This window comes from Nelumbo lutea, chromosome 1 (genome assembly GCF_056320005.1).
Source record: "Nelumbo lutea isolate HS-2025 chromosome 1, American lotus-T2T, whole genome shotgun sequence".
Taxonomy (NCBI): domain Eukaryota; kingdom Viridiplantae; phylum Streptophyta; class Magnoliopsida; order Proteales; family Nelumbonaceae; genus Nelumbo; species Nelumbo lutea.
This window is the reverse complement of record NC_142684.1, coordinates 153191378-153297738: the sequence shown is the minus strand read 5'-3', so window position 1 is coordinate 153297738 and position 106361 is coordinate 153191378. Positions and strand designations below refer to the sequence as shown.

Genomic DNA, 106361 nt, shown 5'->3' with positions numbered 1-106361 from the left:
TTTGAGATCTAGATGAAGGGTGTTTGTCTTTTGAAGGATGTAGATTTTGATGGAGGGTGATTTGACCCGACCTCCTAACCAGGTGACACGTGGGCATGACTCAACGTAAGTGACAGCTTGACCAAAACTCAGCGTAATGAGATCACTAAAACCCCAACAGAATAACTCTAAGATAGTTGGAAACAGCTCGCTACACTTCAAGGCAGCTCGCTATAAAGGAGCTCGCTACAAGGGAGCTCGCTACAGAGGAGCTCGCTATTGAATAACTCGAAGTCTTTGGGAAGCTTCCTACCCGACAAGATCGTGTTTGTCAGACTGCTCCCACGTCTCTTGTCTAATGGCACAACACTCGCCAGTCTAGAGGACTGCACCCACGTCTCATGTCAGGCGACATGGTACACGCCGGGTCTGCATAACGTTTCTTAATCGCCAAGACCGTACACTGCGACAGATACCTGCCCCAATCGGATCAGCCTAGAGAATAATGACTGTAGTAGAGGATCAAAGGCGGTTACACCCGATTTGATAGAACATCAGTATATAAAGGTCTTGATCCCCAAGGGACAGAAAAAAAACGGGAACAAGGTGATCTCGCGCTATCTGCACTCTTAGCTCTCTTACTATTCCTTGCAGTTTTCTCTCAGAGTTCTAACTTAAGCATCGGAGTGTTCCCACTGGATGAACTCCCTAGGAATCCTTCACTATCTTCTCCATCTCAGGTACTACCCGCTGCCAGCTAGGAGCCAGGCCACCGCCAGCTAGGAGTGACTAGATCGCACCATATCATTTGGCGCCGTCTATGGGAACGCTTAAAAAAGCCTTCCACCAAAACTTTGCAAACTATAGTTCTCATGGATTCCTCCAGCAATGCAGCACACAGTGCAAAAATGAACACCGTCGGGGAGCAACTTCAGGTCCCAGTGGTGTGTATTGGACAATTCACCATCCCCCTCTCTACGGATGGAGTTCCCATCCTGAACATGCCTTAGACAATGGCACCCATGAATGCTCCACTCCCTTCCACGGTTGGAACGACCTTCACAGAACCCTCTCTTGTTCCTCCCGTGACCTCTCAAAATCAGCTTGAAGACCTAGTGCAATGCATGCGAGCCATGCAAGCTCAGATGCAATAGGTCCAGCAGTTCCAACTATATCAACAACAAGTGTTGCACTAAGTTTCTCAGCATCACTATCAGCAGCAGTTTACTCCACTGCCTCAGACCCATCAGCTGCTTTCTCCTCGACATCCGACCGCTCAACAAGTTAGGCCTCGCCGCCAGAACGAGCGTCCTTCTCGCTAGGAAGAGACCTCTCAGACCCAGAATCCTCTCAAGAGTCAAGTCTCATCCCACAGGAGGAAGGAAAGACCTGTTACCCCTGCCTTGCCGCGCGCGGTCAAGTCGGGAGGGTCCCGACCTACTAGGCCCGCATCACCGTAGGTTTTTGAGTTCGTGGCCCCACTTGTGGAGAACCAGTTCAAGGTCTTGGCTGCAGACTCCAGGCAAGACCCCTCTATCCACAGCCATCACCAGCAGTTCATCCCCCTCCAAGCGAAAACTATGCCCGACAATGCCGAGGCCAGCAGCACCAATGCAGAGCCCGCAAAAAAGCAGCGGAGATGTCGCTGAGCTCGCCGAACTACAACACACAACCTGTTCGAGCTCAAGGGTAAGGAAGAGGTAAGCTCGGGTGAAATAAAAGCCACTCCACTCCTCTCTATACCATCCCCTCTGTCTCTAGAACTCTTGGTCGTCCCAATGCTCAAGGGCTTCAAACTGCCTCCCTTGGACAAATACGATGGGTCGTTCGACCCGAATGACCATGTTGACACCTTCCAATTATAGATGCACCTGGCAAGGGCTAGTGGGTCCTACATGTGCGTGGCTTTCTCCACCACTTTCAAAGGAGTGGCCCGTACATGGTACAGGAACCTCGCGTCTGGATCGGTAAGAAGCTAGGCGCAATTCGTGCAAGTCTTCACTTCTCACTTCGTCACTAGCAAGTGGTGCCCGACGACCCAAGAGAGCCTCCTTGGCATAGTCCAGAGGGAAGGAGAATCTATCCGAAGTTACATCAAGCGGTTCAATGACGCTTGTTTACAGATACCAGACCTGGACCTCGCAGTTCGACTTACCGCGGCCAAGAGAGGCATCACACACAAAGACTTCAAGTGGCACGTGATTGTCAATTGGCCCAAGACGGTAATCGTGTTCCTTAAGCTCACGGACCAATTTATAGGGACGGAGGAGGAAATCAACTCGAAAGGTGAGCAGGTCCCTGAAAAAAGAAGAAGGGAGGCCGAGCCCTCGGCCTAGGGGGACAACAAGAAGAAGAAAGACCTAGCTCGGGGGGCAAGGCCAGGTCAACCTTTCCGAGCTTTACCAATAGAGAAGACAAACTACACACCCCCGAATGCAAAGCGGGTCGAGATCCTTATGGCAATCAAGGACGCCCCATATGTAAGGTGGCCACTGCGACTGAAAGGGGACCCTAATGTAAGGAACAAAAATTTGTATTGTAGCTTCCATAAAGATCATGGTCATAGTACCGAGAGTTGTCAAAACCTCCGCGATGAGATAGAGGAGCTCATCTGTCGCGGATATTTATGAAATTTTCTACGAAATAATAATAATAATAATAATAATAATAATAATAATAATAATAATAATAATAATTAATAATAATAATAAAGCAGGTCGGTAGGGGGAGCAAATTAGAGATGCTCCCGAATCCAGCAGGCAAGCAGAGCAGCCATAGAGGCAGCCCCCAAAAGAAAGACTAGTTCGGGGGACTATCCATGTGATCGTCGGAGGATCGGTCGTAGCGGGTTGCACCTCGGTTGCAACTCGAACATCAGCCAGCGAGGTCGAAAGGGAAGACCAGAACCCCCCAAAGCAGCCAAAGACTGAAGACCCGATCTTCTTCATGGAGGACGACGCTCGCGAGGTCCACTACCCCCACGATAATGCCCTTGTCGTGAAGATAAGGATCAATGACTTCGAAGTCAAGCGTGCCCTCATCAACCCTGGTAGTTCAGCGGACATTCTTTTCAAAGCGTCATTTGACAAGCTCCAGCTCCAAGAAAGCGACCTCAGGCTCACAAATACTCCCTTGATGGGCTTTAGCGGAGAGGAAGTCTGGCCCTTGGGAAGAATTACTATACCTGTGGAGGTCAGCACTTGACCTAGCATAGTGAGGCTTAACCATGACTTTTTGGTGGTCACAACTCCCTCCCCGTACAACGCCATAATAGGTCGGCCCATCACTCACACCCTACGTACGGTAGTCTCCACCTACTATCTAGCAATGAAGTTCCCTACGGACTTCGGAGTTGGGGTGGCGCAAGGCGATCAACTTGAGTCTCGCAAGTGCGACGTTGCCGCCCTCAAAGGGAAAGCCAAGGTGCCAGATGACCTCGAGTTGGGGTGACCTACGGAGCAGTACGAGGAGCGAGCTGCACCCACAAAAGAGACTGTCCCTGTCCCAACTTCAATAGAGGACCCATCTCAGACACTCCAGATCGGCGCTTCAATCGAGGAGCCTCTTTGATCCCAACTAGTAAATTTTTTACTTGAAAATTTAGATGTTTTTGCATGGTCCACAGCAGAGAGGCCCGGCATACACCTAGCATCATTACTCACAAGCTGAATACTAATCCTGTAGTTAGGCCCGTTAGATAGAAGAAACACAACTTAGCCCTAGAGCGTATGGCATGGGCGAACTCCAGGAGAGTGGATCATAAGTCACTCCCCCAACCTAAAGGCCAAAACGTCGAGCTAACGAAGACCTCAACACTATAAGTCCCAATCGCCTCTATGGCATGGGCGAACTCTAGGAGAGCGGACCATAGGTCACTGCCCCAACCTAAGGGCTAAAACGCCGTGCTAACGACGACCTCGACACTATATAAGATCACTGTGTTGTTCACCTATGTGTATATTATAAAATCACCCCTACTAAGTACGGGGAGATAGCTCGGGTAACGATAGTTGAGAAGCCCCACTTCGGGTGCTTAGTTCTAGCAGTTCGGGTGAAATAATCATTTCGGCAAAAGAGTAACTGGCACAACACTTAGCGGGAAAAAGAGGAACATTTTCATTACTAAAAAAGAAACCGGGCCTAACAGCCCGGGAAGAGTACATCATCAAAGCAAAAAGAAAAGAAAGAGAATCAGGCATAGCCGCCGGGGAGCAACCACTTCAAGAGAATCATTTTTCAGAAGAAAAAAAAAAAGAGAGCAACCATCCTCAAGGCCTCACCTCCTCTACATCCTCATCACTCTCCTGCAAGGTGTCGGGCTCCTCCTCCTCCGTAGCGTCCACCGTCTCAGGGGCCAGGTTCCTCATTGTTATGCCCTCAAGGTTAAGGCCGGAGAACTTCTTCCTGACTAGCCACTAGCAAAGCTTGAACCCCGAGCGATAGGACTTAGAGTCATATTCAACCTAGAGGTCGTGGAACTGCTGGGATTCTTTCAAGTCCTCCACCGCCTTAGCCCGCTCTGCCTCCACCATGGCGTCGAAGTCACAAGTCCGCTCATGAAGCGTGGACTTCAAGCCCTGGACCTGCTGGTGAAGAAGCTCCCTCTCTGCCGCCACCCTCGAAGACTCCTCCCTGTAATGGGCGCTCTCCTCAGATAGACGGGAGGTCCGTGCTTCCTGGTCCCTGACGAGCAACTCCCGGGCCTGGCCGAGCTCGCGTTGGAGGTTCTGCACGTTCGACCTCTGATTGATGGCGTCCTGGAAGTGAATAGTAGTCTGACAGGCCATGGCGTGGATAAGAGAGTTCAGCTGCCAATAAAAAGCCGAGGTAAGTGGGAGAGAAAGAGAGAAAAAGGAGGAGGAGAAAAAGGGGAGAAACATACACTTACCACCATGCAGTGAGCTGATGCCACCTTGGCTAGCTCCCTGTGATGTATCCTGGCCCAACTCGCGACCTCCTCATTTCTGGCCACCTGTCGGCTCCTCTATGCGGCCACGAGGAAGTTGGTGATGCTGTCATGCTTCCCCTCGGTAGGGAACTACGGGAAGACGGTGGGACCAGACCACATAGCTGGAGGGTACTGCCCTTGAGGTGGGACCTCTTCTTCTTTGCCACCTCTTGTGGCTACTCCCTCGAATGACATAGGAGGGACCTCGGGCGGCAAAATAAAGACTGGGTAAGCAGCCTCGAACTCAGCAGTCCCAGAGGTGGATGCTTGGTCAGGGCACGACCTCTTTGCCCTATGCTTCTGGTTGCTTGATAGCAGATGACGTGCATCTACATCGGGCATGTTGATTGCAAGAATTACAAGGCACTAGTCCAGCTCGCAAAAAAAAAACGGTGACCTTAAGGTAACCTACTGGGGCTCAGGCCGGCTTGCACGAGCTTGTCCTCTGCCAAGTATTCTGAATAGCGAAAACCGACCCCTGCCCAAGACTACAATGTTTCCCGAATCTTCGAGTCCAACTCAACACCCAGATCCTAGATGGCAGCCCTCCAGTGGGTCGAAAAAGGCCACCCCTCGGGGTTGCGAAATACAAAATAACCCTGCTTCTAGGCTGGGATCCTATTGGGTAGCTTGTGAAGGAGCTTGAAGCCGGGGTGGGGGGAGAAGTAATAAGAACGCCTTTCTGGAGGAGCTCCAGGGGAGGCATTCTTGATTGAGAGAATGGTAGCAAGAATATCAAGAGAAAGAGGAAGACAATATTCAAAAAATAGGGAAATAGTTCCCACTAGGTTTTGAATAGAGTTTGGGTGCAGTTGGTCAATGGTAATATTGAAATGGCAAAGAACCTCCACTACCAGAGGGTGTAGCGGGAGCCAGAGACCAACTACGAGCTGCTCCTCGAAGATCACGATCTCGTCGTGACCACGTTCCCAGGGGTAGTTACCAGACGAGAGGCTGTAGATGAGATCCCTAGGGAGATCACACTGAAAAACTAAGGCCCGAAGTCTCTCCATTGATATGGAAGAGGGGCCGGAGCTATCCCGGGAAGTAGAAGTAGAGTTATCAGAGGTTTCCCGAGCCTCTGAAGACCGCCCTTCGGGGTACCCAGACATTGTTTGGACAGAAGTAGAGGACTCACTGGAAAAGTGGACTGAGAAAGCAACAAAGAACGGGAGAGCTCGATCAAGCAAGGCGAAGGCGCGACCTCAAAACTGAATGCAAGGCAAGTTGGTGTAAGGAAAATGAGGCCTGGGGCCCTCTTATTTATAGCCACTATGCCAGAAAAACCAACGATCTCGATCAAAGCAGATCCAACGGCTTACAATAAAGCTGGTTGCACGTCCTCCGAAACTGAAGAAGAGACGACTGCACGTCTTCCCAAATTGTTCCCGCTAGGCAAACTCCCCAGGAATCATTCACTGTCTTCTCCATCTCAGTTACTACCCACTGCCAGCTAGGAGTGACCAGATCATGCTACATCATATTTGTTTTCAATATGGATGGTTCCTAATGTAGGCGCACCTGGCCCGAACCAATGGAACGATAGTGTGTGTGCGGTAGCAGCATTTAGAGTGGGCCTAATCAGGGCATGCGCATAGGAGAGCTCGACATGCATTCCGAAACCAATAGTGCGGGGTCACTTGGTGACGTCGGGTGACAGTGCTCCTTGCGTACGGATTGCATTCGGATTGTCTGAGCACGCTTACTTCCAGGAAACTCAAGTATAAATAGGGGGCAACCTCTTCAAGGTAAATATCTTGAATACTAGAACACAGATCTACAAACTCTTAGACTACTTGTGACCTCGTCTGAGTGCTCCAGCCTGAGGCTTCGTCCACCTCATACTACCTAGGACTAACTTGACCGTCAGAGTCTCTGCCTCTGGTACTCACTTGAGGCCTCTCATGCTTTCTCTTTGTCACTCCTCATAGGACAGTCCTACCATCCCTCGGCCCATCCAGGCCTCGGACGACTCACCATCGCCTCGGCTCAGAAATAAATTGACAGTGTTGCCCTTAGCCAATTTTGGGTAGCAACATTTGGCATCGTCTGTGGGAACTGCTGCTAAGACTTCCCTTAACTAAACTCAACTTAAAGAATAAATCCCAAGCTTCAACTGACATGGTGAGAATTGCCAGTAACGCCTAGAACCTGGTCACAATAGATCAACTCCAAGCGGTCTTCGATCAGTTGGACCACCTTGCCCAGCGGATTGATGAGGTGCATCCCCAGGCAGGAAACTGCCCCACTGGTAGCTCAGGCCACTAGGGCAAACACACGTCCGTAGACTCATTATCCCTTAGCCCAATCGACTCCCATCGGGCCTACCCCTCAGAATCTGATAGCAACTGACATGCCAGCCAACCGCCGAGAAACTCCAAACCCCCCAAGCTGAAGGGGGTAAGAATCAACATAGTCTCATGATCACCGCCGAGGCCAAGAACACTGCCGCTGAATAGAAGACTCTCGGGACAAAGTTGGATGATCGGGCCACCATAACCCCCTGTGAGGGTCGAGGACTGATGTTGCGCCTCTCCCTCTCATGTCTTGGACCTCCAAGACCTCCTACACGACAAACGGACTAGAAGGATCAGACATGGGCCCATGTCAGAGTATTCAAGGATTTGGGGTGACCCCCACCAGGCCTAAGAGGACCGCGGCGGGGCCCAGGCCCCCTTTGACCAAAAGATTGTTGACCTGCAAGCTTAGCTCGGAGCTGTCAAGAACGAGCTCTATCAAGTAAGAGAAAGCCGAGCTGAAGCCTCAACTAGCCAGAACCATCCATCTAGGAGGATGGATGCCTTCACCCCGGACATCATCTCTGAACCTCTCCCACCGCATTTTAAAGTGCCCACGCTTGAGATGTATGATGGGGCCACAGACCCAAATGACCATCTAGAAAGTTTCAAGGTGCTCATGCTCCTTTACGGATACTCCGACGCCCTGATGCGCCGAACTTTCTAGGCGACCTTCAAGGGGGCAACTCACCGATGGTTCTTCAGGCTCCCCTCTCGGTCTATCAGCTCGTGGGAATTGTTCACCAACCTCTTCCTCACCCACTTCATTAGTACCAGACAATACCAAAGAGTGTCATCTCTCATGGCCGCCCGACAAAAGCGAGGTGAGAGCTTGCGGTCCTACATTGACCGCTTCAAGAAAGAAGAACCCGAGGTCTGAGACCTCAACCCTGTGGTCTCCATGCATGCAACTATCAACAACCTGCTGGTAGGCTCGGTCTTCGGGTGTTCAGTGGCCAAGACATTGCCAAAGTCTAAGGTGGAATTCTTGAAGAAGAACCAGAAGTACATCACCACCGAGGAGGCCTTGGCCGATGATCGCTAAGAAGGAGAGGCTGGCCGTCACCACGGAGTCCCTAAGAAGAAAAAAAATGGAGACAACCACCACCACAACAACAACAGTAGTGACTGCAAGAAGCCATTGGCCCCAGCGCTGGCTTACAACAATAATACACTGCTCACCTTCACTCGGATGCAGATCCTCATGCAAATAGGGAAGGAGGAATACATGAAGTGGCCCAAGAAGATGAAGAGGAACTCCAAAAGGGAGAATCCAAAGAAATACTGCAAGTACCTTCGTGACACCGGCCATGACACCAAGGACTGCTATGAGTTGAAAAATGAAAAAGTGTCCCTCATCCGCCGCGGCCACCTCAAGCAGTATGTTGGAGGTGAGGCCGAGACCTCGTTCTTGCAGCAATAGCAACACCAGTAGTTGGCCGGTGTCATAGATGTCATCGCCAGGGGCATGACCTCGGGTGGAGCCTTGGCCTCGGTTTGCAAGGCCTACGCCAAACAATTGAACATGCAAGGACCAGCTCCCAAGAAGCCAAAGCAAGAAGCCCTTGCGTTCGCAGACGAGGACTTGAAGGGGATCTCAGTCCCCCATGACAACGCGCTCGTGATCTTGGCCGTCGTAGCAAATTTTATGGTGAAGAGGATTCAAGTAGATAGTGGTTCTTCGGCCGACATCCTCTTCTACGATGCGTTTAAAAAGATGAAGTTTGCACCCGAGCACCTTTAGCCCATCGATGTGCCACTTGTTGGCTTCTCCAGCAACGTGGTCAAGCTAGAGGGAAGAATCACCTTACCAGTCATGGTAAGAACATAACCTCAATAGATGACAAGGATGAACGAGTTCCTGGTCATAAGGATCGGCTCCCCCTACAATGCCACCATCGAGAGGCCGACCCTCCACGCACTTAAGGCAACCATCTTCTTCAACCACCTCACCCTCAAATTCCCCATCGAGCACGGCATTAGAACCGTTTGGGGGGATCAGCAAGTTGCCCACCAGTGTTATGTGGCAACATTGAAAGGTAAGAACAAGGAAGCCCTGTCACAAGAGGGCCTCGACCTTAGGGAGGAACCAACGAGCCAAGGCCATCCAGCCAAGGACCTCATCTTGGTTCCCCTAGACGAGGCCGAGCCCAAGAAGATTATCTGCATCGGGTCCAACCTTCCCCCAGAAAGCCTATTTGAGTTGGTAAGTTTCCTCATAACTAATTCCAATGTCTTTGCTTGGTCTGTTGCTGACACGCCTGGAATTGACCCTTCAGTCATTACTCACAGGCTGAGCGTTGACCCGAGCTCTAAGCCAGTTCGGAAAAAAAAAGAGGAATTTTGCATTAGAGCGATGGAAGGCTATAGGAGAGGAAACTGACAAGCTACATGACACTGACTTCATCTAAGAGGTACACTACCCTAACTAGTTGTAAAATGTGATTATAGTGAAGAAATATCATGGGAAATGGCAAATCTATATTGATTTCACAAACCTTAACTGAGCCTGCCCCAAAGATAGTTTTCCTTTGTCGAGGATAGACCACCTCATCGACGCCACGGCAGGGTACGAGCTACTCATTTTCATGGATGCCTTTTCCGAATACAACCAGATCAAGATGCACCCCGAGGATGAGGAGAAGACCTCGTTTATCACTGAGCACATCACATATTGTTACAAGGTCATGCCCTTCGGCCTCAAGAACACCGAGGCTACCTACCAGTGCCTCATCAACAAGGTCTTCAAGCACCAGATGGGAAGAAACGTCGAAGCCTATGTGGATGATATGGTGGTAAAGAGCCTGAAAGCTAACTAGCATACCTCGGACCTAGCCGAGACCTTCAACACCTTGCGGAGATTTAACATGAAGCTCAATCCCACAAAGTGTGCCTTCAGTGTCACCTCAAGCAAGTTCTTAGGCTTCGTCGTCACGTAACAAGGTATAGAGGCCAACCCAGAGAAGATCTGAGCTATCTTGAATATGGCACCACCTTGGTCGATCAAGGAAACCCAAAGACTTACCGGCCGAGTGGTCGCCCTTAGCCACTTCATGTCAAAGTCGGTTCACCGATGCCTGCCCTTCTTCCAAGCCATCAAGAAATTGAAGAACTTCCATTAGATGAAAGAGTGTCAACATGCCTTCGAAGAGTTGAAGTCCTACCTCGCCTCACCTCCCCTCCTCACCCGGCCACTCCTAGGAGACATTGTATTTGTATCTCTCGGCTAAGGACAAGGCTATCAACTCGGTATTGATCAGAGAAGATGGATGGTAGAGACCAATCTACTATGTCATCAAGGGCCTTTGCAACACTAAGACCCGATATCCCGAGGTGGACAAGTTGACCTTCGCCTTGGTGGTCTCGGCTAGGAAGCTTATGCCGTATTTTCTAGCCCACACTATCATGGTCCTGACTAATCAGCCCCTCAAAGCTGTCCTCACCAAACCCGAGGCCTCAGGATGACTAATCAAGTGGGCCATCGAGCTGTCTGAGTTTGACATCTAGTACCAACCGATGCCTGTAATCAAAGCACAAGCCTTGGTAGATTTTGTGATAGAATGCACCATTAGCTGAACCCTCCACCAAGCCCCTAAAGAAGAGTAAGAAGAAAGATCTCAGCCCACTTGGAAGCTATTCGTTGACAGATCATCCAATTCCAAGGGAAGTGAGGTCGGCCTCATACTCCTCACCTCGGACAACACCAAAGTAGAATACGCGCTGAGGTTTGACTTCTCGGCATCCAACAACGAAATTGAGTACGAAGCCCTCCTCGCCAAATTACAGTTCCCAAAAGACCTCGACTCCTAGCACATTGAGGATTTCAACAATTCCCAACTGGTGGTGAACCAAGTCAACGGTGAGTATGAGGCCAACGAATAAAGCATGACCAAGTACCTTGCTAGGGTGCAAAAACTAGCCCACCACTTCCAGCACTTCTCGCTACAGCAAGTTCCGCGGTCTGAGAGCATGAGAGTCAACGCCCTATCCAAGTTAGCAAGCACCTCAGGCGTAGCCCTCGGCCGCACCGTTCGAGTGAAAAAGTTAGCTCGGCCCTCCATTGAAGAAGTTCAAGTGCTTCGAGTATAGGCCAAGCCTTTGTGGGTGGACCCTATCGTCACCTTCCTCAAGACCGAGCAACTGCCCGATGATAGAAACAAGGCTAAACGAATCCGACACCAAGCAAGTACGTGCTCATAGAGATTCACGAAGGCATCTCCACAACCACCTCGGAGGCTAAGCCTTGGCCCAAAAAGCACTAAGGCAAGGGTATTTTTTTTTTTTGCAAGTTTAGTCAAGGTCCCTACCTATTCGTTTGATCACATTGCATTTTACCAAACACCAGCAAATTTGTATACGTATTTGTATCAATTGAAACAAACAATAACAGTACAAAATTGGTGAACCCATATTGCATTCCGGAATGAGTGCATTTATGCACTCTACATATTTGCATTTGCATCGCAACCAAACAAGTCCTAAGGCTCAATTTGGAAGGAATACAAATACAAATATGTAGAGTACAAAATCTTATATTTTGTATATATTTGCTCTATTCATATTTGAATTTGTACTCCTCCCAAACTAAACCTAATGGTTCAAAGTATTTATTGAATTGGACCTAGTTCATCCATAATGGATTTATTTTGGATTGCATAGGATTGAATTGGCATCTAATCTTTTGATAGAAGACATGTGTCTAGGGAGTAGGTTTGGATTGGAACCAATCTAAATTAAAATCAATTTGAATAGATTAGATGGTCTAGACATTGAATTCTATTAGTCCAAAGTATTCATGGGATTGGATTGAACCCGATCCATCTATAATGGGTTCATATTGGACTGGATCGGATTAGACCAAATCTAGTCTAATTGACATCTCTACCGATACATTATGGGGGAATTGTGGTGAGGTGGTTGAGCTATCAATAAAGCTCTACATGATAAAACCGGTTCGAACAAATTAGTTATGTAGTTTTTGTATTGATTAATAATTGGACCAAGACTAGTTCTTGCTGTTCTAAATCGGTTAAGACCTAAATTGATTATATAGTAAATAATATATAAAAGTCTCCTGTTTTTGGAATGTACTCCAAAAACTATGAATCTCGAGCTCGAGCTTGATTTGAGTCTGAATTCAACTTGACTCAAAAGTTCATGAGTTTAAGCTTGGCTTGGCTCAAACTTAGAGAGACTATAATAAATTAGTAAAACCTTGAGATAAATGATTCAGATAAAATGTTTTAGGGAATTGTCTAAAACTCACCATGAATTTTTAACATTTTCCTTAAATTTATTATAATTTTTCAAAACGTCCAAATAACCTGATATTACTAACTTGACGTTAAACAAATTAAGGGATGGCATTATATTACATTTTTACCCTTTATTAATATTTATAACTTTATAATATTCTAAACTTACCCCTATCATATTCGACCGAAAGCCCTTGACTGAGAAAAAGAAAACCACCGCCGGTGAAGAAATGGACGCAAGTATATGATTGGTTCCGGACTAAACAATCACCGCCGCTGCCTTCTAACATCGTCATTTACAGAATCCAGATCTAGTTCTACTCCAGAATCTAGTTCACATTTCTACCTATGAATTTGTAAAATTTTATTTCTATTGAGAAAAACGAAAATGAAAACAAAGACCCGACAGTCCCCATATTGGTATCTTAACCCAAGACGGGACCTGGCTAATAGACGCATGGGACAAACCGACTACGTCTGTGTGGTGAAAAACTGGGTTTCAATCAAAATCAATATTTTCTTTAGCCACCACAGTAAGGTAATCTCCTTCGTCTGTTTGCTTTTGAAACTTTTCAAAAATCAAGAATATTAAAGGAGAAATGAGAATCAATGAGATATTAGCGATTACCGGCTTTGGGAATTATTATTATTATTATTTAATAATAATAATAATAATAATAATAATAATAATAGTAGTAGCACCTAACATTAAGGGCATATCTTACAAAGGGTAGCCAGATCAGATAGCACCTAACCTTTGGAATTTTAGCACCAAAATTGTTGCTTTCAAAATGGTTTTTCACATATATTAAAAAAAAAAAATCCAACACGAATTTTTCTGAGTACCCGATTGGGATTCCCTCGGCATCTCATTCTTATCTCCCCTAAGGCTGAGTTTGGAAAGAGTGCAAATGCTAAATACATATAAAATAATACAAAATTTAAGGTTTTGCACTCTATATATTTGCATTTGTACTCCTTCCAAACTCAGTCTAATATTCTCGATGTAATGTTGTCGATATCTCCTTGTTCGATGTTGTTGTTGTCACTCTTTTCCTCAAAGACACTCTGAGCTGCATCCATGTTTGGGTCTATTGAGCACCTTTGGATTTCACACACGAACCGTGATTTGTCCATTGAAACTTGAAGAAAAGTCGAGTAAGGATCAATGTTTATCTCTATCTGTTTCAATTTGTTCATTTGAACTAGTCTCGGGCTAAATTAAGAGAGAGATTGTTAGGTTGGTGTGACGAAGGAGATGTTCTATAGTATGGATGAAAAATTAGTGGGTGTGGATTGGTCCACACAATACCCTGTGGCAGGGATCAATCCACATTATACCACAATCCATAACTATTCTGAACTATGGACAAACTGTATGGATTAGATCAGTCTACACGCATAGTGGTGTTCTGTTGGTGTGGTGTGAATTACTCCATACCATACTTTATATCTAATTTTTGCATTTTATATGATAAATATATTGAAAAATGCATCAATGAATTAATATTAACCAATAAATATTATTTTTTTTATAAAAACAATAGTAAAATAATTAAAATAATTAAAAAATATAATTAAAATAATTAAAAAATATTATTTTATTGATAAAAACATTAAAAACTAAAAAAAAGTAAAATAATTAATATTTTATTGACAAAAATATTAAAATGTGAAACAAACAATAGGGTTGCAGCCTTTTAAGGAGAGTGTGAAGCAAGGGATAAAAAATAGATTGTGGACGGGCCCTAACCACGAGTTTTTGTTGTGGATGTGAAATTGAGGTGTGAACGGGACCGGTCCATACTCCATAGCCAGCCGAACAAGTGTTCATCCTATGGACGGGACCAAAAGACCGCTGAAGAGATAAGGAAAGTGGAACCATGGGCAATTTCATTATGAAAATTGTATTTATTGTTGATATGGACAATTTATGCTAATAAACATTAACGGTGTTCTAATGGTTGGTGAGTTTTGAAAAATAAAAACTTATTAATATGAATGAAGTTTTTTGAATATTTTGAAAAGTTATAATAAATTTAAGAGAAATACTGAAAATTTCACGGTGAGTTTTAATACAATTTCCGAATGTTTTAAGAATTTTGACCCCACATGGCCGGTCTCTTTCTCAAAAGGTCACATCATTCAGTTGTATTTCTCTTAGGTCAAGGACATTCTCGTAAGAGGACAAATCGAATTCACGGTTATGGTGTAATTTTTTTTTTCCTAGTCACCTGGCCACCGCGTGGGGCTAGGAGACTTTGCAGACTGAACCATTCAACGGTTATATATAGTACTGAACTATATGTAACTTAAAACATTCATATACCCAACACTATGAATTAATTAAGGAAGTCTAAAAGTACGTTTTAATTGATTAAAAGGAAAAACAAGAAATATTGGATTCATCATCCTGATTTTTTAACAGATTAAAAGGAAAAAATATATACTTTAACACGACAGGAACAATCTGTTGAAAGGGTTTCTTTAATGGATGATATGAGTTCTGTGATCCTTGCAGAATTCGTCGTTCCATTATTGGCTAAAAAATTTTGAGGAACAAACGGTTTTTTATTCCACTTTACCACGCTCTAACACGATTAGTGCCTTCTTTATAGTAACATGAGATTTACTTATCAATTAAGTCGTCTTATTTTGCACAGAAACCAAGTATTTTGATCTCAATTTGTTTTTTTTTTTTCATGAATAAAGAACAGTGGGTTAATGAGAAACTGGGAAACTCCTTTCCTTTTGAGCTCCAAATTAGTTTGCCAAATGTAGGATTTCTGGGTTGTTTACAAATTACATGAAGCTAGAGAAGCTCAGTGACTGAACAGTGAAACACTAGACAACTCACCAGCAACATATACTACAAAATAATCGTCAACAGTAGCCTTTTTTTCTCCTTTCCGGTCAATATTTAATTAATCATGGACACGTCACAGTGCCCAGCCACGTTAATACTGTAACAAAAATATCATTATCAGTGGCGTTTGGCTCTATGTCGGGTTCACTTTAAATCTTTAATTGAGGAAGTTTCTTTTTAAAAGGTTCTCATAAAACAAGGAAAATCCAAGCAAACTAGAAAAGAAAAGCGCTCTCTCTCTCTCTCACACACACACACATAAGCAAGAACAAAAGACCAGGAAGAAGATGCACTTGGAATATCGAGACGAAATAAACCATTCTCAAGCTAACACTACAAACATTTCAGGCTAAATATTCAAAACGATTAGACCCATGGATTCCATTACCCATCACTTCAAGCTAAGAGAGCAGTTAGGGTTTGATGCCCCTCTTGATGCGAATAAAAATATCCTCTAGCTGTGGTTACATGGTCTCTTATCCAAGTTCCTTTCTGTTTACCTTTTACCCATTTGTTTGTTTCTCTGTTTTCTACTTTTCTTTGTCCAATTTTAATATAGTGGGTAAGTAGACTAAGAGATATATACATATATACATATATTGAGTGTCCTCTTAGTCTTGGAAGACATGTTTTGTTTAAATCTCCTTGACTCTTCTCATTGATCTCTATTCAATAATTATGATTGTTAATATATAATAAAATTGCATGGAATCAGGGGAGGTCTATGTACAGTCTGTGGGGAAATCAGATTTCATAGCTGATTTATTTACTTACTGTTGATCAACTCGTGTTGGTGGGTAAACCCGAACTAGATTTCTATTAATTTCTTCGATCGGTTGCAGACATATAAACACAGAGATTGTAAGCGCCCATGATGTTTGACCATCTAGAGTTACGCAGGCAGGTGGTTGGAATTATTAGTTCATGAAAAATAATATTTTATTGTCACAAAAATTCCATTAATAATTTGATGATGAGAGTTTTGACTTTACTGTCTAGTAACATCACAGACAAATACGGATGTCTTAAATAGTTTGTCGCCTATATCTATGACATTGTATGATGTATACCCACAACTGATGAGAATCTGAGAGTGGGACGGTAAATAAGATAAGTTCAATTAGAGTTTGATTTAAAACTTAAAAGTAAAGGCCAACACTACTGATTCATTAGAAATTAATAACTAAATACATAGATCATAGAATAGGTAAAGTTGATAGTCCATATATAAAATCCTTTGTTCCACTTGTATATTAAAAAGAGCTCATGAGAACCATAAAAACAAAACAATCAACAATCAGTGGGGTTCTGTTGATTCAAGCAGAATAATGAAGATCTAAGAGCCTCCCAATTCCCCCCTTAAAAGAGAGGTTACCAAAGTTGCTTTTTGAGCAGAAGATGAAGGAAGACGTCCACATAATGGATGGTTGATGGATCTGTGGACGCCATTTGAGATGTATGATTTGGGTGGGTTATGAACTAATTGGATTAAAAGTAAAAAAGATGATGAGAACATCAGACCAGACTACCAGAAACACAAGCAATAGAAGCTACAAAGTACAAATAATGGTCGTGGTGATAGGTGGGTGAGAGTGTGAAATTTTGCGTACTTTGCGGTTGCTCTTGTAATCTTGCTATTATCAAATTCCTACGCATCGGAATCGAGAGCAGTGCATCTCTAATATGTCCAACAAACAAGTCCAACACAAAACAAAACAATCACTCATTACGTCCTTACAATTGCGCTCTCTCTCTCTCTCTTAGTTATAATGTATGGTAGGTAAGATATAACCCAGGAACCTTTTATAGATATAATGTCAATTTCCAACCCTATTATATTATGTTATTTTTATCATATGCTTTCTGTCCAAGCCTCCAATGAGGACTAGGGTTTTCTTTCCAAGCCAAATTCCAATTCCACAAGACAAGTAAATGGGTCCTACGCGATCATCATCTCAGAAGTCTCTGATCATTGCATGCTTTGGCTGGAATACAGAATGTAATTGGGTTTGTTTGCAGAAAAGAAGAGAGAGAGAGAGAGAGAGAGTCTTTTAATATTTATAGTGGTATATCCCCATATGAAATGGATTGTCTCGTATTGTAGAAAAGCCTTCACCTATCTACAATTACATTTGATTATTGACAATTGAGTCATCCTCTTCTAACTTTTCCTCTGTCTAGTGTAAACACAAGTTTACTAGAAATGCTTAAGGATCAGATCGGTATTCTAGCTCATGCATGTCCTAATTAATTATTCCCTTCATCATTAATTATTTGTGTCTCAATTGATATTGGAACTTGGAAGGTTTTGAAATGCCCAAAGAGTCAAAGACGGGAACCAGCAGCTAGCAAGAGTGGGGAGTGAAGAGTGAAGACCCACCAAAAGGAATATTAATAATGGACGGGAAGCAGTGTGGCACGCAAGGAATCATCAATAGATAGTAGTGGTGGCCTGGTGGGTCACGACTCACGACCCCTCAATTGCTTCACTTGATGCACTTTCCAAATATCCATTTAAACCCATCTCAAAATGGTCCCCAAATTCCTAGCAATCTGTCATCTGTCTGCTGCTGCCTTGTATCACAAGATACCGAGCAAGAAGAAAACAGATCGCATACTAGTAGCTAGCCTCCTATAGTAATTCAAGACAAGAGTGAGAGTGTGAGACTGAGAGACCTCATCAACACTAACCACAGTAGCTATCTCTGAGCTAGTGATTCTCACTTCCCTTCCAGACTTCCAGTTCCACACGACTGTGGGCTGTGGGGGATCATTATTAGGATCCAACGGTGGTATCGCTACTCCTTTCAACTCCCAAGTTTTAACCATTATCCACGTACGTCCCAATAAACAGCGCCGTTGATAATCGTCTTTACTTTTACCATGTTATGTTTACGATTTTGTTAGATTAGGTGGGTATCCACCTAAAATGTAGGTCCCTAGTCCCTACTACTGCCAAGTGCCAACGTCTCTTACTGGGGTCGCTGCGTCTTGTATAGGCTAGCTCATCCTTATTCCTTCCATTAAGTCTATCCCGGGCTGCTAATGCTAAGCATGTTTTCTTGCTCGTAATTACAAACAATTAGTAATGAATAAAAACAACAACAAAAACAACAAACAATAAATCTGTTTAAATCGAGGAGAGAAAAAATATATATAAAATCTCAATAAAGAAAAGCGAGTATTGGTTCCAGTTCGTGCCTTGGAGCTTTTTTCTTGGCCCCTTCCCTTCTTCTCGCGATACCCACAGAACCCTTTTTATCAGTCCCTCTCTCTCTCTCTCTCTCTCTCTCTCTCTCTCTCTCTCTCTCTCTCAAGTCAAATCTCTTCAGCGCCACAGGAACCTCTTCAAATACTCAACCTTTCACATTTGCTCTCTCTCATATTCATTCTATTTCTACTCACTCTCTAAAAGACTAAATCCCGTCGCTATCCAAAATATGGTAGAGTTCGAGTTCCACCAACCAAATCCCAGCTAAATTATGGAGCAAGAGAAAGAGAAGAAAGCCAGGTTCTGCATCAACGACCACCAAGACATTCTCATCGAGATACTAACACGGCTCGACGACCGCTCTCTCGGAGTCGCTGCCTGTGTCTGCCGTCTCTGGTGCTCTATATGCCGCAACGACTCGCTCTGGGAGAACCTCTGCTTCCGCAACGCGTCTCCTCCTACACCGGACGTAAGGTCAGTGGTGGAGGCTCTTGGTGGTTATAGGCGCCTCTACATGGTATGCCTACGCCCGGTCCTGAATCGGCTCTCCGGACTGAGTCTGGGATTGGCTGGTCGGGGTGGTGTCTCGGGACGGAATGGGAGGATCTGGACTCAAGACGAGGTGCAACTCTCGCTGTCGCTCTTCTCCATAGATTATTACGAGAGATTGGGTGGGAGGCAGGGTGGTGACGCGTCTGCCTCGTCGCTCATGTTCCTTTGCAAGCCAGTGAACGTGTGATAATGTTTGTTGACAGTGGACACTGTTGCGCGCGCAGGAGGACTATGGAATGAATAATGCCGATCGATGAGGCATATGTTAAGAGAAAGCATTGACCCTTAATTATGAGCCGAATGTAGCCCTCGATAATAACTTCGGTTTTCATATTGTTTATTTCCATTTTCGTTAATTTCCTTTTTACCAACCAACCAACCCATAAGGCAGGTTAGCATCGTTAGATTATTCTTTTTCTTCTTCTTCTATTTTTATATAAAGACGCTAATGCAGAGAACTAGGAAGGTGAAGGTCCCTCTGCATGGCTGCATGTGTAATATGATATATGTAATCTATTATTTATTAAGGTGATAAGAGCATTAATTGAGATTAATACCCAAGATCCCTTTAAGCACTGTTTGTAGAAGTTCCATTGTTTTATTAGATGCTAACATGACATGGGTGACAACAGGATATTTTTATCTGGGTAATAACTACAAGGATTTGAAGATTTGCCACAGAATTTTGAATAAATTTAAAGTGGGAGGAGAGAGGGGGAGGGGACCTCTGAACAAGTTTATCCGAGTACGAAATCGGACTGATACATGGAGCTAGCTGTCTTTGATAGTGAAGGTTCCTATTAGCTTCTGAATGTCTAAGCTTCAGACAAAGGGAAAGAAATTAAGAAAATTCTGACACTAATAGGGACAGGGAAATCCTTGTCTCTGATTCCCCAACCCCAAGTTGAAGTTGATCTGTTGATGAGCTCAGTAATATGTTATTTTGCTTTGGTAAAAAGTAGTATGTTATTCAAATGGACTTCTTTTTCCCTAACGTGATAACGTCTAGTTTAATTTTAAATCTAAATTATTATTTAGCATGGAAAAAGGTGTTTTCTGGAAGGATTTTTATTGTATGTAAAGCTCAAAAGATAGAATCAAAGAACTATATGTTATCCGCGGATAAAAATGGGTCATAATTTCCTTTTTCTATCCATCATCCCCCCAGTTTTCATTTGCTTTGAATCCAGCAATATCATGTTATACACTAGGGTGAATGACTGAACGAGAGAGCCGTGACTTGTTGTTAAGCGCATAAACAGGCAAGGAATTGCGGTTTAGTTGTCACAAACTGAGATTGCCTCTGGTTCTGGCAAATGGGGAAAGCATCGCATCCTCATCCATCTGTGACTTGAGTTGTTCACCATGCACCTAGATAGTCCTGTTTTCTACTTCCCTAGGTAATTTGGTCAGCAATCATTCTCACCACTCAGTCAATCACAACAAAACCAGGAGAGGTACAAACTATTTCTTAGAACGCAGAATTAACTACATGTGATACGCATATGGCTCAACATAATATGTTAGCAATGCAGCCAGCAGCTTCATCTTCAATTCTTCCTTCTGGCTCCAAGAAGAGATAGAGCTTTTTTTCTTTTTCTTTTTTTTTTTCCCAAATGCCAAATTCACATTACAGAGGATAGGTTCCAGGGGCCAACGTCTCTTAAACATGGTCCCACTTCCTTGAGATGTCATTCTGTTCCTGGGACCACCACCACGCCCACGCCACGATGAAACAATAAGCATGGTCCCACTTACTTGAGATGCATGCCATTTCGATATTTCAAATTCAGCCCAGGAGCCAAGCCTGGGGATGGGATGGTTCCCCCTGGTCCAGTGGACCAGCTTAGCATTGATCGTGAAAGCGTTGTGAAACGTGCAAACAACTGATGTATCATCACATCGGATTCTCTCTCCTCTTCGGACTATTTACCAGAAGGAATGGACACCGCAGTCACAGATGCATATCATATGCCCATACACACAAACATTGTCTGGCTCTATTCACATAGATGATACCTATCCTCCTGCGGCTGCACACTGTTAGAAAGCATCATCAATTCGTCATCCTCGATACAAAAAACGCAATATAGACGCTATTGCGCTTCACATGCATTTAGCTTCAAACACCTAAAAGAATATGGCATGAACAAGAATTTAAAACAAAACTGGTAGAAGATACGGATTTAGATCAAATGGAGGTTTAATCTTATCTTATTTTTTTTTAGTCATAAATAAAACCGCTGTTTACACACTTCTGTTTCTAACATAACAATTTTCTGGGTTGGCCATGAACCATCTATACAGAAGAACGCCCGTCAACATAAAAATCAGTGTTTTAGAATCGTGGTTGACTCAGATGGTCGGATCATATTTGGGAACCATTCAGACAGTCCTTGGCTAAAAACTGTTGAATTGGTCAACAATCCACTGACCCAGGTAGTTGAACCGTTAATTCGTTCAATGGTTTTTGGTTGTTTTTTATTTTAATTTTAATTTTATTTTTTAATTAAAATAAACTGTCCATTCAAACTGAACGATTAAACCATCGACCCAGAAACCAGTGGCTAGAAATGGTTCCGATTCCTGCTCGATTTTTAAAACCTTTGTAAAAATTTTACCCCCATCATTGTCTCAAGCCATCCCACCGCTGGTGGCTATGTTAATTATCTGAAACAGAGCAGTAAATTATTAAACCAAAGAAAATAATTCAATATTTTTGGAACAGAACAAAAGTATTACTTATTCATCCCTATTTGGATACCAATGACTGAATAGATTCAAGGAAAAGCTACATCTTTAAGGAGTGTGGGTGAGAGAGAGAGAATGTTCTGTCAACAAAATTAGGAACGATAAAGTGGAGGTGTAAAATCTCAACATGCGAGTTTATAAAGTCATACCACAACAATGACCTTTCTTGGCCGGTAGATTTAAAAAAGGTTTTAAATACAATGGAGTTTAAACCAGAAAGAATTGGGATTCAACAAAGGTCTCAACTCTGAGGTAACTTTTTATCAGTGGATTGGTGTCAGATTAGATGGGACACATGACAATACAAGGTGGGGTATTGATGTGAAATGGATCACCATCAAACCTGAAAGTTCTCCTCATGTGAAGGGGGGTATTTAAGACCACTTTCCTACAAGAAAATACAAATGTGCTGCAGCCTCCTATCAATGCAATGAGTGATTGGGTACACAAGATAAAAATGCTTAAATTTTATGATTCAGTAGCTAAAGGAAGACTTGTAGTCCACCACAAACGATTAGTGTACCATTGCACTTGTTTAAGTTAATAACAGAAAATTCAGAAACACACCACTACCATAAAACCCCATTTTATAGATATCCAGTAACCATAGTTTTCAAGGTGCCTAGGAGGCAGGGTGCACCTTGTCACCTAGTTGCCTAGGCGATAAATCTTTTAAGTAAAAAGCATATATCCTAGGGTAGTTCCCTAAGTTCCATAATCATAATTTTCATATGAAAAGTATAAACATCATGTTAAAGTATAGAAAATCAACATATTCATGAGAAAAAAACAGAAAGAAAAGAAAATTCAAAAAATATTGGGGCTGAACCCCTATTTCTGTTATAGGGAAAGAAAAAAAAGAAAAGGTGGAAGAAGAAGAAGAAAATGTGTTGATTAGACAAAATTTTAAGTTCTTCCTTACTTATTGGTTCAGGTTTTGAAGCCTTTGAGGGATACAGCAATTAGTAATGTCTATGTTGATTAAACCCTAACAATAAGAAAATAATAAAAAGAAATTAGTATATAAACACACAAAATGAATATTTTAGTTTATAATGTCTATTTTATAATTATAATCTCAAAATTTTAAGAATATAAAAGTATTTTATAACACAATATACAAAACTGTTTGGCGATTAGGCGAAGCGAGCCTCCAAGGGCACCTTGTCACCTTGACAACTACTGCAGTAACATAATGTAGGAAAACAGGGACTGAAGATTGAACATTGAAGAACTCAATCTCATATCATTTGATTCTTATATTGCCTGCCTCCATAAAAGATATATCCTAAGATGCTCATATCTGGATAGACCAAAAGGGGTTATAATTCTTTTTCTTCAGCACACAACACTCCATTTCTTGATATCAAGAACAAAAACATGGGTAAGAGTACAACACTAAATATGTAGAGGCTTTGCTTTTAAACCATCATATATCTATATACTTATATCTTGCCAAATTTAATTAAACTTCTCAAATATATAATTTCTTCTAGTATGGAATCATTCATGTAGGGAGATTATCTACATGACACTACATATTTTTGACACACGGAGGGATCCTGTGACCAATCCTAACTGTCCATTAGATAGGGGACTTGCTGGATTGGCGATGAATTGAATCTCACAATCCATATCAGACCTACACCTAAACCTTATATTGGAAATTTTCCTAATTTATAAGATACCATACTCTATTTTGAACCTGTCACAAGGCCTTTTGAGCTGAAAATTTCTCCATGAATTAGAGGGTTGGAAAAAGAATATGGAAACTCCCTTGTAGGTCCAACCTAAGTTGCCACATGGAATATTCCTAATTCATTTAGGAAAGCTCGCCAAATAACCCTATTAGAAAACCCATTCCTTAGTATAATATACCATTTACATATTTTAGAAGTTCTTTTTGCTATGACTATATTTTACAAGTCCGTTGCAGTACCAAATGTCAAAGTGCACATACTATGTCCAACATGTAATGTATTAGGTATCTGGGTATCATAAGATACATCCATGCAGTTTGCAGTAGAAACAAGAACGCAAACGATAATAAGTTTAATTATCAATGGAAAGGATACTGATTAGGAAAAAAGGAGCATAGATGATCCAATGACCACAAAGACAAAGAAACCAAGTACTATTGGCTCAACTGAGTAATCATATCCCTTCTTTGCTGAAGTTTTAGGAACAGCTCTTCACTTTGTGATGTTTTTTGGAACTTTGTGAGTTTCCTATCTGCAAGGCATCTTGATGTAGTCTGTCAAAGTCCATTATCACACATAGACAACCATGAGCTTGATCAAAATCGATGCTATAGGTTATACAGTGTGCATAATGACTGGATAAATAAACTTTGCCTTTTAAGAGAATTCGTTTTGGTTACCATGAGTAAGATGTTTTTTGTATAACACTCAAACAGCAGCATAAACAGGCAATAATCCATGCCAATAACTAAAACAATGGAAATTTTTATCTCATAGCTTAGTTCATCATTAAGGATTTCTTATTGGACAAAAGTGTCAACAAGACAGCTTAGAAAATGGAAACCTACAGAAAGATATGCTTTGGGTACAGCTCAATTTTCTATCCTTTGCAAAAGTTTAGTGAGTTATAATGAGATTCTCATCAGATGTGAATTTTTTTTCAATTGAAGTATATTATTCTATTTCCGTTTTCCTAAGATTTCCTAGATTTCCTGGTACAAACACATTGCATTGCCCTTGGGAAATTTGACAGAACAAATAATAGAAAGAAAAAATCATATCTTTCTAGCTTGGCCAACATTTTACAAAACGAATGGAGATAAACCAGAACAATAGGTACAGATTAAAGCTCATTGAAAATTTTTCTTCTTAACTCATGAAAGAATCTTGTACTGTCTAGTAACAGAAGAATGAACAATAATTTCCAAGACCATCCTCGTGGACCTCAGCAAAGCAATCAAAAAGTAAAAAGAAACAAAGGATGCTTCCAACAACCAGGAGAGAGACAAATAGATTCGGCATGGATGCCATCGTTCATGTCAGTTCACCTAGTAAGTATCCAAAAGAGCAACCAACAAATCCAGAACTGGGTGTTCTGTCAAAACGAATGAAATCACAAGCAGAACAGCAACCAAATTCATAATTAAAAAAGCATAGAACTAAAAATGCCGATGATAAAGCACAAAACTTTGATAAAGCATAAAACCTTCTACACCCACAAGGTGAACATCAAGCAAATTAAGCTATAATAATTAACAATGTCTGAAAAAAGGCTTTATTTGGAATACCTGCCAAAAGAAAATCTTTTATTTAAATTCAACAACAAAAGACAGCGCATTCTAGCAGCGAGGATGAGATAAAGAATAAACACATTATAAGCCACATCAACATTACAAAACTCTCATGTTTAGAGGGCAAAGAAGTAAGACCAGCAAAATCAATCCATGATTCATCGGAGTAAAAAAAAAAAAAGGGCAATATAATGATCTATACAACAATAAGAGAAGCGATGCAATCCAATTTCCAGTCAATAAATAATTAGGGGTTTAAAACACCCCAGAAAAAAAAAAAAAAGTTTACCGTCTTTTTCGTCGCAAACAACTAAGCCGAAAGAGACGTCACGGAGGGAGGATAGAGAAAAGGGAAGCCGAAAGTAATTCTAACTTTTAAAGGTCCGAAGGAAAACCAGAGTCCATATCACCGTCGATATCGACTCACTCATTGATTCAGCGCGCTCGCTGAATTTATCGGGAGATTCAAGCCTTCAAGGGACAAGGACACAAGGTGTTGATAGAATCGAACCAGACCAACCAAAACCGAGTCAACAAATTTCAAGCATGAACACGCTGAGAGAGTTGTAAGAATGTAAAATATCCACCGTATATCACCCATGTTTTCCACTTTATGATTTGCATTTGTTAGGAAAAGATCACCATGTACATAAGTGGGGTGGGGCTCACAAAATCAGATGGCCAGTATAGCGTCAACCACTCGATTTGAACTCATTTACAACCCTACAAGTGTTGGGGGAACAATTGGATGGAATGGTTGGAGTTGGATTCATGTTATCTCCCACTCCCAGTATTGTAGAATACTAGAATGTAGACGAACCTTCCCCATTCAACGTTCATATCTGCCAAGACCACTGACCCCAACGAAACAGGGCACGCCAGACGTGATATTTGAATTTTTTCCATTGCTGATCTGTCCTTGTTTTATTGGTGCTGAGGAGGGCCCTACGTTTCTTGTGCGTAGCAAATCCAGAATGTCAATAGGGCAGGAGGTAAACCAAAACCTGTAAAACTCGGAGACACGGTGTCTTTTCGCGCGGTATTTCTGCTGCTTATAAGTCGGGAAGAACGAAAATCACTCTATTCTCATTTGCCACGTGGAAGATCTTGTTGTCAAAAGATGGGGTGCTGAAAAAATGCAGGAAGTCTAATTTGGGCTGATTTCGCAAAGCTCCAAATGAAGCTTCTCGCGTCTTTCGTGTTTTAATCTCGTGCGGAAATACCCGAAACGATACACAGAAAGATGCGTGTCTGCCAAAAGGTCTTCGGGCTGCCTAGATCTTATGCCAAAAACTCAATGTGTCTATTGAGTGTAAGAGCTAGGAGAAGATCTTTTAAAAAAGAGTTGACAATCGGGCCCGAAGAAAAGTGATCATCCTTCATTAAAATAATGAAGTATATATAAGCATGTATTACAAGAGGCTAACGTGGCAAATACAAAAGAACAAGCAAAACAGATCCGTAACTAAATCTGTAACCAATTAATGGATGGTAGCAAACTCGTTCCCGAGAGTGAACTTCATCATAGGTGTAGCTTTATCGCAGGAGTAAGGTTGTCAACTTGGTACTCTCCTAATACCCCCCCCCCCCCCTTCAAGTTGGAGCATAAGGTAAAAATGCTATAAATCTATCTCGACCAACTGCTTTAGTAAAGATATCTGCAGGCTGAGCTAATATAGGTAGATGAGCAGTAGTTATAGCTTTGGACTGAAGATGTTCTCGTGTGAAGTGGCAATTTATTTCAATATGTTTGGTGCGTTCATGGAATACCGGATTGGTAGCGATGTAGAGTGTTGCCTTGTTGTCACAATATAACTGCATCGGTTGTGGATGAAAGAGACCAAGATCAAAGAAAATTTGCTTCAACCATAATAGTTCGCTGGTGGCGGCTGCCATTGTGCAGTTCTCTGCTTTAGTAAAGGAGCGGGCCACTGTTGCTTGCTTCTTGCTCTTCCATGACAAAGGAGATTGTCCTAGGGTTGTGAGATAACTGGTGACGGATTTTCGAGTGGTTGGGCAACCAGCCCAATCTGAGTCATAATAAACTCGCAATTGGAGATTATACCTTGCTCAGGTGTAGCCTTCAGGTATCGAAGGATGTGTATCGCAGCATCCAAATATTGTTGTTTAGGATCACTCATAAACTAACTTAGAATGTGAACCGAATAAGTGAGTTCTGATCTTATAATGGTGAGATAGAGAAGACGACCCACAAGTCGTCTGTATTGATTGGGTTGAGTAATTGGTTCACCAGATTCACATCCCAAATGATGTTGTTGTGCAATGGGAAGCATACTAGGTTTGCATCCTAGCATGCTTGCATTCTGAAGGATGTCAAGGGTATATTTCCTTTGATTGAGAAAAATGCCAGAAGAACACTAAGAGATTTCAATGCTAATAAAATATTGAGGAACACCAAGATCCTTGATTGGAAAACACTACCGTAGGTAGTCCTTAAGAGCAGATATGCAGGTTGGGTCATTTCCGACAATCACCAGGTCATCAACATATGCAAGTACCATTAGAATGTTGCCTGATTGAACTGAAGTAAAGAGAGTTTTATCAACAATGGATTGCTTGAAGCCTCGTTGGCAAAGAGCATGAGCTAGAGTTTAAAACCAATTGTGCGAGGCTTGCTTGAGGCCATAAATGGATCTATTCAAGTGACAAACTCGTCGATCCTTAAGAAGCCAGAGTCTTGGTGGAGGCACCATGTAGATTTTCTTCATGGAGAGTACCATACAGGAATGCATTGTCTACGCCCATCTGATGTAGTTCTCAATTCCGAGCTATAGCCAGAGCTAAGAGGTAGCGTACAGTTACTAGCTTATCAATTGGGGCATATGTCTCTGTATAATCAATGCCTTCAATTTGAGTATAACCTTTTGCTACCAAGCGGGCTTTGTAATGCTCAACAGTTCCATCAAACTTGTACTTGACTTTGTAGACCCAACGACACCCAATGGGAGTCTTTCCCAGTGGTAGGTCAGTTAAGGTCCAGGTCTGGGTGCGATCAAGAGCATCTAGTTCAGCAGACATAGCTTGTTTCCAACAGTCATGTTCGTTGACTTCATCATAACAAAAAGGCTCAGGTTGTGTAGGGGGATCTAAACTCATAGTTAAAAAAATTGGAGATTGGATGGTGGGTGTTGTATGAGTTAGTTTGTGATTGAAGTGTTAGGCAAATGTAGTCAGCCAGATGTGGAGGTCTTTTGGATCGAAGTGGGTGATGGTTATGTGAGGTTGGAGGGCTAGGAACAGTAGGTTCAAAAGTTGACGAAGTGACTAAGTCCATGTCACTAGTGTGTTCAAGCAGTTCTGAACTAATAGGGGGCTATGAGCTGTCACAAACTGATTGAATTCTAGGTATCACTAATGAGTTCAGCTTTGATACCGTGTAAAACTCGGAGACATAGAATTGATGAAGGAAAGTAATCATTCTTCATTAAAAGGGGAATTGTCAAAAACTCACCATGAGTTTTTCAACATTTCTCTTAAACTCACCACAACTTTTCAAAATGTCTAAAACTCACCATGTCACTAACTTGACATTAAAGAGACTAATGGTTGTTAATATATTACTATTTTAACCTTCATAGAAAAATATAAAACATATACATATATTTTAATATTTAGACATGAAAAAAAGAAAAAAGTTCAAAAAATATTTTCAAATATAAAATACATATAAAAATACAAAAATTACAAAAAACATAAAAAAAAATTATAGAAATTGCACACAAAATAAAAAATTATTTTCAAATTATAAACTATAGAAATTGAAAAACAAAATCAGAAAATAAAAATTGTAGAAAAAAATATAAAAATTTATAGAAAAGCACAGAAATTGCAAATAAATAACAAAAAAAAGTAAGAAGTTTTATAGATGGTAGAAAATAAAAAATGTAAAAAAAACAGAAATTATAAAAAACATTAGAAATTATAAGAAAACACTAAAAATGTAAAAAGAAAAAAAGAAAATGAAGAATGAAAAAGACCCTTTTCCTCTAACTCGCCATTCAATGGTGATTTGGTCATAAAAATTATTATTTATACTGACGTGGACACATCTGTTAAGAAACATTAACGGTGCACTAATGGAAGGTGAGTTTTGGAAAATAAAAACTTACTGACATGTTAAGTTTTAGATGTTTTGAAAAGTTATGATAAATTTAAAAGAAATGCTAAAAAAAGAGTTTTAGATAATTTCCTTCATTAAAATAATCAAGTATATACACGGATGGTAACAAACTCACTTCCGAGAGTGAACTTCATCACAACTGTAACTTTATCGCAGGAGTAAGGTTCATAGCAAGTTGCGTCAACTTGGTATTCTCCTAATAAAACCCGAAGAAAGGGGTAACGTGTACATACAATGGATCCAATTCCCCACTTAGTGCAAGAGAAACAGACAGGTTGAGACGATGGGTCAAAAAGAGAACAAGTGACTCGCACTTCCAGGCGAGGCCTCATCGTTTTGTAATGTGGTAATCTTTCTGAGATGATGGTAACCATTATTTCATCTTTGATGATAGCATCATTCTTCTTTAAATTGCCACGTTCCACGCAGCAGTTGAGGCTCTCAGTCAAAATGCTAATTGGGCTCAACCCATGATCCACGTCACACAACTAACGTAATAGCATTCACCGAAATAGAAGGAAATACCAATATCTCATTGCACATGTTAATTATTACAAAATCCATGATATCTAAATAGCAGAAATTTTAATTAAAAACTTAGTCAAGCCCATATTAGTTGGGTTGAGACTTGGGCTCGCCCTACAAGACCGGTTCGTGTTTGAAAGGAACCATCTCAGCCCATATTATGTGGGACATATTGGGTTGTGTTTGGTTTGATAGAAAATGAAAGAGAAACACCATTTTGAGACTTTTCCTCAACTTTTTGTTTTTCTCTAATTTTCTACCAAATCAAACATAGCCTTAGTATTGACCACTGAATCAATGACCAAACTTGGATAAAAACTCTAATAACATGGAAACAGTGGTGGAGCCAGGGGGTCAAGAGATGAAGAAGATTTTCTTTCTTTCTTTTTTTCTTTGTCTTTTTTTGGGGGTATTAGAGATGAGGGAGAATGGAGAATGAAAAATGGAGGTTGGGTGAAATTTTCTATACTATAGGAAGTAATTTTCTTCTAAAGTCCAATCAAAAGTTTGGTTTGAAGTTTTTCTTATGGTCAGGGTTAAAAAATATCCAGGAGTCCTAAACTCCCTTTGTATCCTAGTCCTTCTAATATTGTACTAATTATTTTTGTAAAGGATAACTCTTATCCTAGTAAGATAAGTCTTATCCTAAATAGGATTACATCCAATCCTATCCTAGATTAGATAGGAATCATCCTTGTATATCTCATCTTTGTAATCTGTATAAATAAGAAGAAAGAGTCAAATAGATTAATTCGATCATTATTCAAAATCTCTCACTCTCTCACTCTCTCCCTCTCTCTCTCTCTCGTGTTCTGTTTTGGTATCAGAGCCATAAGCAATCAATTCAAGATTCTCATCATGTCTTCCACTATGTCCACCAACTCTATCAACCAATTAAACTTCAATGCATTGGGAAATCATATTCCCCAACTGATTTCAGTTCGGTTGAATGGATCCAACTACATCATATGGCATTTTCAAGTTGAGAACGCTCTTCTGAGCCATGAGCTTCTCGGGCATGTCGATGGTACAACTCCTTCTCCACCTCATTCTATGGTGACTACAACCACTTCAAGATCTTCCACTTCGATGACAGAACCCTATACACAATGGGTCAAGCAGGATTGTTACATCTTCAACTGACTATTATCCTTTTTGACAAAAACAGCACTTGCACAAGTCGTAGGAAGCAAAACAAGCAAAGAAGTTTGGGTAACTCCTGAGAATCTTTACTCTTCTCGAGGAACAACTAGTGTTGTTGGTCTAAGGAATGAACTTGGAGTGTTATGGAAAAGTGATCTCTCCATGACTGATTATCTTTAAATACTCAAAATTTTTAGTGATAAGCTAGCTACAATCGATGAACCAATGACAAACTCGCAATTAATTCATCATATTCTCAATGGTCTTGGTCCAGACTATGATGCTTTGTCTACGACAATCATCACCCGAATAGATGAGCTATCTTTTTCCAGCTTACAAGGTATGCTTCTAACGCATGAGAATCGTTTGCTTCATTCGGTAACCTCATCTACACAGACTAGCTCTCATCCAGCGAACCTTGCTTCCAAAAACAAGGATTCCAAGACTCAATCAAAATATAACCGACTTGATCTACCATAAACAGGTAATGAATCTCCCTAACCCTCAAAATACAATAATAATTGTGGAGTACGAAATCACTCTGTCAGGTATTGCTAGAAACTTCTTACATATATTGATAGTCTAAAGAACCCTAAACGTCCACAACCTTTAGCATTTACGATTACGTCAGGTTGTGACAAGCCGAATACAGATATTTGGTTTCCTAATTCTAGTGCAACATACCATCTTACTTTGGATCTCAATAAACTTCAAATACACTCTGACTAAGATGGTTCTGATCGCATCTCCATTGGCGACAGTTCAAGTTTGCCAATTGCTCATTCTATCTCTTCTACTGTTTCTGCTTTATCTTCTAGATCATTGGTTATGAATAATATTCTTCATGTTCCCCGGATTTCCTTCAATCTATTATTTGTGGCTTGGTTTTCTGTTGATAATAATGTTTATTTTGAATTTCATCCTCATGAATTCTTTATGAAGGATCAATGCACCGGGATGATATTTCTTTAAGGGCCAAATAGGGGTGGTCTCTATTAGCTTCATCTTCCAATCAAGTTATCACTTATGGCTTCTTCTCCTGCTGCACTTGTGGGTACTCGTGCCAGCCCTGAGATTTGGCACCATCGATTGGGTCACCCTACTCCTAGAGTGGCTCGACAACTTATATCTTCTCAACATTTATCTGTTGTTTCTAGTACTGATTTAACTTTTTTTTTAGCTTGCTCAGTAGCTAAAAGCCATGTACTTCCCTTTTCCCAGAATCATGCTATTAGTAACTCCCCTTTAGAACTGATTCACTGTGATTTATGGGGACCCTCTCCAGTGACATCTGCTTCTTCTGAATACCGTTATTTCATTCTTTTTGTTGATGATTTTAGTTGCTATAGTTGGATATTTCCACTTATTTACAAATCTGAATCTTTCCATACATTCTTGAAATTTAAAGCCAATGTTGAATTACTTTTTGATACTAAAATTAAATACTTTCAATGTGATGGTGGTTCTGAATTCAAGACCTTTGAAAGCTATTTCAACTATGTTGGTATTTCTCACCGAATATCATGTCTACACACTCAAGCGCAAAATGGTCATGCCAAACGCAAACATCGACATGTTGTTGAAACGGGTCTTGCACTTATGACTCATGATGTGATTCCTCCAAAATATTGGTTTGAGTCTTTCTCCACTATAGTTTATCTCATTAATCGGCTCCCTACTTTGGTGCTTGGATCATGCTCTCCGTTTGAAAATGTATTTTGTCACCCCCAGACTACCTCAAGTTCCGTGCCTTTGGGTGCGAATGTTTTCCACACATTTAACCATATAATAAGCACAAGTTACAACCCTTTTCTCTTTCATGTGTATTTCTTAGGTATTCCAATTCTCAAAGGGGTATGTTTGCTTACATCGCTCTACGGGACAAATCTTTATCTCTTGCAATGTTATTTTTAATGAGGATTGCTTTCCGTTTATTGCTTCCACTGATGATGCACCAGCCACATCATCTCCTTTGCTTCTTATAGTTGGGGCTCCTCCCCTTGTTAGTTCTCCTGAATCGGTTTTTCCAGGTGAAGTTTCTTCCTCTCTGTTTTCATCGCAGTGTGATGCACAACCACAATCCAGTGCTGAATCCATTGCCTCAGTCTTGTTGTCTTCCACTTCTTTGCATCCTTTGACCACTTAGGCTCGACATGGAATCTTCAAACCAAATCCAAGGTATGCTCTACTTGCTAGTCCTCTTCCGGAATCAGAACCAACATGTTATTCTCATGTTCATAAGGATCCCCGTTGGGTCTTTGCTATGATTGATGAGTATCGGGCTTTTCCTTCAAAATAACACATGGATCCTCGTTCCGCCTCCAACTAATAAAAATATTATTGGGAACAAATGGGTTTTTAAAATCAAACACAAACTTGATGGTTCAGTTGAACACTTTAAAGCCCATTTTGTTGCAAAAGGCTACTTTCAAGAAGCTGGCCTTGATTATGATGAAACATTCAGTCTTGTGGTTAAACCGGCTACTATTCGTATAGTTTTATCCCTTGCAGTTTCTTTCAATTGGGATGTTTGACAGTTGGATGTTAGCAATGCCTTCTTACATGGCAATATTTCAAAAGAAATATATACGAAGCAACCGGTTGGATTTGTTGACCCCAGATTTCCAACTCATATTTGTCGTCTCCACCGATCCTTATATGACTTGAAACAAGCCCTAAGTGCATGGTTTATACGGCTGTGTGATTCACTTTTGTCCCTAAGGTTACTCGAATCCAGAGCCGATGCCTCCCTATTTATATCTCGCTTTGGCATTGTTTTAGTTCTTGTTTATATTGATGATATCATTGTCATAGGATCCTCTTCCTCAGCCATTAGCTCTCTGACTCAGTATCTTGCTTCTTAGTTTTCTCTTTGAGATCTAGTCCCCGTACATTATTTTCTTGGCATTGAACTTCACAAATCATCAATTGGTTTTCATCTATCTCAGCACAAGTATATTGATGATCTTCTCCATCGCGCTCAACTTCATGATGCAAAACCTCTCAACTCCTATGCCTACTTCCACTCGACTCACAAATTCAGAAGGAGAGAATCTCATTGATCCCACATTCTATCACAGTATTGTAGATGCTCTCCAAAATGTTATTATTACTCGTCTGAAAATTGCATTTGCAGTAAACAAAGTTTATCAACTCATGCAAATTCTCACTACTATCCAATGGGTCATTGCAAAAAGAATTCTTCGATACCTAAAAGGTACAATTACTTATGGTATGCTTCTTCAACCATGTCGTACATTCTCTCTTGTTGCTTACTCTTATGCTGAATGGGGAAGTTGTCTCATGGATCGCCACTCTCTGAGTGGTTATTGTGTGTTCTTTGGCCCTAATCTAATTTCTTGGAGTTCTAAAAAGCAATCGACTATGGCATGATCTAGTACTGAATCAGAATATTGTAGTTTGGCTTCTACGGCTGCTGAAGTTCTATGGCTTTGTATGCTTCTACAAGAATTAGGTATCTCCCTCTCTGCACCTCCTCTGGTATGGTGTGACAACGTTGGAGCTAAATTTCTTGCTACTAATCGTGCACTACACTCGATCTAAACACATTGAGTTGGATATTCACTTTATTCGGGAAAAAGTCACAACCAAGTTCCTTGATGTTCGGTTCATTCCCTTAGATGACCAATTAGCAAATATTCTCACAAAGCCTCTTGGTTTACCTCAATTTGCACTTCTTCACAGCAAGCTCACCGTTTCCCCCCCGGCTACACTTAAAGGGGGAGTAAGTGATAATGATACGTGCATGATCCATGCATGTATCCAGGAGTCCTAAACTCCTTTTGTATCATAGTCCTTCTAATGTTGTACTAATTATCTTTGTAAAGGATAACTCTTATCCTAGTAAGATAAGTCTTATCCTAAATATGATTACATATGTACTAATTATCTTTGTAAAGGATAACTCTTATCCTAATAAGATAAGTCTTGTCCTAAATAGGATTACATCTAACCCTATCCTAGATTAGATAGGAATCATCCTCGTATATCTCATCTTTGTAATCTATATAAATAAGAAGAAAGAGTCAAATAGATTAATTCGATCATCATTCAAAATCTCTCTCTTGTTCTGTTAATAAATCCTAGTTAACTTCCGATTAGGTTAAGATTGAGGCATTGTCCAATCTGATCCTAAAAAATAAAGTAAATGTGTCATTCCAATCCAAGTCCAACATGAAAATCCAATCCAAACAATAAATTAGATTGATACATGAAAAAATAATGGGTTATGTTAAATTTAAAATTAAGGTTCCAACAAATCAAACTGGGTTAGGATTGAGATCAAGAATTAATATGACTCTACCCCCACTCAATAAAACTTTCTTGGAAAAATTAGAAGTAACCTAACCAGGTTGTGGCTATATAGGATGGATTACTCCTATTATGGTATTCATAATGTGTAGGTTGGGGGGGGGGGGGGGGGGGGAAGCACCCACCACCCAATAATTTTGCTCCACCCCTCCATGGAATCCATCTACACATTATGAATATCTCACATTATGAATATCTCTCATACATGTGTCTTAAATTCAGGGGAGCCTTTAGATTGTTTAAAATGGATCTAGAGCAATTACACAAGTGCATTAAAACTCCCAAACTTCAAATTTTAGAGATAAATTTCATGCATTCAAGAGATAAACACTCCTAGGACTCTTGAACCTTGACATACTCATGTCCAAGTTAGAATTTAAGCTTTTTTAGAAGTTTTAGCCTCCCCACACCTATAAATAGGGAATCTTAAGGAACCTTGAGGCATCAAGAAGCTCAAGGATCAAGTAAGCAAGTAAATGGAAACTCTCACTCCATTATAAAGAGCAAGTCATTTGATTGAGAATTTTAGAGAAGTAAATTCCTCTTGTATGATAAGTAGTCACTTCAATTAGAGAGACTACCTTAGAGTCTTTTTAAATTCATGCCATGGTCATGATGGAGACAAGGATTAAAATATCAATATGCCCAACTCTTCTTGGGTTTATCTTATACCTTGTGCTTTTGGGTTATGTCTCTGAAGCATGTGGGGAGAGTACACCTAGGCCATCACACCAACGCATGCATCAAGCCGGGATGGGTTGGCCTAACACATGCATGCCCACCCACCTTGCTGCGCCGTATCGTGTTGTGTTGTGCTGCATGCATAGGTTCAGGGCCCTTGCCCTACTTTTATTTATTTTCTTTTCGTTTAAGGCTTTAACGTTTAATTAAGAGTATGTCTCCTAACATCTCTTTTGTAATTGTCCCACTCTCCTAAATAGTGGGAGAACTTCCAACATTAGTGGGAGATGTTGTTGTTTTAGCATTAAGCTTGCTTAATGGCCAAATTTTATATGTTTTTAAGTACACTGAAAATTGCCTTTTCGAGTATGGTTCTTTGCTCTCTCTCCTATTATTGGTATTTTCATTCAGGCTTAGCAAGAATTGATACACTTTATCTTTTTCCCGTTCTGTAACAAAATTTTTCTAGACTCCACAAGTACATGGTCCGCAAGTACATAATGGTCCAGCAATGTAGGCTGATAATTCATCCCAAATTGCCTTGAGTTTTGAGAAGTAAACAGAGATAGAGAGATTTTCTTGCCTGAGCAACATGAGTTCTTGCTCGAGATGAAAGATTCTTGGTGAATTTCTTTATGAGAACCTTTCTTCCAAATCTTTCCACATTTCTTGGGCATTTTTAGCATAGGATACGCTTTTATGGAGGCCTTTGGCTAAAGCATTGAAAATCCATAACACCACCATGGAGTTACATTTCAACCAGGTGAGCAACTTTGCCTAATTCGCCAGATCTAACTTCTGAATCATTCCATTCACGAAGCCAGTCTTGTTCTTGGTGCTAAGAGCATTAGTCATAACTCTTCTTCAAGTCATATAATTGTCTCCATTTAGCATACAAGAGACAAGCATTATATTAGGGCTGTCAGAAGGATGGAAGTAGATAGGTGAATTCTGATCACTGAAAGAGGAGATCTGATTAGTGACGGTGAACACAGTGTTTCCAGTTATAAACTGGCAATAGGACAATGGCGAAGAAAAGGTTATATATCCTTCCTTAAACTTATCAAATATATATGCATTTATAACAAGGAGCCAAAGGAGGCTGACGTGGCTTTTACCAAAACAGATTCGTAACCGACTTTATAACAATCTTCATTGCGAGAGTAAAACTCATCGCAACTTGCTCACTGCAACTTGCTTCAACCGGAATTCTCCTAATAGTTTGTACCCTGAATTGGATGGCGTCTCTCAAATGCTGGCTACATTTGACGTTTATGTTGCTTCGGAGGTTCAGATCAATGCGGAAATTTATTTCTATGCAGTTCTTGGATTGAGTCCACTGACCGACGATGATGCAATTAAGAAACAGTACAGGAAACTGGAGCTGATACTTCACCCCGATGAGAATAAAACTGTAGGAGCTGACGGAGAATTCAAACTTGTTTCTGAAGCATGGACTCTCTTATCAGATAGTGTTAAAAGATCTTCTTATGATATAGGAAGAAGTAAACCGTCCTCAGCAAATGTCATCCAGACAAACTCCCCCACAGTTAACCCCGTAAGTAATGGCTCAAGCAACTGTTCCAAGAGCTCGGTTCATAACCAACCCAACTCTGAAACTTTCTGGACTGTTTGTACTTCATGCAAGGTACAATATGAGTATCTCCGGAAGTATGTAATCAACGACAGACTCTCCTGTAAGAACTGCCAGAAAACTTTTGTTGCTGTAGAAACAGGGAAAGCCCCCGCAGGTGGTTCTATCCCTCTCTATTCTTGGTCATTTGTTCCAGAAAATGTGCATGGAAATCATGGGTTCAGTGGCATAACATATCTTCCAACCAATACCATATTTTTCACAGGAACTTCTGTTAATAAATCAGTGTCAAATGGGCATGGGTCAATCTCAATATCTGTCCCTGATTCAGACTTCCATGATTTTGATAAGGGTAGATCAGAAGACTGCTTCAACCCAAAACAAATATGGGCTATGTATGATGAGGAAGATGGTATACCTCGCCTGTACTGCCTGATCCGCCAAGTTATCTCTGTAAAACCATTCAAGATTCAAATAAGCTACTTGAACTCTATAAGTGACAGCGAATTTGGGTCAGTAAATTGGATTGATTCTGGGTTCACGAAATCCTGTGGAAATTTCAGGGCATGGAACTCGGATGTCATTGATCAAGTCAACATTTTCTCTCATGCTCTTTATGGAATGAAAGCTGGCAGGGGAGGATGCATCAGGGTTTTTCCGAAAAGAGGGGACATTTGGGCTGTGTACCGGCATTTGTCACCAGACTGGAATAGAAGTACCCCTGCTGAAGTGAGGCACCACTCTGAGATGGTATGTGTTAGCCCCCTTGCTAAGCTGGAAGGATTAATTCAAGACAGTATATCAAAACAATATGGATAGCAAAGCAATAAGATGGATTCCTAGGAGAGAGATGTTACGATTTTCGCACCAGGTACCGTCATGGTCACTAAAAGAAATCAGCAACTTGCCAGAGGGATATTGGGATCTTGACCCAGCAGCAACTCATCGATGAGCTTCTTCATTCATGATAGCTTGCCAGGGTTATCATCCCATTTGTAACATTGATCAGATAGTTGGAATGTAAATGTACAAAAGATACAATTATTCAGTTAATTTTCAGAGATTAGATAACAACTCGGATCAGAATTTGATACACAACTTGTACCCCAGATGATTTAGTATGGTGCAAGTAGTTAATCTTCCATAATAGTCACATTGGGAATCTATTTGACTGCTTCCTCAACCAAAAAGAGATTGTCGCCTTTACTGATTGTTACAGTACCTAAATGCTCGTTGTGGTGTAGTTGAAGATTAACAGTAAATGGCCGATTTGTATAACAGTGTTCTTAACAGGGTTTGGTTTATGAACAACCATCCAGTCTACTACACCAAGAATATGCTCCATCACATGATAGCAACCATGCGTCGAAGAACACTGGAGGAGGAAGAGTGCGAGAAATGAACTGAAGCACAATGCTTTAGCCCAGCAGTAAGCCTAAATGAATCGGTATGCTTACCACTCAGTTGTAGAGTTTTATTTACCGATTGCTAGCTTTATTAGTTAAGTGCATTCCAAAGTTACTAGCCGGATTAAATTGCTAACTGGTCATGGATTTGGTTCCTGTTAAGATTTAAGAATCAACGGAAACGAGTTCATTCCATGAAATTGTTCAAGGACACCTTTCCAATATGAGCAATGCCGAACTAACTACCCATATTGCTTAATTTATCGATCCCCATGGCTTTTTTTCATGGTATAATTGTTTTTTCATTAGAAAAACAAGAAGAGGTTTCAGCAACTCCAAAACAAAGAGAAAAGAAGGGGAAAAAGCTTATGAACAAGGGATTAATTGAGAAAAGCTGGATGGTTTTTGTTTTTGGTGAGCGAACTCAGAACTCTTACATTCATCACCAAATACAACTGTGATGTCGTTAAATTTGGAAAGAAAGCAAGGCTACAAATACAATTGACAAAGCCCATTTCCAGGTACAATAAAAGCAACCAAACTTACACCAGTTCTTACTCCTTTGAAATTGAAGGTATGGTATTGAGTGTTGAGTAGAGCCAGATGATGGAAAGGTGGTGGATTTGGGAACCACATACCCCCCACCTATGACCTACCATCTCCCACTGCTTTTAGCTTTGTTACCTCCATACAAGCGGAAGAGGTTGAAGGCTGATATACAAGAGAGCGTTATCATACCAAGACTAACTACAAGCGCACTCGCCATTCCCTCCCCTGCTTGGGTGCAGAACTTCTCATACAGACTGCAAACCTTCATCCATTGGAACTCCGGTTGGCCCAACCGAGCTATTACAGACGATTGTGCGGCTGCTGCCAGAGAAGCCATCAACAAATAAGCCATCACCTGCATGTTTCAAAATCATACGGTTAGATCCATTTATGGGTTTGCTTCTCAATCATACCTTCATTGGCCCTGCCCATGTCAAAGCCGTCTCATCCTAATTCCTACAACAGACAACAGGAAACTGTCACACTGGTTACCAAGATACCCTCTACTCTAGTTTCCTGTTTCCTGTCTGTTTGGTTCGATAGAAAATAAGAGAGATACAGAAAGTTGAGGAAATTCCTCTATTATAAATCGTACACGGATTAGGTATTTTAGAGACACGGTTTTTCTTTGGAATTTACCACCGAGAATGTCCCTGTGCGTGTACGATAACGAATTAACGACTGTAATGGAATCTTCTCTGCTCATACTCACACTGATTACTCAGTGCAAAGCCCGTTCGAACGAAATCTCTCTCTCTCTCTCTCTCTCCTCGACGAGAAACCGGATTCAGTCAATGCACTGACTGGATGCCATCACGACATTAAATGAATATCGCTGTCCTATGTCCTATCGTACGAAATCTCTCTCTCTCTCTCTGGAATCCCTATAAAACGGATCGAGTCCATGAATGGGGTCGGTTCTAGTATCCAAATCTGCCTACAAGGGCCGGGGCTCCAAAGGAAATCCAGAGAACCAGAGCTAGCACGAATTCGCCCATAAATTGTAATAAATAGAGATCCTCCGTGTGGTCCAAACTCCTAAGTCCAGTCCAAACTGATCGTAACTCCAAGCTCGCTAGATAGTAAATATGGTTGCGGGAGAAGGGCAGACATCGGATCTCAACCACAGAATGACAGAGACCCAGGAACTTTGCATGCATGTATCAGATTCGGACATGGCCGCGGTAAAAGTCACAAGAGTGGTGGGATTGTTGGACTGCCAGAGTAAAGCATATATAAACAGAAAGCAGCAATATGGTGGTGATTGTGATTACTACCTGATCGCCAGAGAAAATGGCCCAAGCTAACGGCTTGTTGAAGAGCACACTACCCTTTATCATACTTAGCCCACAACGCAGCCCTTGGATGAGGGAATAACCAGCAGCAATCCCATTAGCTACCACTAAAAGCCTGTTACAGTCCAAGAAAAAGAATAGAATCATCATATATAACTGTAAATTTCTTCCACCCTATTAAGTAATTGACATAAATATGTAAGAGATTTTTCTTTTGGGGCTTCAGGTTTCCTTTTTCTTGGTAGGAATTACCGACACACTGATAAAATAATCACTAAACCACCCATTTGATTCTTTGTGCTAATCAGCAAGACTTACAACCAACCAAACAAATTTACCAAAAGCAGAGAGAGAGAGAGAGAGAGAGAGAGGGGGAACAACATACACAAGAGCTTTCATGTCTGTGAACTTTGCTTTCTTTCGAATTGTAAAGAACTCCCTGACCTGTGTATCAGATCCAATAAGAACAGCTGCAACAACACCTAGTCCACATATCAGACATCTTAAAACCATCTCTGCAAGTCTCACCCTTCTGTCCATCATCGCCTTCAAATTATCCCCATGGTATACTGGAACGTTTCCGGGGCTAACCCCAACACCATCAACAGAGCTCATCTTTGCAAACCAACCGGAGACTCTCCAAGAACACCCAGAATGAGGAATCAAAAAACACGAAATCGATCGCACAGGCAGCCCACACACACCCAAAAGATTTGTAGACAAACCAAAAAACAATTTTTTTTCTGACAAAGGACTCAGCACCTGCGAATTGCCTAAACTGCTTGGCTCTAGAAACGCTTAAGCCTCAAGAGCAGGGCGTCAGGGGCTATTGGAATGTGTGACGGGCACCTCCTCACCCTACTGTTTTCTGGGCATTTTATAATGTTGGAGACCAAATCTCGAATCTGCATGTACATTTAAAGAGCACAGGCAGACAGTCTACAGCAAGAGATTGGGAGCTTTTTCTTTTTCTTTTTCGTTTTCTTCCAGAGAGATGAGAGTTGCAGTTCCTTGGGTTTGCACTTCGCAAATCCCAAAGAGGGTGAGAACGGGGGGTGAATTGAATTCCCGTTGCAGGATGGGTGGTGGAATTTATGATGACTCATTATCATCTGTCTGAGCCATTCTACATATATATCAAGGAGGTGTGTTTGTTTTGGTGGGTAATAAGGAGATAAAGAATACAAGATAGAGGGAGGGAGGGAAAAAATGGCGAGAGTGCAGGGCTAGTGATGCGGTGGCCATTGGCCAAGGTGAGTGTGATGTTTCAAAAGTGATTTTGGGTAGTGAGGGTCCACCATGGCATGGTAGCTAGGTCTAAGGTTGGAGACCACATGTCACTCTGATTTGATTACTACCAACTAGTTGTCTGGTTGATGACCATTTTGGCACTTTCACACTGAAATTATTACTCTTCGAGGTCACGATGATGAGATGCCACCGGCCATCATTCGAGGTTGACAGCAACATTTCTATTGTTCTATATTATCATGATGATGGACAAATCTTTGTTTTTATTGAGAAATTTGAAGCCACCCCTTTCTCATTAATTTGACAGTGCACTCCTTTTTATCTGCATATTTAACATTATTTAGCACCCGTTTGGGAGTACTTATTTTTAATAAGTTCTTATTTTAGGGCAGGATTACACATATAAGCAATCATATGCATTCACGAAATAAGCCCAAATAAGTGTTTTTTTTTTTCAGAAAATAAGTTTATTTTGAATAAATTAAAAAATTCTGACTTTTTAATCACTTTCTGAAAATGTGCTTATTGCGCTTTTTGGCTCATTTTGGCCTGTCAGGTAATTTCAAAATACCTATAGCATTGCATTTAAAAGAATTGCTTTTTCATCAAACACCCATTAAGCATTTATTAAAGATAAACACTTATTTACCCATAGCATTGCATTTAAAAGAATTGCTTTTTCAACAAACACCCATTAAGCATTTATTAAAGATAAACACTTATTTACCCAATAAACACTTCCAAACGGGGCTTAATATGTCTAATCAGTTTCAACTTTTCAACTATAGTTACTTTGGGTAGTGCTAACTCTAAGGCATGTTGATAATACGCATGACTTTTTTCCACTCACCAACTTATATTATTTTTGCATTAAGCAATGAGCCCCATAGTAAATTACTTTCTTGAGTAAAACTTAATCATCTCTCATGTGGATAAGTTTCTAGTAATGAGATCATTTTACCCATTTTAATAGTTATTTTTGGTGGATAGAAATGTTATTTTATTATTTACCCGTGAATTCTAAAAATCAAAAAAACCTAGGTGAGTGCATTTACCTAAGTAAGTATTTCTTTACCCAGTTAAATTGCACTGTTACAAACAAATGAGGCCTAAATGGGAGTTGGGACTGGTACCATTTTTATCTCATGATTTTTCATGAAAGACAAAAATATCCATAAGAACTTCTATTTGGTAATCAACATAGGGTGTCAAGATTTAGTGGATTTCTTTCTTCAAGAGTCAGTTTAAGTTTAGCCATTTAGGATATGTAAGAAACAATGCATGTATTTGAAATCGTGGGTATTTGTTGAATAAAAACTGGCACATAGGTGCCACTTCAACAGTTCCCTCCTTATGCCGATGCGTATACATAGAGACCTGCAAGTCTTAATTTATATGTGTACCGATCGTTAATGATTCCCAATGGTAAATAGTTACTGTTAATAACGCAATATCAGTAAACGGGTTCATTATTAATCTTCTCTATTTTACAAACAAATCACTATAAACGTTTAATGAATAAATGCTCAGTCCAAACACGTATTACAAGATGAGAGGACATGTGGGAGACAAATTGTCCCATGCCTGAGTGCCAATATACGTTTCACCGTACTTCATTTGGTCAGGTCAAATATATATTGTTAATTTCAAAAGTTGATAAATCATTGTGTGAGAAAGGTTTTAGACGGAGATTTATTAAACTTAACACTTGCATGAGCAAACACATGTCATTTACTCCTATTGCTTTGCTTGCTTTTATTTGTTGTAATAAGGTTGTAACTTGTAACGTCATTCTCTGCCATTTCTTTTTCTTTCAAAGCGCCCTCATGCCTTGGTTGCTTGGGCTGATTCGTTTCATTCATTTAATCAGTGGCAACTATACAAATACAATTGCTCGTTAAATACACATTTTAGCCAAGATGTGAGCAGTTTAAGCAATGTTTAACTGAATATGGGCCCCTTTGCGAAGGTTGAGCTGAATATTCGATCAATTAAGTTGGTTTAAATTGCTTTCAAGCATTCTGATTTCTGAATAAGCCATTTATATATGGAAGGGCGCCAACTTAGAATTAATGCTAATTTATGGATAGGCATTGGTGCATAAAATGTGAGTTATTACCATTTTTAATGTTTATATTATTGGACTTATCCGTGAATTAGGGTTCTGATTTTTCTCCAAACAAAACTTATAAACTAGCTGATCATGTGAGGCCCCCACTTCACCTCACAAAGGATATTCCTTTGTACCGCTAGCAGAAGATTAGTGGTCACTACGGCATCTCCTCTGCATGAAGATTAGTGGTCACTACAGCAACGAGGACAGACAGGGCAAGACCTAGGTGAGGCTCATTCATCTTACTGCAGAAATTTCATAGATTATCCTACACCTCTTTCGGAGTGATGCTGAATTGCCACTTCAGCAAAATCAGATTTACTACTCATAGAGAGTACTCCTTACCAACCTCACAATACATCATTGCTCTGTATTGAAAACATTTTCCTATGAATAATAAAATCAAGGAAGATATTCTCAATGCATTGCTTGAAAGCATTATGAGGTGAGTTTACATCAGCCCCCCTACAAGGGGGTGTCTCACAAAGTCCCACCACACATCCCAGTCATGTATTGGGAACACTTCACTATAATGTCTCATCATTTCTTGTATAATTGTATTATTATTTGGAAATGTTCTCAATACACGGCCAAGATGAGGATGTGCTGTAAGACGTTGTGGGGGGCTGATGTCAACTCCTGTGAGATTGATGCAACTATATGAAGTGGGCTTTATGAGAAATAAATCCAGATTCCTTTCCAGGTAAAGGATCATCGGCAAGGTTGGCAAATGGGATCATTTACTTAAATTCATTAAAACTAATTTGGATTTACCCCTCACAGAGCACGCATCACACCAATCAATCTCATAGTACATTGTAAACTAAGATGTATTCCTCACAGAGCACATCTCACACGGATCTCACAGTCCCATCCCATCATATATTGGGAACATCTCCCCATAAATAACAATATAAAAGATCCGAGATATTCCTAATACAGGGTGAAATGAAACTGTGAGGCCCGTGTGAGGTGTGATTTATGAATTGGAAGTATTTTTTCATGAAGCCCGATAGGTGTCCTTAATGCATGGCTACGATGCAGTGTAAGGCTGGCACGAGACGCGCTCCATGAAGACCAAACAATGGAGGGGTGATTCAAACAAACACAAACCTAGTCTGAAGTCTGAACCTAGCATCGTTAAACTGAAACATAAAAGGCCTGCTGTTGTCAGTCCATCTTTTCTTTTCCATTTTTTTTAGCTGGGGAGGTGGGGTGCGTAACGGAGTTTTTATGTTGGGAGGTACATCTCCACCGTCTTTGTTGTTTCTCTCTTACAAATTTATTATGATGGGACCGGAATACCCAATACCTTTTAATACGAGGTATGAAACCAACAGATCACAAAAAGAAAATGCTTTACCAAACAAAATTAAATGGAAATGAAACCGTTAGAAGTTAGAACAACAAAAATCTGGAAGTTCTAAGGGTCTGTTTGGTCCCCTGATTAGATATCTAAAATTGGAATCGGAAAGGTTCATTTCAATTCCAACTATTTGTTTAGTTGGAATTAGGTTCTAATTTCCATTATTGGCATAATGAGATTCTTATTCTAGAGTTTCTGAGAAAGTAAAAATTTTCTGACAAAAAACATAAAGCATAATAATAATAAAATATTTATAAAAATTAATAATATATTAATATATTAATATTTAAATATAATAAACTAATAATTTTCTGAAAACATAAAGCATAATAATAATAAAATATTTATAAAAATTAATAATATATTAATATATTAATATTTAAATATAATAAACTAATAATAAAATATTAGTAAAACAATAATTAAATAATAAAAAACTAGTATAAAATTGAAAACTTTTTATTAATTTCGATTCTAGCTCCAAATGAACCCAATAGCAATGATTGGGATCCAGCTACGATTCCTATTTCAACCAAACAGATGTTAGGAATAGGCAATTCCCGTTTTAATTCTAGGGGATTTCCATTCTGATAAATAGTAAACAACCCGATTCAGTTAAGCCTTATCTCAACTATACAGAATCCGGCTATATGAATTATGATCCATCGTTTGGCCATGATCAATAATATTTTCAAAAGATTTAAAGGTGGTGATATAGGGTGATTTGGCCCGACCTAGTAATAGGGGATACGTGGACACGACCTAACCAGCAGGATAATAAATCAGTCTGATACACCAAGTCTGCAACGAATCGAGCTCGGATAACCAAGCCACCTCGTGGCAAATCTACATTGGGACAAGTTCACCTCGGGGCCCGATCGCATCAGGACCACCTTGGTCCCAAGGCACTTCGGCATTCGTACCAGGTCGGATCCCAAGGGCACTAGCTCGGATAATATTGACCGACCACTGCATGGCAACTCCGAAGATCTCGCCACCAGATTCCACGCCTTACGGGATCACGGCTCGTAACAGCTAGCACTATCTCCCCCATCCAATTCAAGCGGAAGCGATAAATCTTATCTACTGGCAGCGTTATCCCTGATCAACTAGGAAACGGACCTCATCGTAATGAGGATCCCGGAACCACTCCGCAAATCCCGTGAGGACTCCACTATATAAAGGCTCCACCCCCCCGGGGGTGAAAGGTACATGTAATCTCTGCTCACTAGCTCTCTTGCATTCTAAGCTCTTATCAGCTCGCAACCAAGTACTGACTTAAGTATTAGAGCAACCTCACCAAATAAGCACCCCCGGGTTCTCTTATTCGCTTTTTGTACATTAATTGTGTCTGTTGTCTACTGGAAGCCAGATCACCTCCAGTTGGGAGCAGCCAGATTGTGCAACATCATTTGGCGTTGTCTGTGGGAATCGGTACAAGAAGCCTATTTCCTTAAAAAGCATCCATGAACGTCTCCGGAGGGCAACCTCAGGTCCCATCCATGTGTATCGGACAGTTCATTGTGCCTCTCTCTATAGATGGGGTTCCAACACTGAACGTGCCTCGGGTCATAGCACTGGTGAATGCCCCACTCCCTCCTATGGTGGGTGCAACCTTTGCTGACCCCTCGGTAATTCCCCCTGCAGTTGAGCAGAATCAACTCGATGACCTAGTACACTGTGTGCAGGCAATTGAAGTCCAAATGCAACAGGTCCTACATCATTGTAGCAGTTCCCATCGCTGTAGTAGAATCAACAGCCAACTCCACCTCGACATCCGGCGACACAACAGAACAAGTCTCGTCGTCAGAACAATCGCCATCCTCTTGGGATCCAGGTCTCATCCCATGGTAGGAGGGAAAGGCAAGTCACTCCTCTCGGGAGCCAGCCCACCAGAGCTGCTTGACCTCGGCCTTCACAGCTTGAAGGTTCACTCGCAGGGAATCGGTTCGGGGTTCTGGTCGCGAACTCTAGACAAGGCCCCTCTATCCACAACAGCCAATGTCAGTAGTCCGAGCAGCTCCATGCCAGAACAGTGCCCAACAACACTGAAGTTAGCAGCACAAAGGTTGAACCAATCAAGAAGTAGCAGAAGAGGCATCGTAAGGCATGCCGAACAACCAAAAGGTAAAGAAGAGGCGAGCTCGGGAACTACGAAGACCGCTCCCCTCCTCTCTATGCCATCTCCTTTGTCCTCCGAGCTCCTAGCCACCCCAATGCTGAAGGACTTCAAGGTACCTCTTCTGGAGAAGTACAATGGGTCATTCGACCCGAATGACCATGTAGACTCTTTCCAGTCCCAGATGCACCTACCTGGGGCTGATGAATCTTGCATGTGCGTTGCCTTTTCTACAACCTTCAAAGGAGTGGCTCACATGTGGTACAGGAACCTCACGCCCGGGACAATCAAGAGTTGGGCGCAGTTCATGCAAATGTTCACCTCGCACTTCATCACCAGTAAGAAGTGTCCAAGGTCACAAGAAAGCTTCCTCAGCATAGTCTAGAGGGAAGGAGAGTCGATTTGAAGCTACATCAAACGCTTCAACGACACATGTCTACAAATTCCCAACCTGGATCCTGCTATAAGACTCACGGCAGCAAGAGAGGTATCACTCATAGAGAGTTCAAGTGTCACGTGGTAGCCAACAAGCCCAAGGATATCACCGAGTTCCTGAAGCTCGCTGACCAGTTCATCGAGACAGAAGAAGAGATGAACCAGAAAAGTGAGAATCCATCAGAGAAGAGAAAGCTAGATGGCGACACCTAGACCAACGAAGACAACAAGTGAAGAAAGGATGAACCAACCAGGGGAGGGAACAAGTCAGATCAATGTTCCCAAACTCCTCCGGTTAAACGGACGAACTACACACCCCTTAACGCGAAGCAGGGACAGGTTCTCATGGCGATCAAGGACACCTCATATGTGAAGTGGCCACCCCGGTTGAGGGGAGATCCCAACACAAGAAATAAGAATGTATATTGTCATTTCCATAGAGATCACAATCATAGTACTGAAAATTGTAGAAACCTCCGCCACGAGATTGAAGAATTCATCCGTCGCGGATACTTGAAAAACTTTGTACAGAAAGATAATAAAAATCAAACAGATCGGCAAGGGGAGCAAAGGAGAGATGGTCCTGAGTCTAGCAGCAAACAGACTTAGCAGCCGCAGAGACAGCTGCACGAAGAGAGACCGATTTGCAGGGTAATCCATATGATTACTGGTGGGTCTATTGTCTCAGGCTGCACCTCGACAGTGACGAAAACCTCAGCTCGTGAACTAGAAAGAGAAGAACATAATTCTCTAAAGCAGCCAAGGCTCGAAGATCCCATATTCTTCACGAAAGATGATGCGTGCGGGATTCAATACCCCCATGATGACACGCTAGTCATAAAGATAAGGATCAATAACTTCGAGGTGAAGCGTGTCCTGGTCGATTCAGGCAGTTTGGTAGACATCCTGTTCAAGGATGCCTTCGACAAGCTCCAGCTCCAGGAAAGTGACATCAAGCCCACGAATACTCCTTTGGTAGGCTTTAGTAGAGAAGAAGTCAAGCCCCTGGGGCGAATTTCAGTACCTATGGAGGTCAGCACGTGGCCGAATATCGCAAGATTCAAGCATACTTTCTTAGTGGTCATGATTCTCTCCCCATACAATGCCATTATAGGTTGGCCCATCACCCACACACTTCGTGCGGTGGTGTCTACCTACTATTTGGCTATGAAGTTCCCCACGGACTTCAGAGTAGGGGTAGCGCGAGGCGACCAACTCGAGTCTCGCAAGTGCTACGTCGCCGCCCTCGAAGGGAAAGCCAAGGCAGCGGATGACCTCGAGCTAGAGTGACCTACGGAGTACACCGAGGAGCGAGCTACACTGACAGAAGAGACAGTCCACATACCTGTTTCAATAGAAGATCTAGCTAGGACTCTCCATATCAGTGCATCGGTCGAGGAACCTTTTCATTCTCAACTGATAAATTTTTTAATTAAAAATTTAGATATATTCGCGTGGTATGCGGTAGAGATGTCTAGTATAGATGCAAAAATAGTAACTCACAAGTTAAATACTGATCTTGTAGCCAGGCCCGTTAGACAGAAGAAATGAAACCTAGCCCTAGAGTGCTAGAGGATAGTCAACGAGGAGGTCGGGAAGCTCCTCGCAGCCGATTTCATCATGGAGGTCCATTACCCGAGCTGGGTAGCTAAAACCATTATGGTAAAAAAGGCCAATGGTAAATGGTGCATGTGCGTCGATTATACCAACCTGAATCGGGCTTTCCCGAAGGACTATTTTCCACTCCCTAAGATCGATCGTCTAGTGGACGCGACCTCAGAGCATGAGTTGCTGAGTTTCTTGGATGCGTACTCAAGAAATAATCAGATCAAGATGGACCCTGCCGACGAGGAAAAAATGGCTTTCATAACCAAACTAGGCTTGTACTATTACAAAGTCATGCCCTTTGGACTAAAAAATGCCGAGGTAACCTTCCAAATACTTGTAAGCAGAATTTTAAGGTTGAATGCTATGTAGACGACATGGTCGTCAAAACCCAATTTTCAAATTGTTTAATAAAAGATTGCATTGTGTTTTTGAAATTTTGTGCAAATATAACATGAAATTAAACCCTAACAAGTGTGTCTTCGGTGTCACCTCGGGTAAATTCCTGGGTTACATAGTTAACCGACGTGGCATCGAAACCAACCCTAAAAAAATAAAGGCCATCCTAGATATGAGGCCACCTTGTGAATTAAAGGAGGTTCAGAGGCTAAACAGTCGTTTAGCCGCTCTAAGACGCTTCATGTCCAAGTCGATAGATCGTTGCCTGCCTTTTTTCAAGGCGATTAAAAAAAGTAAGGACTTTGAGTGGACCGAAGAGTGCCAGCTCGCCTTCGACGAGCTCAAAAAATACTTAACTAGTATCCCGGTTTTGACCCGACCCGAGGAGGGAGATATTTTGAAGTTGTACCTCTCCGCGAGTGATGAGGTAGTCAGCTCAGTACTGATAAAAGAAGTAGACCGGGTTCAACGACCCATCTACTATGTCAGTAAAGTTTTGTAGGATGCAGAAATAAGTTACCCAGAGATCGAGAAATTGGCGTGCGCACTGGTCATCGCAACTCGGAAGCTCTAACCGTACTTACAAGCCCACATCGTCGTCATCCTCACCAACAAACCTCTGAGTCAAGTTTTACTCAAGCCCGAGGTATCCGACAGATTGACAAAGTGGGCCATCGAACTCAGCGAGTATGACATCCAGTACGAGCCTCGGATAGAAATTATGGACCAATCCTTAGCCGACTTTGTTGCAGACTGCACCTTCAGCACCGTAGTCCCTGAATTGATTAAGCTCGAGCACAAAGAGGAAGCTTCATCCAGTGCGGCACCAGTCCCGGTTAGAGCAAGGCCAACCTGGGACGAGGAGCCCTAGATCCTCCATGTAGATGGCTCATCTAATCAGCAAGGAAGCGGAGCTGGCATCATTCAATACGGGCCAAGCGGGGTGAAGCTGGAGCACGCACTTCGGATCGAGTTCATAGCATCCAACAATGAAGCAGAGTACGAAGCACTGATAGTCAGGCTCGCTCTAGCAAACGAAGTACAAGCCAAGCACGTTGTCATCCGTAGCAACTCCCACCTCGTGGTCAACCCCATTACCGACGATTACGAAGCTCATGACCCCGCCATGATTGCCTATCTAGCCAAGGTTAGGGAAGTTCTGCGCAGCTTCCAATCATATTCCATCAAGCAGATACCAAGGTTCGAGAACGCTGAGGCCGATGCCTTGTCCCGGTTAGCCAGCACGAGCGACAACACCATGAGGACCATGTACATAGAGAACCTGCCTCGGCCCAGCATTCTCGGGGGGGCAGAAGTGGTCGCTCCTGTTGCACAAGCAGAGCCAAGTTAGTTTGACCCACTCGCGAGCTACCTGCTCCACGGGACCCTCTCTGCAGATCGCATCACAGCCAAAAGGGTAGAGCGATAGGCAGCCAAGTATGTCATAATAGACAGACGGTTGTACCGGAGATTCTACACGCTCCCCTACTTGCATTGCTTGTAACCCTCAAAGGCCGAGCTCGCTCTCCGCGACACTCATGAAGGCCTGTGAGGCGGACACTTGGGGTGCAGGGCCCTCGCCCAGAAAACGTTATGACAGTGGTACTACTGGCCCACGATGAAGGCAGGCGCACTTGAGCTTGTCAAGAAGTGCAATAAATGCCAAAGGCACGCCAACATCCACCACCAACCTGATGCCGACCTGAAGTACCTCACTAGCATATGGCCCTTCACATAGTGGGCAATCGACATCCTTGGACCATTCCCGCCAGCGACAGGATAGAGGAAATTCTTAGTGGTAGCAGTAGATTACTTCACAATGAGGGTGGAGGCAAAAACCCTAGCAACAATTACAGCACAAAGTGTACAAAACTTCTTTTGGAGGAGTATAGTATGTCGCTTCGGGCCACCTCGGGTGCTTATCATTGAAAACGGTAAGCAATTCAAAGATATCAAATTTCAAAATTGGTGTGTCGAGATGAGGATACAGTAGAATTTCACTTCGGTGGCACACCCTCAAGAAAACGGGCAGGTGGAAGTCACGAACAGAGCTATACTCCGTGGACTAAAAGCCCGCTTAACCTGAGCTAAGGGACTATGGGTAGACGAGCTGCCCAGTGTATTATGGGTCTACCGAACTACCGTGAAGACCGCCACGGGTGAAACCCCCTTCAACCTCACCTATGGAACGGAAGCGATAATCCCAGCCGAGATCGAGGTGCCCACATTACGCTTGGAAGCATACGATGAAGAGGTGAATGATGACCAGCTTCGTACCAACCTCGACCTAGTGGAAGAAGTACGAGACCTCGCATATATCTGGACCGCGGTTTACCAGAAAGAGTGGCTCAATACTATAACACCCAGGTCAAGAAGCGGCACTTTCGTGTGGGAGACCTGGTCCTTTGGAAAGTTTTGGTGCCTAAGCCCGGTGTTGGTAAGCTTGGACCAAACTATGAAGGTCCCTACCGAGTAAAGTGGGTACTCGGGGAAGGTACGTACAAGCTCGAAACCTTAGAAGGAAGACAGGTACCTCAAGCATGGAACGTCATCAATTTAAGGCGATACTACCTATGATCGTCGAACTGGAGAGTGGACTGCGAGTCACTCCTAGAAGTCTAAGGACTAAAAGTGTCGAGCTGATAAAAGACCTTGACATCATATAAGTCCCAATCGCCTCTTTGGCTTGGGCAAATTAGTCCCAGTCGCCTCTTCGGCATGGATATATAAGCCTCAGTGGCCTCCTTGGCATGGGCATATAAGTCCCAGTCACCTCCTCGGCATGGGCATATAAGTCCAAGTCGCCTCTTCGGCATAGGAAAAGTACTTCTAAGGCCTAAAACACGGATAACTCGGGTGTGAACCCTACGATGTTGAGCCCACTTCGGCATATATCAACAGGTTGGGCTCGTTAGGGACAACCGACATTTAAATGAGTAGCCCGTGCGTGGACAGGTCGGGTATATATCCTACAATGTCGCTCACCTCGGCATTCACTATGTAAAGTTTCCCTTACTAATAGTCCAAGTAGATAATTCGGGGTAACAAACACTTAGATAAATTTTTACTTTGGTTATCCTTACTTGTTGTCTAGCTCAGTAGCTCGACAATTCGGGTAACCTATACATTCGTTGCCCAGATTGGGAGTCATTTACACTTAGAATATTTTTGCACAAGGATTTCTCAGAAAAATTTGTATTTCATCAACAAGATGAGTGTAGGTATAAAGATTTCGGTATAACCCAAGCTCGGTGGCCTCGGGGCGTACATCCAAAACACAGAAAGAAGAAAAAGCTAGATTCACTCATGAGGATTGTCAGTCGGGTCGGTCTCCATGTGCTCTTCTGCGTCCTCTTGACCCGAGGTGCCTGCCTCTTCGACCTCGCCATCGCTTTCCTCCTCTGACGATCTGGGCTCTTCGTTTTCCACCTCTGCCACCTCGAAAGTAAGGCCCGACATAGCGATGGCTCCGAGATCGAGATCGGGGAACTTCTGTCGCATCAAGTACCTGCACAGCTTGAAGAAGGAACGATAGGAGCTTGATCTATATTCGACCTGGAGAGCTTGAAACTCTGAGGATTCCTTGAAGCGTTCGATGGTGTGGCTTCTTTCTTCAGCTCGCGCCTCTTGGATAGTAGTCTCGAAGATCTTAGTCTGGTCCTGGATCATCGCTTCGAGACTCTCATTCTCTCGTTGAAGCTTCGCCTTCTCCTCGGTCAATGCGGAGATTAGCTCCTTTTGCTTCTCCCTCTCCTCAATCAAGGCCAAGATCAGCTCCTACTAACTTCGAGCTCCATTCTTGGCCCAAAGTATCTCGCCCCAAGCTAGGTCCAGTTCGCGATGAAGCTGTCATGCCTTTTCCTCAGCATCCTAAGTCCGCTTCAGACGGATCTCGGACTGGCAGCTTCTCCTCGGCCAAGAAATATTTCACCTCGAGGCCGAGGTCCCTCCACGAGTTGATGACTTCCCTAGTTTCTGCATCTAAGCTCACCCCGAGATCCTTGATAGCCACCGTCTAGTGAGTTGGAAAAAACCACTCTTTGGGATTTTGGATAATAAAATACCTCCTCTTCCAAGCGGGAACCTTGTTCGGGCAACTGAACAGGATTTTGAACCCATGTCGGAGTGAAATATAATATCTTTGTCTGACGTCCCCACGCAAACAAGCAGAATTTTGCTTGATCGCACAGATCGAGCTAAGGTATCTAGGGACAGAGGTCGATTGTATGTGTGGAACAAGGAAATAGTACCAACTATATTTTGAATAGAGTTCGGATGTAGTTGGTCGATGGTGAAAAGGTGAAAAGGTGAAGCAGGAAGCACAACCCGACCACGAGCTGCTCTTCAAAGACCACGAGCTCATGGTGATCATGAGCCCAAGGATATTGACCTAGGGGAAGACTAAAGACCAAGCTATCAGGAAGACAATAGCGAACTACTAGGTACATTAACCTATCCGAGGTCAGAGTAGAAGGACCGAAGTCATCTGGATCCTAAACCCAGGAAGAAGACCGGGCCTCCGTTCTAGAGGACGGGTCCTCTTCCCGAATGTCAGTCTCCCCGAGCTGAGATGGCTCAACTTTGGGCACAAAAGCTCTCTCTAAAGATTGAAAAGGGGAGTCACCTAGCGGCGGGCTGACCTCCCCAGCAGGGGTCGCGGGTTGCACCATGACACCCTCAACCTCACTAGAACTACCTAAAAGCCTATCTACACTAGAACTAGACATGATTAGAAGGCAAAAGAAAAACAAATGAAGGAAAACACAGACTCACTGAAAAGAATGACGACCTCAGAACACAAAGAGAAGAGCGAGCTGAAAGACTCTGATGCGACCTCGGGAGAGCTCAATCACAGAATTTGTGGCGAGAAAAATGAGTCACAGACCCCCTATTTATAGCCGCTATGTCCGAGAACTAATGGTCGAGATTGAAGCAATCCAACGACTCCTAGGAAAACCGGTTGTGCGACCCCCGAGGATAAAATCGGTTTAGCGTGTTTTTTGACGTCTACGGAGTTTATAGATCGTTTGACGTCCACGCGTAGGCCAGACGCGACCTGGGTTTTCCTGGTTGAACCGGGTGGCTGAACAAGTCCGACTCATGATTCATCTGGCTAGCTGCCCAGACCTCAGACCAAATCCACTTGGCTCGTCATGAACTCCCCACACCGGGTCAGGACCCCTGGCTCGAGGAGTGGGGGGCAATTGATGTAGGATGATTTGGCCCGACCTAATAATAGGGGGACATGTGGACACGACCTAACCAGCAGGATGACAACTCAGTTCGATGCACCAAGTCTACAATGAATCGAGCTCGGATAACCAAGCCACCTCGGGGCAAATCCGCCTCAGGACAAGTTCACCTTGGGGCCTGATCACATCAAGACCATCGCGGTCCCAAGGCACTTCGGCATTCGTACCAGGTCGGATCCCAAGGGCACTAGCTCAGATAATATTGACCGACCACTAATGGCAACTCCAAAGATTTCACCACCAGATTCCACGCCTTACAAGATCATGGCACGTAACAGCTAGCACTATCTCCCCCGTCTGATTCGGGCGGAAGCGATAAATCTTATTTGCAAGTAGCGTTATCCCCGATCCACTATATAAAGGCTCCACCCCCCGGGGGTGAAACGTACGCGTAATCTCTGCTCACTAGCTCTCTTGCATTCTAAGCTCTTATCAGCTCGCAACCAAGTACTGATTTAAGCATCGAAGCGACCTCGTCGGGTAAGCACCCCCGGGTTCTCTGATTCGCTTTTTGCAGATTAACTGTGTCCGTTGTCTACTGGAAGCTAGATCACCTCCAACTGGGAGTAGCCAGATTGCGCAACATCAGGTGCCAATTAGCCAGTTAGTAAAGTCTCATGTGTTTTCTAATAAAGAAATGAACTATAAGTTCTTTTTGCCTTGTCAATTAGGTTGCATTTGTTTATGATATAAAAAATACTAGCAGTGACCCATGTGATGCATAAGTTGATGTTTAAAATGCATTTTTAAGGAAAAAAATGAAATAAAATTTATTTATTTATGTTTTTATATATTTCCAGTTTTTTACATATAAAATAATAAAAAATAATAATTTTCTTTTATAACCCGAGTGCATCAAATTTTAGTGTGGACTGGCCTTGGGCTGAATAGTTCAGGTTTGACCTCATGTTCGAGTTATGCTAGGCTCGGGCTTTAGGCCTAAACCCTACCCAGTCCACCCGACTTGCACCCCTAAAAGGCTCACATTAAGTGTTTTCTTACTACATTTTTTGCTAAAATTTAATGTTGAACCAGAACAATCCATGAAACAAAATTACATCAAATTAATAAGAAAAAAAAAAGAGAAAAGCCTAATAACCGATGGAAAAGAGAAATAGTTTCTTTAGAGTTTATACTTTTATAGAAGAAGCCTGGTTCACCACATGTACTGGGTGGGCAAATTTGGGTTTTGATGTTAATTTGGGTCCAAGCTAGGGTTCAATGGTTCATAATTAAAATCGACCCCTAACCTGATCCAATGGATCTAATTTACTCCCTACCTTATTAAAAATAATCAAAAGAGATTAAAAGAGATTTAATAGGAAAAGAGGAATTTAATGGAGAATGGAGATGTTGCATACATTGATTATTAAGGTGGGTGAGAGAGAGCCACTACCAAAAAAGAAGGTGTGAGATGTAGAAAGAGAGAGAAAGAGAGAAAAAGAGAGAGAGAGAGATTTAACAATGATCCTATTAATTAAAGAGTAAATATGAATTTTATGAGACAATATAAGACTCATTATATTAACTCATGAGCTCCATGGTAAAGCTCATGAGAGAGAGAGACTTTTATAGATATTTCAGTTATTTAATATAGTCAATTTATCTTTCAAAACAATGCAACTTTAGTCGATCGAGTTTGAGTGCAAAATCGGTTCGATTTTGCATTGATAAATTTAAGGGTGTTGTGATTGTAATGGGTGCACACGCAAATCTCAAGGCTGGTACCAACTTATTTGACATTGATGATTGATCAACTTTGAGTACAAAGTTTTAAATGCAGAAACGATGGAAAAATAAACTTACTTTCGTTTTCAATACAAAAATGTAATCAAAGCAAACACCTGCAAAACTGAATGGAAATGAAAATCCGCTTCGAATCCGCATCTACACTATCTTTCATTACAAGCATTCACACTCTTGTCAAATGCACAGAAAAATAAGAAAGATCAATGAAAAAATTAATTCATCCACAATGAGAGACACCTGAATCAGGTTAAATGTGTTGAATGTGTAATATCCTACTCCATCTACCTCTTTTAGGAATAATGACACCTTTCAATGTAAATGCTTGACCAAATCCTCAGGGAAGTGGAACCAACCTCATTTCCTTTTCCACATTTCTTTTATATGTACTTGGGTTTTGCTGGTAAACCTTTAGCAAGCTGATACCCCTTACAATAATAATCAACATCTAGCCTATGGTTTTCAAAACCGGATCGGATCAGATGGTCAGACCAGAAAATTGGGAACTGGTCAGATAACTGGTTCCGTTTTTCTTTAAAATTGGATTTTTTTCCAAAAACTGTTGATTTTGGTCAAAAACCACTGACCCGAACGATTAATCGTTCAAATGGTTTTGATCATTTTTAATTTTTTTGTCAGAATGAACCAACCATTCGGTTCGAACAACTGAATCTTTTGACCCAACAACCAGACCCCGGATTGGTTTGACCTCTGGGTCGGTTTTAAAAACCATGCATCACCACACATAACCTTCTTGCACCCCCATCAGAAAAAGGGAACTAGGGCTGCCAATGGATCAAATGGACTCGGATATGGGTATATCCAAATTTGATTTATTTGCATTCGTTGGGTTCGTCTCATAATTGTAGTTGGATATTGAATAGTACAAGTAACTTAAACTAAACTTTATCAAGCTATTAATAATTGAAATATACTTCTTTGAAACTTCATTGTATAATAATTTAGTAAAAACATATTTCGGTCATTTATTAAAACACCCCTATAATTTCATGAATTTACTAAAATATACCCTATAGTTTGTGTTTTATTAAAATATTTCCTATAGTTTCCAATCAATTTACTTGATTGATCTTCCATTAGAAAATGCTAGTTTTAACCCTAACATCCATTCAAATCAATTTAATCAAAATACCTAAAAACTAAAATTTCATTTTTGCCCCTAGAAAAACATGGACAATCACTATTTTTTTCTATTTGGTCAAATTTTGTTTTCTATACAAAAAAATGTTAGAAGTATTTTTGGAATAAACAACCATGTATTCATACCCTTGGACATTTTTCACTCAGTTTAGAGATACTTTTGGAATAAACAACTATAGATTCATGCCCTTGAACATTTTCCACTTACTATTTTTAGATGGCAACCCATATATTTCTTAATAAAAGATCGATTAAGTAAACAAGGTGCAAACTATAAAGGGTATTTTAATAAAATACAAAATATAAGATAAGTTTAAATAAATCTATATAACTATAGGATATTCTAATAAATGATCCTTAAACAATATTTATTAATAGATACAATAAAATTTTAACATTGTTCGGATAGTGATGATCCGTATTTGGTCCAATTATAAAGAGAGAAAATTCGGGTCACCCTAAATGAGTTTAAATTCGGAATCAAATTCAGACGATTGAATACCATTTACAATGGGTGTGCACTGTGCACAGGAGGATATCCGTTACCAATTTATCATAATACTACCAGCCGTTACTGAATACTGATAAACGGGTGCGCAGTGCGCACAATGTCCTTAAGACAGTGACCAATTAAAAGTATTCAACAATCACACCTTAGCATTTAATTTTCAACAGTAACCACCACTTCGTCTTAACTATCAAAGAAAAAATTGTCTTAACTCCGCATATATTGCTTTAGCCTTTTGGCCATATTAATTACTGCACTTACAGATATTTCAGTTTCCTTCATATCTAATCCATTCTTTCAATTGAATATGTTCTCAAACAAATCTGGAAGAAGAAAGTAAGAGAGAAAGAACATTTTCTTTTTGATATACCCCTTTTATCTTTTAAATCTTTCAATTTACAACATATCACCTTTTCTTACAACATATCTCCTTATTTTATCACCTTTCAAGGTTATTCTTAAGTCACTACTTCCAAACCAACATGTTTATTTCTGATATTAATTTCTTTTACATGTGATAAAGGGTGATTTGGTCTGGCCTAGTAGGGACGGGTCACATGGATGTGACCTGCCAACAGGACAACAACTCAGCAAGGAGAGTTTCGTTAGCAGATCGAGAGTTCGGGTGATCATTCAACTCGGAACTGAGAGCCACTTCGTGGTTCATGTACAGAGGTGACATGTGTTTGATTCTAGACACTTCCCAACGAACTCCGAACCCCCGGGATCACACTACGAAACCAAAGGCCTTATCCTCATGCCGCCCAAATCGGAAGATAGTGATAGACCTCATTGGCTAGAATGTTATCTCCCTTCTGGAGTGGACGGATCCTAACCACGTGGGTCGAGGATCCGGAGTTGTTTCGTGAGTTCCATGGCAGCCCAGCTATATAAGGACTTCAAACTTCAAGATCAAGGTACATACAATTATTGACTCACTAGTACACTTATCATTCAACTTTTAACTCAAAATACTAACTTAAGCATCGGAGCGATCTCGCCGAGTTGTTTCGTGAGTTCCATGGCAGCCCAGCTATATAAGGACTTCAAACTCCAAGATCAAGGTACATACAATTATTGACTCACTAGTACACTTATCATTCAACTTTTAACTCAAAATACTAACTTAAGCATCGGAGCGATCTCGCCGAGTTGTTTCGTGAGTTCCATGGCAGCCCAGCTATATAAGGACTTCAAACTCCAAGATCAAGGTACATACAATTATTGACTCACTAGTACACTTATCATTCAACTTTTAACTCAAAATACTAACTTAAGCATCGGAGCGATCTCGCCAGGTTAGCCACCCTGGGTTCTCTGGACTTCACTATTTTGCAAACTGGACCAATTTGCCATCCAACCAAGATCCAGATCATCCTCCAACTAGGAGCATCCAAATCGTGCTCCATCATTTTGTGCCATCTGTGGGAATTCGATGGAAAGGTCATTCCCACCCCTATCTTACTCTCAATGGACTCCTCCAATAACACCGAGAAAGGTATTGACATGAACGTCACCAGGGGGCAAGATCAGCAATCAACTTTCCCTCAAAGTCCCACGGTGTGTATCGGTCAGTTTACCATCCCTCTCACAGTTTTGGGGGTCCCATCGTTGTCTCTAATGCAGAGCATCTCGCAAGTGAGTGTCCCACTCCCCAGGTGGGCACCACCTTCTCAGAGCCCTCTGCGATTCCCCCTGGGGTCGGGCACTCCCAGTTCAACGACCTAGTTCTGTGTGTGCGGAAGATGCAGATCCAGATGCAACAGGTCCAGCAATTCCAACAATACCTCCTCTACTAGTAGTATCAGCAATAGTTTCCACCATTGCAGCTGAGTCATCAATCGGTTCCACCTTGACACGCCACTCAACATCAGGGGTAGAATCGGAGCCCGCACAGATCCGCCCAAGATGTCCACCGATCTCCCCATCGGGGTGAGGGGACATCGCGGGTACCACTACTTCCCAGGAGCCAGACTTCACCTTAGGGCAGGATGGACAAGAAGCACACTCCCCCGATCTCTCAAGGGGGGGACCTGGGAGACAGGCCCAAAGTTGGTCAGCCCGACAGAAGCAACCAACCGCAGCATTCGCAGCTTGAGAACAATAGGTCACGGAAAGAAGATCATTGGGTCGGAGCCTAAGGCACAGACTCGAGACAAGCCCCCTCCACGCTCACCATGACCAGCGCAGGCTTCACACCAAGGAGGAGTCAGGAAGAAGGAACCCCAATCCACCTTGCGACAGTGTTCAGGAGCGCGAGACAGCCAAGGTCGAGGCACCGGACCAGACTGAGGCTAGTAGCACCAATGTCGAACCTACAAAGAACCAGCAGTGGTGGTGTCGCAAGACTCACCGCTCTTCAGCCAGAAACAGTCCACCAACAAAGCCCAACCAGCTAGGGAGCGGACCAAAGAAAGAGAAGAGGTAAGCTCGGTGGCAACAAAAACTATGTCTGCTCTGTTGAGCCGATCATCCCCCCTATCACCAGAGCTTCTAGCTACCTCAACGCCAAAGGATTTCAAGGTTCCCGCTCTAGACAAGTATGATGGGTCGTTCGGCCCTAATGACCATGTGGATGCCTTCCAGTCTCAGATGCACCTCACCGGGGCTGACGAAGCCTACATGTGTGTGGCCTTCTCCACCACATTCAGAGGAGTAGTTTAGACCTACTATAGGAACCTCACATCAAGAGTTGGGCTTAGTTTACCGACATGTTCATGGCGCACTTCATCACCAGTAAGAAGTGTCCAAAGTTACAGGAGAGCCTTTTGAACATAGTGTAGAAGGAAGGAGAGTCTATTAAAAGCTACATCAAGCGCTTCAATGATACATGCCTGTAGATACTGGACATTAATCCAACGGTGCACCTCACTACAACGAAGAAGGGGATCACCCACAGAGAGTTCAAGTGATACGTGATAGCAAACAAACCGAAGAACATCACCAAGTTCCTCAAGCTAGCTGATCAATTCATCGGCACCGAAGAGGAAATCAAGCAGAAGATTGACAATCCTCCGGGTGAAAAGAGGAAGAGAAAAGACGAAGGAATAAGAAATAGCAAGCAAAAAAGAAAGAAAAGTAAGTCCCCAAGCAGAAAAAGAAGCAAATCCCCACATTCAAGAAGTAAGTCCCCCTCACATGGCTACAAGTCAAGTCAGCGTTCAGGACCCCTCCAGTAAAGCGAGCTAACTACACCCCCCTTAATGCGAAGAGAGGAGAGATCCTAATGGCTATCAACCGTCAGATGGCCACCTAGACTAAGGGGAGACCCGGCCACAAGAAACCCAAACATCTACTGCCACTTCCACCGGGATCATGGTCACAACACAGAGAACTACAAGAATCTCCGCAACAAGATCAAGGAACTCATCCACCGCAGGTACTTGAAGAGTTACATCTTGCGGGAAGAGAGAGGGCAGGGAGACTGACAAGGAGATTGTCAGGGAGACTAGAGAAGGAACGCTCCCAAGACTAGCAGGCAAAATGAGCATCCACCTCGGCACTTACCAGAGGAGAGACCAGTCTGCGGTGTGATCAATATGATCATCGGTGGGTCCATCATTGTAGGGTGCACATTAGCAACAGGGAGGACATTGGTCCGTAAATTGGAGAGCGAATGCGAAAACCAGCCAAAGTGACCTCGTCTCAAAGAACCTATCTACTTCACCGAGGATGATGCGCGTGGGATTCAGTATCCACATGATGATGCCTTAGTCGTGAAACTTAGAATCAACAACTTCAAAGTGAAGCAAATTCTAGTGGACTCGGGCAACTCAACAAATATCCTCTTCTTGGATACCTTCGACAAATTGCAATTATAGCGGAGCGAGCTGAAGCCAACAGATGCACCCTTGGTAGGGTTCAGCGGAGAAGAGGTCAGACCCCTTGGTTGGGTCACAATACCAGTGGAGGCAAGCATGGGGCCGAATGTCGTGCAGTTTGAGCACACTTTTTTGGTGGTTGCGACTCCATCCCCCTACAACGCGATCATAGGTCGGCCTATCACACACGTTCTACATGCTATAGTGTCCACCTATTACTCAGTGATGAAGTTCCCAACTAATTAAGGTGTGGGGGTGGTGCAAGGTGACCAGCTCGAATCCTATAAGTGCTATGTGGCTGCCCTGAAAGGAAAGGCAAAACTGGCAGAGGATGTCGAGCTCGAACAACCAACGAGGTATATAGAGGAGCAAGCTGCCCCAATAGAAGAAACAATCCACATACTAGTTTCTAAGACCAAGCCGAGCAAAACTCTTCAGATCGGCACCTTGACCAGCGAACCGCTCCAAACTCAACTTGTAAGTTTCTTACTCAAAAATCTAGATATCTTTGCTTGGTCGCGGCGGAGATGCCCAAAATCGACCCTAAAAATAACTCACAAACTTAATGTGGACCCTCTAGTCAGGCTAGTAAGACAAAGAAAATGCAACCTCACCCTGGAGCGGTGGAGGGTAATAGATGAGGAGGTCGGGAAGCTCCTCGCCACAGACTTCATCAAGGAAGTCCATTACCCGAGTTGGGTCGCCAACCCGGTGCTGGTGAAGAAGGCCAATGGAAATTGGTGCATGTGCGTCAACTACACCGGCCTGAACAGAGCCTACCCAAAAGATTGCTTCCCAATGCCCAAAATTGACCGCCTAGTAGGCGCGACCTCGGGGCACGAGTTGCTGAGTTTTCTGGACGCCTACTCTGGCTACAACCAGATTAAGATGGGCCCTGCTGACTAGGACAAAGCCACATTTATAACTGAATTCAGGTTGTATTGTTATAAAGTTATGCCCTTTGGTTTAAAAAACGATGGGCAACGTTCCAGCGCTTGTAAATAAAGTTTTTGAACCATTGATTGACAGTAAAGTGGAATGTTATGTTGATGGCATGGTCGTGAAGACCCAATTTTCCAACTCTTTATTGAATGATTTAAATAATGTCTTTCAAATTTTAAGGAAGTATAATTTGAGATTAAACTTGAGCAAGTGTGTCTTCGGGGTCACGTTGGGTAAATTCCTAGGTTATATAGTGAACTGGCATGGCATCGAAGCCAACTCGAAAAAAATTAAAGCTATTTTAGATGTGAGACCACCACGGAAAATAAAGTCCAAAGGCTGATCGGCCGAGTAGCCACACTAGGTCGATTCATGTCTAAGTCGGTGAGTCGATGCCTGCCTTTTTTCAAAGCAATAAAAAAGAACGAGGACTTCGAATGGACCGAGGAGTGTCAGCTCGCGTTGACAATCTGAAAAGGTACCTAAGTACTGCATCGGTTCTAACCTAACCTGAAGAAGGAGAAGAGTTAAAGTTGTACCTCTCCACAAGTGGCAAGGTGGTCAGCTCGGTACTGATCAGAGAAGCAGACCGGGTCCAATGACCCGTCTACTATGTTAGTAAAGTTTTGCAGGATGCCGAAACCAAGTACCCCAAGATCGAGAAGCTAGCATATGCGTTGGTCATAACAGTGTGGAAACTATGCCCGTACTTCTAGGCCCACACTACCATTGTCCTCACCAGCAGGCCTCTAAGGCAGATTTTGCTCAAACCCGAGGTGTATGGGAGATTGACAAAGTGGTCCATCGAACTGAGCAAATACGACATCCAGTTTGAGCCCCGCCCAGTGATCAAAGCCCCAAGTCTTGGCGGATTCCGTCGCAAAATGCACGTTCATCATGTCGACCCCAAAACTTACTGAGCCCACCAATACATCAAAGGCATCGACCAGTGCGGCACCGGTCCCCGTTAAGGTTGGACCAACGTGGGACAAGGAGCTATGGATCCTCCACGTAGATGGTTCATCGAATCTACAAAGAAGTGATGTCGGACTGATGTTGTATGGGCTAAGCAAGGTAAATCTAGAGTATGCTCTCCGGTTCGGATTCGAAGCATTGAACAACGAGAGGGAGTACGAGGCACTAATCACCGGGCTCAACCTAGCGAAGGAGATGGGAGCCAAACACCTCATCGTATGCAGCGATCCATAGTTGGTGGTCAACAAGGTTAACCGTGACTACGAGGCTCGCGACCAAATCATGGCAGCATACCTAGCAAGAGTCAGAGAGATTCTACCAAACTTCCACTCTTGCTTCATTAGGCAGATACCGAGGTCTAAGAAGATGCACTATCTTGATTGGCCAGTACCAACAAGAACACCAAGCAGATAGTATATATCGAAGACCTACCTCGTCCCAGCATTCTTGGGGGGGGGGGGGGGCAGAGGAGGTCGCTCCCGTGTTCGTAGTGGAACCGAGTTGGATAGACCTGCTCGTCGACTATCTGCTCCACAAGACCCTGCTGGCAGAATGCTAAGCAGCTCGGAGGGTAGAACGACAGTCAACCCGATATGTTCTGATTGATGGGCGGTTGTATAAGAGATCATTCATGCTCCCCTACCTACGTTGCTTGCGACCTTTAGAAGCAGATCAAGTACTGTGCAACATCCACGAGGGACTCTGCGGATGACACCTGGGGGGCAGGGCACTTACTCAGAAGGCGCTAAGGCAAGGATATTACTAGCTTACCATGAAAGCAGATGCCCTTGAGATCGCTAAGAAGTGTGACAATTGCCAAAGGCATGCCAACATCCCCCGGCTACCTACTGCCAATCGGAAATACCTCACCATTCTGTGGCCTTTTGCTCAATGGGGGATAGACATACTCGGACCTTTCCCCCCAGTGACCAGGCAAAGGAGGTTCCTAGTCATGACAGTAGATTACTTCACAAAGTGGGTGGAGGCCGAGCAATGGTAACCATTATAGCTCGCAACATACAAAACTTCTTCTGGAAAAACATAGTGTGTTGTTTCAGACTACCTCGGGTGCTGATATCCGATAACGAGAAACTGTTCAAAAACATCAAGTTCTAGAACTGGTGTGCCAAGATGGGAATCCAGCAAAATTTCACCTCGGCAGCACAGTTGCAAGCGGACTAACAAGCAGAAGTAACAAATAGGGCAATTCTTCGTGGACTGAAAGCTCGCTTGGCCCGAGATAAGGGATTTTGGGTGGATGAGTTGCCTAGTGTCCTTTGGGCCTACCGAACCACCATCAAGACCGTAGTGGGTGAAGCACCCTTCAACTTCATGTATGGTACAAAGGCGGTGATCCCATCAGAGACCAAAGTGCCAACGTTGTGACTCGAGGCTTATGACATAGAAACAAATGATGACGAGCTTTATACCAATCTGGACCTGATAGAAGAGGTACGGGACTTGGCCTACATTTGGATAGCGACTTACCAGCAGAGAGTAGCTCGGTACTATAACGCCCAAGTGAGGAAGCAATAGTTTTGCATCGGCGATCCGGTCCTCCAGAAGGTTATGGTACTAGAGCCTGGTGTGGGTAAGCTTGGACTGAATTGGGAAGGTCCATACCAAGTAAGACGGGTGTTCGGGGAAGGCACGTTCAAGCTTGAGACCATGGAACGGAAGCGGTTACCTCAAGCCTAGACTGTTGACAACCTAAGAAGGTACTACCTATGAGATCACAACTCTAAAGCAGCTGAGAATTTACCTAGTCCACAAGACTACCGAACTAGAGAGAGGACCTTAAGTCATTCCTAGAAGCCTAAGGGCTATAATGTCGTGCTGACAAAAGACCTCGGCACAATATAAGACCCAATCACCTCTCCGGCATGGGTAGAGAAGTCCTAGTCACCTCTTGGCATAGGCTTCTTTAGACCCGGTCGCCTCTTCAGCATGGGCTCGTTAAAACCTAGTCGCTTTGGCATGGGTAAGGTAAAGTAGCCTGGATGCAGACAGGTCGGGTAGATACACCCTACAGTGTCTGCTCACCCCGACGTACAATAATGATTATTCCTATTCGAGTTCAGGAGTAACCTCAAGTTCAGGAATAATATATACTTAGAAAAATTTTGCTCCTATACCGTCTAGCTCACGAGCTTAGGAGTGATCTACACTTAGACAAATTTTGCAAATAGAAAGTTTTGCAAAAATGCTTGTATTCCATTGATAAGATGCTTCGAATACACAGTAAAAAAAAAGGAGAGAAAGAGAGGAGAGTGGGGAAAGCAATTGCTACTCCAAACGAGCTCGGAGGCTCAGGGCATACATATATGTACAAGGGGTCCAAGAAAAGAGGCAAGTAAAGTCAAACGTCAGTTTTCTCGCCCTCAGAATCTCCTCCCACAGGTAGGTTGGTCTCCATTTGTCCTTCTCAACGTCACCTCAGCCCCCCTCCTCCACCGATCCCACTCCGAAGAGGTCGTCATCACTCTCCCCCTCTCTGGAATCGGGTTCCTCATCGGCCTCCTTCACCACTTTGGGGGTAACGGAAGACATAGAGATGGCACCGAGGTTGAGCTCAGGAAACTTTTGCCACACCAACCACCTGCATAGTTTGAAGCCCGAACAATACGAATCGAAGTCATACTCAACCTAGAGATCGTGGAACTCTGGGGACTCCTCAAAATCCTTGATGGCCTAATCTCGCCCCTGAGTCCTCGCCTCCTGGATCGCAGTCTTGAAGATCTCGGTTCGTTCCTTGATCATCGCCTCAAGGTTCTCGTTCTCCCTTTGGAGGACTTCCTTCTCCCCTTTGAGCTTCTTCTTCTCTTCCCGTCAGTAGCAGAATCAACTCTTCCTGGCTCCAGGCACCTTTCTTCACCCTAAGGATCTCGCCCCAGGCTAGGTCCAGCTCGCAATGAAGCTTCCGAGAGTTCTCTTTAGCCTCCCAAGCTCATTTCAAGCACACTTCAGACTAATAAACTAGAGAATGAATGGTAGAATTCACCTTAAAAAGAAAAGGAAAAAAAGTATGAGTACCACCGAAGAGCAATTAAGAGAACAAGTTAAGGGGTAGGCCACTTACCACCATCCAGTAGTTAAGTGGCTCACTCCGTGACCTCCCCAGGGTATACCGCATCCCTTCTTTAGAGGAGCCTGAGTCTTGGGCTCATTATGCTGTCCTTCCAAGCAAAATCTTCCTTTGTCGAGGCGAGGTAGGGCTCGGACACTGAGGCACCTTCTAAGTGATGAGGTGGAGTACCCTCGCCCTTGGTCCTCCTCCACCAAGTCGACAACTGGAGGTTGGGGATGTACGGCCTCCCTAGGAAGCTCAGTAGCGGCGGGCACCATCGCCATAGTTGTAGGCTCGGCAGGCATTGAAGGGGTGGCCTCCTCGCAACGGGGCCTCTTCGAGGCCTTTCTCTTCTTCCCCTTCTGCACACTTTTGAGGAGGTTAGCAGCATCAGCATATGTCATGGCTCCTATAAAGAAAGCAAGACTAGTCAGTCACGAACTGAAGCCAAAATAAATAAAAAAAAAAAAAAGTGAGTGTATGTGTCGAGGTAGAGGCCTACCAGAAGGGCTCAACCCAACTCGCACAAGTTTTTCCTCTACCAGGATCAAGCTGAGGTCCCTCCAAGACTGAATGATCGCTCTAGTATCTGTGTCCAATTTGACCATGGGGTCTTGAATGGCTACCCGCCAGTGAGTTGGGAACGGCCATCCCTCAAGATTTTGAGCAACAAAGTATCACCTCTTCCAAGCTGACACCTTGTTCGGTTCGCCAAACAAAATCTTATACCTTGGGCGAGGAGAGATGTAGTAACTATGTCGAGTGTCACTATGGAAGCAGGAGGAATTTTTCTTAATGGAACATATAGCGCAAAAGACATCAAAAGAAAGAGGTTTGTCATATGTGTGGAATAGCAAGATGGTACCAACAATAGTACGGATAGAGTTCAGGTGAAGCTGATCGATGCTGATGTTAAAAAACTTAATGACTTATACAATAAAATGGTCGAGCGGGAAGCGCAGCCTGGCCACAAACTGCTCCTCGAAGACCGTGACCTCACGATGATCGTGATTCCAAGGATACCGGCCCAGGGGAATAGTGAAGACAAGGTCATCGGGAAGCTGGTAGCAAGCTATTAAAGAAACAATTCTATCTAAAGTCATCGTGGAAGGACTGAAACTGTCTAGGTCCCAACCTCGGTGAGAAGTAGAGACCCCGTCCCCGGAGGTTTGCTACTCCTCCTAGGGTATGAGCTCCTCGAGCCGAGCTGGCACCTCTTCAGATAAGGGAACTCCCTCAGAAAGGTTTATAGAGGAACTTTCCGACAAGGAGCTAGCCTCGCCAGCGGGTGCTGAGGTCCGTACCTCAACACCCATGGACTCGCTAGACTCACTAAGGAGCTCATCTAAATTAACGCTGGACATGCTGGGAAAAGAAATAAGGACAGCCAAACAAGGGTAAACAAACTCACTGAAGAAAGTGGGATGACCTTGGACACAAAGGTAGAAGAACACCGAGCTGAAAGACTTGAACGCGATCTTAAAAGACTCAACCACGCAGATTATGGCATGGAAAATGGGTCCCTCGGCCCCTATTTATAAGCCACTGCTTTCGACGATCAATAGTTGTAACCTGCACAATCTGACAGCACCTATGAAAACCGATTGCATGCTACCCAAGGACGAAATCGGTTATGCGCGTTCCTTGACGTCCGCGGAGTTTATAAACAACGTGACGTCTGCACATAACCGATATGCTCTAGGTCATTTTCCTGGTCGAGCCAAACGGTCCTATAGAACCAACCGAAGAACCTCCCTCCGTACCATCTGGTCATCATGCCAAATCCACCTGGGCTTGTCGTGAACTCCCCCCGCACAAGGTCGAGACCCCTGGCATGGGGAGTGGGGGCAATTGATGAAGGGTGATTTTGCCTGGTCTAGTAGGGACGGCACACGTGGATGCGACCTGCCAACAGGACAACAACTCAGCAAGGAGAGCCTCGTTAGCAAATTGAGAGCTCAGGTGATCATTCAACTTAGAAATAAGAGCCACTTCGTCACCCATGTACCGAGGTGACACGTGTTCGATTCTAGACACTTCCCAACGGACTCTGAACCCCCCAGGATCACACCGCGAAACCGAAGGGCTTATCCTCATCCTGTCTGGATCGAAAGATAGTGATAGATCTCATTGGCTAAAACGTTATCTCCCTTTTGGAGCGGATGGATCCTAACCGCACGGGCCAAGGATCCCGGAGTTGTTTCGTGAGTTCTACGGCAACCCAGCTATATAAGGACTTCAAACTCCAAGATCAAGGTACACACAATTATTGACTCACTAGTACACTTATCATTCAACTTTCAGCTCACAATGCTAACTTAAGCATTGGAGCGACCTCACTGGGTTAGCCACCCCGAGTTCTCTGAACTTTACTATTTTGCAGACTGGACCAACTTGCCACACAACCAAAGTCCAAATCATCCTCCAGCTAAGAACATCATGTTATATTTATCTTCTATATATTATTTTTCTGCTTCTTTTACATCAAAAACTTTGTTTTCTGTCCATTTGAATTTGCTTTGATATAAATGATTGAATGACAAACAAAGCATATATTATATCAAAAATCAAGGCAAAGAGGTAGCTCAAATATTTTATCATCTTCATGCAAGCTATATTCCAACTATATGGGGTCAACTACATGAATATTGTTTTACCTGTTCGTTTTATTTAATATCATATACATTGTTTAATTATTGGCACTTAAATCATTTGTTACTAGACCACCTCCTTTTTTGGCTGACCTATTGTCCTTCTAGTACCTTCCAAGTGTAACAAATCACTTATTGTTACAAGTGTTGTTGATGGTTTTTTGTGCACATGACCAAACAATCATATTCTATTTTCTCTCGGTAAACTAATTAAATTCCTATGGAGTAGGCATCAACTATCACAATAGCATAATTAACAATTTTTTTTTGCTGCATACTCAATGGGGATATACAATGGCTTGAGGGTTAATCCATACCCAAAATCATAAATGCCTCAACACTAGTGAAGACAGGATCCAATCCCAAGTCTCACTACAATCAGTCAAAAACCTTACCAATTGAGTCAGTTGGCACCTTCTTAATTCCTAACTTTCAAAATTTTTGTATCTTGCTAGTATCTAGTTGCTAAAACAAGAGAACCCACCAGGAGCTGACCTCAAACAAATGGGGGGAGGGGGAGAGATAGAGAGAACAATTGAAGTCAGTTATTTGGATACACTACTTAGGATCCATTTTGTTTGCAGTTGGAAACGGATTCCATTCCTATTCCCAAGAAATGGGAATCGGAATCATAATTACAATCAGCTTGAATGAATTCTCATTCTCAAGAAAGGAGAAAGCAATGACCAAATCCCTCAAATGGGAAAACATCATCCGAAAGGAGGATCCAGTTCTCAAGTCATAAGTGTAAGAACACCCCCTAAATGAAAGAAACCTTATCCATCCGTCATGTTTGTATAGAGCAATTATTTTACACTAGTGTTTGCGAGGACGCATTACCTGAGACCCTTGATTCAGGACAAGCCCGAGACCCTCCAGCGAATTTTGAACATGCCAGATTAAAAAGACCGGCTTTCACTGGGGTCTCGTGCTTATCCGTCGCAGGAAATGTGTTCTCAGTGTTTGGTGCTTTCTGTGAGCTTTGGCTTTCTAGCACTAATGCAAAAGCATAGGGATGCAAATAAATTAAATGCAAACTTAACCCTACACTCAATTTGGGTTAAAACTAACATTGAAAGAAATTATAAACTTTAAGGTTAGCGGCTACAAGTCAGACCAAATTACAAGAATATTCTATGATGATTCAATGGGCCAGATCATCCAAACCTAAACCCGATTTGGCTTAAATAATCAAAACACTAACCTAATCCTACACCCTAATAAGCCTGACTATAACTTGGCCATGTAAGGATGAGTCAAGTCAAATTTACTATTTAACTTGACTCATTAGCATCTCTAGGAGATTACTAGATTAGCCACTCTCACTAGGGTTTTAATTTGCATTGCCATCAGAATAAATAAACATAACTCAAAATATAATACCTGATTTGGCTTGGATTGACTTAGCTCAATTAGAAATGTCATAAGGCTCTTTCAACTTCAATTTTGTATAGCATGGCCCGTGTATTGCATGGATCCCAACTAGTGATAGATCAATTATTTTACACCGGTGTTTAGTGCTTTATGTGAACTCTATCTCTCTTTTTCTAGTAATTGTGAGATTTGCCTTCTAGCACTCGTCAATGAGTCCAAATTGAAAGGCTAGCTGTCAGAAGAAATTATTATTAGGCCTCTAGTTTGTTTACAATACAATTTCATTTGCGCTTATGCAAAAGCATAGGGATGCAAATCCTAATTTGTTTTGTTTTCAATTTTTTTATTGTTTTTATTGTAATTAAAGTAAAAAACTTAAAACAAAGTAAAATCAAAGAAAAAGTGAACTCAGATTTACGTGTTTCCGATTTGTAACCCCATACTATTTATTGTATTAATACAAATGAAATTGCAATGAGACAGAGACTTGTCTCATAGTTGCTTGTTTTGAATGAAATAATATAGAAAATAGTTGGGTCAGCCGGTAAAGTCGCAGAGACTTGGGATCAAGTTCTACCCTCATAAAGGTTGGGCGTATGGCCTTGACCCCAACGAAAAAAAGGAAAATTGTCTAAAATTCACTATAAGTTTTCAGCATCTCTTTTAAACTCACTACAACTTTTTAAAATGTCTAAAACTCACCATGTCGCTAACTTGACATTAAACTGACTAACGGGTGTTAATATATTACCATTTTAATCTTTATAGAAAAATATAAATATATACAAAAATAAATTAGCGGGTGTTGATATATTACCATTTTAATATTTAGACATGAAAAAAGGAAAAAAAATAAAAAAAAAAATTAAATATAAAATACATAAAAACATAGAAATTACAAAAAATATATATAAAAAATTATAGAAATTGAAAACAAAATAAAAAATTGTTTTCAAATTATAGAAAGTTAAAAACTATAGAAATTGAAAAACAAAATCAGAAAATTAAAATTGTAGAAAAAACACCAAAAATTATAGAAAAACACAGAAACTGCAAATAAATAACAAAAAATACAGGAAATTTTATAGATTGTAGAAAATAGAAAATGTAAAAAAAATCAGAAATTATAAAAGTAATTGGAAATTATAACAAAACACTAACAATGTAAAAAAAAAACAAGAAAATTAAAAACTGAAAAAGACAATTTTTCCTCTAACTCGCCATTCAAGGGTAATTTGGTCATAAAAATTGTTATTTATGCTGACATGGACACCTCTATTAAGAAGCATTAACGATGCACTAAAGGAATGTAAGTTTTGGAAAATAAAAACTTACTGACACAGTGAATTTTAGACATTTTAAAAAGTTGTGGTGAGTTTAAGAGGAATGTTGAAAACTCATTATGAATTTTAGACAATTTCAAAAAAAAAAAACAGTTATTATTATCCATGATCATGCGCAATCCCCTGGTCTAATGAATTACACTTCCAATTATCATTGTGATGATGAAATCACACCCAGCCAAATGGAAACTTTTGATTTTAGCAGTTTGTACACATATTTCTGTTTTGAATTTAAACTATTTCAATCTTCTTTTATGAGGTTCTTCCCCACAGGAAGAAAAAAGGAAAAATAATTTGCAAATTTGTTCGCACCCGGAAAACCCCAATTTGTAACAATGTTAAAATTGAGAAAAACAAAAAGAAAAGACTGGTATAGCAGAGTAAATGGGGAGTGAATATGCAAATTTATAAATGAAGGAGATTATCATTTGAAGCTCGGTTCACTGCTGGAGGTCCTTCCAACTCTGGATCAGGGAAGATACTCAAACCGGCATGAGCCATGACCTGAAAACATAATACAGTATTGCTAAAGATGAAAAAGAAAACAAAAAAGAAATAAATAGTCACAACATCCAGTCAACATTCAATGGTTGCAGAAGGAGCCAGGTTATCTGTTATCATCTCCAGACTTCTCTACCATGAGATGAGCCAGTAAGTCTCGAATGGACCACATGCGTGGATCAGTTTCTACGTTTTGAGTTCTTCCTTTAACAGTGGTTGCTTATTTCTAAAATATTAATCAAATGCCACCTCTGACACTCTGAGCATCTAAAAAGTCGAAAAACTCTCATTTGATTTTGGGTAAAATTTCCTGATAAAATAATAATCATAAAAATTTCTCCTATAATTTTATTTTAACAAATCTCTCTCCTTAACTTTTGAGAAATTCGATAAGACTTCTTTTCTATCACCTTTTTATATGAAAAACGTTAAACTGATGTATTTCTATCTAAAATGGTGACAGATGAAAGGTTTGTATCTAATTTCGCAAAAATTAAAAAATTATTTATTAAAATAAAACTATAAGAAAGGTTTTTAGGTTTTTGTATTTTACCCTTTAATTATTAAACCTTCAATAATACCGCAGAACGTTGCTTGGCACCAATGACACACATGAGCTGCACTTTCTAGGCACATGCATTTGCCTTGTTTACTCATTTCCATGTGATGATGCAGAGCAATTACCTCCGACGAATCCGGGCTGAATGGATTGGGGTCCCACGCCGACCTTAATAGAAGGAGTTAAAGAGATCACCCAAGGCAAAAAGATGGATCAGTTCAGTTAGGCGTATCAACGGATCGGATTTGGGTCGGATCCGGTCCAAATCAATTTTAATTTGGACGGATTGAACTAACTAATTGAACCAATTCACACTTAATGGTCTAAAACAATATTTTTTAATCGCCGTTGACCTGGACGATCAGATCTTTTTGCTCAGAAACTGTCCAAACAACTAGTTTTATTTTACCCTAAATCCACCTGGTCTCTAATTAAAATCATTGAATTGATCAACAACCCGTTAACCTGGGTGGTCAAATTAAATGGTCAAACCGTCGACCTAGAAACTGGTGGCTAGAACAGATGATTCTGATTCTAAGTCGGTTTTTAAAACCTTGGTCTAAAATATTTATTAGATTGGATTGAATAATATCGATAAGAATACACGTATCAAGTTTGGGTTAGAACCATCTATTGAATTAGACTGGTACAAAATGGTAGAGAGTATTCATCGAATTGGATTGGGATCTGATCCATATGTAATGGACTAATATTGGATTGGATCGGATTGGACCAATTGCGGTCCAATTGACACCCCTAACTGTTCGGTCAGATCATTAAAACTTGACTCTTAAGCCATCCCATGTGGTGATGGACCTATCGGGCATAACCATCTGATTGGATCCTAGCTAGGCTGGAGTTGTAATTAGAAGCACCCATGATGTCAAAGCAATATTAAGCAAAGCGCGTGCACTGGACATATGACAAGGGGTCTGGAGAATAATGCCACACAGCCACAGATCTAGCTGGAAAGAGAGAGTAGAGAGAGAAGAAAGGAATTTGATCCTGTTCTTACTTGGGTCAAGCTCTGTGATCATAGCAGCACCATTGAAGTAACAGGATCCCCCTTTGTTCTTGAACTTCTGATAGTAGTTGTTGAATGCGTAGGAGGCGTGGTCCTTCACAGTGTTTGGGAGATAGCATGGCTGGTTCACCTGTATCTTGCTGCAATCAGCACCGCCTTTCCCACAAGCCCAATCAAGGGCCTTCTGCAGCTCATCATCCGTTGTCTGTTCATCAGCTATGAACCAGTGCTCAAACTGTGCACCTAGTATTTCTCAAATCAAGACGGAGCAGTATATCAAAACAATATTTGAAGCAAAGTATGTTCAGAGAGTCAAGGCAGCAGAAAGGAAGAAAGTTGGGGACAAGCGAAATTAATGTGCATTTTAATTTCTGGGTTGATTCAGTGATCTCAACTTCATAGCTCCATCCAACTAGCAACCAATCAAAAGACAGAGAGGAAGAAAACGGTAAGTTGGTTGAAGATTCAAGTTTCTTTTTGAAGACAGCCTTTTAATCTCAAATACAGCCATGACAAAATGGGTAAGAAAAAGGAAGAGTTTCATCAAATCCATTAAATTATACACTTGTACGGAATTTCTTCAAGTATAAACTAAACTTATTACCCATCTTAGAACTAAACAGGAAAATAGGAGAATAGAAAAAGAAAAGATCCAGAAGCATTAATGAAGTCTACAGATTTCTTGGGTGCGTAATAAGAAAACCTTAGAACCCTCTGAATCTCCACAGAGTCACTTGTTTTCCCTCTAAAGTGTAAACAGAGAGATTGTGGCTTAATTTGGACTGCGTATGCACCAAGAGAAATGAGAAAATCAAATGGGTAAGAGATACTTTACCTGATTTACGTGAAATTAGCAGTAGAAAGAGAAGGGCAAGCAGCAATATCCCAAGCGAAAATGATGGCATTGTTCTTCCTTGTCTGTTGCAGAAACTCTTAATTTCTTATCCAACTGAACCTCTTCACCAGAAACACCACACCACTACCAGGGACAATTGCTATACAAGTAAATATTAGAAAATTAAAGAATATAATATTAAGATAAGTTACGGTAAAGTCCGCATCCGTTTGACATTACCACAAACTAAGTAACTTTTTTTAACAGTCCGGTTTTTTTGACAAGTATGGTTGAGATGTATTGTAAGGTCGGCGTAAGAGGTATTTTGTAAGAACAGATCCGGACGAGGGACGAGAGAGAGAGAGAGGGGGGGATTAAACGAAGGAGTATAAATTCAAATATGTAGAGTGCAAAACCTTTTCTTCAAGACGACGTGGCCTTTTCTTCCCGCAGGATAGGGTAGGGTATCCGCACGTGAATAACGGGATGGCCTTCGCTTCCATTCGCTCTCTATCATCTTGCTTGATATTTCTTCTTTCTTTTCTTCGCTTTCTAAGGTTCTCCGGTTTCTCCGCCATTCTGTCTCTCGCTCTGTTGGCAGATTTGATCAGCTAAGTATCTTCTCTATTCTGATATCTGGTTTCTTTCGTATTTGGTTTCGATTATTCAGTCGATATGTTGTGCTGCTCATTTCTATTTCATAGATCGATCGACCGTTTATATTAACATCCGGCTGATAGATCTTGTTTCTTGGGGGGTCGATCTTGATTTTTGCCCCCTCCCTCGAATTCTTTGTTAGCTGATTTGAGAAACCCGATCCTCGCTGTTCTCTTCGTGATTAGTCTCACTTGTGCTAGGTTTTCTGATCTCTGGATCCGCTTGTATTGCTGCATCTGCTCTGAGGTTCCTTTGACTTGGGCTTAATCTGAGCGTTGGAATTAAGGGTTTGGTTGATGATCTCAATGATTTTAAGTTCTTTTACTGTAAAACTCATCCTAGCCTTTATGAGCTACGTAACCCTACCAGCGCAGGCATCTTTTCTTCCCCGGAAATCACTGATGCACTGTTCGTTCAAGGCAAAGGTGAGGTCATACAGTGCTCCAAAGCAAAGGCCAGAGCCATCAGTAAACAAAGTGGGAAGGTTATTATGCTGTGGCTGACGTTGATAGTGTTGCAAAGGTTGGGGAGATGGATGCTCCATGTGATGCTTTAGCACTGAGTTTACCACTTGTATGGGATGTTGCTTGTCATTCTCAAAAATCCGTGCTGAGCACGAGATATGAGACTAGAGTTGCGGGTGGTCAAAAATCATCATTGGGAGCATATTGTTGGGAAGCGGAATCTGCTCCTCACAAACAGGCGCCTCACAGGCACATCTTGTGAACATTCCCATGAATAATAACTAATAAGTATAAGTACGAAAGATGTTCCCAATGCATGGTCAGGTGTGCGTGTGAGGCGCCTGCAAGTCACCAAGTGTGAGGAGCAGATCCGATCTCTACTGTTGGCTATTTTCTTCAGGGTCTTTGTAAGGAAATTTAAAACATAAAAAAATTTAAAAAAATCAAAAATAAAAAACAAATGGGGTTCTATGGAAAAATAACAAAAACAATAATATAAAAATAAAATAAATATAATTAGGAGGGCAATCCTTGCTCGATGAAATGAAGAAGTTGAAGACATAAATTAAAATCCATGCATTATAGAACTTTTACCTAGCAATGTTCGTACATATCAAAGTGCAAACTTATATCTATATAAAATTTAGATTATATTTAAAAAAAAAACTAAAAAAAAAATTATTACTGTAGGTTTGATCAAAACGAATAAGCAATTAAGAAATTCAAACAACAAAAAATTACTACTTCATCAGCCCAAGAAATATCATTAGAAAAACATACAAGCCTTGCCGTATTCAAAACATTAATACAACCAAAAAAAAAAAACAATCAAAAAATAAGATACCATATCTTTGCATGTATCACATTTATTGATGTTGACTATAGATTTTGGTGCAAGGCTTGCAAAATTGCAAAAAGAAAGCAATTGAATCAAGTGTAATTTTTAGTTGTCCAAAATGTCAACAAGAAAACATCAATACAACCGCATTCAAAATGACAACTATCTTCTTAATATGTTTAAATTATGTCACACTAATGTTTAATTGTAGGGTACAAAGTATCCATCACTTTTCAGGATCCAACACACATGCATTTTCAATATTATATATATTCAATAACTTCATAATTTGGTATACTGCCTAAATTAATATAATAATAGTTTTAAATTCCATCTTACTCAAGTACACAACCAATCAAAGATGAAGGAAAAAGCAACAAAGGGAAATCAATACTTGAATAATCATCAGATCCACAAACTTAACAAACAAATTTCAAGCTACTCTTATCTAACAAATTAAAATCTCTCTTTCTCCCTCTATATCTCTCTCTCTATCTATTTATCTACTAGTAATGTTATATATGACTACATCAACCAAATATAATTAATATCTCCCAAAATCTTTTACATTAAATTTAATTGCTCAATTAATAGTGAAGGAATGAATTAACACCAAGTACAACGAAAGAAAACACTTTCAACCAAATATATATATATATATATATATATATATATATATAGAGAAATATATATATATAGAAATATAGAAGCCCGTCTGCAGCCCAAATGTGTTTCTTTAAATAATAACTCCCACCAGGCCACCATACTTGGGCAAGTATAGACACACTGTCCCGTATACAAGAAAAAAAATCATTTGTTTTTCAACCCTTTTGGACAGATAAAGAAGATTGTGAACATATTGTTGAACAGAATTGATCAGCTTGCTAACATGAATGGTAATGCAGCTTTCTATTCTAATGTGGTGATTTCTAAACTTGGGAAGGTGAAAGACAACCTGAGCCTCAAATGGGATAAAGAGTCTTTTGTTAAAACTTTACAGCTGCAACTAGAGAAACTATACGTACTCCAACAACCATGCACAAAGCATTCAATGTATTGAACAACAGATGGAAGAGTGGGTGAAACGCGAGGAGCAGATGTACGTGGTTGCTGAAAGATGGCGACATGCATAATGGTTAAACAGCGCCGAAAATGGAACAGTATCGAATGGTTGAAGGATGCATGCAGAAGGGCCGGAACTGACTACACCAGACGCTATACGTCATGATTCATGAACTACTACAATAAAAAGAAGAATTTCTTAAAATGAAGATGTAGAGGAGGTGAGAAATGTGTTGTCCCAAATGAACCCTCATATAAAGCAGCAGGGGCAGATGCATTAATTCTTCTTCCAAAAATACTGGGCAACAGTACGTGCAGTATGATGTGGTTGCATTTGTGCAGGAATTCTAATCGGCAACAAAGAAAATTCTCAAGCTCTCCCTGTTTACCAAATGATGATCATGGGTCTTCTAGGGCTAGATTGTCTGAGCACAGTCTGCTGGAATTTAACGATGAACCTCCGGATTTGGATGAAAAAATTATTTTGCACTCATCCTTCCCCAGAGGAGCTTTGTAACCTCTCTATGTAAGCAATGAAATTAAGTTTTTTGGTTTGCCGAACCCAAAACATATAATTCAGCCTCGGATCAGATAGACTTGACTTGAAGAACGCGCGCTTGAATGATCGTAACATCCACTTTAGCAACTTTAATTTAAGGAAATGAATTTTCATTTCCAAAATGGGTCATCATTCATTTAGACGCCCTTGGGAGTTGGGAACTATATAAAGCTGAATAATGAAAATTTTGCCTTGATGTTGAAGAGACATTAAAAAAATTACCCAGTATATGATTCTCACATGAATCGAAATAAACATTTATTTAATAAATGAATTAACCAAATAGCGTTTCAAATTCTATTGAGGAAAGGACCTATGTTATTCTGAATTAACACCGTTTTTTACGATAATAGCACCATTTAAGTGCTTTCCGACCCACTTGTCATTTCCAGTTTACTACTACAAAATGCAGAAATCTGTTTGGTGAAGGAAGTTTCCAAATTCCGAGAATCGATGATTCCAACTGTTATTCACTTATTCCCTTACTTCTATACCATGCAAAAATGAGCTTATGCAAAAACCTACCAACCCATATTGAGAAAGTATCAACTGCATCAGTTGTCATATCTTTATCAATGGGGTTAAAAGAGTGGAATAAAAGGAAAAGTTCAACCTAAAAGAAAGAGGATCGCTTGCTGGGTAACGATCAATTGCCACATGCTTCCTGTTTATTGGACATGGATATTGTTATATATTGCGGTTAACAGTTCCACTATTATATGTTACTAATTAATGAGATTGATTTTAATTAATCTGAACATGAATAAAATATTTTTTCCCTGCATAATAACTATTTGCTAAAATATAATTTGTAATACTAGATAATCTTGTAAAGAAACTTTTTTTTTTATTTTTCCTGAATAAAAATCAATTTAGTTTCATAATAGAACCACTTTTTTATTTTTCTTTTTAGTAACTTGTGCCGCAAGAGCAGTGAAGAGGACAGTGTGTAGATGCTCAATTACTACAAATTCAGACCTTATTTCCAAGCTTATTAGCTTTCACGACGAAATTGACTACGAATGATGTTGATGCTATTTGAATTGGGGTGGATGAACCAAGATGGGTGTGGTGCGATGGACAAACTGTGCATGACGAACTAAAGAGAGTCCAACAACCTACAAAAGCCGAAGTCAAAGGCCCTAATGTGGTTTCTTGGGAAAGAGAACTCTAATGTTCAAGTCAATAAGACAGAAAAGATGTCAGTTAGGCCAAGCTGCTAAGAACGTATTATTTTTAACCGAACAGAGATGAAGAGTAAGAGAGTGAGAAGGCTAAAATGTAGAGAATGGAAGAAGATAATACCTCATGCAACGTGCCTTTAAATATCCATAAGAGGATGATGTGGTTCTCCTCACTTTTTGGGACACATGGCATGCGTTGGAGTAGCCTTCAATCGAGGCTTTAGGGCAATTCCATGCTCCTTATCGTGGGAGGCCATGCAAAGCCCATCGTTTGCCACATGCCCCTCTTAGTCAAAGGTTCTCAATGTGCATTGTTGTTGTTTCCTCTAATGTACAATGGTGCCCTGCGTTGCCAATCTGGCTGAACTCATGGCCAGGTCTTCGGCCACATCAACCTCCATGTGGCAATTCAACCTGGGCGAAATACACCCATCACTAGATAATCTTGTGAAGAAACTTTTTGTTTTTCCTAAATAAACACCAATTTAGTTCATAATGGAATCACTTTTTTTTTAGTGAATCAGCAGTTCAATTATTAACTTGTGATATCATAAATCAAGGTTTAAAATATAAAAAACTCATAGCGTATCGAGATATGCCTTGCATACACACAAAGAAGAAAATTACGATATGCATAGAAATACTATACAAAAATTCAATATAACAGAATAATACATAATAGTAAACATACAAAAGCATATAGACAAGTTCTATTAAAATTATAACCACATCAATGTTTAACAATTCAATTCAACACAAAATATTAATGTCTAATAATTGAACAAAAAACATTTAGTAATGGAAAACATAAACTCAAGCACAAAATCAATGATCCCCTTCAAATACCTAAGTATACACTTAACAAAGCCCCATTGCACATCAATAGGTTTTTGAAGGAACTAGCAGGGTTTATTTACTACAAATGATATCTTAGGCCGAGTGAAGCATATTGCAAAGCACCCACCATGCTACAATACTCTAAAGGATCCAATAGGGGCGAGCCATCGGTCTTCGAGGCTATAGGAGTGGAAACTAGTTTTACACCATCCATCTTGCACTTATAAGAGATCTATTATGTATATTTTTTTAGATAGTTGAATAACATCATCATATCAATGAACTTCAAGATTGGCATCATATCAATGAATTTCAAGATTGAGGAGGCAGTGCAAGCATCCCAGGTCTTTGATGGCAAGGGCTTCAACAAGAGAGCAAATTAAGAGAGAGCTATAGTAGAATTACCAGTAGCAAGTATATCAACATATACTAAAAGAAAAATAATAGCATCACCATGTTGATATAAAAACAATGATGGATTGGCCTAAGCTAAAACAAATCCCAAATCAAGCCTATGAAGCTTGTTTAAGACCACAGAAGGCCTTTTTAAGTTTGCATACATATTTGTGAAATTGAAGATCAACAAAACCTTTAGGTTGCTTTATATAAAAAATTTTTACAAGATCTCCATGTAAAAAGGCACTAGAGATGTCTAATTTCTTTATGGACCTGTTCCAAGTGAATGCAAGGCTAAACACAAGCCAAATGGTAGTAAATTTAAGAATAAGAATAAAAGTTTCCCAAGTTTCTAATTGAATCCTTGAGAAATAAGCCTGGCCTTGCATGCACTTCTATAGAGAGACATCAACATTATGTTTAAGCCATAGACCCATTTAGATCTAACAACATTTATATGTGGGTCATTAGGTAAAATCTCGCAATACCACTTCCCGTTAGCGCATCAAACTCTTGGCCCATAGCCTCACGCCACTTTGGATACTTGATACAGATTGGGAAAAAGCAAGATGGCTCAATAAGAAGGGATGCAAAGTGAGAAACTAGGGCCTGAGGAAGAGGATAACTTGTGGCTATTAAAGCAGTGGCTCAACATGTCCCATCTTGAGACCAAGCAAACATTGAGATGGGACCGGACAAGGACAAGTTGAGAGGTATGCATAATGGCTTCTAGAGCACATACCAGTAGGGTAACGGTGTCAATGGACTGGTTTTGGATTGGATCCTATCCAATCCAAAATTAATTTGGACAGATTCGATGGACTAACAAGATATATTGGATTGGATCAGTCTGATCCAAAATATTTATTAGATTGGATTGGACCTGGTCCGTCTGTAACAAAATTATATTGGATTGGGTTGGATTAAACCAATACCTGATCCATTGATATAAGATAACAATATATGTGTCAAAGGACTGGATTTGGGTTGAAACCAATCTAAATCAAAATGAACTTGAACAGATTGAATGGTCCGGACATTAAATTGGACCGGTCCAAATTGATCCAAAACATTCATTAGATTGAATTAGACCTGGTCCGTTTATAATGAACTCACATTGGACTGGATCGGATTATACCAAATCCAGTCCAATTGACACCGCTAAAGTAGGGGAGCTAGATGATTAAGCAATACAAGGAGAACATAAAAGTGGGAGGTGATTCAAGGGACAACTGGACAAGAACGGTTTGGGGGTAAGGAAGAAAGAGACAGTTCAGGGGGTATAGAAGACAAGGGAGTAGTAATATGCACACTTGGAAGAAAGGGATGAACTGGAACTGGAGGGAGTCGAAGCAAAGGGAAAAACTTGTTCATTGGAGATAACATCATGGATAATCACCACTTTTCAAGTGTGATGGTTGAAACGTTTATACCCATGTGTTGAAGGTTATAACCAAGAAAAACAAATTGAACAAAACGAAAATCAAACTTATAAGTATTGTAAGGACGAAGAAAATGATAACGTGCATATAGTTAGAAGTGTGAAAGTGTTTCAAAAGGAGAGAGATTGTTAAGCACTCGAGTAGGCAGTCAGTCTATTAATAAGATAAACTACCATTTGAACAGCTTGAAAGGAATAGAATAGAGGCCTGAGAGAGCATGGCAAAAGCAGTCTCAATAATGTACCTGTGCTTTCGTTCTAGTGCACCATTTTGGGTATGAACAGGAGGGCAAGAGATATGATGACAAGTATGTCAAATTTGTCGAAATATGCAAAAAGGGAATAATATTCTCCTCTCCGGTCTGATTGAAATTGTTTAATTTTTAGAGAAAAGAGATTCCCAACATAATCTTTGATACATAAAAAGATAGGCAATGCGTCAGATTCACCAGCAATAGAAAAAATTCAAGTAAAACGATTAAAAACATTAAGAAATAAAGCATAATATCTAAAACCATTAGAAGACAAAAGAAGGTTAGAACCCCAAATATCTAAATAAACCAACTCTAAAGGGCCTGTAGCCCAAGACTGACAAGTGTAAGGAAGTCTACGACTGCTAGCAACTTGACAATGATGACACATAGTATGTTGACTGGACATGGCGTGTAAACCATAAATAAAATGAACACACTGAATAACAGAAGGAGAAGATGATGTACTTGGAACCAAAAGCTAATACAGACCATCCTTATTGGTATCCTTCATGAGGATGCTCCCAACAAGGATTGATCCTTCACAAAGAAACGAGAGAGTGGAATTCAAATAAACAATTATTATCCTTGGCAAACTGATTAACAGAAAATAGATTATTGGTGATTGAAGGAACATGGAAGGAGGGATTTAAATGAAATGTTTTATTATTAAAAAGGAAAGAAGAAGAGCCAACATTTGCAATTCCGAAACATGTATCATATAGAGATTCAGATTAAGAGGCAAGCAAACATGATTTGTTATTCATTGAGTTCTATACATAGAGACAACAAAAAGCACTTCTAGTATCAGTCAATTCTTGTAGTTTGATTATAACACAAGCATTAACCGATATGGTGCCTATCTAATAACGTTGGAACCTGGTAGGACTCTTGTTCAAAAGTCATACCAACACTTAGGCTGTGTTTTGGTTTGAAGGAAAAAGTAGGGAAAGGAAATGAAAGGTAGGAAACCTTTACAAAAGTTGTATAGGTTTCTCTTCCTTTCCCTTCATTTCCCTACTTTTTCCTTCAAACCAAATATAGTCTTAGTATGGTTTTCAAAACCGGACCAAACCGGACGGTCAGACCAGAAAAACCAGGAACCGATCATCTAACCGATTCCATTTTTCCTCAAAACCGGGAACCGATCAGGAGACCGGTTCCGTTTTTCCCCAAAACTGAATATTTGCAAAAAAAAACAACATTGATTTGATCAGCAAACTGCTGACCTGAGTATTCAAACCATTCAACAATTTTGACTATTTTTTATTTTTTTGTCAAAATGAACCGATCATTAGATTCAAATGGGCAGACCATTCGACCTGGGAACTGGACCCCTAGCATGTTCCAACCGCCATTTTCAGAAAAAAGGATAGAGGGTGTATGGGGCCGCACCGCATTACCCGTTAATTTTGCTAATGCTCTTCCCCCATTTCTACTAAAAATATATTATTATTGGTGGTGGTGGAGGTGGTGGTTGTGAAAATAATTAAAATAATAAGAGAGAGAGAGAATTAATGTCTAATAATTCATGACCAACTTCAAATCAAATTATTCAATTGCATTGAACTGACGTGGGATGTTAGTTACGTTGTTGGTGAATGGTGATGCCGTGATGGAACTAAGAGTGCTTTTGAGTTGGGACTTGTTGGAGTTAAGATTTTCAACACAAGCAAAGCGAATGGGCACCGAAACACATGCTAACGATCGACTCTTGGGTCCCAAACTCAATACAAGTATACAACCACCAAATTACATGTATGACCTACTTTGCAACTGTGCTTTCACTGCTATATCCAAATCTAAAACATGTATTAAATTGTTCATGCATCGAGTGTGAAGATTTGAGAGTAAACGTTATATTCGCCATCAAATAATAATTCTAGCCCTCCTCCTCCTCCTCCTCCTCCTCCTCCAACTCTCTCTCTCTGCCATCCCAAACCTTCCAAATCTTTAGGCTCTCAGGGTCTCTCAAAATGGGTTTGTCTTTTCATCTTTCTTGCTCTCCTCACCATCCCCAAACCAGAAGCCACTGCCAACCGGACTGATCTACATGTGGCCATGGCCGAAATGAGATCAAAGTCTTACTATAGTTTCGTAATGCTTCTAGAGCTGCTGCACAACAATGGTAGCCAACCACAACTAAGTGGGGAAGTAACTTTCTTGATGCCAGAAGACAGAAAACTATCCGAGTTCTCCGTCTCCGTGAGCTCTCCGAAATTTCATACTAAGTCGTACGATCCCAACCCCTCTCAACTACAACGATTTTCTACATTTCCCTACAGGGACCCTTATCCCATCTGGCATCCAAACCAGGATGATCACTATCCAGAACCACGGCCGGTCGAATTTCTTGGTTAATAACGCCCAAATTGTAGCGCCTAATGTTTACCAAAGCTCTTCCATAAGGTGCCACGGGATCGACAAAGTCATTGAATACTAGGTCTCACCAGATTGTAAAGCAAAAATTACAGAATTTCTCTTTTTTGTTTTTTGCTTTTTTTTTAATATAATGTGGTTTTCAATAATCAACGATCAATGAGCCATTATTAGATTAGCATGTGAGAACTATCTTACTCTTATCCCAGCCAAAGGACTGCAAAAAAAGATATTTGCCATCCCTTGAAGAATTTTGTACAAAACCATGTTCATGGCACAGTGCATCTGATTATGGACAGCAAGCATTAGCAAAGGCAATTGAAATCCGTCATAACATCAATGTATGAATGCAACCATGTGCATATAGCTGGGCTGCAATTCGCTTCGGTTCAGCTTCAGCACTCTTCAAGTCTTTAGTTTTTACCATACGCACGAGTCAGGACCTATCTTTGGTGCCCCCACTCCAGTCTCCAGGCATGGATGCAAAAACAAAGGATGAAAGGGACAATCTTATAATAAATGTAAGAATAATAATTGGAGGCTTGAGTACTACATGTAATGATAAGTGGTTGCGTTTTTCACCATGCTGCATGCCTAAGAACAAAACACAATCCTCAGTTCCCTACCCGAAGTTGGGTTTGTACAGTACGTACCCAATCAAGTCTGAATGCTTCCCACCTCTCTCTCTCTCTCTCTCTCTCTCACAGTTTACAGTTTACACCACTCTGCTACATATGCTACGAACATGCAAAGCATGCGGATTTACATATGAACGCATGCATGTCTTTAGCTGTACACGAATTATTTGGCTAATGGGTTTCACTACCAACATAACAAGTTCAGACTTCAGAGACCACAAAGCAAAACAACTAGTAGCACAGTAGCACTACATCATCATTCCACTTCGTGCAGAAACAAGGCAAGTCTTTCAAGGAGCTGCACCAAGAGAATGGTCATTAGGCTGGCCTTCTACCTTTGGAGGCACATTGTACACGTTCTTGAGCAGGTCCTGGATCTTGCAAAGCATCAACATCTGGGAAGGGTCGCCACTCCTTCCACTGCTTTGAGATACCCGTGAATTCTCTTGAAGCTTCATCTTTTCAAACAGGTATTGCTTCTCAGCCTCAGCCTCATTCAACCGGAGTTTCAGATATCTGCTGGCATAATCCTCCTCGGCCTTTTCTGACTTTGCAAGAGCAATTCTCTGGAGCCTCTCACCCTCTCGCCTTGCCTCATTGGCTTTAAGCTGGAACATGTCAGCCTCAGCCTGCTTAAGCCTCACGATGCTCTCTAGCTCATCAATCTGTTGCTTCTTCCGCTGCCTCTCCAAATTCAGCTCCTCCACTTCTCTGGCTTTATCCTCAAGCTCCCGGTCACAGGCCTCAAGAGCTAAACGGGCTTTCTTGAACATTCGCATCTTTTCCTCAGCAACCATTTCCATTTTTCTTATGGCCTCCTGCACTACTTCTGTAATCCGGTTGCATGCTTCCTGTGGGGCTATCAGGCGACCACCTTCTTCTGTTTCGGGGTTTTTCCCCAGGTCTACCTCAAGTTCTGCATGGAGAAAATTAAGATCACAAAATTTGAAACAAAGGAATGAACTTTTTTTATTCAATAGCAGATTGTCTACCTAGAATAGCAGCGCTACATTTTGACCTTGAATAAAGCACTGGATAACCGAACTAAAACAATTATTGGATATTGATATCAGTTTTTAACAAAAGGGTGCCTGAACAAGGTAATTCAGTACACCAAAGTACAGATCTTTTCAATAAGGAAGGTTGTTATTTTGCACTTCTGAAAGAAACTAACTTTAGATGGGGGTATCAACACTTCAACAGGCAAGCTAACTTGAAAAATTATCCACTAGGCTCAGAGCCCCTATTCCAAATCAGACCTTGGGACTGATTCCCTAGTAAAAGCATCAGTATTTCCAAAGATTTCACTATACTTTCATTGCCTCTGTCATCTTATAGTAGTAGTAGTAGTACTTGGACAGAATTAGAAACTTTGAAGAGAGAAAAGCATGAGAATGATATTGTGCTTAGAAAAGGAGGACGGTACAATCTTGAGTAGCCACTGTTGTTTGAATAAAAGAAGCTTCCATTTTGTCTTCACTTCCTTCTTATTATGCTTGAGAACCCTATTAGATTTTAATACACACAAGCTATCATCCCAGGCCCTGACAAGATGGTGTAACCACAACTTGAACCCTATTAGATTTTAATACACACAAGCCATCATCCCAGGCCCTGACAAGATGGTGTAACCACAACTTGAACCCTATTAGATTTTAATACACACAAGCTATCATCCCAGGCCCTGACAAGATGGTGTAACCACAACTTGAACCCTTCTCAAACCAAAATACCTACATGCATTCTGTTGAGACCCAAACACCCCCTCCAGAACCTATCAGCCATTCACAAGAAGACAGAGGAGCCAGGCGGCAGAGCCCCAGAATTAGTTACACTCAAAGTTGGCTACTCTGCCACCTGAAGATTTTCCACCCATGTTATCTGCCAGAGTTAGTTATTCAGAAATCAGAGGATATTCCCTATGATATTACACCTGTAGGCCAGCTATATAAGGCCATCATCACATAATGAAAGCAATGAATGATTCTTCCTTAGTTTTCCTCTCCCTGATTCCAGTTTCTTCCTTCCCTCCCTTCTCTCTTTTCTCTCCATTTTCTGTTTTAGGAAGTCAAGCCTCCCTCGAAGAGGTTTCCGAGATGAGCGGAAACTCACCAAGTTGGTATCAGAGCAAGGTTGCAGACCAGCAATGCCACAGACAAGATCCTCTACCATGGAAGATAGAGTCGACCAACTTGAGATTGGGTTCCATCAGGTACTGAACGAACTTAGGGATCTCAAGGTGGTCATCTCTAACCTCGCCTCCCAACAACAATCATGCGAGACCAGTCATCCAACAGGGGTTGATGCCTCTGTTTTCGGTAGCCAAGGAACTGGGGGTTACCCTGCCGGAAAGGTTACTGAAATCAATTTTCCCAACTATTCCGGTGGAGATCCCATTCCTCGGATTTTCAGAGCAGAGAGATTCTTCGAGTATCATGAGCAGAGAGATTCTTCAAGTATCATGAAACCCCTGCACACCAGCGCGTCACCATCGCTTCCATTAACCTAGAAGGCAATGCTATTTTCTGGCTTCAGTGGTATCGACAAACCCATCCTCAGGTAACTTGGGCGGAGTTCACAGAAGCCTTGTGCACTCGTTTTGGGCCGACGGCGTTTGTTGATTACAACGAACTCCTCACTCGACTAAAACAGACCGGGACAGTAGCAGACTACTAGCTCGAGTTCGAAAGAAAGGCGACCAGGGTACATGGATGGCCGGAGAAGGCTTTGGTAGGGTGTTTTGTGGGAGGTCTCAGAGAAGACATCCGCTTGGAAGTGAGAGCTCTTCAACCAACGACAGTCATGGCGGCGGTGGGTATGGCTCGCCTGCAAGAAGAGAAGATGGATAGCATGCGCAGAACCAACAAGCCTTCCTACACGAATGTGAAGGCTCCCCAGTGGACCGAACAGCAACCCATGAAACAAATTGGGGATTCTCAGAAGCCCATTCTGTCTAGGCCCACTATGCCCTTCAAGCGCCTCTCATGGGCTGAGATGCAGGCCCGACGCGAGAAGGGCCTTTGCTACAATTGTGATGACAAGTTTGGACCAGGCCATAAGTGCCGAGTCCAACGAGTGTTTCTCCTTCAGACAGAGGAAGAACCGGAAGAAAACATAGAAGACTGTGAACTAATCTGAGTTGAACCAGAACCAAGGGGAGCCGAGATCTCCTTACACGCCCTCATGGGCCTCAACCCTCTTCAGTCCATGCGAGTAGAAAGAAGGTTGGTGGGCCAATCTGTGATGATCTTGATTGACAGTGGCTCAACCCTGAATTTCATCACTTGCCGATTAGCAAGGCAACTAGGTATGTCTATACAACCCACTCCACTCTTTTCAATCTATGTGGCTAATGGAAGTCAGTTGACATGTGATGGTGTGCAAGAAGGAAAGGATCCTTATACAAGGCCACTATTTGGTGGTGGATCTCCACCCATTGGATTTCTTAGGGGCTGATATTATTCTAGGAATTCATTGGTTACATGGCCTAGGGCCGGCACTGTGTAATTGGGCCAAAATGACAATGGACTTTTATCAAGATGGTCAAAATTGCCATCTCCAAGGGGTGTGACCTCCGAGTCCCTAAGGTGATACTATAACTTCCATATTACGGGCCTCCAAGAATATTGGACAGCCCTTATTTATGCACTTAGGCATGCAGCCCACAGTTCCAACTTTAAACAATCAAGGTTGTGACCAGCCCATGGAAGCCCAACACGTGGCACTACGACCGATACTCGATAAGTTTGTTGATGTGTTCAAGGAACCAAGCCAATTACCTCCACCCCGAGCCCATGACCATCAGATACCCCTCTTACCAAAGTCTAAACCGGCCAATGTGAGGCCATATAGAAACCCCTATTTCCAGAAGCTAGAAATTGAGAAGGCGGTAAAAGAGCTAAAGAACAAAGGGCATATACAAACCAGCACCAGCCCATTTTCATCCCTTGTACTCCTAGTAAAAAAGAAGGATGGTAGTTGGCGGTTTTGTGTAGATTATCGGGCCCTGAATCAGATTACAGTGAAGGACAAGTTCCCGATACCCCTCATTGATGAACTGCTGGATGAGTTAGGAGAAGCACAGATGTTCTCCAAACTGGATCTGCGATCTGGGTACCATCAGATCCGGTTTCGCCAGGCCAACATCCACGAGACCGCTTTCCGAACCCATGTTGGCCATTATGAGTTCCTGGTTATGCCGTTTGGGCTCACCAACACCCCCTCCACCTTCCAAGCCCTTATGAATGACATTTTCAGGCCTTTCTTAAGGCAATTTGTTTTAGTATTCTTCGATGACATTCTGGCTTACAACAGGGACTGAGGCACCCATATGGAACATCTGAGATTTATCCTCACCTCTAAAGGAACATCAATTACATGCCAAAATGACCAAGTGTTCTTTTGGACAAAAACAGATACAATACTTAGGCCATGTGGTTGCAGTAGAGCGGGTCATGACAGACCTAGAAAAGATAGAGGCCATCCAAAAATGGCCCAAGCCCACTACTATTAAGGCTCTCAGGGGTTTCCTTGGGCTTACAAGGTATTATAGGCGTTTCATTAAGGGGTATGGGCTCATGGCCACCCCTCTAACGCGCCTGTTGAAGAAGGATTCTTTCAGATGGGTTGATGAAGCCCAACGGGCCTTTGAAGACTTGAAGACAGCAATTTCGAGCCCTCCAGTCCTTACTCTTCCAGATTTCACTCAGCCCTTTGAGATTGAGTGTGATGCCTCAAGTGCAGGGGTGGGGGCCATCCTGATGCAGAAGGGACAGCCCATTGCTTACTTCAGCAAGACCTTATCAGCCGCCCACCAGAACCAGTCCACTTATGTCAAGGAGATGATGGCAGTGGTAATGGCAGTCCATAAATGGCATACCTATCTATTGGGGCGCCAATTTATCATAAGGTCAGACCAACGAAGTCTGAAATATATAGCAGAACAAAGAGTGCACACTCTAGAGCAGCAAAAGTGGCTTAGTAAACTGATGGGCTTCGACTACCAAATAGAGTATAAACCTGGGCCTGCTAACAGGGTAGTTGATGCCTTATCACGGGTAGAAGAGCTGGCCCAACTAACCTACTCTCAGCCTAGTTTTCCCTTGTTTGAAACCATAAGGCAAGAAGCAAGGACTGATCCGCAGCTGTAGGACATTAGGGAAAAACTAAGGCAAAACCCTTCCCAGGTTGCAGGGTACCAAATTGTGGGGCCAGACTTCTTCTTCAAGGGACGGTTCATGATTGCTCCAAATTCCAGCCACAAAACTGAACAATTGAAGTTGTTTCATGATTCCTCCTTGGGAGGACATTCAGGAGTGCTAAGGACTCTAAAGAGGCTCAGCAGCCACTACCATTGGGTAGGTATGCACAAGGATGTGTTACACTATGTATTTGAATGCCAGACCCGTCAACGGCAGAAATACTCCTCACAGTCTCCCGCGGGCCTCCTACAGCCCCTCAAGATTCCAGAGCAAGTATGGGAAGACCTCTCCATGGACTTCATCACCGGACTTCCCCGTTCTTTACGGAAGGAAGTTATCATGGTAGTAGTTGACCGTCTCACCAAGTATATAGCCATTTCTCTGCCCTACCTCACCCTTACACTGCAGCAACGGTGGCTGACATCTTCATACGGGACGTCGCCAAATTGCATGGGACACCAAGATCCATTGTGTCAGACTATGACCCTGCCTTCCTGAGTTTCTGGAAGGAATACTTCCGATTGCAAGGAACCCAACTGCACCCGTCCACAAGTTACCACCCCCAGACGGATGGACAAACTGAAGTTCTTAATCGGTGCTTAGAAGCCTACCTGAGGTGCTTCATAGGGGAGAAGCCCAAACAGTGAGCTCACTGGCTTCCGTGGGCAGAATACTGGTACAACACAACTTATCAGTCAGTAGCAGGAATGACACCCTTCAAGGCTCTATATGGCAGAGAACCTCCTCCCATATTACCTTATGAATTTGGGTCGGCTAAGATGGCAGAAGTAGAGACTCGCCTACTGGCTAGAGATGAGATCCTTAGACTGCTCAAGGCCAACTTGACTAAAGCCCAGGAAAAGATGAAGGCCTACTATGACTCTCACCACCGCCCACTAGAGTTTCAGGTAGGTGATTTTGTTTACCTTAAGTTCCAACCTTACCGCCAGGTCTCAGTGATGAGACAGGCTTGGCACAAGCTAGCTCCCAGATATTATGGGCCCTATAAGGTGCTGGAGAGAGTGGGCCTTGTTGCTTACACCCGGTGTTTCACATTTCACTTCTCAAGAAAGCTGTGGGGAATCATACCCCTATCTCACCGAACTTACTCCAATTTACAGATGAAGGGGACATTTACATGGAGCCTATCAAGATTGTGGATTTCCGATGGGTTCGGCAAGGAGGGCAGGTGGTGCCAAAAGCCAAGGTTGAATGGGCCGATCTGCCTCCAGAAGAGGCCACATGGGAACCTTATCTAAGGCTGAATGAGTGCCTCCAGAAGAGGCCACATGGGAACCTTATCTAAGGCTGAATGAGAGTTTCCCAACCTAGACCTTGAGGGCAAGGTCAGTGCTAAGGGGGGAGGAACTGTTGAGACCCAAACATCCCCTCCAGAACCCACTAGGGGAGTGGAGCGGACCGCCACCTATCAGCCATTCACAAGAAGACAGAGGAGCCAAGTGGCAGAGCCCCAGAATTAGTTACACTCAGAGTTGGTTACTCTGCCACCTAAAGATTTTCCACCCATGTTATCTGCCAGAGTTAGTTATTCAGAAATCAAAGGATATTCCCTATGATACTACACCTGTAGGCCAGCTATATAAGGCCATCATCACATAATGAAAGCAATGAATGATTCTCCCTTAGTTTTCCTCGCGCTGATTCCAGTTTCTTCCTTCCCTCCCTTCTCTCTTTTCTCTCCATTTTCTGTTTCAGGAGGTCAAGCCTCCCTCGAAGAGGTTTCCGAGGTGAGCGGAAACTCACCACATTCCAAACCCAACTTTTACTCAAGCCCATGGCTAGAGAGTTTTGCTTCATACTGTCTTATGGGGAATATGGAGAATTGGAAAGGAAATACTAGATACTCAAAAACAAGCAAAATCCAATTCCAACAGTGATCGATCTTATCATAATTTGAACGGTTTGGTCCAGAAATCAGGGATATTCAAAGGTATTATGATGGATGGGACTCAAAAGCTGTACCTTAAGATTTCATATAGGATGATGCATCCAGTGGGAGTACCATCAAACTCAATTTTGACATGTGCCCACTGGGGGACCTAGTCATTTTAGCAAAGGAGGTAAAGATGGTAATAACATAATATTATAACTTTCTATGCTTGTTGGTTTTGATGATCCACCGATGGTAATAACTGCTATCTCTACTTCAGAAATTCTGACTATCTCTATTGACCATAAAATTCATAGAATAAGAGACTTCTAATTGGCATTGGTTGGATGAGATAGTGAACCAGAAGGCCATGGAGGCAATACTTATCATATCAGAGAAATACAGTCTCTACATACCAGGCTGAACCACCTTAGTGTTGGTGGGTTCTGAAATCTATTATTTTGGTAGCTCATGGTTTAGACAGCGAAAGTGCTAATAAAGTTCTCTAATAGAGACCTAACACACTGACCTACATGAATTTCCTTTTTTTCTTTTTGGTATTAGGCATATACTTGTTGGCGAGGGCTGCCCTTGGCATTCTTTGACTGTTATAGACCAAACAAAAGGACCATAGGTAGCATCACCGAAACCTCCTACTCAAATTCAGACCTGTTAAAGCCCCAGTTAACAGTGTTCCACCCTTTAAAACAATAAACAAACATCCTAGGGAACAAAATTTACATGGCATCATGATCATCATCCATCCAGAGGACCACCTTAAGATCAAGTTACCATTTGAATATATCCTGAAGTTTGAGTTTGCCTGTTTCCATCAACCATACTGCACAAATAATGTGCATATGTTCCAATAACCTTCTAATAGCCTGGATATGGACAACCCTAGAGGACTTTTTCAACACTGTAGAAACACCAACATAAAAAGATGTTTGTAAACATTCATGCAAGAGGTCCTTAAAAAGTTACACCGCTCCACCAAGCTAAATTAATGACTAATAATTGATATCTATAAGGCATATAAGAAATTGAAAAATACTTCCAACCATCACTAGTCTCCATGTTAATTAAATTTCAGATGCCACTCTTCAAGCTAATCATGTCAAGCATGAGTCAACTAATTTAAATGCTTAAGAAAAGCAAGTACCTTGGAAGAAATGCAGCATTAATTTGCAGGCTGTTGACTCTGGAAGCCCACCCTTAATCTTTTCAATGAGGTCTTCACATTTCCAGAACAGCTTTCTCCCTCTGGAATCCTCACTTCCACGGAAGATCCTACTAGCAAAATCCAGTTCTCTCATTAAAGCCTCTCGATCCCAGCAAGGTGCACAGTGTTGAAACACATCTTTGACCCACCCTAACAACTCAGATGTCCTATTACAAGCTCGGCACCTAAAAAGCATCTCAGTGGCACCAGCTCCTTTCTTAACACAGGGTCCCATGCCAATTTGTCCATCACGGATAGCACAATCTGTGTGAGTCCAATGAGAACACAGATCACAACCAATCCAGCGGCATGTGTTCACTTCAAAGTCAAACTTGTTACAAATCACGCACATGCAAAGATTGCAGAAACCATTTCTATTGGTGCATATGTCACAGGTACAATCATCTGCAGGAAGCTGGTTTTGACATGCAATGTTTCTGCATCTCTTGTACACAAAAATCTCAATGAGAGATGTCTGTGACAGGCTGATATTTGGATGTAGAAACGCCTGGATTCCTGTATTTATTGCGACAAGAATTTCTAGTTGTACCCTGTGTGCTCTAATCAAGGTCTTAGCTGTCAAATCAGGCCTAGCCTGAACGAGCTTCTGCAGAATCAAGAACTCGTCTCTATGCTGAGATCCACCAGTTCCTTCAAGGATTACACGGAGTTCGCTCTTCAGCTCTTCTAGAAGCTCATCTGGCAGAGAATGCATTCTTTCAGAGATAATCTCAACCCTTTCTCTAGCTACATCCCGCAGAGACAACTTATCTGAACTAGAAACCCGACGGATAACTGACTGTTCGGGGCAATCGTTCTCCCCTTCCTTCTCCTTCTCCAGCTTTATTCCCATAAGAACAGCATCACCAGTAGGCCAGGTTTCATGTGAACTGGCACTCTCTGATGGGGACTCACGGACCTGCTCTGAATTTGAACCAGGCTCTTGGGGATCTGGGGATCCGCCAGCTTCTGATGAAGCCAGGGATAGGGAAGTCTGTAATCCTCCAGCTCGTGACTGCTGTCGTGGAGGCAACATCTTTGAGGCCGATTGGTGGTGGAAGTTGGCACCAGAAGATGTTCCCATCAAGTACACGCCTCACTTATATCTGCAAGTACAAATTACAATCACCAAAAACTTCTTAGAAAGATCAATTATAAGACACTTATCCCTCAAAACAAAACAAACATAACGATGATTCCAGAACAGCAATCTATTATTCTATGTCCTCGACATATTTAAAAGAAATGGGTGTATCATAAACTCAAATATGGGTTAACTCACAGTACCAACAAAATTCAGCATTGGCAAAATTATATTCAAGAAAGAATAGTAAAATTTCAACCAGAAGAGGGAAAACCCTATCCGAAGTCAGCTTTCAACTTGAAACAGATAATTGAAAACAATAAACCAAATCAAAAGAAAAAAATAAAATCACAAGTAGAAGCAAACAGCAAGAAGACCCCAATTCACCAACTGTAAAAAAGCCCCCAACTTTCTAAATGCAAATCAAGCTTCGCCCGAAAATATTCCATAAAATCACAAGAAAAGGGGAAAGGACAAGCTCAACGTTCAACTACAAGGAGCATCCACGTTTCCCCAAAATCAAATCTTGCAGTACAAAAAGCAGTCGCAAAATCAAAAGGCAGAATTATCAGTAATCCAAAATCCAAATTCACATCGAGACAAATGATAATCATAAACAAACCTGAAAAGCACCCAAAATTTCTACTCAAATAAACCATAAATAGGCAGAGAGCATGACTTGTAAACTTGTAGCTATCTAAACGAAATTACTCACCAGAAAAAAAAATAAAAAACGGAAAGAGCAACCCAGCAAACAGTCCGTTGATGATCGAACGAAGTAGAAAAGAGCTCAAAAAGAGAATTAGAGAGAAATTTTGGGATGAACGAATTCCCTCTTTCCCCTTCGGATGAAATATCTCCGACCAAAACCCTAATCCACCGAAAACATGACTGCAGAAATGCCAGAAGACGGGTTGCATTTTCAACTCACTTTTATACGCAAAAAAACAAGAGATATGACCGGGGCTGCCGGTCGCCTACCAAGTTGACCCGACCAGTTGCTTCAATTTTTCACATTTTGCCGTGCATGCTAACCTGGCATGGCCGTTCACGTCACTTTCTTTGCGACTCCCCAATAATACACGGACGCGTTTCATTCACCACAAACTAAATAAATAAATTAAATTAAGAGAAATTATCTAAAATGTAACATGATTTTTCAGCGTTAAGAGACAGACGATCGAGTGTTTGTAATTACCATTTTACCCTTTATTACTATTCGAACATAACCCTTTGCCTCGGCCTCTGCGCCTCCGCCCTTCTCTGTCTCCGCCTCCCTCTCTCCATCTCCCGTTCTTCTTCGATAAGCATCTCCTATTCTCTGCCTCCATCCGAAATTTTGAGATTGAGAGAGAGATATCCGTACTTTGTATCTTCAAAGATCGAAAGCAAAAGGCCACGAGGGAGACGAGAAAAGCAGCGGCAAAGGACGGAGAGACAGCATCGGCGGCCGCTGAGGGTTTATGGTTCCTCCTCTCCTCCGTCTATTGCGGCACCGTCATTCCCTTCCTCTTCGAAACTCCCTCTTCCTCCCTCGCCGCCGAGGAACTCGCCTTGAGATTTCCAATGGTATAGAAGACGACGAGGAGCACCATTAGATAAACGACAGAGACTCTGCAACGAAACCCTCCATATCAAAAGACACCAAGTAGACGCCAAGTTCTTCAGCAGTTTGCTGGAAATAACGCCATTAGCCCATAGCATCAACAAATTCTATACTCAGATATGGAATTGAATGATTCAAACTATCAAAATAGTGAAAGCAAAATTATACAATGAATAGCTCTGAGTTTTTAATTAGGCTCCATTTGGGAATGTATTTTGGTTCAGTTTTGCGGTGTTTGGCAAGAATACAATTGAAAATACATTTTTCAATGCATATTTACATTCAAAAGAGATGTAAATGTCAATAAAAAATAAGTAAATTTGCATTCAGTGTAGGTTTTTGTTAAAAAAAGCATATATTTTATTTGGATTCATGTTTTCATCCATTATAACTAAAAGTCTGTCCGATAAGAAAGTAAATTTATGAATGTATATTTGCATTCACACTTTATTTGTCATGTTTGCATTTACATGAACGTTTATTCTCTTCATATTGGTATTTACACTTTATTTGCATGCTTCCCATGCAAAGCCTTAGAAATAGTGGGGAATGTGCCATGCATGAGCTTTCTTTGAAGCAAAAGGAGCTAGGGGTGCAATTTGGGTGGGCCCAACTTGAGTCCAATCTAGTTCAATCAAAGTTTTTTACTTATTTTTACAGGTTGGGTTTGAGTTTTTGAACTTTAAGCAGGGCTTAGGCCAAAAAACTCAAGCCTATCCATCTCAATTTGAGCCTACCCAATATTTTATGATATACATATCTACATATTATCAATCTATTCCACTTAAAAAATTGTGCTACAAAGCTAAATGCACTTAAGCCCAACTCAAGACGTTGGGTTAATCTCATGTTGGACCAAGGTCGGTATGAAAAAAATTACTGGTATTTTTCAATAATTAATGATAACTTACTAATAAATTACAATAATTATAGATAATTTACTAACCAAGGCCCAAGTTTACCAAACCAAGTTTAAATTCGAACTTTCCAACTCATGCCCAACCCAAGCTTAATCCAACATCTTGGGTTGGGCTTGGGATTAGGTGTGTTGAGTTTTGTAGAAGCAAAATATGTTGATAATATGTAGATACGTATATCGTAAAATGTTAGGAAAGCTCAAATTTGGTCAAGTAAAGCTTAAGCTACCCAAGCCTAACATGAGTTTAAATTATATTTGAATTTTTATGGCATAGTCCAGCTTTAAGTTTGAAAACTTAAGCCCAACTTGTGTAAAAGCTTTGGTTAAGTTGGGTTAGACTTAAGTTGGGCCCACCCAAGTTACACTATTACCTCCCTTTGCCTCAAATTCTTTTGACAAAGCCCATGCAAAGGACAAGTCCTTGCTAGTTTACTAATAATTTTGTGTTGATTTCTACTATTTCGTGGACATGGTAATTTTCATATTTTGGGGAATTTACTAATAATATAATTTTGTGCTATTTTTTACAATTTCATGGGAATTTTCTATTATTCATGGTAATTTTTGCTAATTATCGGTGATTCATCATCATTTGTGGTAATTTATGAAGATTATTGGAAAATTTAACGCACTTTTTTAAATTATTGGTATTTTTTGCTAAATTATACACGTTTAAGGTAATTTTTGTCTATTTATTTAGCTAAAAATGTTGTTTTATTTTCTATTTGTAATAATTCCTCTATTTATGTCACTAATAGATAAATTTAAGGGATTATAGCTGATAAGGGCAATTTTTGGGCCCTAATATCAATAAAAATAATCCTTTTAATATAATTTCTAAAATAAGTTAACTTTTTTTAAAATATATCAAATAAAGGCAAAAACATTGTTCATCTTCTTCATCTGGCGCTTTCCCATCTTGCCATGGGGCCAATCACCCCTCGACTCCTCTCCAAATCCAGTGCTTCTCGCCTAGCTCCTCCGCCAAGCCTTCCCACTTATCACCTCCCTCACCCTCTACGCTCTTACGCCTTCCACTCTCCTCCTCCTTGCCCTTCAATGGCCCTCCCTCCATCACATCAAGCTTGTTCATTGGCATCAACGCTCTAGTATCATCCCTCCCCGATCGAATTTCCTTCCTCTGTTAGAGCACTGCTCTACCATCACCTCTCTCAATCTCTCCCACTTCTACTACTAGACCAAAGACCTCCCCCCGCCCCCCAAGCTCATCCTTCCGTTGCCGCTTCCTCCTTCTCCCTCCTCAATCTTCTCACTCTCTCCTCTAAGGGGTTCAATTCGCAAGAACTTCTTGCCATCACCCTCAATGACCAGTCGTTGTTGCCGCTCCACCCACCTCCGACAACGCCAATCTGACGAAGAAGGAGGTTGAAAAGATGAAATCTATTGGGATCTCACCAGAGCCAAGTTCATCACCTCCAACCTCAAACCCCAATCTGGGCTCTATGTCACTATCATCGTTGACGGTGTGATGACCCTTCTTGTCAGAAATTCTCGAAGGCAAGCATACAGCAGAACCAAAACAGGGAAGCCCAACCAAGTGTTGCCGGAAATTGTTGCATGAGTGGCGACGAACCCAAGCTTTGTTTAAGTGTCAATAGAAAAAGGGTATTGCAGATTAAGCGATTGAAGTGAAAGTTTAGGGGAAATGAGAGGATTGAAGTGGATAGGGGGCCCGATTCAAGTGTCCTAGAATGTGTATACTAATTGAGAGAAATTTATTCGATGGTTTGGAGAGGAAGAAGATGTACAGTGTTTTTGCCTTTATTTGATATATTTTTAAAAAAGTTAATATATTTTAGCAATTATATTAAAAAGATTATTTTTATTGATATTAGGGCTCAAAAGTTGCCCTTAACAGCTATAATCCTTAAATTTAAATTTAACTAACAACAATTTTTTTTAAATAACAATAATTTAAAATAAATATACAACAAATTTCAAAACATAAATTTAAGTGAAGCAAAAGTCAAACATTAAAAGCACAAATTCATCAGCTAACATAATTAACACCAATCATTTTAATTTATTACAGCTATTTTTTGGTATTTTAACAGTAATATTTGGTAATATCTTTTGGTAACTTTTATTTAATCATGAATATAAATAATAGATTTCTAATTGAATTTTGGGATTTTTTAACTAATTTCGAAAATGATTAATTAATTTTGGTATGAGTTATTTATTAATAAAAATGAAAATTATTAATTATTAAAAACAATATTTGTTGGTATTTTTAGCTATTCATGAAAATTATATTGGTAATATTTATAACTAAAAAATTAGCAAAAACAGTAAATTAACTAAAAATTACCTAAAAACAGTATATTCCAAAAATTACAGAAAATTATTTTTTAGTTTTACCTAAATTTTATTTTTAGTAAAAACTAAAATGTTATTAATAAAAATTAAAATATTATTTAATTAGTAACAAAAATAATTATTGGTAAGTTTTCATTAATTATTTTTTAGTTAAAAATACAGAAAATTACCAAAAAATATAAAAATAAATAAATGACCAGAAATTACTTGAAAATTACCAAAGGTAGTAAATTACCTAAAAATTATCAAATACTAATAAATTATCCAAAATTACCTAAAAAATACAAAACGGGTCGGAACTATTAATGGTAAACCAATACCCGATCCACCAAACATGTCACTTTAGTTAAATGGATCACGTAGTGGATAGTCTGACCCATTTAACTCATCTCTTTCACCCATTTCCATCTACAGTGCCGCTGAGCACAGCAGGTGCATTAGGTGTTTAAACAATTGTTTTATATAGATTTAGTTCTTAATACTCTTTTAAAACGAGAAAACAGAACTATGAATGCCATTATATATTAAAAAAAAAACGTTGAGAAAACATAGGGGCAGAGTCCCTGTTTAAAAGCCCCTCTTTTAATGTGTGAAAACAATGGTACATATCTCCACAAGAAACCGTACCTTTTCCAGTGATGATCTAGGCAGCGTGAGATTGAAGATGTGCATCCTTGTTTGACTCCTGTTACATATAATTCATCCATTTCAATATGCAACTCTTCCGAGTTCCCTTAAATCTTAAAATTAGAAGGAAAAAAAAGAGAGAGAGAGAGAGAGAATTAGAATTAAAAAAGAGAATTAATGGTGTTAATACAAACTTTGTACCTATTGAATCAGTATAATTTTACTAAAAAAATAATCACTTTGTTAGATTAAATAAGGTTGCCATTGTTCAAACACAGAGCAATATTTGAACAGTGTTGCTACTGTTCAAATACAACAACAGTTGCAGGGCTCATACCTTCTTCAAAGAGATGCAGTTGGGAGAAAATAAGAGATTCAGAACGATTGTAATGTATCCTCTTTGACAATAAGATTTTCAGAATATAAACATAGACCACCTAGTCTTTTAGAAAAAGGTAGTTAGAAGCCAGCGAATAAATAGCTAGAAGCCTAGAAGAGAGGCGTGTGAGAGGCAATCGAGGTAAACAAAATCAAAGTATCGGAGTCCCAATTCTGTGGTTTCCCAATAAAAACTTCTCACGTATGTGATTTTCCTAGTAAAAGGGAGAAAAGAAAGGGTGAGAGTTGCTGAGGTGGCAAGTTCTAGTGCTTTTAGAGGGAATCTTGCACCCTCTCTAGAATTGCTCCATTGGAGTAATGGAGAAAGGAGAGGGTTGCTGACATAGCAAGCTCTACTTTAGTATATATAGATGGCAATGGGGTGGATTCGGGGTGGGGATCATATTCCCCATCCCCGTCCCCGATTCTGAAATTAACCCCATCCCCATCCCTGATCCCCACTGGGGATAAAATTTGTCATCCATCCCCGATCCCCGGCAGGGATGGACTTCCCACGAGGATTCAGAGATGGAGGACACATAAATTTACTTAAAAAAATAAAAATTTTAAATTATAAATAATATTTTAAATATGTTTTGATATATATATATATATATATATATATAATAGTATAGTATATTTAATATAAATAACATTTAAATATATATAATCGAGGTCGGGGCAGGGCAAGGACCTCAATCCCCATCCCCGACTCCAACCCCGATCGGGGATTCCTATTAATTCCCATCCCCGTCCCCGCCCTACCAAAACAATCCCCATCCCCAACTCCATTGGATTGGGGAAGTCAGATCCCCGTCAAGGATAGAGAAAATTGCCATCCCTAGTTTTAATCTAGGCCCTATTACAGGTGGACCATTTGAAAAACCACAGAGCTTGGGTGGTGGAGGTTGGATGGCTTGATAAGCCCATGCAAGAAACCCCAAAAGCACGCTACTGATATCTTCTTAAACATATATGTAACAATGAACATCCACGAACAATAAGGGTACATGTATTAATTAACCAAACCTTGGCATTCAGATAAAAATCCATTTCTTTTCAATATTTTCAGCTCTAGAAATGATAAGAATCCAGCTCTTGATGGAAAGAAAATCTGCATTCAGAATGCGAGAGAGATGTAGCTAACGCAAGATCTCTTGCCCACATATACTCACAACACACTGCCCCCGTGAATTGGGAATATCTCCCCCTGCATAATACTATGCAAGAGGATGAGATCTTCTCCATGTGTGGTTGCGATGTTATGTGGGGAAACGTGGGTAGAGTTCTCATGGGTAGGAGATCCAGACTCAATGCAACCATGCAGGGATTTCTATGCTTTCACACAGGTCACAGAGAATGGCCAGCGCTACTCAACGAAGGTAGCTTCTGTGTTTTCTACAACTTTGAAATATTTTTATCAAAATTTCTCTTTTTTAATTTTGTTTTTAGTTGAAATCTGAAATATATATTTTTTATTTTTTTCATTCTTTAAAATTTCCACTTTTTTCTAAATAGGTATGGTTTTCTATATTTTTTGCAATTATTGTTTTTAGATTATTTTACTTGAAACATATAGAGGCCATTTGGCAAGTCTTTTTGGGAAGATTTTCCGATAGCTCTAACAATCAAAAGACACATTGAGCTACTACATTAAGATCTGAGCAGCCTGAGGCCCATTTGGTTAAGGCGTGTCCTTTAGCGTGTCTTTCTGTGCAAAGACAAATAGAAAAAAAAAGCTAGCAATTGGACGTTTTGGGCTTCTCTTGTCTTTTCGCCACATCAGCTTTTGGTGGCTATATCTATCATGAATCAAACGGGAAAAGACCGAATTACAGTCTGCCAAGCTTGTAAATAGCTGGTAGACCGCGCGGAAAGACACCAAATGGGGCCCCAATTTTTGAATTATTTTATGTACTTTTCTGTAATTTCTGATTTTTTGATGAAATATATACTTGTGAGTTTTTATCTTTTTGTACCTATTTTATGCATTTTTTTTCTTTTTTAGTTGAACTACATTTTTTTATTTTTTTATCATTTTATGCATTTTCTGTAATTTTTTTTATTTTTGGCTGAAAAAATATATTTTGATTTTTGTGCAATTTTTAATGTTTTTTTCAATTTCTCCTTTATACTTCTATTTAATTTTTTATTATTTCCCAAGTTTTTTTGCAACTTCTTATGTTTTACACTAAATTTACAAGGCAATTGGACGTGTAAGGGCATTGTAGTCATAAAAATGTGTTTAATAAGGGTGATTCGCCATTCAGGGATAGTTTGGTCATGAAAATTGCATTTATGTGATGTAGACAATTACTTTTAATAAACACTAATGGCGTTCTAATGGATGATGAGTTTTGGAAAACAAAAGCTTACTGAAATGGGGTTTCTTGGATGTTTTGAAAAATTATGGTGAGTTTAAGAGAAATGCTAAAAAGTCATAGTAAGTATTCGATAATTTCCCTAAAATTAAACACATACACGCTATTTGCTACTCCCTATTAGAGTTCGTACTCGTAGATTATCGGACTCTCTTAGCATTAGCAACACCAGGCTGTTGATGCACACTAAAAGAGAGAGAACTCTTTGGGTGGGGCCCCTAAATAATCACAATGAGCTCTTGCATTGTTGATAGCCTCCTACGACTACGGGTGCAAATGGATAAGATCATAATTCGATCCGATTCAAGATCCAATCCTATTTGGTCGTGTTCAAATCACCCCTGATCGGATCTGACAATAGGATATGGTCGGATTTGAATCACCCCTATCCAATACCGATATATTATATATTTATAAATTTGTTAAATTTTTATTTTTTTATAAAAAGCATGTATGTATATATGACAAAAATAATTAAAAAATATAAGTATTTTTTGTTTTTATTTTATTTTATTTAATATATTTTATTTTTTTAATAATTTACTAATGAAAAAAAAAACAAGTCAAATGGGATCAAATCCGAAGATCCAAGTTACCGTAGCATTCAAATTCAAATCGAATCCTATCACATCCGATCGAATTCAAATCAATTTCTATCAGATCTGAAGATCTGGCTTACCGATATTCATAATCCAAAACTAATCTATTAATTGTATTGGAGAATTGAAGTTTGAACCAGATTCGGATGTGAATGGATTCTATCCAATTTTGACACACTCCATATTCTATCCAATTACGACGCTAGTACTAATGTTATCACTAACTAAACGGTAAAACCCTTTGGATCCTGTATTCCTCTTATATAATTGGGTTTAGACAGCTTCAATAAATTTGGAAACGGATATGTATCATTAAAACATTTTGGATTCGATCCAAAGATTTGAATATGTATTGAAAACATTATGAAAATTTTCATGAATTTTCTTTTGGTGAAAATTTTCATGAACTAACTGGTATCGTAAGATTTGGACAAAAGTGACTGGTGAGTGACTCCATGGCCTTTCCAAATGTCTAGTTAAATGATGGATTTCATTAATTATTCGGTTAATTGATGAAACTATGACTCATTGAGCATTCAAATTTTTAGTCCAATTAGCAATTTGAATAGCACATAGTAAGTAAATTGTAAATTTCCCATCATGACATTGTTTTGATGATACATTGTCAAAATCCAGATACAAAGACTACATCCCAATAGTACCTTCACTCCTACCATTGAAAATAAGAGTACACCTAAAAAAAAGGTAATTATTACCCATGACAGTAGTCAACCCCATGTAAGATTTTCCCATATATGACCGACCGATCCCTACATCTTAACCATTAATTAACATTTCTTTCTGCGAAACTTCTATATCAAAGAAAAAACAAAGAAAGGAAAGAAAAAGACTCATCATTAACCCCCCTCTTATTTCTGACCACCAACCTCAACAGGCTCAACCACCTCAGCCTCTACGGTTTCGGAGCTGCCCATCTCCCTACGCTGGCTATCAAGAATTGGCGCAATCCATTTGCCTGAGAGGGCCATGCCCATCATCTCATATATCTTTCCACCCAACTGTGTTGGATACCCCATAAACAATGCAATTAACAAGTTGACTAGTTTATTTAGAAGGGCACTACTTCAGTCATTTAAAAAGTTTATAGATGAGAAGAGAACTCACAGTGAAGCCACTAGAAATCAGAGCGGTGTCATACAAAAGATCAATAGCCCTCAATGCATCTTCGTCGTCTGGTCTAGTCTGGTACGCAGCCTGCATGAGCACAAAATTATTACACACAATTGAGGTACACTGGTATCATCGAAACAAGGACACAAAAAAATTAGCTTTGTCGTAGGTCATCCTACATTTAAGTCTTTGATGGTTTGGTGCTCCGGATTAATCTCAAAGACCCTCCGGCTTCTCATAAACTCCAAGCTAGATGTGTCCCCAACTGTTTGTGCCTTCATTAACCTGTGAAGTAATTAAATTATGACTAATGAGCAAATATGTATTTTGATGAAGATAAAGTACATAATGCATAAACTTCTACAACTAAAATTTTGATCTTGAAACAAGATAATGCTTGCCTTTCCATGTTCGAAGACCAACCAAACTTCTC

The 106361-nt window shown here is 41.1% G+C and overlaps 4 protein-coding genes, 2 long non-coding RNA genes and 2 pseudogenes across 10 annotated transcripts; 3 read left to right on the top strand and 5 right to left on the bottom strand.

Annotated features, from left to right (window-relative positions):
• Positions 1 to 18471: 18471 nt before the first annotated feature.
• Positions 18472 to 19662, top strand: LOC148878473 (F-box protein SNE-like). The gene has a single exon (XM_088955194.1). The coding sequence runs from the start codon at positions 18828 to 18830 to the stop codon at positions 19293 to 19295; it is 468 nt and encodes a 155-aa protein (XP_088811320.1). The 5' UTR covers positions 18472 to 18827; the 3' UTR covers positions 19296 to 19662.
• Positions 19663 to 20564: 902 nt separating this feature from the next.
• On the bottom strand, positions 20565 to 25715 carry LOC148878472 (uncharacterized). The gene is made up of 2 exons (XR_016102309.1): positions 25420 to 25715; positions 20565 to 21148 (listed from the first exon to the last, which is right to left on the bottom strand). It is a non-coding gene; the product is annotated as an uncharacterized LOC148878472 (long non-coding RNA).
• An 11262-nt stretch (positions 25716 to 36977) lies between these two features.
• Positions 36978 to 38498, top strand: LOC148878471 (uncharacterized; annotated as a pseudogene).
• An 834-nt stretch (positions 38499 to 39332) lies between these two features.
• Positions 39333 to 42081, bottom strand: LOC148878470 (CASP-like protein 2B1). Its single transcript, XM_088955170.1, has 3 exons — positions 41182 to 42081; positions 40779 to 40911; positions 39333 to 39856 (listed from the first exon to the last, which is right to left on the bottom strand). The coding sequence occupies exons 1-3, from the start codon at positions 41409 to 41411 to the stop codon at positions 39605 to 39607; spliced, it is 615 nt and encodes a 204-aa protein (XP_088811296.1). The 5' UTR covers positions 41412 to 42081; the 3' UTR covers positions 39333 to 39604.
• Positions 42082 to 73100: 31019 nt separating this feature from the next.
• On the bottom strand, positions 73101 to 81021 carry LOC148878468 (glucan endo-1,3-beta-glucosidase 4-like). Of its 4 annotated transcripts, none has more exons than XM_088955141.1 (4): positions 80729 to 81021; positions 75844 to 76003; positions 75000 to 75251; positions 73101 to 73428 (listed from the first exon to the last, which is right to left on the bottom strand). In XM_088955141.1, exons 2-4 carry the CDS (start codon positions 75911 to 75913, stop codon positions 73394 to 73396), a joined length of 357 nt encoding a protein of 118 aa, XP_088811267.1. In that variant the 5' UTR covers positions 75914 to 76003; positions 80729 to 81021; the 3' UTR covers positions 73101 to 73393. The 4 variants fall into 4 exon arrangements, with proteins under 4 accessions (XP_088811267.1, XP_088811260.1, XP_088811276.1 ...); XM_088955134.1 differs by lacking the exon at positions 80729 to 81021 and adding an exon at positions 76260 to 77237; XM_088955150.1 differs by lacking the exon at positions 80729 to 81021 and adding an exon at positions 76260 to 76398 and having other exon boundaries at positions 75844 to 75987.
• Positions 75247 to 79433, top strand: LOC148878469 (uncharacterized). The gene is made up of 2 exons (XR_016102308.1): positions 75247 to 75456; positions 78708 to 79433. It is a non-coding gene; the product is annotated as an uncharacterized LOC148878469 (long non-coding RNA).
• Positions 81022 to 86404: 5383 nt separating the features above from the next.
• Positions 86405 to 102264, bottom strand: LOC148878467 (OBERON-like protein). 2 transcript variants are annotated; one of them, XM_088955111.1, is made up of 6 exons: positions 101777 to 102264; positions 101440 to 101497; positions 97146 to 97622; positions 96663 to 97054; positions 94804 to 95969; positions 86405 to 87465 (listed from the first exon to the last, which is right to left on the bottom strand). In XM_088955111.1, exons 5-6 carry the CDS (start codon positions 95945 to 95947, stop codon positions 86840 to 86842), a joined length of 1770 nt encoding a protein of 589 aa, XP_088811237.1. In that variant the 5' UTR covers positions 95948 to 95969; positions 96663 to 97054; positions 97146 to 97622; positions 101440 to 101497; positions 101777 to 102264; the 3' UTR covers positions 86405 to 86839. The 2 variants fall into 2 exon arrangements, with proteins under 2 accessions (XP_088811237.1, XP_088811244.1); XM_088955118.1 differs by lacking the exons at positions 96663 to 97054; positions 101440 to 101497; positions 101777 to 102264 and having other exon boundaries at positions 97146 to 97775.
• A 3402-nt stretch (positions 102265 to 105666) lies between these two features.
• The window catches only part of LOC148878466 (heat shock protein 90-6, mitochondrial-like), a 6573-nt pseudogene continuing 5878 nt past the window's right edge, over positions 105667 to 106361 (bottom strand).

What these genes read in the sequence shown, in the direction of transcription:
- LOC148878467 (XM_088955111.1), bottom strand. Translation starts at nt 95,947, where the DNA reads ATGGGAACATCTTCTGGTGCCAACTTCCACCACCAATCGGCCTCAAAG. An exon ending in AATGCTGCATTTCTTCCAAG is followed by an intron (nt 87,466 to 94,803) that starts GTACTTGCTTTT and finishes TTCTCCATGCAG; the next exon opens with AACTTGAGGTAGACCTGGGG.
- LOC148878468 (XM_088955141.1), bottom strand. Translation starts at nt 75,913, where the DNA reads ATGCCATCATTTTCGCTTGGGATATTGCTGCTTGCCCTTCTCTTTCTA. An exon ending in GCTAATTTCACGTAAATCAG is followed by an intron (nt 75,252 to 75,843) that starts GTAAAGTATCTC and finishes GAGAAATACTAG; the next exon opens with GTGCACAGTTTGAGCACTGG. An exon ending in GATCACAGAGCTTGACCCAA is followed by an intron (nt 73,429 to 74,999) that starts GTAAGAACAGGA and finishes TTATGTTTTCAG; the next exon opens with GTCATGGCTCATGCCGGTTT.
- LOC148878473 (XM_088955194.1), top strand. Translation starts at nt 18,828, where the DNA reads ATGGAGCAAGAGAAAGAGAAGAAAGCCAGGTTCTGCATCAACGACCAC.
- LOC148878470 (XM_088955170.1), bottom strand. Translation starts at nt 41,411, where the DNA reads ATGAGCTCTGTTGATGGTGTTGGGGTTAGCCCCGGAAACGTTCCAGTA. An exon ending in ACAGACATGAAAGCTCTTGT is followed by an intron (nt 40,912 to 41,181) that starts GTATGTTGTTCC and finishes GGACTGTAACAG; the next exon opens with GCTTTTAGTGGTAGCTAATG. An exon ending in CCATTTTCTCTGGCGATCAG is followed by an intron (nt 39,857 to 40,778) that starts GTAGTAATCACA and finishes TGAAACATGCAG; the next exon opens with GTGATGGCTTATTTGTTGAT.